The 105311-nt window shown below is 45.8% G+C and overlaps 1 protein-coding gene and 2 long non-coding RNA genes across 6 annotated transcripts; 1 reads left to right on the forward strand and 2 right to left on the reverse strand.

The window, feature by feature from the left end:
* Positions 1–273: 273 nt before the first annotated feature.
* NWD1 (NACHT and WD repeat domain containing 1) lies at positions 274–82721 on the reverse strand. Of its 4 annotated transcripts, XM_015471888.3 has the most exons (20): positions 82355–82721; positions 80901–81034; positions 75138–75223; positions 72592–72708; positions 65590–65887; positions 57963–59235; positions 52389–52592; positions 50624–50783; positions 48443–48560; positions 46933–47091; positions 38688–38885; positions 35591–35713; positions 28120–28328; positions 20825–21097; positions 14926–15016; positions 11580–11734; positions 9378–9654; positions 7160–7710; positions 4011–4116; positions 274–2450 (listed from the first exon to the last, which is right to left on the reverse strand). In XM_015471888.3, exons 3-20 carry the CDS (start codon positions 75219–75221, stop codon positions 2149–2151), a joined length of 4698 nt encoding a protein of 1565 aa, XP_015327374.2. In that variant the 5' UTR covers positions 75222–75223; positions 80901–81034; positions 82355–82721; the 3' UTR covers positions 274–2148.
* LOC132345678 (uncharacterized) lies at positions 8345–11625 on the forward strand. The gene is made up of 3 exons (XR_009495146.1): positions 8345–8487; positions 9420–9514; positions 11539–11625. It is a non-coding gene; the product is annotated as an uncharacterized lncRNA (long non-coding RNA).
* A 12562-nt stretch (positions 82722–95283) lies between the features above and the next one.
* LOC132345679 (uncharacterized) lies at positions 95284–101255 on the reverse strand. Its single transcript, XR_009495147.1, has 2 exons — positions 100600–101255; positions 95284–97198 (listed from the first exon to the last, which is right to left on the reverse strand). It is a non-coding gene; the product is annotated as an uncharacterized lncRNA (long non-coding RNA).
* Between the last annotated feature and the right edge of the window lie 4056 nt (positions 101256–105311).

A 105311-nucleotide genomic window follows, 5' to 3' on the forward strand; every position in this document is an offset into this window, starting at 1 on the left:
ATATATTCCAACTGTCCTGGGAGAGCCAGCTTATTGTAGTTGTCCTGGAGTAATTGTTTGGATCACTCCGTTTCACTCTCAAAAAGTGCTTCAGTTCGGATAGTATGTTAATACAGTCCTGTTGGCACAATAACCATGCTCTCACCCTGGCTCCACCGTAGCTGGGGAACCTCAAGCAAGTCACTCCGCTACAAAGCAGTGTGCTTGTCAAACATTCATAGCAACCGAACACTTTCTTAAATGAAGACTCTTTACAGAAATACCACGGTAAGCAACAATTCAAAGTAGCATTTTATTAGTAAAAAAAAATTCTTTCCTATAGGCAAATTAGTGTTTACATATGAAGCAATTGATTTTCACTGAGGCTGCTGAGATGGACACTCATATTTTAAACCAGAAGTTGTAGCTAAATCTTATTTATGCATTGGGTAAACCCCTGATTCACAGAGACATGGTGCAAAGAGTAGCTTTAATTTTTTTTCAAGGGCTCCCCTCCCCTCTAAGTTAAATGGAGATGGCAGGAGAATCCTATGCTAGTCATTTCCAGCACCTTAAAAACTGCTACCCAATGTGTATTTTTAAATTACAGTTATAAAACATTTTTAAGTGAAATTTGATGCTAAGTGACATTTGCAGAACTGTCAAAGCCCTCCTTGGAACACTAGTGTTAAAAATGGCTGAATGAGACCATCGGTCAGGTCACATCCAGCTCAAAAGCCTCTATTTCTAAGGCTGTTTTTTTTCTGTCTGGAATTCAGCTGGAGGTGGGGGAGGAGGAGAGGATGGAATAGCACCTTGAAGGTTTGGACTCTGCTATCCTTACAGCAAAAGCCCCAGAAGCAAGTGGGGGCTTTTAGAAGGCTGCAGGCATAAAAGAAAAAGCCATTTAAGTGGAGCAGAAACAGTCAGACTTTTGAACTTGCACAAGGCAGAGATGGTTCAAAAGCATGGTAGGAAGATGTCGGCAGCTTTATCCATCTGCTTCCAAGAGCCTCCAGTTTTTAAGATAAAAAGCATCTCTAGCCTCAGAGTTTGAGAGCCAAGGAGTATAGATGGAAGAATGATAACAGGTTTACTGTTTTAATGCCAAGTTGGGTCACAATGAACTAGACACATGAGCCAAGTGTGTCTATAAGTGCAAATTTGAACCCATTGCCAACTTGGTTAAAATGAGGACATTTCTCATAAAAATCCAGATTTCTGGCTTTACTTATGACAACAGGAAGCTCTGGCACCAGTGGGCTGCTCTCCCCAGGGCCATTCAGGGTAGAGTCAAGGTTCTCGTGTCTCGTGCCAAGAAAGAGCAATGCCCTCCATGTTTGCATGGTCACCATCATAATCTGCTGGTCACCCCAGTGCACAGCAATTATCTTGATTACTTGTTGGTGCCTGTGGGCATTTGAATGTGCCACCCATGGAATTGATGGTTGTGCTTCTGGGTCTAAAATTAGAGTGAGGTGGTCCCAACAAAAATTGGAACAGGAAGGCTCTAGATTCTAATTTCTCAGAGTTCTCTCTGCTCGTGATCTTGAGCAAATCACGACTAACTCTGCAAGGCTGTTTCCTTATCTGTAAAATGGAAGCAGAAACTCCTGCCCTCTCTGAAGTATGGGCTGTGATAAGGATCAGACCATAGCAACTGGTGCTTTATAAATTGGCTCTGTGGTCCACGTCTGTGGTCTGGTTGGTCTCATATCCATCCATCCCCATGTTGGCTAGCACCCCAGTTACCCTGGGGAGTAGCCTCTCCCCTTCTCAGTCTACAGAGTTGGGTGGTGTTGACTCCAACCTCAGTCTGGATGGACGTGGGGTCAGGACCGCCAAGCAGAGTGCTGCATTTTCCTCAAAGATAGCTTTGTGTTCTGGGATGGGTGTATGAACTAATTGGGGCTAACAGATTTAGAACCAGGACTTTGGTTCAAACTGTTGGAAAGAGACCTTCTTTTCTGCTGAACTTGGCTGTCATGATGCTAATCTGGGGGTGGACCGGAGAATAGAGCTGAGGAGAGAAAAAAAATGGAAAGATGGTAGGAAACAAGGTCTGGTCACATAACTGGAGGCTTCGAGTCCAGATATATATCAACACATACTTTCTTTTTGCTTCAGTTGGACTGAATGGGACTAACTCACTTGGCGCCGTCGGGGGTTTTACACCAGCAGGCAGACTTGTGAGCGTTTGTTTGATCTGGATTCATTTCCCTGGGCACTCTCCGATCTCAAGTCCTGGAGTGCTCCTGCAGCAGCTGCCAGCTCTTCTCTCTGCCTGGATTTGACCATCCACACTGCTTTCTTGAAGTTCTTGAGAGGGTCCTGTTGTGAGATTCCTGATGAAGGGCACTGGAAACGCTCACGGATGAGATAGCCGTGTCTGGAGGGGGCAATGAAGCCACTGGAGGTTGGGATGATTCTGTTCACCACGGCATGCACAAACTGGACAGCCAGCAGTGTGCCTGTAGGGAGAAGTGGTGGGATGGGCACAAATGGTAAAAATTCAGCCACAGAGATCCAATCTCACACATTTGAGACTTAGCTGCGTGGGGTCAAATTTCTTCTATCCCCCTTACTGGCTTAGGCATGACAGCAAAATTCTCATTCCCTCTTGCTTCATCCACAATATGGAAATGATAACTGAGCCTACCTGCTGAGGGGAATTCTGAAGATTTGAAGATGTTATGCATGTCAAGTGCTAAGTATCAGTTTCATCCCAAAGTGAATTCAGTCAATATTATTATTGGAGAAGGAGCGGGAAGAGAGGTTGTGAACCTGTGCAGGATGGGCTTTTAAGGCCACAGTCCACAGACCTTAGCATCTTTATTACTCTGTATTAGAATACAATGTATTCAGTTGCAATGTATTAGAACATAACTATTCAATTATACTGATTCAATCACAGTGTTTTCAGTTATAATGTATTTGATTACAATATATTCAACTCTATCTGCTATTCATTCAGCCACTTACTTGCTTTATGACCTTGAGAAAATTTCTTAATCACTCTGAACTTCAGCTTCTTCATTTGTCAAATGGGGATAGCAATAACTCCTACCCCTCCCTGCCAGTGTCATAAGGGTTCCTTTCTCTATAGGAGAATGTGACAAAGGTAACCATGGGGAGCAGGTAGACCAGCTTCAAACCACAGCCCACCCCATCTCTCAGAGCCTCAAATTTTATAAAAGGTGGGTGTGTACTGAGATAATGAAATGACTTGGTGACAGTATCCAGTACACAAGAAATGTTAACTTCTGTTAATATGTCCTTAGTGTGATGTTAAACAGAATGAGAAATGTGGAGTTTTCAAAGTGGCTGATCTTAAACAAGGCTCCCCAAACATTTACAGGGCCTGAGGAAAGAGAATGAATGGTCAACGTCCTATAAGATACAATATGTAAACACTGTAAACCCAGCTAATAAACTGTTGTATTAAGTGAAATATATTCTATCCTTCTACATTGGTTGATATACCTTCAGAACACCTGGAAGGTCAGGTTTGGGTTGAGGATTCTCAGGCTCTTCAGTTCCATGTCTGAATATAACAGTATGGGAGACCCCAGATGTCTGTGATTTTCCCCTTCTCTTCCCACATCCAGCTCCATCCTACATCCCTAAGGGGCCTCAGATACATACATGTGAATCCCCACCCAGGTCACACATCCAGACTCCATGCACACCATTCCACAATCACCTTCACAGCCTGGGGGTGTGCACGCTCAAGGCATAGCCCACTTTCAGAAGGATAGACCTGGGAAAGAGGCCCACAGAGGCCCTAAAGAGGACTTCTGGGGCATGTGGGGAGGGTGTTCTGGAGTTCCAGGTTTTCAGAGCATGGGTTCTAGAAGAAGAGGTATAGCTCCAGTTGGGCCTGTTCCCTGAAGCTGCAGATACCTGCCCCCCAAGCAGATGGACCCAATGAAGGGAGGTCAGAGCAGAGCCCTCTAATGTCAAGGATCCAGAACAGGGTCTTTTGTCTCCAGACCTAAGCTCAGTCCTACCCTCAAAGCAAAATGACTCACCATCCAGCACACTCCATACAATTATGGAGCAATCTTTCAAGCCTGCGTAGACATACTTGTCATCCTTGGAGAAGCAAGCACATTGGACTCCTATACAGTAAGAATTCTGTAGAAAAAGGCAATGTGATCTTTATTTCAGACTGAAAGACACCTAGGAATCCAGCCCCAAGGCACTTGTATAGGAAGCCAGACTTGTAAACACCTCTTGGGTGATGCATATGTGCTAAGTCGCTTCAGTCATCTCTGACTCTTTGTGACCCTATGGCTGTAGCCCACCAGGCTCCTCTGTCCCTGCAATTCTCCAGGCAAGAATATCTCCTCCAGTGGACCTTCCTGAACCAGTGATTGAACCTGCACCTCTTATGTCTCCTGAATCGGCAGGCAGGTTCTTTAGCACCACCTGGGAAGCTCCTTCTTGCGAGATGGATCAAGTTAAAACCTGGAGAGATGCTACGCATTGATATTCCTTGGCCCAAAATACATCTTCAAAGAGATTGGTTTGAGAGGATTAGTGACATTTTGCATTGGAGAACAGGAACTATAGGATTTAATTTCTTAAATGATCTTGGTTATACAAGTATTAGCTCCAATTGTATTTAATTAAAAACTATATGCTAAATGAAATTAGGAATCCTAGAACAGAAAAAAGGAACTCACTGAAAAACATATGATCCTGGACTTCCTTGTGACACAGTGGGTGGGAATCCACCTACCAATGCAGGGGACGCAGGTTCAATCCCTGATCCGGGAAGATTCCACATGCCACGGAGCCCCTAAACCTGTGCGCCACAACTGCTGAGCCCGCATGCTGAACTACTGAAGCCCGTGTGCTTGGAGCCTGTGCTCTGCAACAAGAGAAGCCTCAGAAATGAGAAGCCTGGGCATCTGAATGGAGAGTAGCGCCATTCATTGCGACTAGAGAAAGCCCACGCAAAGCAATGAAGACCCAGTGCAGCCAAAAATAAATTTTTAAAAAGATACAAATTAAAAAAAAACCAACAACATATGATCCCAATAAAGTTGATAGCTAATCATATTGTTCCCGTGTTACTTTCTTAGTTTTGACAAACATACTCTAGTTATGTAAGATGTTAATATCAGGGGAAGCTGGGTCAGGAGCAGGTAAATGGGAACCTTCAAACTATCTTCACAACTTAATCTGTAAATCTAAAATTATTCCAAATTTAAGTTTATTTTTTTAAAAAGAAAAAGCTAGGTGTATTTAACTGCTGTGGTGATATTTCCCAACTCAACAAGGCAAAAGATTACTCATATCTCAGCCTTATAGTGACTTCATCAAGATAAGTCAGGGGGGATGAAGGCATTTTGAGATGAAACTGCCTATATTCTGTTCTCTTAGTTACAAGATTGTCTCCCTTAGTTTATTAAGAATGCTTATATCTTGCAACCTCAGGTACTATCTTTGTTCCGCATCTGAGAAAACTGGAATATTAGCACAACCTTACAAGATTGTTGTGAGGAATAAATTATAGAATGGTATTTTAATATGTATATTTGGACTGCAAGCAGATCAAACCAGTCAATCCTAAAGGAAATCGACCCTGATTATTCATTAGAAGGACTGATCCTGAAGCTGAAGCTCCAGTACTTTAGCTGCCTGATGTGGAGACCCGACTCATGGAAAAGACCCCGATGGTGGGAAAAATTGAAGCCGAAGGAGAAGGAGATGGCAGAGGATGAGATGGTTAGATAGCATCACCAACTCAACGAACATGAATGTGAGCAAACTCTGGGAAATAGTGAAGAGGAGCCTGGCAGGCTGCAGTCCATGGGGTCATGAAGAGTCAGCAGCAGTGACTGAACAATTTTGCATAATATATATGAATATGTAAATATATGATATCACGCAATCATACTGATACAAAATTTATAACTTCTTAAGAGATGGATGTGAAAACTCTTGAACACTTTGTATGTAAAGGAGTCATCAGTTTCCCTCCTCAGAGCCTTCCCAGTTGCTGTTCCTTCTGCCTAAAATGCTATTCCACCAGACTTACCTGACTTTCTTAATAGCAGCCCTTGCCACGCTCTACCTCTTTTTCTTGCCCTATTTTTCTTCAAAGGTCTTGTTGCACCCCAAACATCATGTATATGCTGCTTTGTTTTAATTTCACAAACATTTAATGGTCAGGAGCTCTCCGAGGGGCAGGTACCACCTCAGTGAACAAAACACATAAAAATCCTGCCCTCACAGAGCTCACAGTGTCTCCCCGACTAGAACGTGGCTCCAAGAGGCAGGACGCCGTCTGCTATGGTCAAGTGCCTTCCTTGGCACTAGAAAGAGCCCTGGCATGGGTCATACAATCAAAACCTTTGGGTGAAAGAAAGGCCAGACAGGATCAGGGTGAGAAGAGTGAGGCAGGACTGTGCCAGCGCAGGATTTGATCCTGTCGTTATTTTCACTTTTTGACTGTGCTGTGGGATCTTAGATCCCTGACCAGTATCGAACCCGGGCCCCCTGCATTGGAAGCTCGGAGTCTTAACCAGTGGACTGCCAGCAAAGTTCCCATCCTGTCTTTATTTTAAATGTTGCTATTTGGGGCTTCGCTGGTGGCTCATTGGTAAAGAGCCTGCCAATGCAGGAGACACAGCTTTGATCCCTGGTCCTGGAAGATCCCACATGCCATGGAGCAACTAAGCCTTTGCACCACAACTATTGAGCCTGTGCTCTAGAGCCCAGGAGCCACAACTACAAAGGCCTGCGTGCCCTAGAGCCCATGCTTTGCAACAAGAGAAGCCACCACAATGAGAAGCCTGAGCACTTCAGCTAGAGAGTAGCCCGTACTCGCTGCAACCAGAGAAAAGCCCGTGCAGCAATGAAGCCCCAGCACAGCCCAAAATAAATACACAAATAAAACATTTGAAAATAAATAAATGTTGATATTTTATTTTGTGTGTATTTTTTGCATCTATTTTTATTTTTTAAACATTGAACTAAACCATTATTTCTCTGGATGGCCAAGTTTTTTGGCATCCCCTAAAACTCTCTTCTGGAGGCGAGGACCTCTCTCACTTGACTCACACTAGTTCCGACCCTGGTTGGCCACATGTGGTGTACCCTTAATAAATGATGCCCATCATCCATTTTCTAATGCCAGGACATGCACATGGTGTGGTAGGCTACCCACCGTGTAGCTCATCTCGAATTTCCACTTGCACACCTGCAGGTCCCAGAGACACAGTAGGGCTTCCTCGGCCCCGCTGACTGCCAGCTGCTCTTTGTGGCTGACCTCCACACAGGTGACTCGGCTCCCATGGGCCTCCAGAGGGAACACCTTGGAATTCACACACTCGTAAAGGAAGAGGTCACCGTTGATCATGCCGTAGATGACACGACAGTCAGCCAGAATGGCCACACTGGCTATGGTGTCAGGCAGTTGGGTATAGAAGGTGTATATTGGCCCGTCGATGACTGGACAGGGGTCCCCCGGGCTGATGTCCAGCACCAAGACGGTGCTGTCATAGGCAATGGCCAGGTGCCCCTCGTCCTTACTAAGAGCCATGCAGTTGACGGCTTTCCGGGCTTCTGGAGGAGGGATACACATCACGTCTTGTCTGGAGTTCAGGGGGAACACCAGGACAATCCCCGAAACGAGGCCAGTGAAAAGGAGATTGGCCTGCTCGGCAACCTCCAGACACCTGACCTCGTTGGAGGTGTCCAGAGCATCTTGCTCCTCACCTGTCACAGAGAGAAGACCGCATCAAGAATGGATCACAGGGATACTGGTTCCCATCTTTGAAGGATTTAAAAAAATGCTTTTGTTACCCTTCAACTTAGCTATTGCCAGTCTCCCTGGTTTCGCTCCTGCCCACCAATCATCCAAGCTTTAAAATATGACAATCACAACATCTCACTGCCCTGCCTCAGACCCTCTGAAGCTTTCTCAGAACCAATATACATGCCTTTCTCAGGTCTTCGGAACCTCTCATCCCAAATGTTTCCTTTTGCCACCCTCTGTAAAGGGTAGGAGAGTAAATATTTTTGCCCCGTATGCTCTCTGCTGTCACCACTTAACTCTGCTGGCACAGCCCTAAAGCGGCCACAAACAACATGGAAACAAGTGTGTGTCTGGATTTGGCCCTTGGGCTGTGGCTTACTGACTCCTATCACCTTGCCCACCACCCTGCTCTGTTTCTTCACATCCTACTCTCCCCCATGACTAGCAGGCAAGCACCTCAAATTTTGCAACTTCATCTGCCTTCCTCACTGTTAACGCCCAGAGTTTGGCCCCAAGACTAGCACTAAACCAATGTCTGTCGAATCCAGACACGAACTTGCGAGTGAATTTCTTTTCTCATTTTATGATCAGCCAGGCAGAAGATTGAAGGCAGAAGCAGAAAAGGATGACAGAGGATGAGATGGTTGGATGGCGTCACCGATTCAATGGACATGACTTGGTGACTGAACAACAACAGGAATTTCTATACCTCCGTCTACCCAGTGGGGATTGGGCAGGTATTACTACTGACATGCTTAGATCCCCTTTACCAGTCAGTTCACCCAGATCTAAGACCTCATGGCTGTTGAGTGAAGGAAGCACCTCATTTAGCAATGCCTAGGGGCTGAGCCCACCACCTAGGATGGACAGTGACTGCCTGATATGGGAGTAAAAAGGCTGGTCCCTTTGCTTCAAGATGGGACAACTGTGAAGTGCAATTCGTGTTCCTGGGCTCCTTGTGGAATCAAGCTGAGACCAGCTCCATGTTCAACACTGCTGCCACCCAGCCTGCTTCCTCACTCTCTCCTCCTGGGAGCCCTCCTCTGTACACCACTTGTGCAAATATCCCCATCAGGAACCCTGCCTCCAGGGAAGCCTCAACTAAAACAGGAATTGACCATCAAATAGTCAATGACCATATGCTAGAAATTTATGAAATCGAGTCCTGTTTTCTATCAGCCACTTTTAACCTAACTGGGGTGTTACACACTGAATGTTTGGGTCCTACCCCCAAAGAGGTGTTGAAGTCCTAACCCCCTAATGTGATGGTGTTAGGAGGTGGGACCTTTGGAAGGTGATTAGATCATGAGGGTGGAGTCCCCATTAATGGAATTAGTGCCCTTGTAAGAAGAGACTCTAGAGATTGCTTCTTTCTCTGCTCTCTGCCATTGGAGGACAGATTGAGAAGGTGGCCATCTGCAAACCAGGAAGTGGGCTCTCAACAGACATTGATCTGCCAGGGCCTTGATCTCAGACTTTCTAGCCTCCAGATCCATGAGAAATAAGTGTCTGTTCTTTAATCTTCTCCTCTTCCTGTCTATGGTGTTTTGTTATGACAACCCAAACAGACCAAGACAGGGGCTTCAGTTCTTACCCACACAAATGGCTGTGCTTAAGTCTTACAAACCTTCTGCCAAGTCCCAAATGCTGACTTTGTTTTTGTCCCCAGTTTTAGGGAAATAGACGTAGCTGCCGTTGTGTGACACTGCTGTGAGGCCAGTGCGGTCCAAGAATGGGTTAGAGGCCCTCGGCTTCTGAGCACAGGTGAGATCCCAGACTTTAAAAGATGAGGACTGACGGGAAGCAGATGCCACCAAGGCCCCACCCCGGGCCAGCAGGCTCACAGGGGCCCCGACACCGTCCAAGATGTCCAGCAGAGTCCCCTGCGCTGACAGACTCCACACCTGAGGATGGAAGCAGAGCGGCAGAACTTCTCCTTATGCTGCTGCAGTTCAGGAGGAATATTCTTAAGCGCACTTGTCTGCCCAAGATAAACTTTCAGGCTGGAGGTCAAGGGCCCTCACATTTCCTCACCCCCTCAAACCTTCCTACATCTCATCAATCAGCTACCATGGCAGTTCTCAAAGTGTGTTCCAGGGAACCCCTGGAAGTTAGCCTCCAGGTGGTTCTGCAAAAGGGGAGTTTCAGGGAGTTCTACAAAAACACAATTATTTTTGCTGTTATTTAAGAAGTCATTTGTCTTTTTTACACATTCTTCCTCTCATAAATGAGCAATAGTCTTCGAGAAACTATGGAATATGTTATCAGAACAGATGGGAGAATGTAGAATCAAATATGAGAATCTGATTGTCTTCTGTGAAGCCAGACAAGAAAGAGATTTGCCAAAATATGAAATGATAACACTTTTCATGATTTTTGTGTGTGTGTTTCAGAAAATAATTACTGTTTTCACAAAATTATGCTATTATATTCATATGTCACATTGAGGAATTAATGGAGAAGTATTTTTAGATTTTGGCATTTAAAAATTTAACATGGTAAATATCAGTAGATACTAAATGCAATACAGGATCTGAAAAATGACACTTGTAGAAAAACTGGTGAAATAGGATCGAGGTCTGTAGATGAGTTTTGTCCCAAATGATATTGTCCCAATGTTAATATCTTGGTTTTGATAATGAGATCAATGTGATATAAGATGTTAACCCTGAGGATAGCTGGGTGAAGAGTTGATATGTATAGTTTTATGTTTTACGGAAGAGTTGCGAAGAGACCCAGAGAGTACTCATATATGTGTGTGTCTGTGTGTATATAATCATATATATATGTATATATGTGTGTGTATAATCATATACATATATATGTGTGTGTGTATATATATGTCCAATCCTGCTCCTCTGAAAGTTATATATATATATATATATATACATACACACACACACACATATATATGGGGCTTCCCTGGTGGCTCAGGTGGTAAAGAATCTGCCTGAAATGTGGGAGATCCGGATTCAACCCCTGGGTCAGGAAGATCTCCTGGAGAAGGGAATGGCAACTCACTGCAGTATTCTTGCCTGGAAAATCCCATGGACAGAGGAGCCTGGTGGGCTACAGTCCATGGGGTCACAAAGAGGTGGATGACTGAGTGACTAAGACACACATATATATATGAGATCTATCTGGGCTCTCTTCACAATTCTTCTGTAAGAACCTAAAACTATTTCAAAATAGATCATTTGTTAAAAAATATATGAATCATGTGGATATAATCCACATACATGAAAGCTCCTTGAAGGTTCTCAATAACCTTTAAAAATCTAAAGAGGTCCTAAGACCAGAATGTTGCTGCTACTGTATCACATGCTCTTCTCCCCAGCTTGGAGAACTTTGAGCTTAATAGGATTTTTTCCCCATCTCCCCAACCCTGCTCCTCTGAAAGTCAAACTCTTCCCAGTATTTTATGTTTAGCAGGAATGCTCTCTCTTTTGTTGAGTGCTTTAATAATTCTCCCTAGATCTGTCTCTGAGTCCCAGAAGACCACCCCCACCGTGTCATCCAATGACCTGCTCTGTTTTGCCTGCACTAGTCTTTGTGGGTTTCTGTATTTTGAAGCCAAATGATCCCTAAAGAACCATACTTTGGGACTTCCCTGGTAGTCTGGTGGCTAAGACTCCTTGCTCTCAATGCAGGGACCTGGAGATCTCATGTGCCACAGCTAAGAATTTGCATGTCACAACTACAAGATTCCACATACTGCAACTAACACCTGGAACAGCCAAATAAATAAATATTTTTGTTTAGAAAAAGAATCATACTTTCTCTTCCAGAGGTGAAGGTGAGGACGATGGGCCATGCATCTCTCCCTCACCTGAATGAGTGCATCCCGGGACCCGGTGACAATCAGATTGTTTTCAGGACCAAAAACGGCTGTCTCTACCACATCTTCATGTTCAAGGTCAGTGGCCAGGAATCGATGAAATCCCTGTGCATCTGCCAAAAATATCCTCACGGACCTTCCAAAACCTAAAACAGCAGACAAAGATTATACCTTTCACTCCTTGAGGAATTTGAGAGTAATTGAATTCAATCAATAACAATTTTTTTTTTTTGAGCACCTACTATACACAGGTAGAAAGGATACAGTGGTGAACAAACTAGACCAGGCCTCCATCATAGAGCCTACAGTTGGGGAAGGGTGAGCACACCAGTGATCAATAACCTCATAGAAAACAGTAAAGTTATTTATTATCACAAGGCTATGAGTTTTCAGAGAGCTGATTCTGCCTGTTTGGGTTGCTGGTGGTCTCCCAGAACAAAGCTGGACACATGGTAAATTAGTTTTGAAGATGGAGGGAGGGGTGGGAGGGCAGGAGGAAGGAAGGAAAATAAAATGATTACAGCTTGTGTTAAGGGCAATGAAGTCAGGGGCTGGATGCCATGAGAAAAACAGGACTCAGAGACGCACATAGCAGAGAAAGCAACATGAAGATGGAGGCAGAGACTGGAGAGATGTGGCCATAAGCCAAGGAATCCCGGCAGAAGCTGGAAGAAGCAAAAAACAAACAAGTGAAGAAAAAACAACAGCGTAAAAAAACAAACAAACAAAAAAAAACATACTTCTCAGAAGACTTTGGAGGGCGCCAGTCCCACCAATGCCTTGATTTTGGACTTCCTGACACTAGAACCATGAATAAAGATATTCTTATTGTTTTAAGCCACCATGCTTGTGCGGTAATTTATTGTAGGACATTTGCATTGCCTTTAGAGAGATGAAGAGGTGGCAAGCACTGGAAGGGTGGGAATAGCATGAGATGCCCGGAAGGAAGGAAAGGCCAGCTGTGTTTGAGAGAAGCATGGAAGCCAGTGTGGCTGGAGCAGAAGGAAGAGGAGGTGAAGGAGAGGAAGGAGGAGGTAGATTTAGCAAAACAGCAACAGGAACCTCCTTAGTGGTCCAGTGGTTAAGAACCTGCCTTTGAGTAGTACTGATGACCCTATTTTCAGGGCAGCAATGGAGAATCAGACATAGAGAACAGATTTACGGACACGAGGTTGCAGGGGTGGGGGGTGGGAGAGAGGAGAGGGCAGGACGAGTGGAGAGACGAGCAGGGACACATATACGCTGTCGTATGTAAAATAAATAGCCGGTGGGATAGCTGTGTGACTTGAGGAACTCAAACCGAGGCTCTGTGACAATCTGGAGGGGTAGGCCCCCATTAAAATCATGTTGATTTCATGTTGGTTTTGGGGGTCTATTGCATTAAATAAGACGTATTAATAACACAAATGCCACTTATTTCTCTTTACCTTTTTAAATGGGGTCTCGAGAACGTACACAATACAAATGTGGTTCACATTTGTACTTTTCATTCCTGGACAGCGCTGGTCTAAAGTGTCTTGAACCCTGGAAATGGCTTTGTAAAAATCAGACTGAAGGATTTCCCTTGTAGTCCAGTGGCTAAGACGCCATGCTCCCTTTGCAGGGGCCTGGCTTCTGTGCCTGGTCAGGGAACTAGACCCCACAGGCTGCAGCTAACGATCCCACATGCGACAATGATCAAAGGTGCCGCCTGTGGCAACTAAGACCCAGTGCAGCCAAAAAAATAAACTGATTAGTTTTAAAAAATTGGACTGGGACTTCCCTGATTGTCCAGTGGTTGGGAATCTACCTTCCAATGCAGGGGACAAGGGTTCAATCCCTGGTTGGGAAACTAAGATCCCACATGACGCAGAGCAACTAAGCCCATGCTCAACTAGAGAGTCCATGACAGTAATAAAAGATCTCACACGATGGAAGGAGGATCCCACATGCCGCAACTAAGACCTGATACAGCCAAATAAAAAATAAAAATGAATATTAAAAAAAAAATTAGACTGATCTAAGGTGGCTCAGACGGTAAAGAATCTGCCCGCCATGTGGGAGATCCGGGTTCAGTCCAGGTTGGTAAGATCCCCTGGAGAAGGGAAGGGCTACCCACTCCAGCATTCTTGCTGGAGAATTCCATGGACAGAGGAGCCTGGCGGGCTGCAGTTCCTGGGTTGCAAAGAGTCAGACAGACTGAGCGGATACCCTTTCCCTTTCAAGGACAGTGAAAGCGATCTGTATGATGCTACAATGATGGATATACATCATTACCCATTTGTCCAAACCCACGGAATACACAGCACCAAGAGTGAACCGTAATGTGAGCCACGGACTTTGAATGAGGATGCTGTGTCAGTGGGGTTTCATCAAACTCGGAGCTGCAACAAGCGTGCCGCTCTAGTGGGTGATGTTGAAAACGGGGGAGGCTAATGGGAGCAAGCAGGTACCTGGAATTCTCTGTGCCTTTTGCTCAGTTTGGCTGTGAGCCTAAAACTACTCTAAAATGTTTTTCTTTAAAAATAAAATCAGGATATGGAGCACCTGTTTGTCACCTCTACCAGGAAGCCTTCCCTGACTACTTCAGGCTAAGTCATAGGTTCCTGTACCCCCTGATTCTTGTCTGAACATGGCACCAACCAGCCTTTCCTGTGGCTACCTAATCACTCATATCCCCTGATATGAGGGGTTGTGTGGGCTGGGTGTACTCTCTCCTCTCACCCCATGCCTCTCTATCCCTGTAACTCAGGCAGGAATAACCACTCTCATTTCAGAGGTAATGGAACAGAAGTCCAGAATGTTTCAGAGATTTATCCAGAACAGGGGTTGATGAACTACAGCCCGTGGGCAAAAATTGGCTGGTCATCTATTTTTATATGTGAGCTAGTAGTTTTTAAGTTTTTTCCATCCTTGAAGAAACTAAATAGGATTACTATTTCATAACACATGACAATGGTATAAAATTCAAATTTCAGCATCATGAAAGTACTTTTTTAAACTTTTTGGCCACACTGCATAGCATATAGGATCTTAATTCCCTGACCAGGGATTGAACCCCTGTCCCCTACATTAGAAGTGTGGAGTCTTAACCACTGGACCTCCAGGGAAGTCTCTCAGCATCCATGCAAATGTTATTGGCACACAGCCACACTCACTTGAAATCTCATCCATGGTGGGCTTCGCATTACAAGGACAGGGTTGGATAGTTATGACAGAGACCAGCAGTGATGTTTACTATGAGGCCCTGTGCAGAAAGAGTTTGCCCACCCACGTCCCCATTTCCCCAGGCCCCTCTCCACTGCCGACCAAATCCAGAGTTGCTTCCTCATGGCTCCAAATGAGAGCTAAACGCTACCTGCAGCGAGAAGAGACTCGTCTTCAGAGACCACCAGGAACCCCACAGCTTCCGGAAGCTTTTCCAGCAGGCTGTCTCCTTCGGAGGAAACCTGTGCAGAATCAAGGATGCCCATCAAGCGTTTCCACCAGGTTAAGGGTTTAAGGTCAAGGGCTTGCGTGTGATGCAAGGCCCTGCCACTCACCAGCTCTATGATCCTAAGTAAATTCCTTCAGCCCCAGGCTGCCTCAGTTTCCTCATCTGTTAAGTGGGCGATGATCCCAGGACTGCCTCACGGGGCTATCATGGGGTAAGAAGTGCATGGGATGGAGCCTTCTGTCTCATAATCAACCCTCCCAAAGTGGTAGCTGTTATTATTATTACTGTTGATGTTATTGTTGTAACCAGCTCAGGGACCCAGCGACTATCACAGCACTCTAGTTTTCTGCCCCAAGAAGAGCTCAGAGATCATAAATAAGATTGAAAGATAGATTGCAGCTGGAAGACGGCAGTACCGTTCTCCCCGTTCCCAAGTTGCAGAGATGAACTGATTTTGTTCAGCTCTTAGAGGAAGGTTTGGGTTTATTTTTGGTTGTTTTTGCCTGAAGAGGGGCAGGAGGAAGTTAATTTCTGCAATGGCTGTTGATGAAATACAATTTTTATTTTAAGGCAGGACAAGAAGAAACTAAACATAAAATTCTCTCTGTGTGTTAGTTTGGGCCTTCTCCCTCCCTAAGGGGTAGAGTGCGTCTGCCTGACACAGTAGCCAGCTCTCCTCAAAGATGGGAGTGCCTGCTCAACCACAAAGATGAATTTTCCTTTCTTCTTCTTTTTCTTTTTACAATTTATGCTTTAATTTTGAGGGAAATGGAGATAGTAGTACGAGTAATTCTTTTCCATAGATATTTCACTGTGAAGGAGAGTCTTTTTAAGGTTCTCATTGGTTATCTATCTTATATATAATAGTGTATATATGTCAATCCCAGTCTCTCAATCAGTGTTGTATTAGTCTCTACTAACAAACGAAGTGCAACAAAGTGAATCAGCCATACGTATACATATAGGGCTTCCCCGTGGCTCAGCAGTAAAGAATCTGCGTACAATGAAGGAGCCACAGGAGACACAGGTTTGATCATTGGGCTGGGAAGGTCCCCTGGAGGAGGGCATGGCAACCCACTCCAGTACTCTTGAAAGGAGAATCCCATGGACAGAGGAGCCTGGAGGGCTACAGTCCAAAGAGTCGCACAGAGTCGGACACGACTAAAGCGATTTAGCACACACGCACACATATATCCCCCTTTTTCAGATATCCTTCCCATCCCGGTCACCACAGAACACTGAGCAGAGTTCCCTGTGTTATACAGTGGCTTCCTGCCAGTTATCTATTTTATACATGTGTGTGTGCTCAGTCGCTCAGCCATGTCCAACTCTGTAACTCTATGGACTGTGGCCCGCCAGGCTCCTCTGTCCCTGGGATCTCCCAGGCAAGAATACTGGAGTAGGGTGCCATTTCCTTCCCTAGGGGATCTTCCCAACCCAGGGATCAAACCCACATCTCCTGCGTCTCCTACATTGGCAGACGGGTTCTTTACTGCTAGCAACATCCTAGGAAGCCCCTCAAAAAGCAGAGTAGAACCTAAATAATATTTAACCTTAGAAAGAAGATGCTTCCTTCGAGCCTCTAGTGGAGGGGTCTGAATCAATTTAATCTGTACTTCGAGTGGGCCTGGACTTGACTGCGTCTTTAGTTTAAGCTGATCTTACCACTGTCTTCACATGTTTTGAAAGTAGAATCAAGACTTTCTCCCCAGCGGGGCTAGGATCTGAACACTAGTGAGATTCTAGAGACCCCTAGTTCTTACAACCCAGTCACCATCCTTCTAAATAGCAGAATTGATCTCTCTTCAGCCTGACCACCCGCTTTTTGGGGGTGCTGGGGATTGTTGTCCAGTCACGCCAACAGTTTTCTGCCCCGATATACATGTTTCTAGGAATCTAGTTTGAGTTCTGCCAGAAAAAGACACTGAGAATAGTATTTGAGTGCAACTAGTTTATTTGGAGGTCGATCCTAGGAAACACTGGTATAGTGTGGAGAATTGAGACAAGGAAGGAAAGGCAGCCAATCAGTGTGGCTCAAGAAGCAGTTACCAATGCAGGCAAATGTACGTGAGTCCTGCTGGGGATGCCCTGAGAGAGAGTAGAGCATGCATCAGAGTTGCCCCCACTGAGGGATCAAGAGCTGGGTGGGGTTCTACCCACCACCTCTATTTCAGATTGGGAAGAGGCTGCTCCCAGGAGCAGCAATGCCGAGACCAAGTGTGCGGGTGTGGGGAGAGAGGGGCAGGAAAATAAAAAGACTCAGCTAGGTGCAGGGTCACAGATGTGCAACTGTAATGAGTGCCTGACATCAAGCCTTCTGACTGCTGAGGCATCCATTTCTAAAGACACCCATCTTGAATAAACAAGCTGGCAGCTGCTAGCAAAACCACTGGATAAGGAACCAGGCTGCCCACCATGAAGGTTCCTCTTTCAGAAAACTCTGGTAACCTAGATAACTGACCACGTGGGTGACCCTGCCTTCCCCTTCCTACATCCTAACTCCTCCCCATGTGTTTTAAATTTTCCAGTAAAGATTGGATCCACAAAAGGCTTGGCACCCTACCCTCAAATCTGTGTGGCCCTCGGGCATGCTATCTACCTTCCTCAAAGTTCTCTGATGGGTTTTAGCTGAAGTGCATCCCATGATCGTTTAAAAAAAAAAAAAAAAAAAGCCACAAGAGCCGGCCCAGTCATAAATAGGGGCTCCGTGGGAGAAACGTGTTAGAGCCCCCTATGAGTGATGTGTGCCCAGGAAAGCACCATAGGCATTCCTAACCGAGGGCATTACCATCAGTAGCCAGGGGACCGAAAGAATAGCCTTCTGAATCGAGGGGATTGGCATGGGGCATCAAAGATGAGTTACACAGGGAGAAACCTGAACTCAACTAACATTATGTTCAGTTTACTCCACTGTTATCCCAGCGCTCCCACCCTACCCCGGCTGACTGGAAGCCTGGAGAGGTGCCCGTCTGTGCCTCCCTTTCAGCGCCCTGCATGTAGGCTCCCTGTTTGCCCCCGTTTTACAGATGAGGAAACTGAAGCTCAGCAAAGGGCTGAGTAGCCCAAGAATACAACTAGGTAGAGGTGGAACTGGGATTTTCCTTTTTTTTGGTTTGTCTTTGTTTGCTTATTGAAGCATAGTTGATTGACAACATTGTGTTAATTTCTGGTTTATGACAAAGCGATTCAGTATATATATTCTTTTCCATTATAGTTTATTACAGGTTATTGAATATAGCTCCCTATGCTGTACAGCAGGGCCTTGTTATTTATCTATTTTATATATAGTAGCTTGGATCTGTTCATTTCAAACTCTTAATTTATCCCTAACCCCCCATCCTCTTTCCCCTTTGGTGACCAAAAGTTTGTTATCTGTCTGTGAGTTTGTTTCTGTTTTTTAAATAAGTTCATTTGTAGATTCCACATGTAAGTGATATCATATGGCATTTGTCTTTCTCTTTTTGGCTTACTTCACTTGGTGAGATACTCTCTAGATCCATCCATGTTGCTGCAAATGGCATTATTCCGTTCTTTTTTTATGGCTGAACAGTGTTTCCTCATGTATATGTACCACATCTTCTTTATCCATTCATCTGTCTGAAGGATATTTAGGTGGCTTTCATGTCTTGACCATTGTAAATAGTGCTGCAATGAATATTGGGGTTCATGGATCCTTTTGAATTGGAGTTTTCTCTGGATTTATGCCCAGGACTGGGATTGCTGGATCATAGGGCAACTCTAGTTTTGGTTTTTTAAGGAACCTCCGTACTGTTTTCCATCGTGGCTGCACCAACTTACATTCAGGACTGGGGTTTTCAAATTCAGTGAGTCTGATCCTAGAGTTCATGTTCCTTGCTAGGCTGCAGGATATTAGTGAAAATAATCAGTGATTGAAGGAGTAATGGGAAGCAACCAAGAGACCTGATGAAAGGACTGGGATTATCTTCCATGGTCATGGTTGGTGCCTTGATTGCTCAGGGAGGCTACGAGGCATGAGGTCCAGAAATCTGGAGTTTGGGGGTGATTCTTTTTTTAAACCTTTTATTTTGCATTGGAGTATAGCCAATACACTATACTGATGCTGAAGTTGAAGCTTCAGTATTTTGGTCACCTGATACGGACAGCTGACCCATTGGAAAAGTCCCTGATGCTGGAAAAATTGAGGGGAGAAGGAGAAGGCATCAGAGGATGAGATGGTAGTACAGCATCACCAATGCAATGGACAGGAACTTGGGCAAACTTCGGGAGATGGTAAGGGACAGGGAGGCCTGCTGTGCTGCAGTCAATGCGGTAGCAAAGAGTCAGGTACAACTGGTCGACTGAACAACAACAACAACATAGCCAATTAACAATGTTGTGATAGTTTCAGGCGGACGGCAAAGGGACTCAGCCATACGTATACATGTATCCATTCTCCCCGAGACCTCCCTCCCATCCAGGCTGCTGTACAACACTGAGCGGAATTCCCTGTGCTATAAAGTAGGTCCTTGTTGGTTATGGGACGATTCTTTAGTGGCCATATTTCTCCCTTCCCGAAACTCTCACCTCCTCAATAGGACATGCAAAACCCTCTGTGATCTATTTCCATTCCACTTCTCTTTTCTCCACAACACCAAGCATGTTCCTACTGCCTCACCACGCAACCCCCTATTCCCTCCATCTTTGCTTATTCATCTTAGTAATCCTTTCTTCTTCTGAGGCTGTCTCCCTGGAGAGGAACCTTCCAAGACTGCCTCTATCAGAAGCATTTGTTCCTTCACCCAAGCAAGAACATGCTATTTCTACCTCTACTGAAAACAGACTCTGTTCCTCTTAGTATGACTGTGAGTCATTGGAGAGCCTGGCTCCCTCCCTAGACTGAATTCCTCCCTAGAATGACGATGCGGTTAGACTCTAATGCATGGCGTGGTGCCCTTGCTCCTCCACCTGCAACTCCGATATAACGCAATCTTGGTGCCCCATCCATGCCCCTCAATGCACTCCTCTATCCCTGAAGGGTGCGCACTGCACACCTGCAACTCGGTGCTGGGAGGTTGTTTTTCTGACCTCATACACTTGGCCCCTGTGTTAATGCTCCTTGGAGCAGCCCTCACCTAACCACTGATGGAGCTGGTGGATAGAAACCCAAGTCCTATCCCCTCATCAGGGACAGTTCTGATACATGTTCTATACTTTCTCCCAGAGCATCCGCAGAAAGACTGAGCATCAACAGTTGCGCATTGGCCAGCCCCCAGGAGACACCAAGAGATGTTTCCTGGACTGTGCTGAATTGCAAACCCCTAGAATGAAGAAGCCTAGTGTCATTCATTAAAAGATCAAAGGTGATGGAATAATGCCACCTGCAGCACACGGGTGGATCTATACGACATCCTTTATACGTGGAATCTAAAAAGAAATGATACAAATGAACTTATTTACAAAACAGAAGCAGACTCACAGATTTAGAAAAGGAATTTATGATGGGGGAGAATATAGGGAAATGATAGTTAGGGAATTTGGGAATGACATGTACACTCTGCTATATTTAAATGGATAACCAACAAGGACCTACTGTATAGCCCAGGGAACTCTGCTCAATGTTATGTGGCAGCCTGGATGGAAGGGGATTTGGAGGAGAATGGATACACATATATGTATGACAGAGTCCCTTTGCTGTCCACCCCAAACTATCACAACATTGTTAATCAGGTATACTCTTAATATGAAATAGAAGGTTAAAAAAAAAAACAGATCAAAGGTGAGATGGTTTCTCCCAACTTCTGGGACATCTAAGCACTTTGGAGCTGAATTAATGTTGACTCAGTCAACATTAGTTTCTTACCAAAGAGATGGAGCCCGTGCTGGACCCAGTAACCATCATTCCTCGTTTCTGGACTGAGACCCCACAGGCAAGTGTATCTTCTTTGACGCTGGACAAACGTTGCCTCCTGTGCAGTGTTCCCGTGGCTGAGCTCCACAGACTGATCACGCCACCCTGGGACACAGTCAGCAGTGTGGCCTGGGAAGCCAGCACTGCCATGCATACCCAGGGGTCAGAGGCATCCCCCAGGATACGGAAAATCAGCTCTGCAGTTTCCAGGTTCCAAGCACTGATCTAACAGAATGATGAAAAGACAGAGCCATGTCAGAGGGAGACCTAGATCGCAAGTTTGCCAGAGTCAAATGCAAGACCTGTTCTTTTTTCTTTTTGGTCATTGCACTTGAAGTCTTTTTATCTTTATACAAATTTTAATGGTTCCTTTCCCTTTATTGGTTTTTGTTCAGTCGCTCAGACGTGTCCGACTCTTTGCAACCCCGTGGACTGCAGCACGCCAGGCTTCCCTGTCCTTCACAATCTCCCGGAGTTCACTCAAACTCATGTCCATTGAACTGGTGATGCCATCCATTTATAGTTACTACAAAATATTGACAATATTAAAACCTGCTCTTTTTTAGAGTTTATGCATTTTATTGTCAACGCTCCATCAGTTTAAAGAAAAAGGAGGGAAGGACTTCCCTGGCGGTACAGTGGGTAAGAATCCACCTGCCAATGCAGGGCACATGGGTTCTATCCCACTAAGCCCGGGTGCCACAGCTACTGAGCCCATATGTTTAAATAACTCAAGCCCGTGCGCCTAGAGCCGGAGCTCTGCTACAAGAGAAGCCACTGCTATGAGAAGCCCATGAACCGCAACCAAGAGTAGCCCCTGCTCACCACAACTAGAGGAAGCCTGAGCACAGCGACGAAGACCTGGTGTAACCAAAAACAAGTAAATCAACTGAAAAAGAAGTAACCGGCAACGTTTTTAAAAATTTGATTAAAAAGCAAAAAGGAGTGGGGAAGTGGAAGGGATCCTGGAATGGATTCTGGAACGGCAAAAGAACATGTGTGGAAAAACTGATAAAATCCAAATGAAGTGTGGAGTTGAATTGATGGTAATTGTCCATATTAATGTTTAGTTTTGATAAATGTACACTGGTTATGTAAGACAGCATTGGAGAAAGCTGGAACAAGGCCATACAGGAACCCTCTCTACTATCTCTGGAGTTTTTCTACAAATCTAAAACTGCTGGGAGTTCCCTGGTGGCCCAGCAGTTAAGAATCCACCTTTCAATGCAGGGGACACAGGTTTGATCCCTGGTCAGGGAACTAAGATCCCACATGCCATGGGCAACACACTCTGGAACCCAGGCACCGCAGCTAAAGAGAAGCCCACAAGCCACAACAAAAGACCCTGCAAGCTGCAACTAAGACCCAACACAACCAAAAATAAATGAATATATATATTTTTAGGAAAAAAAGGGTATTATTTCTCAAATCATTTTTAAAAAATAAATAAATAAAATTGCTCTAAAATACAGCTTTAAAAAAATAGAAAAACAGCCGTGCCATATGCATATATGTTCATTCCAAGTAATTACTGATGTATAATTAGAGAAGTTTCATCCTTAACCTTATCCCCAAAAGTATCTTTTCATCAAAAGTAATCATTTAAATAATTCTATTAATTCTACTTGTGGGGTTTACACTAAAGGACTCGGAAAAGATACACAGAAAGATATATACATGTGTATATATGTATAAGGAAAGTTACCTCAGCTATTTGAACATGCAAAGAACTGGAAGCAACCTGTATGTCCAGTATTAAGGGATTAGTTAAATAAGCTGCAGCACAGCCATGCAACAGAATCTTATGAAATCACTAAACATGCTGATTTTGAAGAATTTTTAAGGTTGTGGGCAAAGATCCTTTTATAAAGCTGTACATATGGTTTTATCCCCCTTTTGTTTCATACACACATATATACACACACGCACACCGTAAAAAGCAAAATTATGATAATGGTTAGGTTTGCAGTTATTTATTATATACTATTCCTTTACTATATTTTCCCAACTTTTGCTGATAACATAGCTGATTTCTAGAATCAGTTTTGAAAACAACCCACATCTCTGTAATAGTTAGGCCTACACTGTCCAATAAAAATACGATGTAAGACACATATGATGTTAAATTTTTTATAAGCCACATTTAAAAAGGTAAAAAGAAACAAGAGGTATCAATTTCAATGATATACCTTTTTAACCCAATATATTCAAATGTTGTCATTTCAACATATAATCAATACAAAATTATTATTGAAATATTTTACATTATATTTTATGATACTGAGTCTTTGAAATCCAATGTGTGTTTTATCCTTACTGTGCCTGTATGCTCAGACGCTCAGTCACGTCTGACTCTGCAACCCCATGGACTGAAGCCCACCAGGCTTCTCTGTCCATGGCATTCTCTCAGCAAGAATACTGGAATGGGGTGTCATTTCCTCCTCCAGGGTATCTTCCTGATGTAGGGATTTCACCTCCATCTCCTACCCCTCTCGCGTTGGCAAGGGGATTCTTTACCACTAGCGCCACCTGGGGTGCCCTTTGTATACAGTTCAGTTCAGTCGCTCAGTCGTGTCTGACTCTTTGTGGCCCCATGGACTGCAGCACTCCATGCCTCCCTGTCCATCGCCAACTCCCGGAGTTTACTCAAACTCACGTCCATTGAGTTGCTGATGCCGTCCAACCATCTCATCCTCTGTCGTCCCCTTCTCCTCCTGCCCTCAATCTCTCCCAGCATCAGGGTCTTTTCCAAGGAGTCAGCTCTTCACAGCAGGTGGCCAAAGTATTGGAGTTTCAGCTTCAACATCAGTCCTTCCAAAGAACACCCAGGACTAATGTCCTTTAGGATGCACTGGTTGGATCTCCTTGCAGTCCAAGGGACTCTTAAGAGTCTTCTCCAACACCACAGTTCAAAAGCATCAATTCTTTGGCGCTCAGCTTTCTTTATAGTCCAACTCTCACATCCATACATGACTACTGGAAAAATCATAGCCTTGACTAGACAGACCTTTGTTGGCCAAGTGATGTCTCTGCTTTTTAATATGCTATCTAGGTTGATCATAACTTTCCTTCCAAAGAGTAAGCGTCGTTTAATTTCATGGCTGCAATCACCATCTGCAGTGATTTTGGAGCCCAAAAAAATAAAGTCTGCCACTGTTTCCACTGTTTCCCCATCTATTTGCCATGAAGTGATGGGACCAGATGCCATGATCTTAGTTTTCTGAATGTTGAGTTTTAAGCCAATATTTTCACTCTCTTTCACTTTCATCAAGACGCTTTTTAGTTCTTCACTTTCTGCCATAAGGGTGGTATCATCTGCATATCTGAAGTTATTGATATTTCTCCCAGCAATCTTGATTTCAGCTTGTGCTTCATCCAGCCCAGTGTTTCTCCTGATGTTCTCTGCATATAAGTTAAATAAGCAGGGTGACAATATACAGCCTTGACGTACTCCTTTTGCTATTTGGAACCAGTATGTTGTTCCATGTCCAGTTCTAACTGTTGCTTCCTGACCTGCATACAGGTTTCTTAAGAGGCAAGTCAGGTGGTCTGGTATTCCCATTGCTTTAAGAATTTTCCACAGTTTGTTGTGGTCCACACAGTCAAAGGCTTTGGCATAGTCAATAAAGCAGAAACAGACATTTTTCTGGAATTGTCTTGCTTTTTCCATGATCCAATGGATGTTGGCAATTTGATCTCTGGTTCCTCTGCCTTTTCTAAATCCACCTTGAACATCTGGAATTTCATGGTTCATGTACTGTTGAAGCCTGGCTTGGAGAATTTTGAGCATTATTTTACTAGCCTATGAGATGAGTGCAATTGTGTGGTAGTTTGAGCATTCTTTGGCACTGCCTTTCTTTGGGATTGGAATGAAAACTGACCTTTTCCAGTCCTGTGGCCACTGCTGAGTTTTCCAAATTTGCTGGCATACTGAGTGCAGCACTTTCACAACATCATCTTTCAGGATTTGAAATAGGTCAACTGGAATTCCATCACCTCCACCAGCTTTGTTCGTAGTGATGCTTCCTAAGGCCCATTTGACTTCACATTCCAGGATGTCTGGCTCGAGGTTGGTAATTACACCATCGTGATTATCTGGGTCATGAAGATCTTTTTTGTACAGTTCTTCTGTGTATTCTCACCACCTCTTCTTAATATCTCTGCTTCTGTTAGGTCCATACCATTTCTGTCCTTTTTTTGAGCCCATCTTTGCATGAAATCTTCCCTTGGAATCTCTAATTTGGACTCTAATGTTCCCTTGGTATCTCTAATTTGGACTCTAAGTGGACTGCCTCAGGGGCAGAGGCTCTGGGTGCAGTAGACCAGGGTATGGCATAAGCCCTCCTGGAGGAGGTTGCCGTTAACCCCACCATAGAGCTGCCAGAACTTACATGGGACTGGGAAATGAACTCTTGGCAGGCACAAACAGAACCCTTGTGCACACCAGGACCGAGGAGAAAGGAGCAATGACCCCACAAGAGACTGACCCAGACTTGCCCGTGAGTGTCCAGGAGTCTCCAGCAGAGGCGTGGGTCGGCGGTGCCCTGCTGCAGGGCTGAGGGTACTGCGTGTAGCAGTGTGGGCATGGGACCTTTTGAAGGAGGTCGCCATTACCTTCATTACCTCCACCATAGTTTGAAGTGAAGTGAAGTGAAGTCGCTCAGTCGTGTCCAAATCTTTGACACCCCATGGACCGTAGCCTACAAGGCTCCTCTGTCCATGGAATTTTCCAGGCAAAAATGCTGGAGTGGGGCACCATTTCCTTCTCCAGGGGATCTTCCCAAGCCAGGGATCGAACCCGGGTTGCCCGCTTTGCAGACAGACGCTTTACTGTCTGAGCCACCAGGGAGGCCCCTAGTTTGGCCCCAGGTAAATAACAGGGAGGGAACACAGCCCCACCCATCAACAGAAAATTGGATTAAAGATTTACTGAACATGGCCCTGCCCATCAGAACAAAACAATTTCCCCTCAATCACTCTCTCCCATCAGGAAGCTTCCATAAGCCTCTTACCTTTCTCCATCAGAGGGCAGACAGACTGAAAACCATAATCACAGGAAACTAACCAATCTAATCACATGGACCACAGCCTTGTCTAATTCAATGAAACTATGAGTCATGCCGTGTAGGGCCACCCAAGACGGACAGGTCACGGTGGAGAGTTCTGACAAAATGTGTTCCACTGGAGAAGGGAATGGCAAACCACTTCAGTATTCTTGCCTTGAGAACCCCATGAACGGTATGAAAAGGCAAAAAGATAGGTCACTGAAAGATGAACTCCCCAGGTTGGTAGGTGCCCAATATGCTACTGGAAAATCAGTGGAGAAATAACTCCAGAAAGAATGAAAAGATGGAGCCAAAGCAAAAACAACACACTGCTGTGTATGTGACTGGTGATGGAAGTAAAGCCCGATGCTGTAAAGAGCAATATTGCGTAGGAACCTGGAATGTTAGGTCCATGAATCAAGGCAATTGGAAGTGGTCAAACAGGAGATAGCAAGAGTGAACATCAACATTCTAGGAATCAGCAAACTAAAATGGACTGGAATGGGTGAGTTTAACTCAGATGACCATTATATCTACTACTGTGGGCAAGAATCCCTTAGAAGAAATGGAGTAGCCATCATAGTCAACAAAAGAGTCCGAAATGCAGTACTTGGATGCAATCTCAAAAATGACAGAATGATCTCTGTTCATTTTCAAGGCAAACCATTCAACACCACAATAATCCAAGTCTATACCCCAACCAGTAATGATGAAGAAGCTGAAGCTGAATGGTTCTTTGAAGACTACAAGACCTTCTAGAATGAACACCTGAGAAAGATGTCCTTTTAATTAGAGGGGACTGGAATGCAAAAGTAGGAAGGCAAGAAACACCTGGAGTAACAGGCAAATTCGGTCTTGGAGTACAGAATGAAGGAAGGCAAAGGCTAATAGAGTTTTGCCAAGAGAATGCACTGGTCATAGCAAACACCCTCTTTCAACAACACAAGAGAAGACACTACACATGGACATCACCAGATGGTCAACACTGAAATCAGACTGATTATATTCTTTGCATTCAAAGACGGAGAAGCTCTATGCAGTCATCAAAAACAAGACTGGGAGCTGACTGTGGCACAGACCACGAACTCCATATTGCCAAATTCAGACTTAAATTGAAGAAAGTAGATGGCAACCCATTCCAGTGTTCTTGCCTGGAGAATCCTGTGGACGGAGGAGCCTGTTGGGCTGCTGTCCATGGGGTCACACAGAATCGGACACGACTGAAGCGACTTAGCATGCATGCATGCATTGGAGAAGGAAATGGCAACCCACTCCAGTATTCTTGCTTGGAGAATCCCAGGGATGGAGGAGACTGGTGGGCTGCCGTCTATGGGGTTGCACAGAGTCGGACACGACTGAATCGACTTAGCAGTAGTAGCAGCAGCAGCAGGGAGAACCACTAGACCATTCAGGTATGACCTAAATCAAATCCCTTATAATTATACAGTGGAAGTGAGAAATAGTTTCAAGGGATTAGATCTGATAGATAGAGTGCCTGAAGAACTATGGATGGAGGTTCATGACATTGTACAAGAGGCAGGGATCAAGACCATCCCCATGGAAAAGAAATGCAAAAAAGGCAAAATGGTTGTCTGAGGAGGCCTTTGTGTACAGCACATCTCAATTTGGAGTAGCCACATTTCAAGTGCTCGATAGCAACATATAGCTGGTGGTCACCATATTGGACAGCAGAGCTTATAAACTACCAATATTACTCACATATTAACAAGTACCAATTACTTTTATTACTTCATTGTAGAACAATTAATAGCTATTAATTATTTGGTACTTACTATGTACCAACAAACTGGAAAATTCTTAAAGAAATGGCAATACCAGACCACCTGACCTGTCTCCTGAGAAATATGTATGCAGGTCAAGAAGCAATAGTTAGAACAGAACATAAATAACATAATATATCAAAGTTTGCAGGGTGTCGGTAAAGCAGTGCTCAGAGGGAAATTTATAGCACTAAAAATGACTGTATTAAATACTATGAAAGGTCTCAAATCTTAAGGTCAGAAAGAACTATCAAGGTTATCTAATCTTCAAAACTCTAAGTTTTGAAGTCCCTTATGGCACCCTCTCAAGTGGTGGTGTACTTCAGCCTCATTTCAGGGAACACCTCTTATAAACACAATGTGCCATCTTTGACTGCTCTGGTCTCAGCCTTCCTTTGCCAACAGGGCAGGTATTTGTTACCTTTGAGCCTGAAGCTGAATACACAACCTTCTTTGCTTCATCCACATGAAGGCTCCAGGTCTGAGATTCAGTGGGATCTTTTGAACCTCCATCCCAAATGGTGAATTTCTCCTGGCCAGACAGTAAGTCCCACAAGCGCAAGGTCTGGTCTTTCGAGGCAGAGACAGCATGTGTCCCTTGGGCAAACACTTCCACACACCTTACCTCTCCTGCAACAGACCAGGGTGGAGGAGAGCACGTTAGCTGGGAACATTTCGACCTTCTGACTACTAAAACATCTATGGGCTTGGAAATCCCTGGTTTACCAAAGAAGAGATGTACAGATTAGAACACGTCTGAATTACAAATAATGGAATGTGGGGACTTTTCTGGTGGTCCAGAGGTTACGGGTTTGCCTGCTAACGCAGGGGACACAGGTTCGATCCCTGGTCCAGGAGGATTCCACATGTGGAGGAGCAACTCAGCCTGTGAGTCGCAACTACTGAGGCCTCACTCTGGAGCCCGTGAGCGGCAACTACCGAGTCCTGGCACCACAGCTCCTGAGGCCTGTGTGCCTTCAGGCCCGTGCTCTGCCGTAAGAGTAGCCCCCGCTCACCGCAACAAGAGGAAACGCCTGCACAGCGACGAAGACCCAGTACAGCCAAAAATAAATGCATGCACACATGAACACATCAGAAACCATAACGGAATGTGGCAAAGCTAAACTGAATGAAACAACCGGTTGGGATTAAATCATTTGCCCAAATGTTGACTCGCTAATAAACAGATCATTGAAATGTATAAAAGTTCATCATCTAGGGAGTATTTAAAGTTAATAAACTAACAAAAAAACCGAAGTGAGATTATAGAAAATGTCATACTCGTGGAGAGATATTTTTCTAGGAAAAACATGAAATCTGCAAGACATAAAGGGGAAAAATTGACCGATTGGATTGCATAAAAATGTAAAACTTCAGAAGGATAAACTTGAAAGATATCACACACTGGGAGAAAATATTTGCAGTCCATAACAGATAAGTGAAGACCCTCCCTAATAAACAAATAGTTTTACAAATAAGCAAGAAAAATGCAAATAACCTACTCACAAACGGGACAAAGAATATAAACAAGAAATTTACAGAAACAGTACAAGTGAACAATAAGCATTTGAAAGTGATACTCAACCTCACTAGTAACCACAAAAATCCATCATGAAATACCAGTACTATTATTATCCATTGTATTGGCAAAAATTTGATGGATTGCTTGCTGGAGTGCTGGCAGAGATACAAGAAATCAGTTATTCTTATACTCCACTAATGAGAGTATGCTGCTGCTAAGTCGCTTCAGCCATGTCCAACTCTGTGCGACCCCAAAGACCGCAGCCCATCAGGCTACCCTGTCCCTGGGATTCTCCAGGCAAGAACAATGGAGTGGGTTGCCATTTCCTTCTCCAATTAGAGTATAAGTTGATAAAAAACTTGCAAAGATGTAACTTGGTGACATTTTTTTAAAGTTAAAATGTGCAACCTCTTGGTTTTGATAATATACTATAGTTGTACAAGGCATTGCTAGTCTGGGAAGGTGTATAAAAGTACATGGAAACTCTTTGTACTATTTCAAAAGTTTTTCTGAGTCTATAGTTTTTTTTAGTACAAGAAGCTAAGAAAAAGAGGGAAAACATGAAAAATGTGCATACGATTTGACTAAGAAATCCCACTTCTAGAAATGGTGTCTTACAGAAATAATAGCATAAGTGTGTGAAGATGGATAAGGACTTTAATTGCAATATTGTCTAAATAAAACAAAACAAAAAAAAAAAAACTGAGGACTTAACTGGTGGCCCAGTGGCTAAGACTCCGATCTCCCAAAACTGGGGGCTCGGGTTCAATCAATCCCTGGTCAGAGAATTAGACTCCACATGCTAAAAATTCCACCCAGTGCAGTCAAATAAATTAATGTATATTTTTAATGTTCAAAATGGATGGAGGGGGTACCCTGAGGGCACAGAAGCCATTCTAATTTTTATTAAAGAAAACACCCAAAGGGAAAAACACGTGCAGTCACACACACTGAAGTCGATCGGGTTCTGGGATCTCTCAGGTGTGGGGGGATTTAAAGGGCTGATCCAGCCCCAAAGCTTCAGGGTCCTGGTTAAACTGTCTCCAAAAGAGAACCTCGTTTCAAGGTTTTTTCTTGTTTAATCTTTCCTCTTTAACAGCAGCCTGAAAGAAGATAATTCTCTTTTTCCACTAGAAATATAAAACTGAAAAGCCCATCCTGGAACTCCCCTGGTGGTCTGTGGCTAAGACTCCATGCTCCCAGTGCAGGGGGCCAGGATTCGATCCCTTGTCCAGGAACCAGATCCCACATGCTGCAATGAAGGTCAAAGATCTTGTGTGCCTCAACTGAGACCCGACGCAGCAAAATAAATTAACAAACAAATATTTAAAAAACCAAAAACAACCTATGAAAAGAGAGTTGGTTAAATAATATGGTGTGTGTTAATTGCTCAGTCATGTCTGACTTTTTGGGACCCCATGGACTGTAGCCCACCAGGCTCCTCAGTCCATAGAATTCTCCAGGCAAGAGTACTGGAGGGGATAGTCATTCCCTTCTTCAGGAGATCTTCCCCACCTAGAGATCAAAGCCAGGTCTCCTGCACTGCAGGCAGATTCTTTACCATCTGAGCTACCAGGGAAGCCCAAATAATATGGTACACCCGTATAAAGAATATTATGCAAGAATTAAAAATAATAAGAAGGAAGGAGATATATATATATGCCCTGGAGAAGGAAATGGCAACCCACAACAGTATTCTTGCTGGGAAAATGCCATGGACTGACCACACACACACACACACACATATATACATATATGCACTGACCTGACCATAATAGTCATTATTACTACAATAGCCAATATTTACTGAGTGCTTTCTATGTGCCAAGCATAGCTGTTAACATGCATTAAACTCCTTTAATCTCATAACAACTCTTTGAGATAATATTATTATCACATTGGGTTTCCCTTGTGACTCAGGTGGTAAAGAATCCACCTGCAATGCGAGAGACCTTGGTTCAATTCCTAGGTCAGGAAGATCCACTGGAGAAGGGGATGGCTACCCACTCCAGTATTCTGGCCTGGAGAATTCCATAGACTGCATAGTCCATGGTGTCAAAAAGAGTTGGGCATGACTGAGTGACTCACTTTCATATTGTATAGATGGGGAAACTGAGTCATAGCCTAGGATGGTAACTTATGCAAAGCCACATGGCTAATAAGTAACTGAGCCAGGATCTCAGCCAGGAGCCCAGACTCTCAATCTCTACAAAACATTGATACAATCTATTGGGCTTCCTTGGTGGCTCAGATGGTAAAGAATCTGCCTGGAGACCTGGGTTCGATCCCTGGGCCAGGAAGATTCCCCTGGAGAAGGGAAAGGCAACCCACTCCAGTATTCTTGCCTGGAGAATTCCATGAGCAGAGAAGCCTGGTGGGCTACAGTCCATGGGGTTGCAAAGAGTCAGACACGACTGAGAGACTAACACACGTACATTGTGACAAAAGCAAGCTGCAGCCCAGTGTATAAAACAGCACGATGTGATTTTTGACAGGAGCTCAAAAGACAGAGCTATGTCTGCATAAGCCTAGAGAAAAAATTGCTAATGGCATATAACAGAGTGTGTGCACTGATCACTTTTGGGGGAACACTGAAGGATCGAGGGAGAGTAAAGGAAGGGCATTTTGTTTTAGAATTCACATGTCACCAGTATTTGGAGTGATTTTTATTACTTGAGATTGGGGTAGTTTTCAACCAGAGTTTTTATAAATAATAACACTTTATAATACTTCCCATACATAGGCCATTATATTGCTGTTAAAATGAATTAGTGGACCCCCTTGGTTGTCTAGTGGTTAAGAATCCACCTGCCAGTGCAGAAAACACGAGTTCAGTCCCTGGTCGAGGAAGACTCCACGTGTCACAGAGCAACTGAGTCCACACGCCGCAGCTACTGAAGCCCTCGCGCCCTAGAACCTGTGCTCTCCAACAAGAGACGCCACCGCAGTGAAGAGCCTGCATATTGCAATGTAGATTAGCCCCTGATCACTACAGCTAGAGAAAGCCCATGAGCAGCAACAAAGACCCAGCACAGCCAAAAAGAAAATGAATAAAAATGAGCTAGAGATATATACATGATATAAAAAGAGGCAAAAAAAAAAAAAAACAGGTTACACAAGTTTATGTGTCTATATATAACCATATATATCACACAGATATAATAACCAAGAAGAGAGATAAGAGTAGAGTGTTGTGAAATATTTAGAAAATGATGAGTTTTGAGTATTTATTACCTTGTTTCAATAGAATTGATTAATCGTATGTTTCTATAATCTAACATTTAAGAATGGCTGTTTGAACATAGGGAACAGACTAGTGACTGCCAAAGAAGAGAAGGAGTAGGGAAGGGATGGCGGAGAAAGCGATGGCACCCCACTCCAGTACTCTTGCCTAGAGAATCACATGGGTGGAGGAGCCTGGTAGGCTGCAGTCCATGGGGTCGCTAAGAGTCAGACATGACTGAGTGACTTCACTTTCACTTTTCACTTTCACGCATTGGAGAAGGCAATGGCAACCCACTCCAGTGTTCTTGCCTGGAGAATCCCAGGGATGGGAGAGCCTGGTGGGCTGCTGTCTATGGGGTCGCACAGAGTCGGACACGACTGAAGCGACTTAGCAGTAGCAGCAGCAGGGAAGGGATGGACTGGGAGTTTGGGATTAGTAGATGCCAACTGTTTACATACAGAATGGATAAACAACAAGGTCCTACTGTAGAGCATAGAAAACAATTTTCAATTTCCTGGGATAAACCACAATGGAAAAGAATGTAAACAAGAACACATATATGTGTATAACTGAGTCACTCTGCTGTACAGCAGAAATTAACACAACTTTGTAAATCAACTATACTTCAATAAAAAAAATTTTTTTAAGAAAAAGAATGACCACCTCTCCTAATTCTTGAAAATTTCACAGTTGACTCTCAGAAGCCAGTACAAAAGACCTCAAGCACCCTACCATGTGATGGGAAACTTTTACTTTTCCTATTACTTAGGTCTACAGTGTTTTCAGGGCTTTCCTGGTGGCTCAGATGGTAAAGAATCTTCCTGCAATGCAGGAGACCCGGGTTCGATCCCTGGGTTGGGAAGATACCCTGGAGAAGAGAATGGCAAACCACTCCAGTATCCTGGCCTGGAGAATTCCATGGACAGAAGAGCCTTGTGGGGCTACAGTCTGTGGGGTCGAAAAACGCTGGACATGACTGAACAACTAACACACACACACACAGTGTTTTTGTTTTTTTTTCAGTAAATTGATTACTGAGTTTTTCTGATTACAAATAATAAGAGTTTGAAGACTTTAAAAAATGAATCAAGGTCGCCATGAGTCAGCTACTATACAGAGATTGAATCATCCTCTGGAAAAATAGCCATCCTGATGAAAATAATAAAATAAAGAGACTCATTTGTCAATACTCTATCAGTACGTACTCCACTGCAACCCCTTAGACAAAAAGAATAAAATTCAAGTATCTAATGCTGAGAACTTTGGGGTTAGGGAGTGTTTTAATCTGTTGCAGCCTGTTTGGAAAGCAATATGATGACACTTCTCAAAACCTATAGGAATGTTCATACCTTCCAAGTCAAGAGTGCCACTCACTGGAAATATTAAACAGAATGAAAAAAATACTGACCAAGAGTTAAAACAGATTCATCCCAGTATCATCCAAATAGAAGATAACTAGAAATAGCCTGAGTGAAGTGAGTGAGTGAAGCTGCTCAGTCGTGTCCGACTCTTTGCGACCCCACGGACTGTAGCCTAACCAGGTTCCTCCGTCCATGGGATTTTCCAGGCAAGAATACCGCAGTGGGTTGCCATTTCCTTTTCCAGGAGATCTTCCCGACCCAGGGATCAAACCCAGGTCTCCCATATTGTAGGCAGACGCTTTATGGTCTGAGCCACCAGGGAAGATCCAAAAAAAAAAAAAAGCCTAAATAGCCACAAAATGTTTAAATAATTTTAAACATTTAACAAATTCTGGAATATGATCTATTAAGATAAATGAAATATTTTTAGTGCATTTAAACAGTATAAAGATGATGATACAATGAATCAGAGTAGCATTATTCACAACAGCCCCAAATTGGGAACAGTGTAAATGTCCTTCAAGTGACGAATGGTTGAAAACCTGTCCCTTGCATACAAGGGAATACGATTCAGCAATGCAAGCGAACAAACTATCTATGCTTGTAACGATACAAATGAACTGCGAACGTGTTAAGTGGTGAGAAAGAAAACTGACGCACAAGATCACATAGTATACAATTTCACGTATAAGAAATGCCCCAAAAGCACAAATCTACAGCCTCAGAAAGCACATGAGTGCTTGCCACGGGGCTGGAGCGCCCACTCACACTGTGTGTCAGTCGCTCAGTCGTGCCCGACTCTTCGAGACCCCATGGACTGTCGCCCCATCAGGCCTCTCTGTCCATGGGATTCTACTGGGGTGGGGTGCCATTCCCTTTTCCAGGGGATCTTCCTGACCTGGGGATTAAACCCAGGTCTCCCGCATTGCAGGCAGACTCTACCGTTTGAGCCACCGGGGAAGTGCCCACTCACAGAGGTGAGCTAAATAAGCTATTGTTTGAAGCTACTGTGTTTGGGGTGATCTTGATTTTGCATTTTCCTTTTTCGTATTCTTTTCCATCACGGTTTATCACAGGACACTGAATATAGTTCCTATGCTATAGAATAGAATCTTGCTGTTTATCCTTTCTCTACACACACGTTTGCATCTCCTCACCCCAAACTCCCGTCCAGCCCTTTCCCAGCCCCCACCCTTGGCAACCACGTCTGTTCTCTTTGCTGTGAGTCTGTTTCTGTTTTGTATATAAGTTCATTTGTATCATATTTTAGATTCTACGTATGAGTGATACAATACAGAATTTGTCTTTTTTCTGACTTAGTGTGATAATCTCTAGGTCCATGTGTGTAGCTGCAAATGGCATTATTTCATTCTTTTTGTGGCTAATATTCATATATATTGTACATATTACATCTTTATCTATTAATCCATTGATGGTTGCTTCCAAGTCTTGACTATTTTAAATACTGCTGCTATGAACATAGGGAGGCAGGTATCTTTTCAAATTATGGTACAGATATATGCCCAGGTATAGGATTCCTGGATCATACGGCAACAATCTTTAGTTTTTTGAGGAACCTCCTTACTATTCTCCATAGTGGCTGTTCTGATTTGCATTCTTGTTTGGGGTTTTTGTTACATGGCTGTAGCTAGCTGATGCAGGAACAAAGACAACAGTTTTTATACAGAGAAGTGAATTGGTGGGAAATGGACCCTGAAAACTGGCTGATCACTGCAGGACTCTAGGAGGAGCCTGATCGTCAGCCCCATTTCCCAAGCCTCACCTGTGTGTCCAGGAAGGATGTGGATCACCTGCTGTTCCTCCATGTCCCACACAGCCACCATGCCCTCCTGCGTGCCAACCAGCAGCAGCTTCTCCTCCAGGCTCCATGCCATGGCAGTGATGCCTGCAGCCACACAGAAACAAGAGCTCATGGGTCTGAGTTCTCAGCCATGAAATACTCCCCCACTTTGCAGATAAGGGAAATTGAGGCACAGAATCAGTTCCTTGTCCAGAGTCACACATCTAGAAGTGGCAGAGCTGGGATTTTAAAACCAGCACTGTCAGACGCCAGATGCAGACTCTGAGCTGCTCTGAGGCAGGAAGATGGGCTAAACCACTCTTCATTCGTAAGTGTCTCTAGTTCAGCGATTCCTACCCAGGGGTGATTCTGCCCCACACGCCCAGGGCACACTGGGAAATGTCTGGAGAAATTTCTGGTCATTACAACTGGGGTGTCCACGTGCTCAGTCACTCAGTTGTGTCCGACTCTGTCCCCATGGACTGTGGCCCACCAGGCTCCTCTGTCCATGGGATTCTCCAGGCAAGAATACTGGAGTGGGTAGCCATTCCCTTTCCCAGGGGAATCTTCCCAACCCAGGGGTCAAACCCGCATCTCTTGTGTCTCCTGTATTGATTGGCAGGCGGGTTCTTTACTGCTGAGCCACCAGGAAAGCCAAGATGGTGGGGGAGGTGTTAAAGTCAGAGTCCAGGTCTGAGAATGCAGGATTGTATTTCCACCTCACTGGGACAGGATATGAGGAGGTGGGATTTTTCTCTTCTTTCCTTATTTTTTTATTTTTATTTTTTTAATTTGTGATCACTCACGAACTGTGTCACCTTGGAAATGAGAACTCAAACTTTTCATCTTAAAAACAAAGCAACTGGGAATTCCCTGGGGGCCCAGTGGTTAGGACTCCACACTTTCATTGCCGAGGATGCAGGTTCGATCCCTGGTTAGGAAACTAAGATCCTGCAAGCCACATGGTACATCCATAAATAAATAAAAATGAAGAAACTGAAGCCCAGAGTGGGTAGGAAGCTTCCCAACCTCAACATGTCATGTGTGTGTATGTGTTAAATTGTTTCAGTGGTGTCCGACTCTTTGCGACCCTGTGGACTGTAGCCCACCAGGCTTCTCCGTCCGTGGGATCCTCCAGGCAAGAATACTGGAGTGGATTCCCATGTTCTCCTCCAGGGGATCTTCCCGACCCAGGGATCAAACCCTCGTTTCTTATGTCTCCTGCACTGGCAGGCAGATTCTTTACCACCAGCACCACCGGGCGACATGACTAGAGCTCATGCAACTGGCACAGTGGGTCTGAAACACAAGACATTTTCCTACTGAGATGAGAAAAACCAAAAAACTTGTGCGCTGTGACTGCCTTTCCTTATGCTTGGACAGATCTCACCAATCAATCACCACGCTCTGTGATCGGCCCCACCCCCTACAGTAGCCATTCTATTGATATCACGCTTCTTTTTGTAATAAAATCCACAGCCCACAGGTTTCGTTGAGTATGTAGCTACCCAGACTAAGAGCGTATTTCCCAGGCTCCCTTATAATCAAAGATGGCCTTGTTCTCTCCAGTGAAACAGGAGCAAAAGTGACAAGTTCTGCTTCAAGGTTGTGTCCTCGAAGGGAAGGGGACTGCCGTCTACTTCTTCCCTCTTCCCCCCGGCTGGAATGCCACTGTGATGGCAAGGGCTGGAGCAGCCATTTTGGGCCATTAAATGCAAACCTCACACTGAAAATGGCAGAGCAAAAAGTTTGAAAATGTCTGAGTCCCTGACAACCTGGAGACACCGTATAACCTTTATTTATGCATGGACTGTTGTGTGTGAGACAACTGAAGTTCTTTTTTATTTCAGCCATTGCTATGTTGGCTTTTGTTACAGCATCAGAATCAGTATCGTAATAAATGTACATTCTTTCCTCTTAGACTCAGTCTTATAATCCTTCTCAACACAGTATTCTGGTAGCTGTCCCTAAATCATTTTTTTTTCCATGCATTGTATCAAGTGTCTCTTAGAATTTCTCTTTTTGAAGCTCTGTGCCTTGAGAGTGTAGCTTTCCCTACAAGACCCTGTGGCACAGAAAAGGCACAAGTTATAATGGCTGGTATTTGAACAACAAGCCATTTGTGTTCAGTAGCCTCATGATGAATGTGAGGCTGTGGGTGGGCAGATAAAGGGCTGGATGCGTGGTGGTGGGCTGGCGGGTAAGTGGACAGGCAGATGACTGGCCGCACGAGTGGGTTAGTGAACGGATGGGTATTAGAAGGGTAGATGAATTTGATAGGTGGGTGGGTGAGTTGATGAATGGCTGAGTGTCTGGATGGGAGGAGGGGTATTTGAGCAAATAGAGGGTGGCAATTTGGGGAAAATGAAAGGTAAGTGGTGTGGATAGAATGGTGAAAGGAAGGATGACTATTGGAAATATGGACAACTGATGGTGGATGGATGGGCAGATGGGTGGAAAGGAAGAAGGGAAGGAAGGATGGAAGGACATACAGATGGATAGATGAAAGGAAGGAAGGGCAGATGGAGGGAGGGGTGGATGAATGGAAAGACGGATGGATAGCTGAGTGGTTAGAAGAAAGGAAGAGAGGGAGGGAAGGAGTTTGGATGGATGGAAAGGCAGACAAATGGAAGGAAGAGAGGGATGATGGGTGGACGGACGGAAAGATGGGTTGGAAATGGATGGAGAGAACAAAACCCTCTCATCCTGACATTCTGGTGTCTCATGGAGAACCTAAAAGTCCCACCAGCCTCTCCAGGGCCAGGCAGGAGCCAGTCTTCAGTTTCCAAACTTACTAGCATGAGGCTGTAAAATCACAGAAGCTATGGTAAGATGGGCACCGAACTCTTAGTGACGAGACCCCAGAGGCAGTCAGCATCTGCTTGCTCTGGGCTCAATAGCCGTATTTACACTAGTCGTCTACAGTCCCTGGGGGACAGATGGAGTCAAGTCAGCATGAGACAGCAGGGCCAGGCCCAGCTGGCACCCTTGGGGCTTCCCAGCTGGCAGAGGGGAGCCCCAGAGAGCAGCCTGCAACCACTGCCCCCAGGCAGACAGGGACTGCGCTGGGGACACCTACCTTTGTGACAGCCGCTGAGGGTTGCCCGCAGAGGCCCTCCAGGGGGCTGGAGGAATCCTCCAAGGGGCACCAGCACAGGCTGTGGGCACATCCGGAACCAGCTCTGTGCCTGTTGGCACAGCTGTCCCACCAGCCCGGGATGTGAAGTGCTGAAGAAATGGAGTCTGGCCAGGAGTTCTGTGTACAGGATGCTTCTCTCTGCAACAGAGGGGACGCTGGTTGAGGGGAGGGGCCCTGCTCCCCCAGCTGGAGCCCTCCCCGCTTCTGCCTCCATTTCTGTCCTCTCCACCCACTCGCCCCTACTTCAAGTGCACCAGGAGGATCCCCACCTCACATCCTAGACCTTGGGTTTTCCTGAAAACAAAGACAATGCCTGTCTTGCTTATGGCTACGTTCTGAATGCCAAGTGTGTAAGTCACTCAGTCGTGTCCTATGCTTTGTGACCCCATGGATTGTAGCCCACCAGGCTCCTCTGTCCTTGGAATTCTCCAAGCAAGAACCCTGGAGTGGGTAGTCATTCCCTTCCCCAGGGGATCTTCCTGACCCAGGGATTGAACCCTGGTCTCCTACACTGCAGGCAGATTCTTTACTGTCTGAGCCTACAGGGAAACCCAGGCACCCAACCAATGTGTAGGATCATTTCACCAGCAGTTCATAGTTACTGAGTGGGTTAGTGCCCTGTGGCTGCTGGAAACAAGACAACTTGGGGGGATTCAAACAACAGAACCTTCTTCTCTCACAGTTCTGGGGGCCAGAAGTCTGAAATCAAGGTGTGGCCAAGGCTGTGCTCCCTCCAGAGGTTTTGGGGGAGCATCCTTCCCTGCCTCTTTCAGCTTCTGGGGGCTCCAGGCATCTTTGGCTTGTGGCCACATCACTTCAACTTCCTTTTTTTATTATTTAAAATATTTCTTTCTTTCTTTTGGCTGCACTGGGTCTTGGTTGCTGTGGGCTCTCTCTAGTTGCAGCAAACAGGGGCGACTCTTGGTTGCGGTGCACAGGCTTCTGTGTGGTGGTTCTCTGTCGCAGAGCACAGTCTCCAGGTGCCAGGGCTACAGAAGTTGTGCTTTGTGGGGTTAGCAGCTCTGTGGCATGTGGGATCTTCCTGGACCAGGGACTGAACCCACGTGCCCTGCATTGGCAGGAGGATTCTTATCCACTGTACTACCAGGGAAGTCCTCAATTTCTTTTTTTTATTTTTAATTTTTTATGCAATTTAAAAAGGTTACACTCTATTTACACTTATTACAAGATATTAGCCATATTTCCCATGTTGTACAATACATCCTTGTAGTCTATCTTACTCCCCCCCTCCTATTTTGCCCCCTCCATTCCCTCTAGGGCTTCCGTAGTAGCTCAGCTGGTAAAGAATCCACGTGCAATGCAGGAGATCTGTGTTTGACCCCTGCGTTGGGAGGATCCCCTAGAGAAGGGAACACCTTCTGGAGAACACCACTCCAGTATTCTGGCCTGGAGAATTCCATGGACTGTACAGTCCATGGGGTTGCAAAGAGTCAGACACGGCTGAGCGATGTTCACTTCACCATCCCCTCGCCCACTGGTTGCTACTGCTGCTAAGTCGCTTCAGTTGTGTCTGACTCTGTGCGACCCCATAGATGGCAGCCCACCAGGCTCCCCCATCCCTGGGATTCTCCAGGCAAGAACACTGGAGTGGGTTGCTATTTCCTTCTCCAATGCATGAAAGTGAAAAGTGAAAGTGAAGTCGCTCAGTCGTGTCCGACTCTTAGCGACCCCATGGACTGCAGCACACCAGGCTCCTCCATCCATGGGATTTTCCAGGCAGGAGTACTGGAGTGGGGTGCCATTGCCCACTGGTAACCACCAGCTTATTCTTGTGAGTATGCTCCTTTTTTATTATATTCACTAGTTTGTTCTATTAGATTCCACATATGTGATATCATACAGTATTTGTCTTTCTCTGTCTGGCTTATTTCATTTAGCACAATCCCCTATAAGTCCATCCACATGGCTGCAAATGACAAATCTTCATTCTTTTTTATGTCCATTGAATATATGTAGCAAATCTTTATTCATTCATTTGTCCACGGACATTTTAGGTTTCTTTCATATCTGGGCAATTGTAAATAATGCTGCTATGATCACGGGGGCTCATGTATCTTTCAGCGTTTTTGTTCTGTTTTGTTTACCCTGGAATGGAATTACTGGGTCATAAGGTAGCTCTATTTTTCAGTTTTTTTGAGAAACCTCCATACTGTTTTCCACAGTGGTTGCAACAATATTCCCACCAACAGCGTGTATGTGCATCCACCCAATTTCTGCCTGTGTCTTGACATGGCCTTCTCATCTGTGTGTCTCCGCATTTTCCCTTTTTTGGGGGGGTTTCAAATCTCATTCTGCCTTCTTATAAGGACATTTGTGATTGCATTTTGGGCCTGCTTGGAGGATCCAAGATAAACTCTCCATCCTAAGAACCTTAATCACATTTTCTTTCACCATATAAAGTGATAGTTATAGATTCTAGGGATTAGAGCAGGAAATGGCAACCCACTCCAGTATTCTTGCCTGGAGAATCTCATGGACAGAGGAGCCTGGCAGGCTATGGTCCCTAGGGTCGCCAAGAGTTAAATATAACTTAGTGACAACCACCAGGGATTAAGAAATAACTATATTGGGACATCCTTAGTGGTCTATGCCAAAAGCCTTTGACTATATTGACTATGTCAAAGCCTTTGACTGTGTGGATCACAATATACTGTGGTAAATTCTGAAACAGATGGGAATACCAGACCACCTGACCTGCCTCTTGAGAAACGTGTATGCAGGTCAGGAAGCAACAGTTAGAACTGGACATGGAACAACAAACTGGTTCCAAATAGGGAAAGGAGTACGTCAAGGCTGTATATTGTCACCCTGCTTATTTAACTTATATGCAGAGTACATTTTGAGAAATGCTGGGCTGGAGGAAGCACAAGCTGGAATCAAGATTGCTGGGATAAATATCAATAACCTCAGATATGCAGATGGGAAGAACTAAAAGAGCCTCTTGATGAAAGTAAAAGAGGAGAGTGAAAAAGTTGGCTTAAAGCTCAACATTCAGCAAACAAAGATCATGGCATCTGGTCCCATCACTTCATGGCAAATAGATGGGGAAACAGTGGAAACAGTGGCTAATTTTATTTTCTGGGCTCCAAAATCACTGCAGATGATGATTGCAGCCATGAAATTAAGACACTTACTCCTTGGAAGGAAAGTTATGACCAACCTAGACAGCATATTAAAAAGCAGAGACATTACTTTGTCAACAAAGGTCCATCTAGTCAAGGCTATGGTTTTTCCTGTGGTCATGTATGGATGTGAGAGTAAGCTGAGTGCCAAAGAATTGATGCTTTTGAACTGTGGTGTTGGAGAAGACTCTTGAGAGTCCCTTGGACTGAAAGGAGATCCAACCAGTCCATTTTAAACGAGATCAGTCCTGGGTGTTCATTGGAAAGACTGATGTTGAAGCTGAAACTCTAATACTTTGGCCACCTGCTGCGAAGAGCTGACTCCTTAGAAAAGACCCTGATTCTGGGAAAGACTGAGGGCGGGAGGAGAAGGGGATGACAGAGGATGAGATGGTTGGATGGCATCACCGATTCAATGGACATGGGTTTGGGTGAACCCCGGGAGTTGGTGATGGACAGGGAGGCCTGGCGTGCTTCGATTCATGGGGTCGCAAAGAGTCAGACACGACTGAGCGACTGAACTGAACTGAACTAGTGGTCTAGTGGTTAAGAATCTGCAATGAACAGGACAGAACATAGGTTCCATCTCTGGTTGGGGAACTCAGATCCCACATGCCTCAAAGCAACTAAGCCCATGTACCACAACTACTGAGCTCTCACAACTAGAGAGCCTGTGTGTGGCAACTCCTGAGACTGCATGCCACAATTAGAGAGCCCATGTACGGCAACTGGAAAAGCCCGTGCACAGCAATGAAGACCTGATGCAGCTAAATAAATAAATAAATATGTATTTTAAAAGTAACTACATCTTGGGGAGGGGGCAGTCTAGATGTATCATCACTATCACCCCAAAAACTGAGGCATGGTGAGGTTCAGAAGCGGCAACCCACTTCTGTATTCATGCTTGGAGAATCCCCACGGACAGAGAAGCCTGGTGGGCTACAGCTGATGGGGTCGCAAAAGAGCTGGACATGACTGAGCGACTTAGCACACACACACACGAGGTTTCAGCGGCTTACACAGCTCACACGAACTGTGGGGCCTGGGGCAAGGGTGGCCACGCCCTGTGCCTGGGTTTGCTGGTGGGTGAAATCGGGTAAGGCCAGGAACAGGAGCAAGTGTCCCACTCACCACAGGTGTAGCAGTTAAGGTGGTGCTAACAAACTTAACTGTTAAGATAAACACTACTTTAATGCAATTTTTTTTTTTAAGAAAATCAAAAGCATGCCCCCAGATCCATGATGAACAAAATATCAGTCTTTTAAATAAAAACAAACAGGAATGGCACCACGCCAAGTCATCCTGGAGCCTGAGGCAACAGGAGATATCCATAATAGGACTGGTTTCTAGGAGCTTGCTGGGAAGTACTGGAATGTTGTGAGAATGCACGGTTGCTCAGCTGCACCATCTGGTGGCAACATTTCTCTCTACACCTTCTCCTTGCACCGGGCAGCCACAGGTTGTCAGTCAAGGAGCGCTGCAAAGAACATACTGTGATTTGAGCTTTGAAATCTTTTCTTAAACTGGCCCAAGGGTATTTTCCTGGGAAATCAGTCCCTTTGAGGTTTAAAACCTCTGGTGAGCATGAATGCAAGAAGAGGAAGGCAAAAGCATCATCCACTTGGGTGGGATCCTGCTGCTGCTGCTAAGTCACTTCAGTTGTGTCCGACTCTGTGCGACCCCATAGATGGCAGCCCCTCAGGCTACCCCGTCCCTGGGATTCTCCAGGCAAGAACACTGGAGCGGGTTGCCATTTCCTTCTCCAATGCATGAAAGTGAAAAGTGAAAGTGAAGTCGCTCAGTCGTGTAGACACCACCTTAGCGCTATCCAACATTTTGCAGATGATGAAAGCAGAGGCTCAGGGCAGAAATGGCCCCTCCAAGGCCATTCAGGTCAACAGCATCAGTGCTGTCACATGACAGTAAAAGGCTCCTCGGAAGGCACCATGGGGACAGGCTCTGCGTGAATTGACTTGCAAAGTTTCCCCAGCAGCCCTAGGTGGGAGGGTTCACCAACATCCCCCATTTTGCAGATGGGAAAACTGAAGGCTGCAAGGCACGGGGAGGGGTGAGAGTGAGGGAGGTGACGAGGTAGTAAGGGACTTGAAGGTCACACTGCCAGTAAATGCCAGAGCCCAGATTTAAGTCAACTTGGTGAGACCAATATCCATGCACTTGGACTGATCTACGTAATAGGGGTGGACATTTGGCAGGGAGCAGGGGCAGACAGACTCTTACCTGGAGAATCCCAAGGACAGAGGAGCCTGGTGGGCTACAGCCCATAGGGGTGCAAAGAGTCAGACATGACTGAAGCAGCTTAGCATAGCATAGGGGCAGATAGAGGATGCAAAAGAAAGCCAGAGAAAATAATAACTAAAAAGTTAAGATATGTGGAAGTAGCATGTAGCAATGGAATATGCAGGGGTGTGGGGGCCAGGGGTGTCCAGCCTCAGTGGTAGCCAGGTAGGCTTCTCAGACAACCAGCAGTTGCAGGTATGAATGAACCATGGAAGGAATACAGGAATTAAGCATCCTTATAAAATCACTTGTAAAAACACTCAAATCAAATCCAACTGGGATGGGAATTCCCTGGTGGTCCAGTGGTTAGGACTTGGTGCTTTCAGTGTGAGGGCCAACGTATCCGTGGTTGGGGAACCAAGATCCCACAACCTATGCAGTGTGGCCAGACAAAAACAAACAAAAAATCCAGTTGGGAAATGTATGATAAAAACCATCACGGGGACTTCCCTGGTGGTCCAGGGGTTAAGAATTCTGCTTGCACAGGACAGGGCTCACGTTCGATCCCTCGGTTGGGGACATAAGGTCCCACATGCTGTCAGGCAGCTAAGCCCACGTGCCACAACTACTGAGCCCCTGCGATGCAACTAGAGAGAAGCCCTCGAGCCACAGCAAAGATCCTGAATGCCACAGCTAAGACCGAACATAGCAGGGGAAAGAAAAGAAAGCACATCCCGGCCACTTCACACTCAATAGGATGGCTTTTTTTTTTTTTTTAATCAGAAAATAACAAGTGTTGTAGAGGATATAGAGAACCTAGCACCTTTGTGTGCTGTTGGTAGGAATGTAAAACGGCACGGCCAGTGTGGGAAAAGAGCTGGCAGTTCCTCAGAAATTAAACACAAAATTACCAAATGATTGAGCAATTCCACATCCACGTATATATCCAAAAGAACCGAAAGTGGGGTTTCAAGGAGATATTTGTACCCCCATAGTCACAGCAATGACAGAGGATGAGATGGTTGGATGACATCGCTGACTCGATGGACACGAGTTTGAGCAAACTCCGGGAGATGGTGATGAACAGGGAAGCCTGGAGCGCTGCAGTCCATGGGATCGCAAAGTCGGACAAGACTAAGTGACTGAACTGAATGGAACTAATATTCACAGCAGCATTACTTCCAATCGACAAAAGGTAGAAACAACTCAAGAGTCCATTGAAGAGTTAATGGATGATCAAAGAATGGCCTATCTACACAATGGAACACGAGAGATGCAGGTTGGATCCCTAGGTCAGGAAGATCCCCTGGAGGAGGGCATGGAAACCCACTCCAGTATCCTTGCCTGGAGAATCCCATGGACAGAGGAGCCTGGCAGGCTACAGTCCATAGGGTCACAAAGAGTCAGACACAACTGGACTGACTTAGCACACACATACACACAACGAAACAGTATTCAGCCTTAAAAAGGAAGGATATTCTGACATGGATGAACTGAGGACTGTATGTTAAGTGAAATAAGTACTCACAAAAAGGACAAATATTGCATGAGTCCACTTACATGGGTCCCTAGAATGGTCAAATTCCTAGAGATAGAAAGTAGAAGGGTGAGTGCCAGGGGCTTAGGGAGGGGGAAAAAGGAGCGAGTGTTTAATGAGGACGGAGGTTCAGTTTGAGAGGACGCACAAGTTACGAAGATGAATGGGGTTGATGGTCGTGCAACGGGGTGTGAATGGACTTCATGCTGCTGACCTGGACAATTAAAATGGTTCATTTTATGTTACGGGCATTTTGCCACACTTTAAAAAAATACAAACAAAATTCCATCCTGGACAGAGTATCACCTGAGGACACAAGAGATCCTTCAAACTCCAGGCCAGAGCGTGGGCCAAACCCTGCTCAACGACTTTCCCTGAGAGCTAAGAATGGTTTTTGTAAAACCATTGATGTTTTTAAATTGATATGCGTAATTAGTGGGATGACAGGAAATGCCAACTTTGAACCCCAGCTGAGCCCTAAATGTTATCTGCCTGATCAAGACTTCCCCTGCTTTCTCATGAGTAGACCTAACTTACAAAAAGCTGTGCTCAGTTATTATCATTATATGCGTTTCATCAATTAAAAAAAAAAAATCTGTGGGAACGTTTTCTCCCTTGTTATATTAAATGTCATGGGCTTCCCAGGTGGCGCTAGTGGTAAAGAGCCTGCAGGTTCGATCCCTGGGTCCAGAAGATCCCCTGGAGTAGGAAATGGCTACCCACTCCAGTATTCTTGCCTGGGAAATCCCATAGACAGAGGAGCCTGGTGGGTTACAGTCTATGGGGTTGCAAAGAGTCAGATACGACTGAACACCATCTATCTATACTGTCAACATAATTTCCTCAATTTTGCCTAAAATGTTTCCTATGTGGCCCTTTCTAGAATAAGATACTGGAGGAATTCCCTGGCAGTCCAGTGGTTAGGACTCTGTGACCTCACTGCTGAGGGCCTGGGTTTGATCCCTGGTCTGGGAACTAAGATCCCACAGACTGCATGGCAAGGCTAAAACAATAAACATAAACTTAAAAAAATTTTTTTAAATAGAATATATCGCTGGGCTGAGGTGAGAGGAAGGGCTCTGCCTTGGTAGTTTTTACTCCTAAACTCTCCCAGATTCAATTCAAAGTTCTAGAAGCTGGAGCTAGGAGAAAGCCCTCAGCTATAACAGGAAAGGTGTGTGAGTGACTTAGTGAAGACACTGGGCTTCTAGAAGTGGGTGCAGAGTAGACCGCACCTCCCCCGTCCCGCCGTCTCCGCACCACTCACCCATGCCTCGGAGCTCCACTGCCGGGCGGCACAGCTGGAGAGCTTCCCGGACCAGGCTGACCTCAGGGCAGTCCATGTATGGGGCGCACAGGTCAAAGTCTTCCAGCAGGCCCTCGATGCCCCCAGAGAGGCCCCGGCAGCAAATCCAGGTCATGCTGCCTGTGGGCAGAAGGGGGCGCTGTGGGGAGCCTGCAGCTTCTTTCAGCGCATCGTGGGAGGTGGCTTCTCAGCTCCTTTCTCTGAGGTTCTCACTCGCAGCCTCACTGACATTCGGGGCTGGGTCGTATTCTGTGGTGGGGCCATTAGGTAGGGTGGACGAGCAGTGTCCCTGGTCTCCACCCACTAGATGCCAGGGACGCCTCCCAAGTGATGACCGTCGGAAAGATGCATATTGTCAAGTGTCCCTTAGGAAGCAGAGTCATCCCTGGTTGAGAATGATAGGAATGGATGGATGGATGAGAATGAATGAAGAGATGGATGGATGGATGGGGAGAGAGAGAGAGGGATAGATAGACAGAAAGATGGATGGACGGATAGACAATGGACAGACAGATAGACAGACATAGATGGTAGATGGTCGGGTAGATCCCCTGGAGTAGGAAATGGCAACCTGCTCCAGTATTCCTGCCTGGAAAATTCCATGAACAGAGGAGCCTGTCGGGCTATATAGTCCATGGGGCTGCAAAGAGTCTGACAGACACACCTGAGCAGCTGAGCGTGCACACACACACACACACACACACACACACACGGTAGATTGATAGGCAAATAGGTGGATGGATGGATAGATAGATATAAAGATGATAGATATAATGGTAGAGAGAGAGAAATTTAGGTAGGTTGGTAGGTAGATAGTTATGATAGATATTGGATAGATAAATATAAAGATGATAGATACAGATGGTAGAAGGAGATATGTATGTTAGATGAGATTTTATGTTTATATATATATATAGAGAGAGAGAGAGAGAGACATGATAGATATGGCAGATTATAGATAGATGCTGATAGATAGGTGGAGAAGGCAATGGCAACCCACTCCAGTGTTCTTGCCTGGAAAATCCCAGGGACGGAGGAGCCTGGTGGGCTGCTGTCTTTGGGGTCACACAGAGTCGGACACAACTGAAGCGACTTAGCAGCAGCAGCAGCAGCAGGTAGATAGGCGATAGATAGATACTAGATAGACAGCCGTATATGGTAGATGAATAGAGATGGTAGGTGATAGATTGACAGGTAGACAGGGTCTCTCTCATTCTAAGGCAGTTTCTCATCCTCTATACTACCAGCTAGCCCTAGATGCCAGCTGCAACCAAAGTATCTCCAGACATCACCTAGGGTCCCTTGGTGGGTGTGTATGTCGGGGCGGTGACGGTGCAGAACCGCCTCTGGTGAGAACTAGTGCTTTAAAAGGTGCTAGAGATTTTAACCTTCACCCTTCCACCTTGTCAGGCTCCAGAAAGTGGGAGCACCAGAGGGTCAGGGACCCACGCAAGCCCCTCCGAGACCTTACCCAGAACCTCCTGCTTCAGCTCCTCGATACGGCCGGCATGGAGCAAGTGGTAGGGTAACTCCTTCAGCTTCCTCAGGTTTGCAACCATGTCGGAGAACCACAGGGGCTGAGGGGCCACCTGCAGAGGAAGAGAGAGCTGGCAGCAAGGCCACTAAGACACAATCTCATTCATTCACTCCACAAACATGGGCCAGGCCAGGTACCAGGTGACACTGGAGGGACAGTGACACAATTTCAGATGGGGACACCCACACACACCCACACACAGGACATACCCACACACAGGCTGGGATAGGAGGGGTCTGGGGCTCCGGGAATCCAAGGGGCATTGAAACTGGGTCTCACAGGGTAAGTAGGAGCCTGTCTGGCAAAATACATTGGAAATGATAGCATTTCAGAGCAAGGGAGCATCATGTGCCCAGTGGTGGGAGAGAGCAGGATCAGAGTTTGGGAAGGCTGAATTATAAGACAGAGTGAAGGATCATGGTTGGGATGAGACTAGGGAGGATGTCGATAGTAGATAACAAAAGCACCGAACATCAGGCTGGGGAGATTGGACTGGAGACAGAGGGTGCTGGGGAGCCATGTGAGATATTAGAGGAGAGACATGATCAGATTGGATGGTCAGGGGCATTGCTGGGGAAGAGGGACTGGAGTGGGAGGTCCTGAGGCTGTGAAACCAGGAAGAGGGGCAAGCCACATCCTAAAGAGATGAGGCTGAGCCTGCAGGAGTTCTGGGCGCACAGGAGAGCGTCTATGAGAAACCAGAGAGGAGAAAGAATCAGGCCTGGCCCTGCCTCTGGCCTCCCTGTCCAGGAGGGAAAATGCAAAAGAGAAATCAAACTATAATAAAAGACTCAAAAGTGTATTCCCTAGCTGTAGTCACTGTGCTATGTTTAGGGCAAATGTTAACAATAGGGAAGTCTAAAAGAAGTGTCCACGGGAACTCTTACACTCATGGCAACTAGTCTGTGACTCTAAAATGATCTTGAAACTAAAAGCTTCTTTTAAAAAGTCTGAGCTCTGGACTTCCCTGGTGATCCAGTGGTTAAGAATCTGCCTGCCCATTCAGAGAACATGGGTTCAATCCCTGGTCCGTGAAGATTCCACGTGCAGAGGAGCAGCTAAGCTCGAGTGCTGCGACTACTGAAGCCCATACGCCTAAAGCCCATGATCCTCAACTAGAGAAAGACCGCTTGCAGCAACGAAGACTCAGCACAGACAAGAATAAAATAAATACACAGTCTGAGTTCTGACTCGGAGAGAAGGGCACATGGAGTAAAGAACAAGTAGTCAAGGGAATTCCCTGGCAGTCCAGTGGTTAGGACTCTGCGCTTCCACTGCAGGGGACACGGGTTTGATCCTTGGTTTGGAAACTAGATCCCATAAGCTGCGTGGCATGGCAAAAAAAAAAAAGAAAAAGAACAAATAAGCAAAAGGAAGGAAATTAGGGAAGACTTACTGAAGGAGAGGCATTTGAGCTGGGCCTCGAGGTATTTGAAAGGCAAAAAAAAAGAGGTGGCAACTTGTAAGCTAAGGACCCAAGTCTTAGAGCTCCTGAGTACAAAAGAAAGACAGAGGAAATACGTGAATAGTGACTGGAAGTCTGGGAGCAGCTCTTCAGAGCAGGGACTTGTGGGTTTAGCTCTTATTTTACTGTTTGATCCTCTCTGTGTTCTCCAACAATTACACACTACTCTCCTAGGTGGGAAGTGAAATGAGTGTTATTTTTAAAATGAGTAACACTTTGGGAGAACCAATGATTGAAAATTGAATTGTATCAGGGGATTCACAAGGAAAACATCAACACCCCCACCACTCACACACACACACACACACACACACACACACACAAAACAAGGAGGAAACTTGTGTGTTTCAGGATGAATCAGAGCATAAGGAATTAAAATTCTGGGATGCCATGACTTTGGAGATAAGCTTTTAATGTTGTGATTTTGTTTTCTCATCCTGAAAGTTAGTGGAGCATCAATTCCTCATCTGCTGCTCCCCACCCTTCAAATAATGTTTGGGGACTTTCTGTCCTTTGTGAGCAAAGAAGGAAAGGAGGCAGAGTGTGTCTGGGTTGGAAATAGGGAATGGAAGGGGGCACGTGGCCCCGGCCTTCTGGGCACAGAAGTGCGGAGGCTGAGAGTGGGGAACAGGGGCCCCCGGACACCTCACCTTGCGGTCCAGGTTCAGGGGTTTTCCCACGAGTGGCAGGGTGATGAGTTTCTTGATGCCCTGGCTCCAGGCCCCTGAGAAGAAGTCGGCCAAGACTCCGTGACTCTTGGCTTTCTCAGGCCCAGACAGGTAGAGCTCTCTGACCACCTCGGTCAGCTGTCTGCAGAGAGGAGACATGGGCTGATGGGCCTGGGGCACAGGCTGGGCTCAGAGGTGGTGACTGGCCACCACTTCAGGAAGTGGTTCCCAAGTGCCAGTCCATCCTAAACTCCTTCTAGATGCTTCCTGGCTCAGCTGGCCACCTGCACTACTTGGTACCTACAATTTAGCTCTAAATCAGCCCATCTTACCTTTTTCCTTAAGTAATTTTACTTTAAAAAGGAATATTTGATAAACAAAAAGACCTACTGTATAGCACAGGGAATTGTATCTTATAATAATCTATAATGGAAAAGAATCTGAAAAAGAATATATATAAAAATATCCTGATATATATATAAATATATATTAATATATAAGACAAAATATATAAGTATAAATAATATATAATAAGATATAAGATAATTTATATACAAATAACTTATATAATATAATAATATATAAGATAATGTATATATAAGTACTAATTTATATATAAAACATATATAATGTATATGTTTTTATATGTTATATATATAACATATGTGTGTATATATATATAACATATATAATATATGTATATATCTGAATCACTTTGCTGTTTTCTTGAAACTAACACAAAACTGAATTAACTATGGTGGTGGTTTAGTTGCTAAGTCATGTCTGACTCTTGGGAACCCATGGACTATAACCCTCCAGACTCTGTCCATGGGATTTCCAATTTAAAATCGGAGAATTTGGGTTCCTCAATAATTAAACATAAAACAAGTTACTGTATGATCCAGAAATTTCACTCCATATATACCCCCCAAAGAATGGAAAAGCAGGCGTTCAAATAAAAACTTGTGCATGCCTATTCACAGCAGCTCTAGTCACAGTCACCAAAAGGTGGAAACAGCCACGTGTTCGTCAACGAATGAGTGAATAAACAGAATGTGATCCATGCCTGCAGGGGAATATCATTCAACCATAACAACGAATGAAGCGCTAACACGTGCTGTGACACAGACAGGCCATGAAAATGTCACGCTGAGTGAGATAAGCCAGACGCAATAGACCACACTGCGTGCAATCACGTCCATATGAAATGTCCAGCACAGGCAAATCCGTAGACGGAAAGCAGGCTCGGGGTTGCCAGGCATTGGGGGAGCAGGGACTGGGGAGTGGCTGCTAATGGGGATGGGGTACCTTTTAGGGCAGTGGGAATGTTCTGGAAGTAGAGGTGATAGTTGTACAACATGTGAATATGCCAAATGCCACTCAACTGTTCTGCTTTCAAATGATGAATTTCGTGTGAATTTCTCCTCACTTTAAAGAAGCAGTTCATTGTGGGAGCTCCCTGGTAGTCCAATGGTTAGGACTCTGCCATTTCACTGCCGAGGGCTCGAATTCAATTCCTGGTCAGGGAGCTAGGAGCCCACAAGACGTGTGGTGTGACTAATAATGATAACAAACAAGTTAGCTGTGTTAGAGCTCGTGGGGGGGAGACCCTTGCTTGCTGTGCTAAGTGGACTTGATTCCCTGGGAATGGGGAGTGAAGAAGGATCTGGAATGAAGAGGAACCCGATCAGGGAGTCCTTGCTCTTGGCGTCCCACCCAGCCAGTGTCACCAACCCGCTCGACTCACCTGTGAGCAATGGCCAGAAGGGTGAAGCCGTCCACGGGCCGCCTGGCCAAGCAGTTACCCAGATCTCGACGAAGCCTCACCCACAGCAGGGGTGGGAAGCGCAGAAGCTCTTTGCTGGGTGGGGTCCAGTCTTGGTACACGCTCTGCAGGACCTCATCATCCAAGGACAGAACATCCTTTAACTCCGCCTCTGAGAGCCCCTGCCTGTGGAAAGGACGGACGGGCGTGGGGGCACACCTGTGTCTCCTGCACTTGGAGAAGGCAGAAGCTGAGCGAGGGACAGATGTGACCAGCTCTATGGCATCCTGCCCATCACTGAAGGGTTCACCATGGAGATCAGCGTTTGGACAGAGCCCACGGTTAGCTGGTACTCATACCTGGTTCCAGCTGTACCCATCAAGTAAGACATTTCCTGATCTTTCTTTCCTTCTGACACCTACAGAACCCTGAACCATCCCTCCCCCAATCTCAGATGAGTCGAGTAGCACAGGAAGAGAAGTAACTTGTGAAAATAATACATAAACCACCCCATGTGTTCTTGCCTGAAAAAGGAAGTGGCTTTAAACACGATGAGCATCGGACTGGAATGGACTTCATAATACCTGCAAGCATTTGCCTGGAAAAACTAAGGGACTTGTCCACAAATTTCCTCTGGGTTGGAGAACAAGCAGAGTTCATTTCAAAGCAGATGAGAGAGAGAGGCTGGCTTCTGCTTACAAAGAATACAAACACCTTGTGTGTGTGCGTTTAATTCCCTGATATTGATTAGTCTTCATTTTGCTGGAAACGCTTCCCACATTCTTTACACATACAGAATGCCTGCTCACTTGGAATTTTCTGTTGTCCAACGAGGTAGATGTTAACATCAGTATTCTCTGAGATCTCTTCCACTGAGTTCATCTCATCTTTGACAGTCACAGCTATGTCAATGGTGGTGTTCTCCACAATTTCCCCATTGGAGTAGCCAGGCCATCTCCCTAATCTGCTTTTCTCCTCTTGACAGGTCTTTCCAAACCAATATTCCTGGGAGCCACAACACGAGGGTTTACATGGGGTGGTCCAGTGTTTCCTCAAACATTTACTCTTTCAAAATAGAATCTTCTGGGATTTCCCTGGCAGTCCAGTAGTTAAGACTCTACTTCCAATGCAGGGGGCACAGCTTTGATCCCTGGTGGGGAATTAAGATGCCACCTACCTCGAAAGTGAAAGTGAAAGTCGCTCAGTCGTGTCCGACTCTTTGCGACCCCATGGACAATACATATAGTCTGTGGAATTCTCCAGGCCAGAATACTGGAATGGGTAGCCTTCCTCTTCTCCAGGGGATCTTCCCGACCCAGGGATCGAACCCAGGCCTCCCTCATTGCAGATGGATTCTTTACCAGCTGAGCCACAAGGGAAGCCCAAGAATACTGGAGTGGGTAGCCTATCCCTTCTCCAGGGGACCTTCCCAACCCAGGAATTGAACTAGGGTCTCCTGTATTGCAGGCAGATTCTTTACCAACTGAGCTATGAGGGAAGCCACATACCTCGAGGTGCAGCCATAAGGAAAAAAAAGAATAAAATCTTCTTTCTCAATCTTCAGTATACTCTCGAAACAAACCAGGCTTCAGTTCAATTCAGTTCAGTTCAGTCGCTCAGTCATGTCCGACTCTTTGCGACCCCATGAATCATAGCACGCAAGGCCTCCCTGTCCATCATCAACTCCCGGAGTTCACTCAGACTCATGTCCATCGAGTCAGTGATGCCATCCAGCCATCTCATCCTCTGTCGTCCCCTTCTCCTCCTGCCTCCAATCCCTCTCAGCGTCAGAGTCTTTTCCAATGAGTCAACTTTTCACATGAGGTGGCCAAAGTACTGGAGTTTCAGCTTTAGCATCATGGCTTCCAAAGAAATCCCAGGGCTGATCTCCTTCAGAATGGACTGGCTGGACCTCCTTGCAGTCCAAGGGACTCTCAAGAGTCTTCTCCAACACCACAGTTCAAAAGCATCAATTCTTCAGGGCTCAGCCTTCTTCACAGTCCAACTCTCACATCCATACATGACCACAGGAAAAACCATAGCCTTGACTAGATGAACCTTTGTTGGCCAAATAATGTCTCTGCTTTTGAATATGCTATCTAGGTTGGTCATAACTTTCCTTCCAAGGAGTAAGTGTCTTTTAATTTCATGGCTGCAGTCACCATCTGCAGTGATTTTGGAGTCCCCCAAAATAAAGTCTGACACTGTTTCCACTGTTTCCCCATCTATTTCCCATGTCCCCATCTATTTCCCATGAAGTAATGGGACCAGATGCCATGATCTTCGTTTTCTGAATGTTGAGCTTTAAGCCAACTTTTTCACTCTCCACTTTGACTTTCATCAAGAGGCATTTTAGTTCCTCTTCACTTTCTGCCATAAGGGTGGTGTCATCTGCATATCTGAGGTGATTGATATTTCTGCCAGCAATCTTGATTCCAGCTTGTGTTTCTTCCAGTCCAGCGTTTCTCATGATGTACTCTGCAGGCTTAGATTCTCTCTTTGCAGTTTTGGGCACAATGAATGACTTGTCCACCAGATCAAAAAAATGGGACATCCTAAGAGGCTTTCACCCTGGATATCCAAGGGAAGCACAGCCCCACACTTCTCTGGCATCACACCCCTGCACCGGGCCCTCTTGGTAGGGACCAGGCCAGTGCATTCATTCTCAGAGAAGCAGAGGGCTGCGTTCTGGAAGGCCACTGACATCAGTAAAGCATGGGCACTTTTGCTTAACCCCTGTTCATGGAGTGTTATGTCTGTGCTGCCCCCTGGAGGACAGAGAGCTCGGGGCCCACAAAGCTGATCTTCCAGTGCAGAGAGCCGCATAGAAAATAACCGGGAAAAAAGAAACAGCAACACCAGTTGCTAGGAAGAAGATAAGCCAACTCACAGGAAGGAGAGGACAAGGTAAGTGGCAGGGAGAGATGGTTCTCGGAGCATGTGAGTCCCTCTGATAAGGTGCCCTCGAGAGCTGGAATTGTGCAGGAGGGGGCCTTCTTCTGTTTGTCAGATGGGGAAACTGAGGTTTGCGTATTCATGGTCCTGGATGGCCAGGGGGAAAGGAATTCAATTCCATCCCTGCTCTTGAAGATGTTGTGTCTCATCGAGTCTAGAGCCACGATGTCCAGTCTAGTTGTCACCAGCCACACACAGTCATTGAAAGGTAAAAATTAATGAAGTTTAAAATCCGGTTTCTGGGATGGATAAGCTGGCTTTCAAGTGTCTATTTGCCACACGTGGCTCGTGGTTACCACGGTGGACAATGAGATATAGAGCGTTGCCCTCATTGCCAATATTCTACTGGACGGTGCTAGAGATGTGCGCTGGGGGGTGTGCCTAAGGTCACAACTGAACCACTAGGTTAAGAGCCCTTCTCCATCCCCAGAGACATCCCTGTGACAATGTGGACCCAAAGCAGGCACCTCACCTGCCCCCCAACATGGGACCTGCCTTTCCTGCGCTGCAGACAAGCTCTGTGTGTGAGGTCACACCACTCTGCATTTGGTGCTGGCTGAGGGACCTTGGCCAGGTGATGTCTATTTGCAGGTATAGTCTCATTCTTTCTTTCAGCAGCCCTATACAACAGACACTCAGCTACCCACTCTGTACAGAGGGCGTTTGAAAAGGCCACAATGCATGCCTAACAGAGTTTCTCAGCCTCCCACCGTGATGCTAAGGGTCAGATCATCTAGGATGATAGTGGAATTCCTAGCCTCCAACCACTAGGTGTCAGCAGCATGATAGACAGATGAGAGATGATGTGACGTGCTGTGTTGTCACTTCAGGCGTGTCTGACTCTTTGTGACCCCATGGATTGTAGCCCACCAGGTTCCTCTGTCCATGGCATTCTCCAGGCAAGAATACTAGAGTGGGTTGCCACTCCCTTCTCCAAGGGATCTTCCCAACCCAGAGATTAAACCCTCATCTCTTATATCTGCTGCATGGCCAGCAGCGTTCTTTACCACTAGAGCCGCCTGGGAAGCCCTGACAGATGATAGATAGATATGTATTATTGTAGTTGTTCAGTCACTAAGTCGTCTAACTCTTTGCAACTCTTTGCAGGCCTGTGGACTGCAGCATGCCAGGCCTCTCTGTCCCTAACCATCTCCTGAAGTTCACCCAAGTCCATGTCCATTGAACTGGTGATGCGACATAGACAGATACATAGACAGACAGAAGGAAAGGGAGATAACCTAGACAAATGCATGGAGACGGAAAGCAGATTCATGGCTGCTGGGGACTGGGAGAGGAGGAGGAGGAGTGACTGCCGACAGGGACAGGGCCTCCCTTGCAGGGTGAGGACCCATTCCTCACGGTTAGTGGTAGCACAACACTGTGAATGTACTGAATGCCGCCAAACCAGACACTTCAAAAGAGTGAACTTTATGATGTGAATGATACTAGGTTGAAAAGTGTTCCTCAAAATTCATGCCCATGGGGACCCTGTGCGTAGGACCTTATTTGAAACCAGTCTTTGGGGAAGTGGTCAAGATGAGGTCCCACTGAGACGGGCTGGGACCTGGGACTTGGGGCCCTTTGCTGTGGTGTTTGCACCTGGACAAACGTCTCCTCAAACAACAGAATACAAACAAACTATGAAGAACTGAAAATAGCTTCATGCATGCACCACTGGGGAAATTATGGATAAGACAGAAAAAGACCAAAAACCCAACTGCCACTTCTGAAGAGCTGGGAGCAAAAGCAGGGTGTTTCACACCACCAAAGGGGTGGACAAACCACCTAAGCTACCCCTCCAGCCTGACACCTACCTTCACCCAAATAAGGAACCAGCTCACTGGGAGCAGGCAGCTAGGGAGCTTGTCATTTGTACTCCCTCCCCACTGCTGCAGCAATGCATGCATGCTAAATTGCTGCAGTCATGTCCGACTCTTTGCAACCCCATGGACAATAACCCACCAGGCTCTTCTGTCCATGGGATTTCCCAGGCAAGAATACTGGAATGGATTGTCATGCCCTCCTCCAGGGGATCTTTCTGACCCAGGGATCGAACCCAGAGTCTCTTGCCTCTCCTGCATTGGCAGGCAAGTTCTTTACTACCAGTGCCACCTAGAAAGCCTGTGCTCACAGCAGAAGTACCAGTAAATCCTTGCCTGGATTTCTTGTCTGGCCTCTGATCAATTTCTATTGATTGAGAAGGCCAAGAACCCTGGTCAGTAACAATACCGGATAGGAGTAGACCCTAATCCAATGAGTGATGTCCTTCCAAGAAAGAGGGAAATTCAGAGAGACACACAGGGAGGAGACCACAAGATGACAGAGGTGGAGACTGGAGTGATGCTTCTACAAGCCAAGGAATGTTGAGCATGGCCAGCAACACCAGAAATGAAGGAGAATGCCTAGAACAGATTCTCCTTCAGAGCCTCCAGGAGTGTGGCTCTGCTGACACCTTGATTCCGACTCTGGCCCTCAGAACTGTGAGAGAAAGACTTCCATTGCTCTAAGGCACCCAGGTTGTGATTTGTTATGGCAGCCCTTGGAGAAGAATGCACGCATACTATCTCAGTTCAAAACAGAGTGAACCCAGCAGAGACTCACCGGGAAGACACAATGTAGCCCAGCACGCGGGCCACCAGGAGCCGCCCGTGTGTCTGCTCCAGGCGGGCACACAGCTGTTGCATCGCCTCCTTAGCAGTGGAGGCCAGCGGGGCTGGCACAGTGAAGGAGGCCCACTTCCGGGCCTCCTCGAAAGCCAGCCTCAGCCGCCCTGGGTGTCCACACTCTGGGAGGCTGGCCCAGAGCATGTCCCTCTGCACCTGACTCAGTGTCCTCCTCGAGGCAGACAGCAGGAGCTGGATCATCTCTTGCCCTTGGTTTCCGGAGAGGGGTTTCACCTCCCAGTAAGCCTCTCGGTCCGTGAGCACCTGCTGAATGGTGTCTAAAACCCCCCGCTGTCCAGAGCAGGCCGAGACGATGAGGTGGACCCTCGGAGGACATTTGGGAGGCAGCCAGGGGATCCTCCTAGCACAGTGGACAGAGTCCACCTCATCCACCGAATCCAGCAGGATCACGAGGGACTCAAAGTTTCGGCTGGAGATGGTGTGGAGGAGGATGTGGAAAAACTGGACCAGCCTGGTGTGGGCCTCTAGGACCTGGGCAGGGGGCAGGGGCAGCCCGTAGGCCAGGCACACCTGGAAGCAGATGCTCTGGAGCAGGCCTCGGGCCTCAGAGCTCATCTGTGACGTCCCCAGAAGCCGCAGAATGGTCACTGTCTTGCGGCCGAGCAGCCCCGACATTTGCTCAGCCAGCTTGCACATCAGAGCCGTCTTTCCAATCCCTGGGGGTCCAAAAAGCACCAGGGGTGGGTGGGGGTGGCCATCATTCTGTCGCAGTCGCTGGCCCAGCTGGGTCAGGAGCTCCTGGCGCCCACAGAAGGTCCGGTTGACCTCGGCACTGAGTCCCAGGTGGTGGCGGATCTCCTGGTAGAGCCATGCCAACTCCTGCCTGCCTGCCTCCAGCTCCCGGAGGCACTCAAGAACCTGATGGTTGGCCCTGGCCACAAACTGCTCCCCCAGCTCCTTCAGGTATCGGGCATGAGCCTTGTTTTTGGGGTTCACCAGGTCTCGGCTCCACGCTAGGTGGTGGGCCTTGAGAACTCCAGGCTGCCGGTCAGCGATGCGCCCCTTGAGGTTGCTGAGAAGGTTCTGGGCATCCGTGTCCAGGCAACCATCTGCAAGACGGTCCACCATTCTGAGGGCACAGTCTTCTAGGATGTGTTTATTGAGGTCTTGGATCTCTCTCAGGAAGACTGTTGCCCCGTGATCCCCAACCGTTGAGCTCAGCAAGGCCCGTTCTATTTCCCACTCAATGACTGCAAAAGTAGAAGAGAGTGCGGTCAGCATTATGTCATCAGCTGGCTCAAATGGGGACACTTGGGAGACACATTCCAGGAATGAGAACACTGGAATTCAGGCTTAACATGGGCCAGAGTTACTTGGCGTAACTATAGACAACATCCAAAATAATGGGCTCCAGTGTGTTCCAACAAAACTTTTTCATAAAAACAAGCAATGGGCCAGGTTTGCCTTGAGGCCACAGTTTGCCAGAGTCACTTGGGGGCTCACAAAAACCTACATGGCTGGACCCTGCCTCCAGAAGTTCTGATTCTGCATGTCGGGGTAGGGCCTATGGTTTGAATTTCCAACAAGCTCCCAGGTGATGCTGAGGCTGGGGTTCAGAGGCCACACCAAGAGTGGCATTGAGTTAGCCACTACTCGAGAAGAGCTGACTCATTGGAAAAGACTCTGATGCTGGGAAAAACTGAAGGCAAAAATGGGGCAGCACAGGATGAAATGGTTAGATAGCATCACCAACTCCAGGGACACGGGTTTGAGCAAACTCTGTGAGATACTGAAGGACAGAGGAGCCAACATGCTGCAGCCCATGGGACTGCAAATAGTCAGACATGACTTAGCAACTGAACAACAACAACAAAATCAAAGATACCTTGGTGTAGGCAACACACAGATTGTGTGAAGCAGTGTGTATGTGAAGCAGTCTCATCATAAAACAATGCCATCAAACTCAAAATAGTTAAATATGGAGTTTATACAGCTCTTAGGTATGGCCCCCAAAGAACTGAAAACAAAAGCTCAAACACTTGTATGCAGGAATTGTTCATTTCAAAAAGGTTAATGTCATGCCATGTGAAAGCAGCCATAGATAACTTACAAACTAATGTGCTTGAGTGTGTTCCAATAAAACTTTATTTATAAAAACAAGCAGTGGGCTGGGTTTGGGCCTTGGACCATGGTTTGCTGACTCCTGTCCCAGAGCATGCAGCAGCTGCCCTGAGGACCTGTATCTTCTAGAGCCAAGAGCCCACATTGACTTCTCCTTGGAGGCCTTTGTTTTGAAATAGCAATCAGGTTTGAGTTATTTTTGAAGCTGCTCTGGGCTCATCAGAGGCTCCCAGATCTCTGCAGATGAGTGAGTCAGGACCTTGGAGACAGGACTCAGTCTCAGAGCCAAAGACAAGAGCCACTCAAAAGTCTTCCTTGGTCTGACCCCACAACCCCTTTAGCCTCATGAATGGAGATCAGAGATGAAGGCAACTCGCAGTCCTTAAATGGGATGCTTCTTGGACACATTTTGGCATGAACCAATCCAAGACTATCTGTCTGCCAGCAATAGGCTGTGTGACCTTGGGAAAAATCACTGCACCTCTCTGAGTCTCTGTTTCCTCCCTTTAACAAGAGTACTAATCCCAAAATTGAAAGGGCTGCTATGGGGATTTTCTATGAAATAATGCTTGTGAAAAGCTGAGCATATTATGCTGAAGGAACAAAAGGTTTCGGTCTGCGATTTTATCTTCTGTGACATGGTCGAAATAAAAGAAATGAGATGGAGTTGGGTTAGGGCCTGCCAAGGCTGGGGTTTGTGGGGAGGGGTGAGTGTAGCTCTAAATGGCAGTGGGAGGGACCCTGTGGTCAGGGAACAGTCCTTGTGTATCAACCATGGTGGTTACTTGAAGCTATACAGGTGATAAAATTGCAGAGAAAGAAAAGGCTCATACACACACATGCACAAATGGTTTCTGTTACTCTCTCTGTATTCTAACAATGTCCACTTCCTGGTTATAATATTGCACCCTAGTTATGCAAGATGTTACCTTTGGGGAAATCTGAGTAAAGGATACATGAAACCTCTTCCTCTTTTTTTTTTTTTCAATTTCCTATGAAACTCTATTTCAAGATAAAAAAAAATTTTTTTTTAAGAAAGTTTAGCAAGGTGCCTGAAAAATAATATGGTCTAAAGATACTGTCTATGACACACCTCTGACCTCCACACCCATTTGTGCTTTCTGCTGCTGCTGCTGCTGCTAAGTCACTTCAGTCGTGTCTGACTGTATGCGACCCCATAGACGGCAGCCCACCAGGCTCCCCCGTCCCTGGGATTCTCCAGGCAAGAACACTGGAGTGGGTTGCCATTTCCTTCTCCAATGCATGAAAGTGAAAAGTGAAAGTGAAGTCGCTCAGTCGTGTCCGACTTTGTGTGACCCCATGGACTGCAGCCTACCAGGCTCCTCTGTCCATGGGATTTTCCAGGCAAGAGTACTAGAGTGGGGTGCCACTGCCTTATCCCTGCTGATGTCTAGGAATTTCTATTTGTTCTTTCAAAAGGGGCTTACTAGTGGGTGAGGTTTGACATGATTGCTGAGTGATCTTATTGTTGAATAAGATCACGGCCGAGACAGGACCTTTCAGATCTCCATAACGACTCCCCTAGGTACTACTTCTGACTAGTTCCATTTTGGGAGAAGCCAGTGGCACCCCACTCCACTACTCTTGCCTGGAGAATCCCATGGATGGAGGAGCCTGGTGGGCTGCAGTCCATGGGGTCGCTAGGAGCCGGACACAACTGAGCAACTTCACTTTCACTTTTTACTTTCATGGATTGGAGAAGGAAATGGCAACCCACTCCAGTGTTCTTGCCTGGAGAATCCCAGGGACGGGGAAGCCTGGTGGGCTTCCCTCTATGGGGTCGCACAGAGTCAGACACGACTGAAGCGACTTAGCAGCAGCAGCAGCAGCAGTTCCATTTTACAGATGAAGAAAGAGAGGCTGCAAGCCTGCCAGAGGTCATGCGCTGGAAAGGGGCAGGGCTGAGATGCTAATCTGGGCCCATCCTAAAGTACAGACCCCAGATGCTGAGTATGACCTCAGGGTCAGATTTTTCTCCGAGAACAATTGGCACACTTGGCTCTGTGTCGCACACTTGGCTCTGTGTCGTAGAGCAAGCTGTTGTCGGGAGCCACGTTAGGCATTACTGACAAAATGGAGGCATGGCCCTAAACCCCCTCCCTTTGTTCCGTAGGCACGGACCCGGAATGAAGGAGTTAGGCTTTGTGATTCTGACTTGTTTTTTCCTTTCCTCGGCTGAGTTGACTGAAGAGAATATTAGGGTGCTTATTGTTTTTGAGAGGAGCATAAGAAGGCATAAAGCCTTCTGCAGCTGTGCTCAAAGAATAATTCATAAAGTTAATCACTGACATTTGTTCAAGGACTTTTACAAAAAAGTGTTCCAGCGTGAGCACACAGGCCACAGCTTGAGACCATGGGAGGGATTGCTATCTGAAGCCTATTTGTGAGGAAAGTGTTATGGCAAAGGAGTTTGGTGAATTTAGGGCTTGAGTGAGTGAAGTTGCTCAGTCGTGTCCGACTCTTAGCAACCCTATAGACTGTAGCCTACCAGGCTCCTCCATCCATGGGATTTTCCAGGCAAGAGTACTGGAGTGGGGTGCCATTTCCTTCTCCAGAGGATCTTCCCGACCCAGGGATTGAACCCGGGTCTCCCGCATTGTAGGCAGATGCTTTACCGTCGGAGCCACCAGGAATTTAGGGCTTAGGAATAATTAAAATAGTTAGAAGCTAAAGATTTAAGGGATGCTGTAATGTTAGCATATTCTACTATAGTTTATAGAGATTAGGGACTTTAGAGATATTATTAGCTGGAAGCCCTTTCTAAGAAATAGTGAGCTTAGGATACTAGGGGTAAACAGGACTTAGAAAGATAAGAATTAAACTGAGGAATGTGGTATGCAGCCCAGACATTAGCATGAGCTACAGGGTATTCACAAGGACACATGAGAAAAAGTAGATAAGAGAATCGCTGAGGAAGGAACCCCTTTTGAGGGGCAACAATGATTTTTGGAGAAAAATAAATCTGGGTCAATGGGAACTAAAAACATCAAACCTCTGACCTAATGCTTTTGTAAGAGTATAAAAAAGAATCATAAGCTTGAAATAAACAGGCAGTCCAAGAAAAATGAGAGGCTGCCTCAGTTTCTCGCCAACACCGCTCACCCCTTCAGGTTGAATCCCTGGCTGCTGGAGCTGGACTCCAGCAAGCTATAGTGACAGGGTAAGTGCTCAACAAACAGTGGACTCAACATTGTTAGACACACAAACGGTGTGTCCAAAACCGGTCCGTCATGACTAGTCTTAACCAGTCAAGGTCAGCCCCACCTGTGATGCCAGGTGGGCCTCAGGTGCTCCTGATATGATGGGATGGGGAGGGAATTTCAGCTCTGTGGTCTTCCTCCCCCTCACCTATGCTGCTGCTGCTGCTGCTAAGTCGCTTCAGTCGTGTCCGACTCTGTGAGACCCCATAGATGGCAGCCCACCAGGCTCCCCCGTCCCTGGGATTCTCCAGGCAAGAACACTGGAGTGGGTTGCCATTTCCTTCTCCAATGCATGAAAGTGAAAAGTGAAAGTGAAGTCGCTCGGTCGTGTCCGACTCTTAGCAACCCCATGGACTGCAGCCTTCCAGGCTCCTCTGTCCACGGGATTTTCCAGGCAAGAGTACTGGAGTGGGGTGCCATTGCCTTCTCTGCCCCCTCACCTATAATCCCAGTCAAATCATGAGAAAGCACCAACCAAGCCCAGACTGAGGGACATTCTATAAAAGACCTGGCCAGTACTCCTCAAAACAGTCATGAAAACCTGTTGCAGACCAGAGTAGCCTCAGGAGACAAAGGATGAAATGCAAGTGTGGAATCCTGGGACAGAAAGACATTGATGGGAGAACTGTAGAAATCCAAATGAAGTCTGGAGTCTAGTTACTAGTCATGTACAGATGGTAAATATTGATGTTCATTTCTGAGTTCCAGTAAATGTACCTCGATCATACTTACTCTTATATGAGTAAGAGAAATCTACACTATCTTTGTATCTTTATAACATTGTAACTTTTTTGTTAATCTAAAATTATCCTCAAATAAAATTTTTAAAAATGGATTATCTCCTTACTAGAATTACTATATATACAGTAAATAGCAGTCAATATATTTTAATAAAATACTATTAGTATAAATTACTACATTCAATACCTTTTAATAAATCAATATATGTAATATGTTGATCAAATGAATTTATATATTTTATAGTGTGGGTAATATAAATCCATATATTTAATATTTTATAACATAAATTCATATATTTAATAGTATGGATAACATGAATTCATATAGTTAATAGTTTGGATAATATAAATTCATATATTTAATAATGTGAGGGCTTCCCTGGTGACTTGGTGGTAAAGAATCTGTCTGCCACTGTAGGCGATACGGGTTAGATCCCTGATCCGGGCAGATCCCAGATGCCAGAGCAACTAAGCTGGTGCCCCACACCTATTGAATCTGTGCTCTAGAGCCTGGAAAACGCACCTACTGAGTGTACACTGCAATTACTGAGGCTCTCGTGCCCTAGAGCCTCTGCTTTGCAACAAGAGAAGCCACCATAATGAGAAGCTGGTGCACCGCGACTGAGGAGCGGCCCCCACTCCCTGCAACTGGAGAAAGCCCGCGCAGCGAGGAAGAAGGCTCCACACGGCCAAAATAATAAATAAAATTATATAAAAAATAAGGTGGGTGATGTAAACTGTCATACTAATAAAGCGTAAACTGACGTTGCTGCTGCTGCTGCTGTCACTTCAGTCGTGTCCGACTCTGTGTGTTACTTACTAATCCATAAATAATAAGAACCTTTTTCTTACTGAAAGAACCTATTTCTTTCCTGAGTCAGCAAGCAATGGGGCAATGGCTTGATCTCACTGCCTTTTTAGAAACACCTTTCTGCTAGCCCGGTGTGGAGGATGGAAGGGGCAGAGGACGAGGCTCGAGGTGAGACATAAGGGAGCAGCAGGGAGCCAGGTGATGAACTCAGCACAGAGGGGAAACTCTACTCCCCTCCTTGGGCAACAGAGACTCCTTCTTCCTTCGCTTCAGTTTTCAGAGGCAGGTACATTGATGAAGGACAATTTCCTCAGTAGAAGCCGGCTCTCAGCTAGCCCGGGGTGACCCACTCTTCCAGTTTTCCCAGAACTGTCCTGGGTTTGGCCCTAAGAACCCTGAATCCTGGGAGGGTCTCGGTCCCAGGTGTATGGGGATGGTGGTCATCCTAGGACAAGTCCCCCAAAGCCAGGACCCTGCCTGAGAGAAGGGAAGGAGCCCGAAGAGAAGAACCCTAAGACGCTGAAATTAACCAGGATGTGACTACACTCTCTTGGATCAGAAAAATAATCTTTCTCAGAACTGGGCCTCCGGGAGCTAGGTTGGTTTAGCATTTATAGAAATGCAGGCGGTGGTGTTTGGATAAAGCGTGATGTGTATTTTGAACCCCTGGGCATTTCCCAGGGACCCCTAGGGGAGTCTTGGCAGCCTCACCTGACCGGTGGTAGCAGTACCACCGCTCCTGGCTGATGAGCCCCAGCCTGCGGGCCTCCTGGGCTCCGGAGCGCAGTGCAGAGAGCAGGGTGGCCTCTTCAGGCCCAGAGGCCTCCCCAGTGCCCAGGGCCTGCAGCAGGTAGGCGGGGGGCACCGCGTTCTCGTCTCTCCAGAAGCATCGTGCCACCAGCTCCAGGTCGCGGGGCCTGGCGGTCAGCTGAGCCTTCAGCGCCTCCCACTCCTTTTCCTCGATCTGCGTGGGGACGGGGCAGGGGCCGTACTGGTCACCCACGAGGGCCTGGAGGAGAGAGAGTTGGAGAGGGGTGGTATTGGGCTCAAGTCTCGGCTCAGGCACTTAGCTCAGTGACCCTGGGTGAGGCATGCCGAGCCCTTAAAATGAGCCTGGTGGTTGTTCCACAGAGATAATTAGATTAATATAAGCAGATCAGTTAGGGGTCCCCAGAGTAAGGGAACCAGTAATGGCTTTCTTGACATAAGAGAAACCATTTTGGCCTGAGCCATTTTGTGATTGAAGCCTGGCCTCAATGCTTGCCCTTGAACACATCTAAGTAATTAATTATCTTAAGGGAAGTGAGACAATGCAGGAATAAAGGAAAAGCAGTCAAGAAACAGTCGAATAGTCCAGTTGTTAGGGGGAACCACTGACTAAAGCCACCCACCCTAGCCAGGCCCAGTAGTGACCACCTGCATGAGTTATCTTAAACAGGGGGTCCTGGTAAGGGATGCAGAATCCCCTGAGGAGGGAAATGTCAAAAGGTGGTTCAGCGGTAAAGAACCTGCCTGCAATACAACAGATGCAGTTCCATCCCTGGTTGCGGAAGATCCCCTGGAGAAGGGGAAGGCCACCCACTCCAGTATTCTTGCCTGGAGAATCCCATGGACACAGGAGCCTGGAGGGCTACAGTCCATGGTGTCGCAAAAACGTCAGACGTGACTTAGCAACGAAACAATACAGAAAGAGACTCTAGTTCAGATATCCTACCAGCCTTCCAGGATCCTTCTCGCTGGGATCCATCTTGGCTGATGTGGTGCATGCACCATCAGGAAGGACCCGGAGTCAGAGTAACTGGCCAGAGACAACCCAGCAACCAAGCCAATTACCGTAATACTGGGGGCTGGGAGCCACGTGGCAGAGCAGTTCTCCTGGGTTCCCTTATACTACTGCTCTCTGCCCAGGCATACTTTCCCAATAAAGTCTCTCGCTTTGTCAACATGTATGTCTCCTCGGACAATTCATTTCTGAGTGTTGGACAGGAGCCTGCTCTTGGGTCCTGGAAAGTGTTCCCCTTCTTGCAACACAGTGATAAAACAGACTCCTCGTTAATCTTCAAAGGATATAGATATAATATGTCTTTGAGTTCTGCAGGAACTAAGACTCCTGCCCAGGTGGAATATAGGATGATGGTGTAGATCCTCCTGACTTCAATCAACCAAAGCTTGGACGCTGTGAACCTTTGTCCCAATTCTAGGCTGAATTCACCTCTGCTCAAATCACTTCATGAATATGCATGCCCCCTTGGCTTAAAATTTTCTCAGTTTTGCTGTTCAGGGAGACACTGCTTTGGGAAAAGTCTCTGGTGTTTTCCTGACTTGTTGCAAGTGATAAGTCCTTCCAGGCTTCCCTGGTGGCTCAGTGGTAAAAAATCCGCCTGGCAATGCAGGAGACATGGGTTCGATCCCTGGTTTGAGAAGATTCCACATGCCTCCGGGCAACTAAGCCTGCGCACTGCAACTACCGAGCCCACGTGTTGTAACTGCTGAAACCCTCGTGCCCTGGAGACCCTGCTCTGTGATAAGAGAAGCCACTGCAATGAGAAGCCGGTGAGTAGCTTCTCAGAGAGTAGCCCCTGCTCGCTGCAACTAGAGAAAGCCCACGTGCAGCAACAAAGACCCAGAGCAACCAAAACTAAACTAATTAAAATTTTTTAAAAAAGAGTTGATCTGGAAAGGGAGATGGTGAGATCCCCATGCAGAATATCTTCCCCGAATATATATATTGAGCCAAACCCATGACAGCTGCTCAGCAGACAGCAGTGACCGAGACAGTGCTGGGCCCTGCCTTCCTGGACCTTGGAGTCTTAACAGGAGAAACAGGCTTCAGTCTGAGAACTGCACCAGTGTCAGTATTTCAGCTGCTCATCGTCCTAAGAGGAAAAGGCAAATTAGGTCACACGAGGGCCGTGGAGTCAGAGAAATTCCCCTGAGGGAGTGAGGATCAAGCTAAAGAATAAGACAGGAGAAGGAATGCCCCTGGCAGAGGGCTTGCAGGGGGAACGGTACATGCAAAGGCCCTGGGATATACTGTGCGGAAAAGACAGGGTCTACAGAACCAACAGGGAAGGGGCAGTAAAGGGGGATAAGGCCATCCCCTGGGATGATTTTGCAGGGCTTGCAGAGACCCTAAGATGTGGGTCTTATTGCAAGAATATAGGAGGCCCTCTTTCCACCTTCAGCATGCATGAAGAAAGTGCAAACTGGAATTCAAGAGAATTAGGCTGGAGAAGGCCTAGGACAGTGGACCCAAAGTCTTGAATTTCTTCACTATGTAAAATGGAAGCAATCAACCCTCCCTTCTTCATTGGGACATACCAGAATATTCCAGGGGGTGGGTACCTGGGAAACCTGAATGACTTGAATCTGTGATGATGGTGTAATGGAGCAGGACCCTAGGGGACAGACCCCTGCCCCATATCCTCACCTTTAGCTCTGCCCTGAAATACATAGAAAACTATCTGATGCACATTTCCTGAGTTGTCTTGCAAAAAAAGAAAGTGTGAGTCGCTCAGCTGTGTCCAGCTCTTTGCAACCCTATGGACTATAGCCCACCAGGCTCCTCTGTTCATGGGATTCTCCAGGCAAGAATACTGGAGTGGGTTGCCATTCCTTTCTCCAGGGGATCTTCCCAACTCAGGGACTAAACCCAAGTCTCCTGCATTCCAGGTGGATTCTTAACTGTATAAGCCACCAGGAAAGCCCAGTGTGAAAACCCTCACCAAATGGAAGAAGTTCACTTTGTGATGATCATGAACACATAGCCCCCAGACCTATGGCACCTAAGGACTGGTAACGTTAACCCCTGTGATACCACCCTGTTACCTCATCGTCAACCAATCAGAGAATTGTGTGAGTTGATCCCATACCCTGCAACTCTACTCCCTCACCTGGCCTTTAAAAATGCTTTCCTAAAAGTCATCTGGGAGTTCAGGGGTTTTGAGCACTAGCTGCCCTGGACTCCTTGCTTGGCACCTGCAGTCAATGCTGTGCCTTCCTTCATGACAACTCAATGTTGGTAGATTGGTTTTATTCTGCATGGGCTTGTGGATCCAAGTTTGGTTTGGTAACAACGAGGTGTTGAAGAGGATTCCACTCTCCAACTGCCTTTCTTGAAGGCAGAGCCTTGGACAAGCAAGAGGAGTTGGAAAAGATGCAGCCAGCCAACCACAAACCAGAGCTCTCAGGAAGGAGACAGAAGACATAAGATGCTCCTGTCTGTGGGACCAGAGCAACAGGAATGGGAGGAGCTTGAAAGAAGCTCAAGTTGCCACCACCAGGAGCAACTCTCTGGAGATGCTGGAGCTGCAGGTGGCCCGAGAGACCCAGAGCTTCTAGAAGGAAGAGCCATGGGGAGCCGTCCCCTGCCGCACTGCCTAATGACTTATTTACCAGAGAGATGCCTCTCCAAGGGCCTCCACTGCATCTCTGAGTTTGGTGGAAAGCCCCCTAAACCAGAGCCACTGAAGGAGAATGAAGCCGTGACTCTCAAGAGTTAGAGGGGAGACACCTGTTTCAGGAGGAACACAGGAAGTGGCTAAAGGTCAGCTTGCCGCCCAAGGAACCCTTCTGGAAGGATTTGTGAGGTCCCTGGGCCTTTCAGGCCTGGGGGAAGCTCCGAGATCACCCTCCCTCCCATCCACCATCCCCCATGCCACCTGGAAGCTGCATTGCGCTTTTGGCTGCCTGCAATTTCGGTTGCAAAATGGAAGTCCTCCTGGAGTTCCTTTTCTCCCCATCTCCCTTTTTTTCTTTACGAAACTTTTGCCTTTTCTTTTTTTCTTTGAAACGCAACAAAATGATCAATCATCAGTCTCAATCATCAGCAAAAGCAGAAAACTGGGAGGGGGGGGGAATCGCAAAGGAGATACATAAATCAGAGGATTTTGCTGTTGTTGCTTAATCACTCAGTTGTGTCCGATTCCTTGTGACCCCATGGACTGTAGCCCTCCAGGCTTCTCTGTCCGTGGGATTTCCCAGGCAAGCATACTGGAGTGGGTTGCCATTTCCTTCTCCAGGGGATCTTCCAAACTTATGGATTAAACTCACATCTCTTGCATTGGCAGGCAGATTCTTTACCACTGAGTCACAAGGGAAGCAACTCAGAGGGTAGAGCCTTTAAAATATTAGACTGTACTTAAAACAATAATGATTAAAATAGGGAGCCATACTCAATACTTGGCAACAAATTTTTAAGGGACAAGAATCTGAAAAAGTTTAAACATATATATGCATTTGTACTCAGTTGCTTCAGTCGTGTCTGACTCTTTTCGACTCTTTGAAGTACACCTGCCAAGCTCCTCTGTCCGTGGGATATTTCAGGCAAGAATAGTGGAATGAGTTGCCACTTCTTCAAGGCTCCAGGGAATCTTCCCCACCCAGGGATCAAACCTATGCCTCCTGTGTCTCCTGCATTGCAGATGAATTCTTTACCTGCTGAGCCGTTATGGATGTATGTAATGGAATCACTTAGCTGTACACTTGAAACCAACACAAGTTGAACATCAGCTATAAAATAAAAATAATAAAGAATTCAATAAAAAATAAAGACATGAAATCAAGTGATTCAAACCTCCAGTTATAAGTAAGTCCTGGGGACGTAGTGTACAGCATGGTGACTGCAGTTAACACCGCTCTAGGGCATATTTGAAAATTGCTAAGAAAGTAAACCCTAGACATTCTCATCACTAGGAAAACCATTTCCCTTTTTCATATCTATATAAGCAGCTGGGTGTCAACTAATATTATTTAATAATCATTTCACGATACATGTAAATCAAGTCATTATGTTGTATACTTTAAACCCATACAGTGCTGGATGTCAGTTACAGCTCAACAAAGCAGGGAAGAAAGAAAAATTGATGTCAACCTACAAAGAAAAGTATAAGAGGAAAGCATGAAAACACAGTGGTAAGTGTACAGATAAAACTTAATACATAGTAAAGCTTTTCACATCTGCCACCCAGATCTTAGTTTTTTTTTTTTTTTAAGGAGACGTAATCTCTAAAGGAGATCAGTCCTGGGTGTTCTTTGGAAGGACTGATGTTGAAGCTGAAACTCCAATACTTTGGCCACCTCATGCGAAGAGTTGACTCACTGGAAAAGACTCTGATGCTGGGAGGGATTGGGGGCAGGAGGAGAAGGGGACGACAGAGGATGAGGTGGCTGGATGGCATCACCGACTTGATGGACGTGAGTTTGAGTGAACTCCGGGAGTTGGTAATGAACAGGGAGGCCTGGCGTGCTGCAATTCATGGGGTCGCAAAGAGTCGGACGGGACTGAGCGACTGAACTGAACTGAACTAATCTCTAAAGCAGCACTAGAACTTTCAGCAACCCTGGAAGTGTTCATACCCATGCTGTTCAACACGGTGGCCACTTGACACACGCGGCCACTGAGCCGCTGGAATGCGGCTGGTGCAACCGAGGAACTGAAGTTTTAATTCTGCCTGATATTAATCAATTTAAATCACCACATGTGGTTCGTGGCTACTACACTGGGCAGTGGGCTTCCCAGGTGGCATTAGTGGTAAAGAACCTGCCGGCCAAGGCAGGAGACATAAAAGACATGGATTCGATCCCTAGGTCGGGAAGATCCCCTGGAGAGGGCAGGCACAGCAATCCACTCCAGTATTCTTGCCTGGAGAGTCCCATGGACAGAGGAGCCTGGTGGGCTACAATCCATAGGGTTGCAAAGAGTCGAACACCACTGAAGCGACTTAGCATGCATGCATGCACACTGACTGGGCAGGGCAATTTTAAGTCCAAATGGGCTTCATTTATTTGTCTTTGTTTCTCTAGAAAACAGCTTTTATAAACCTTCTTTTACCTTTTACTTGCTATATGCTTATCTCCAGAAGTTTTTTTGGGGAGCTGCTCAAAGCTTGTTTTTGATTAAGACGTATTGGGCAAAGATACTTTCTTGACTTTTTCTCTCTTTACTTTCTAGGACAGGTTTAAGCAAACTTTCCATCAAGGGCCAAATAAAGGCTTGTGCCAATAAAGGTTTGTTTACAAAAACAAGTAGAAGGCCGGATTTGCCCCATGGGCTGTGGTTTGCTGATCCCTGCTCTAGGATTTACGAGCCAAAATTCTCTAGTTCTTGGTATATTTGAAACTTGGTGATGTAATAAATCAAAGTTTTGGAATATCATATGCTGATTATAACATAAACCTTTAATTGTGAGCTGGAGATTGTTCTGGTATCAGAGAGAGTTTAGTTGGGGAGGAGAGAAGACCCTGGTTAGTCTTGCCTAGGATCAGAAGAAGTTAGCTCCTGAGGCATGCTCAAAAAAGGGACACAGAGATTGCTCCCAATAACACAGGGCACATGAGAGAAAAAAATTTGCATACCCTGTAGATTTTCACCTTCTCTATGGTTTTCTAGGATCTAAAAGTCCCCCAAACAAAGCTCATGATGTGGGAAAGCTCAGAGCAAATTTTAAGATGCCTTTGGACTTCAGCACTCTGTTCTGCCACTCACCTGCTGCTTCCACTTGACTGCTACTGTCTGGATTCTGGCTAGCTCTCCAGAAAAATGGGTGCTGTGATCAATTAGCAATGTCTGCCATGGGCAGGCTATGAAGATTGAGCATGATAGCAGACATGCCACCCACTTCCCTCCATTGACGGGTTTGGTCTAGAAACAGGGCCATATCCTGGGGCTAGAATGAGAAGTAAGAGTTCATCTGTCCCTCCCAAGAGACTCACAACAAAAGCTGGCCCTATGGATGTTTTCCGACACCGGTCAAGCTCCTCCAAGCAGAGTTCTGTGGTCATGTGGTTAGTGGCCTCAGTGTTCCGAATACCCCACCTCAGGTCAACCACCTGGAAATGACAAGCATGGGTTTGTCAGGAAAGTGGCAGGATGGGTGATGTTTTTCAATTCCTTTTGATAAAGGCATAAAGTTTCTTTCAGTCATTTTTTATTTAAATGGCAACCCACTCCAGTGTTCTTGCCTGGAGAATCCCAGGGACGGCAGAGCCTGGTGGGCTGACGTCTATGGGGTCACACAGAGTTGGACACAACTGAAGCGACTTAGCAGCAGCATGCAGCATGCCAGATCTTAGTTCCTGGACCAGATATCCAACCCTGGCCCCCTGCCTTGGGAGCTCGGAGTCTTAGCCACTGGACCACCAGAGAAGGCCCTCTTTCAGTAATTTGACAACCTTTCCTCAAAGAGGGATGTCTGGATTAAAAGAACTCGAATGATACCCATAATCCCAGTGTAATCATGAGAAAAATATCAGACAGACCCAAATTGGAGGTATGCCACAGGACTCCCAGGCAATATTCCCCACAACTGTACTGCTTATGAGTACGAAGGAGAAGACCAAGGAGCTGTCCCAGCCACAGAAGACTGGGGAGCTGGCACAACTCAATGTAAGAGTTCTTTGGCCTTCTAAATGTAACCGAGTTCTCCAGCCAGAAAGGAGACACAGATGGTGATAGTCTGAAAGTCTGGAGATTGCTTAAAGGCAATGTACCAATGTCCATTTCTTAGTCATAACAAACATGCTCCGATAATAGAAGATGTTCACAACAGGGGAAAAAGTGGGTGGGTGGGGGCATATGGAGACTCTATCCTACAGGCAATTTTCCTGCAAATCTGAATTCCAAACTCAAACGTTTACTTAAAAATATTTTAAAACATTTTTAAAGAACTTGGGCATTTTCAAACTGTTCCTTTTAAACAAGGACATGTCCACCCTTGTTTGCAGAGCTTTCTTTGCAAAGGAGGGTTTTCACTTGGCCAGAATCAGACGTGGCCAAGTGTCCTGGGCAACTGCACGCTTTCGGTCTATTTTGGCCCACTGGCCAGAGGTGGGGCTGAGTAGAATGGTTTAATTCAAGCAGTAAAGCTGACCAGGCAGAAAGCTGGGATGAGGAGAGAGTGGGTGGGACTCAGAACAGGCCATGTCTCCCTCAATTCTTTTGTCCAGAGAGAAGGACATAAAATTCCTAATAAACTACGGCATGGGGTAAAAGGACTACAGTACCAGATGTGGCTGGAGGAGGAAAGGGAAAAGGAAAAAGGCTCAGCCACTGGGTCCGCACAAGAAACTCCATCTCTCTAGGCCACTGTCTCCCAGCCTGCGTCTTGAGGGTGTTTGTTGCCTTAGTCGCACATTAAAGGGGACACACACGAGGCGTTTCATCAGTGCTCAGCACCTATGTCTTCCTTTATAGCATCTCTGCCACTGAATCATGTCTCATGATCAGTGAGGGACTCTTTCTTAGTAATGTAGAGGGACTTTCCTGGTGGTCCAGTGGCTAGGCTCTCTGGATGACTGTTGTAAATGGCAAAGAGACAGCATCAACTGAGGCTGAGACTCCAAAGATGGTTTATCAGTTTCCGCTTAGAAACATGCAGCCATCTACATCCCCACCCTGGGATCGGTGCCCTCTATCTAGGGCCCATGGGGACTGCCCAGCTGGTGCACGTCTCACATGCATACCCACCCAAATATCCCACAGCCCTCATAGATACCCGCTAAAGCTGTTCCAGTGTTGGGAGGGCTGGAGGACAGGACAAAGCAACGATGAAAGTGACATGCAAGGCTTCCCTGGTAGCTCAGGGGTAAAGAATCAGCCTGCCAATGCAGGAGACACAGGTTTGACCCCTGATCCAGGAAGATCCCGCGTGCCACAGAGCAACTCACCCCTTGCACCAGAACTACTGAGCCAATGTTCTAGGGCCTGGGAACCACAGCTGCTGAAGCCCACATGTTCTAGAGCCCCTGCTCCACAGCAAGAGAAGCCTGCGTCATCCATCACACCCACAGCCCCCACCGTCATTTTGTAAAGTATTTTTTCTTATTGATTTACTTATTTGGCTGTGCTAGGTCTACGAGTGGCATGTGAGCTCTTAGTTGCAGCATGTGGGGTCTAACTCCCTGACCAGGGATCAAACCTGGGACCCCTGCGTTGGGAGCAACAAAGAGTAGCCCCTGCTCTCTGCAACTAGAGAAAGCCCACGTACAGCAATGAAGACCCAGCACAGCCAAAAAGAAGAAGAAAGTAAATCTTATTTAAAAAAAAAAAAGTGGCATGCCCAAGGAGCAGAGTTGCAAGGCATCCACTCCCAGTACTTTGGCACACCACCAGGGTTGACTGCAGTGCCCATGGCCACGACCTCTCCGCCTGCCTTCTTCAGAGGACTTTCATCTGTAGTTCTGGTGTGGAGCCCCTCTGAGCAAGGAGCCCGTATGCCTGCCCGGGTTGCTGAGACAGTGAGGGGTCGGGGGGCAATTACCTCGAACATCAGGCCGTGCTTCTGGCAGAAGGTCTGCACTTCGGGGTAGGCGGTGCTCTGGAGGGCTTCCCTCTCTGCGTCCATATCTGCAAGGAACGGCATGGAGGCTAGGAACCGGACAAACTCAGAACTCGTCCCTGCCTCACAGCTCTGCTTTTAGCCTCAGGTGCTCTTACAAAGGAAAGCTGTGACAAACCTAGTGTGTGTGCTCAGTCACTCTAGTCGTGTCTGACTCTGTGACCCTACGGACCGTAGCCTAGCCTTCCAGGCTGCTCTGTCCATGGTGATTCTCCAGGCAAGAATACTGGAGTGGGTTGCCATGCCCTTTTTCAGGGGACCTTCCCACCCAGGGAGGGAACCTGCGTCTCTTACATATCCTGCATCGGCAGGTGGGTTTTTTACCACTGGCACCAACAAACCTAGACGGTGTATTAAAAAGCAAAGACACCAGTTTGCCAACAAAGGTCTGTATAGTCAAGGCTATATTCTTTCCAGTAATCATGTACAGATGTGAGAGTTGGACCATAAAGAAGGCTGAGCACCGAAGAACTGATGCTTTTGAATTGTGATGGAGAAGGCTTTTGAGAGTCCCTTGGACTGCAAGGAAATCAAACCAGCCAATCCTAAAGGGAATCAACACTGAATACTCATCGGAAGGACTGATGCTGAAGCTGAAGCTCCAAAACTTTGGCCTCCTGAGGTGAAGAGCTGACTCATTGGAACAGACCCTGATTCTGGGAAAGATCAAGAAGGACAAAAGGGCAACAGAGGATGAGATGGTTGGATGGATCCATCACTGACCCAATGGACATGAACTTGGGCAAACTCCAAGAGATGGTGAGGGACAGGGAGGCCTGGCATGCTGCAGTCCATGGGGTTGCAAAGAGTCGGACACAACTTGGTGATTGAACAACAACAACTCTTACAAAGGTTAGGACCGTTCATGAAGAATCAAAAGCTACAAAAAATAGGAGGCATGCCAGAAAGACCAACTATGCCTGAGACTTTCCTAGTGTTAGTGCTAAAAATCCCACATCCCAGGAAACCCCTCAGACCCAGCTAACCAGTATGGTTGTTCACCTTTGGTTAGGGTTGCCAGATAAAATACAGGACACCCCATTGATTTGCATTTCAGATAAGTAATGAGAAGCCTGGTAGCATAAGTGCAGCCCACTCCCTGAACTCCAGAATGTGCATTTCTGACAAGCCCTGTTCCATGTGTAACACAAATCACTTGTTAGCATAAGTATGTCCCTCTCTGCACACTGGCGGTGGTGGATTACTCACTCAGTCGTGTCTGACTCTTTGTGACCCCATGGACTGCCAGGCTCTTCTGCCCGTGGGATTTCCCAGGCAAGAATACTGGACTGGGTCACTATTTCCTTCTCCGAGGGATTTTCCTGCCCCAGGGATCGAATCCACATCTCCTACATTGCAGGCAGTCTTCACTGCATGCAGATTTTTTACTGCTGAGCCACCAGAGAAGCTGCTCTGCACGCTGAGTGAGTGAGTGAAGTCACTCAGTCGTGTTCGACTCTTTGCGACCCCATAGACTATAGCCTACCAGGCTCCTTTGTCCATGGGATTTTCCAGGCAAGAGTACTGGAGTGGGTTGCCATTTCCTTCTCCAGCTCTGCACACTATCTTATACTAAAAGATCATTGGTTGTTTACTTCAAACGCAAACTGAGCTGGGTGTCCTGGTTTTGCTGGTTATGGTGGTGGTTTGGTTTCTTATTTTTGATAAATCTGGCAGCCCTGCCTAGGGTAAATCTGGATTCTAAGATTATTTTCTACCACTTGCCTTCATTGTATGGCCTTGTGCCAAGCATCATGCTATCCTTGGTTTCCTCCTCTGTAAAAAGTGGGTGATGCCTCTACTCTGCAGGGCTACAAGCTCCCCAAAGTCAAAAACCTCTGCTCTAAGTCATTGCTAATTTCTCAGCACTCAACACAGGTACCGAATAAATGTTGATGGAACCATTGAGGCTGCACCTATTGTAATGTAAGCATTCAAGAATTATTTGTTTTCTCCACGTAGCCAGGGGAGGGTCACTTTAGTGTCCATGAAAAGACTCCCAAAGCGGCTAGTACGAAGAAGCTGCCGGGGTCCTAGCACAGGCACTGACCTGAATGCCAATCTTGGACCTGCCTCCTACTCCCTTCCTGTGCCTGTCCTATGAATTCCACAGGTTATTTATATTTGTCCATAAAATGTCCTCTGTGAAGTTACTTTATGTCCAAACACTACAAAGGATCTCTGGCGGTCCAGTGGTTAAGACACAGGTTCAATCCTTGGTCAGGGAGCTAAGATCCTGTTTGCATGCGTGCTAAGTCACTTGAGTCAAGTCCAATTCTTTGCACCCCATGGACTGTAGCTAGCCAGGCTCCTCTGTCTATGGGATTCTCCAGGGAAGAACACTGAAGTGGGTTGCCATTTCCTCCTCGAAGGGATCTTCCTGACCCAGGGATAGAATCTGAATCTCTTATGTCTCCTGCAGTGGCAGGCAGATTCTTTACCACCCAGCAACACCTGGGAAGCCCCAAGATCCCGCAAGACAAAAATGCCAAAAAAAAAAAAAAGCATCAAGGATACAATGGCAAACAATGCATATGTAGGCAATGCAGTATGCTGGAGCCGGCCCCTGCTGTCCTGGGAGAGCCGATTGCTAAATCATCAGGGATTTTGTTAAAACAGCCACTGTGAAAAATTAGCTTCTCAGGTGGCTCAGTGGTAAAGAACCCATGTGCTAATGCAGGAGACTCGGGTTCAATCCCTCAGTCAGGAAGATACCCTGGGGAAGGAAATGGCAACCCACTCCAGTACTCTTGCCTGGAGAATCCCTCGGACGGGGGAGCCTGACCGGCTCCAGTCCATGGGATCGCAAAAGAGTCAGACGTGACTTAACTAAATAACAATAACGTGAAATGTTAAACTATCTGAACTTAGGATGAAACGCATGGTAGTGAAAGCGGAGATTGCAAATACTCAAACCTCATCACTTCTGAACTATTTTACTACGCTTGACCATGGATTCTGCTCTTGAGTTTGTTTACAGCTATTGATTTTGCATTAGGGAAATATTTGAGGATGGTGAGCTACCCAACATATCTGGCTGCATGTTTATGAGGTCACCCAGGACAGCTTGAAATTGACCATGGTGGGAGAATTTACACCACAGAAATTGGCAGACAGTATGAATCAGGGGTTTTGTTTTAATTTTCGAAGAACAGGTTATTTAACCCTTGCCGGCACACACTGTGGACTCTTTGCCTTCATGGAACTTATAGCCTGGTTGGAGGAGTCATGCATTAGATAAACAGATCAGTTGAATAACTACAGTTTATGGGGCTTGGGGCTTTGTAGGTTCCTGGACCTATTGAAGCCCAGTGTGGGTGGGTGTGGGTGTGAGGTGAGAGTTACACCAGATAAAGCTGGGGAATAAACCATACAGAGCTTTGTAGCTGTGGGAAGACTTGGGCACTTTTTAAGCCTAGCTTAGAACATTCATCATTAATATTAGTTGTAGTATCATTTGCCACTGACAACTCTCTCAAGTCAGGCTCTAAGGCTGGCTTATAGGGGAGGAAGCAAAGGGTCAGGGAGGCTCTCCCTCACCAGTCCGTATGTGTGTGGGTCACTGGCCGGGCTGTGTTCACATCCAGGTCTCCTAGAGGATGCTGTGAGCCATGCCCACTGGCCCTGGCACCCCACCAGCCCTGTCCCTTACCTGAGACCGTAGAGCTGATGAAGATGGCCACGCTTCTGGATGCAGGCGCTGGGAGGGGGCCTGCCTGACCGTGGAGAAGCCGCCGGCGGGTGCCTGGGCTGAGGGGGCTGCAGTTCATGCTGCCCACCTACCTGGACAGTCTTTCCCCAGGAAAGGGCCGGGGCCTCAGACACCTCACACCAGTGGCCAGATGGCCTTCCTAGGAGGCCAGCCGGGCAGGGCCATCTGCAGTGGGGTACCTGTCTCACCCTCCTAGGTTTCTTGACCACCCGCAGCCTCTGTCACCTCCAGGGCCCCTGGGGAGATGAACCAGTGGCTCTTCACGGCTCCACTTGGTCTGCGAAAGCTAATGGGGAGAGATGTTGGACAATGGCCTCCCAGCTGACATCCCTTGGATGTTGACTCCGCCAGGCACCCGAGCCTTTTCCCCCTCAACCAATAGCTTCTCGCCCCGGGAGCTCACTGGTAGCCACAGTAACTGCGGTTTCCTGGCGCTCAGCTTTGGAGTCTAGGGACAAACCAGCCTCCCGAACACCTGGGTCCCCTGGGGCTCCATGAAAATTGAGCCCTGGCCCAGGTGTGCAGTGGGAGGCTGTGCGATGCTGGGCGCGGTGCCAAGCCCTGGCAGGGCAGGTAAGAAGGACAACTCGGGGGAACCCCCATCATCCTGTGCTCACCGTGCCCTCCAGTGAAGTATGGGCACAAGGTGTACTATTTAAGCCAGCGGTTCTCAACTGGGGGCCATTTTGCACCCCCCCTCCAGGGGACACTTGGGATATCTGGAGACATTTTTGGTTGTCACGACTGGGGGAGGAGAAGCTCTTGGCATCTAGAAGGTAGGGCCCAAGGATACTGCCCAACACCCCAGAAGGCACAGGACAGGGCCTCCACGGAAAACCATCTGTCCCCAAATGTCAGCAGTGCTGAGAAACTGGGACACCAACTTTAAATCAACTCTAGCTGAATCTGCTTGCCTGCACGAGGTGTGGAACCTGAGGCCTGCTCTCCTTGAGAAGAGGGGAAATTAGCAAGTCTCCGGAGGGGCAGTTAAGGATCTACCCACCTGGAGCTGACTGAGGGATTTCTCTCACGGCCTGGTGGTTAAGACTCCACGCTTATAATGCCAGGGGTGCAAGTTTGATCCCTGATTGAGTAACATCCCATATGCCGGTCAAGGTCAAAAAAAAAGAAAGCAACCGAGATGTGCTGTTTGAAATAATCAAATACACCATTTGAAACAGCATGGATGGAGCTTGAGGGCATTGTGCTGAGTGAAACAAGTCAGAGAAAGATAACTGCTCCAAGACCTCACTTATATGTGAAATCCAAAAAGGGTCCAACTCAGGGACTTCCCTGGTGGTCCAGTGGTTAATAGTCCACCTTCCAAGACAGGAGATGCAGGTTTGATCTCTGGTTAGGGAACTAAAAACCCACATGCTGCTGGGAAACGAAGCCCACATGTCGCAACTGAACCTGCGTGCCCTGGAGCCTGTGCTGCCCAACAGAGAAGCCCACATGTTGCAACAAAGACCCAGCACAAACAACCGCACAAAAGAAGCCCAACTCAGAACAGAGTAGAATGGTGGTTGCCAGGGACTGTAGGTGGGGAAATGGGGAGAGGTTGGCCAAGGGCTACAAGCCTCCAGTTATGAGTCAGTCCAAGGATCTAATGTGTAGCATGACGATCACAGTTAACAATACTGTGCAATGTTGTGTTATACACCTGGACGTTCCTAAGACAGTTAAGTGTCCTCACCACAAAAATGAAATGGTAATTATGTGACACCTGTTAGCTAATGCTACCGTGGGTAGCCATCCTGAAGTGCATCATGTGGATATGATACACCCTAAACTTACACAGTGTTATATGTTGATTGTATTTCAATAAAGCCTGGGGAAAAATTAAAAAAAAAAAAAAGTGAGCAGGAAAAAACTTTCTCAGGATTTGGCCTTACAGAAGATGCTTTGGTGACCTTACTCCTGCCTCACCCACCTCTCAGTGCTGACAAACCACAGATTGGAGGAATGGATACCTTGGTGTCCATGGGTTTGCTTGGAATGCTGACTCCTCCATTGCCTTCCTGGAGGACTTAAGCCAACAGCCTCTCTCCTGGGACATCAGCTGCCATCTTCTGGGAAATGGGAGTGAGAACCACTCCCGGGTGGGCTAGGGTGAGAAGAGGAGGCTCTCATCTCAGGAACAACACATAAGGAAGAAAGCACAATGTGCCTGACAACCAAAATAAATTCCCAAACTTCCATGAGGAAGCAAATGCAAACAAGGCCTTTGGGAGAGAGGTATGTAAGTACCCGCCTCAGCTCAGCTCGTTGCTCTGCGATGACCTAGAGGGGTGGGAAGGAGAAGCGGGAGAGAGGCTCAGCAGGGAGGGTTTATATACATACATATGACTGATTCACTCCACTGTACAGCAGAAACTAACACAGCATTGTAAAGCAATGATACTCCAATCAAAAAAATAAAGAAAAAGGGACTTCCTTGGTGGGCCAGTGGTTAAGGCTCCATGCTCCTAATGCAAGGGGCTCAGGGTCGATCCCTGGTTGGGGAATGACGATCCCACATCCCACATGTGTGGTCAAAAAAATAAAAGAAAGAATAAAAATATGATATGCTTTTCCATTTGTTCATATATATTTTTTAGAAGGCCCCACTTTACATACAGGCACTCAAGAAATAGTTTTACCTAACAGCCTGAATTTTTGCTCATCTTTTTCTTCTTTGCCCCAACTTCCCTTCCCTGCTTTGTCCATCCGGAAAGGCTTTGCTGTTCAGGGGTCCCAGGACCACCCTAGGTTTGGAGGATTCCCTAGGAGGACTCGCAGGATTCACAAGTGCTGTTTCACTCACCCTGACGGTTTATTACAGCAAAAAGTTAAAGTGTTAGTTGCTCAGTCATGTCCAACTCTTTGCGACCCCATGGACTATAACCCTGACAGGCTCCTCTGTCCATGGAATTCTCCAGGCAAGAATACTGGAGTGGGTTGCCATTTCCTTCTCCAGGGCATGTTTCTGACCCAGGGATTGAGCCCACATCTACTGCATCTCCTGGATTGACAAAGAGATTCTTTACTACGGAGCCACCTGGGAAGCCAGTTTCAGTTCAGTTTAGTCACTCAGTCATGTCCAATTCTCTGTGACCCCATGGACTGCAGCACACAAGGCTTCCCTGTCCCTCACCAACTCTGAGAGCTTGCTCAAACTTAAGTCCCTTGAGTCGGTGATGCCATCCAACCATCTCATCCTCTGTTGTCCCCTTCTCCTCCGGTCTAACGCTGGCCAATTGCTCTCAGCCTTAGGGTCTTCGCATATGCCATACTTGAACTCCCATGCTGCACCTTTTCAAGTTATGCACATTCCACCTTAAACGCCATTTCCTGAGAGGCTCTCTCTGACCATGCCACTACTCCTTGATGTCTCAAATTGCTCCCCGCACCATCACCCTATTTTAATTCTCTGCACAGTACTCACCACCAGCTGAGGTTTCTTCTTTGTTTACTGTTTGTTCCTCCTAAGAGAACGTGACGTCCGCATCTGCCAAGGTCAGCGTGCCTGGCACATAGCAGGTGCTGAGTCCATAACCGTCCAATCAGTCAGCTCATCACCAGTTATCCATCTTTCTCAACTCCTGTTGGTCACATAAGGAGACAGCTAAGCAAGCCTGGATTCCCCAGGAAGGACAGAGGTTTGCCTTGGGGGCTCCAGCCTTCCTCCAGCTCCTGCTGGTGGTGAAAGGGCCAATTTATAATCTTCTGGGGAAGTAGGCTGGAGAAGAAAGTTTCTGGGCTCTGCATTGCCTGAAAGGCATGCCCCCAGCAACCCTAGTAACTTTTGTCTTAGGCACTTCACAGGTCTCTGCCAATTCCCCCAGCAACTAGGATAATAAAAGAAATTGTTTGGCTCTCCAGCCCTGGCTAGGCTGGGCACTTAGCCAGACTTGGTGGTTAACTGTTGTGTGCCGGCTAATGGGTTCATCCCTAGAAGATGCCCTTTGTGGAGGGCAGTCCTCCCAACAACCTCGAGAGGCACACATCATAATCCCGTCCCACCAATGAGGAGTGTGTGTATTCATCGCTCAGTCGTGTCCGACTCTTTGTGACTCGGTTGACTGCAGCCTGCCAGGCTCCTCTGTCCATGGGATTCCCCAGGCAAGAATACTGGAATGGGTTGCCATTCCCTTTCTCCAGGGGATCTTCCCGACCCAGGAATTAAACCTGGGTATCCTGCATTGCAGGCAGATTCTTTGTTGTCTAAGGCACCAGGGAAGGCCACCAATGAAGGAAATGAGGTCCAAAGAGATGCAGCCCCTTGTTCAGGCCACTTGGCCTCCCTGGGCCTAAATTTTCTCAACCACCTTCCTGGAGGGTGAGAGAATGAAATGTACTTACAGAGACTGTGAGGCTAGCATCATGCCTGGTGTGATTAATTGCTATTTTCATTTATTTATTTTTATTTGGTTGTGCCAGGCCTTAGTCCCAGCACAGGAAATCACTGAGCCTCATTGCGGCATGCAGGATTTTCAGTGGGAGCACCTGAACTCTTGCTTGCGGCACGTGGAATCCAGTTTCCTGACGAGGGATCGAACTCCGGCCCCTCCCTGCCCCGTCCCATTAAGAGCAAGGAATCTTGGCCATTGGACCACCGGAGAGATCCTGTTAAAGGCTGTTTTTGGTAGGGGAAACGCTAACTGAGACGCCCACCCTGGCCAGGCACTGTAATAACCATTTGTGTGAGTTACTCTGTGACAGGAGGTCCTGGTAAGGAGCATGGAACTGACAAGCCATCACCAACAGGAAGAACTTGGGCAAGGTCAAAAGGAGATGCCCACATGTCCTACCAACCTCCCAGAATCCACCTCGCTGGAATCCATCTTGGCTGAGTAATGCAGGCACCACCAGGAAGGACAGTGACTCAGAATGTTGGCCAGAGATAACCCCGAAACTAATTCCATCACCGTAAAACTTGAAGGTGGGAGCCACATGGCAGAGAAATCCTTCAACTTTTCCTTTCCCTCCTGCTCTCCTCCAGGGTGCCCCTTCCCAATAAATTCTCTTGTTTTGTCAGCACGTGTATCTCCTGGACAACTCATTCTCAAGTGTTAACAAGAGCCCACTCTCGGGCCCTCGAAAGGGTTCCCCTTTCTGCAATATTTTTATTACCACCTCGTCCACCCAACTAGTGGCAGAGTCAGGAATCAAAGGCTCCAACTGTCAAAGTTTCAGCAACAGTTAACGAACTCCAAGTCTCTAGAACACAGTTTCTCTGCCTTGGCTCTACTGACTTTGGAGCTGGATCATTCTTTGTTGGGGAGCCATTCTGTACACTGTGGTATATTGAACAGCATCCTTGGCCTCCACACACTAGATGCCGGTAGCACCACCCCTCTCAAAAATGTTTCCGACCTGGCCAAGTATGCCCTGTGTGGTAGCGTCCCCACCTCCTGCTCCTGGTTGAGAGCCATCCCTCCACTCTGTGACTATACCCATGTTGCAGGCGTGCCTGCTCAATCACTGCTGTGTCTGACTCTTTGAGACCCCGTGGACCACAACCCAGCAGGCTCCTCTGTCCATGAGATTCTCCAAGCAAGAATACTGGAGTGGGTTACCATTCAGAGGGTTAGCAGATTTTGAGACCCTGTGGACCACAACCCAGCAGGCTCCTCTGTTCATGGGATTCTCCAGGCAAGAATACTGGAGTGGGTAGCCATTCCCTTCTCCAGGGGATCTTCCCAACCCAGGGATCAGACCCACATCTCCTGCATCTTCTGCTCTGGCAGGCAGATTCTTTACCACTGTGCCACCTGGGAAGCTCATGTTACCATAGCCATATTATTTTCTAAATTATTTTTTGTCTTTTATTTTTTAAATATTTATTGCACCATAGTTGATTGGCAGTGTTGTGTTAATTACTGCTGTACAGTGAAGTGAACCAGTTATATATGTATACGTAAATCCACCCTTTTTAAGATTTTTTTCCATGTAGGTCATTACAGAGCACAAGTAGAGTTCCTTGTGCTACACAGTAGATTCTTACCAGCTATCTATTTTATGTATAGTAGTGTGCTGGGCTTCCCTGGTGGCTCTGTGGAAAAGAATCAGCCTGCAATGCAGAAGACGTGGGTTCGATCCTGGGTCAGGAAGACCCCCTGGAGAAGGAAATGGGAACCCACTCCGATATTCTTGCCTGGGAAATTCCATGAACAGAGGAGCCTAGTGGGCTCCAGTCCATGGGGTCACAAGAGTCGGACACAACTTCGCAAATAACACCATCACAGTGTGTATATATCAATCTCCCATTTCACACACCCCACCCCATTTTCTACTCTGGCAACCACAAGTTACCTGGTAACCCATGAACAGTATGAAAAGGCAAAAAGATAGGACACTGAAAGATGAACTTCCCAGGTCAGTCGGTGCCCAACATGCTACTGGAGATCGGGGAGAAATAACTCCAGAAAGAATGAAAAAGCTGAGCAAAAGCAGAAACAAAGCCCAGCTGTGGATGTGACTGGTGATGGAAGTAAAGTCTGATGCTGTAAAGAGCAATATTGCATAGGAACCTGAAATGTGAGGTCCATGAATCAAAGCAAATTGGAAGTGGTCAAACGGGAGATGGCAAGAGTGAACACTGACATTTTAGGAATTAGTGAACTAAAATGGACTGGAACGGGTGACTTTAACTCAGATGACCATTATATCTACTACTATGGGCAAGAATCCCTTAGAAGAAATGGAGTAGCCCTCATAGTAAACAAGAGTCCGAAATGCAGTACTTGGATGCAATCTCAAAAATGACAGAATGATCTCTGTTTGTTTCCTAGGCAAACCATTCAATATCACGGTAATCCAAGTCTATGCCCTGACCAGTAACACTGAAGAAGCTGAAGTTGAATGATTCTATGAAGACCTACAAGACCTTCTAGAACTAACACCCGAGAAAGATGTCCTTTTCATTATAAGGGACAGGAATGCAAAAGGAGGAAGTCAAGAGCTACCTGGAGTTACAGGACAATTTGGCCTTGGAGTACAAAACAAAGCAGGTCAAAGGCTAACAGTTTTGCCAAGTTTTGTGATGCTGTCACAGCAAACACCTTCTTTCAAGAACACAAGAGAAGACTCTACACATGGACATCACCAGATGGTCAATACCAAAATCAGATTGATTATATTCTTTGCAGCCAAAGATCGACAAGCTCTATGCAGTCAGCAAAAACAAGACCTGGAGCTGACTGTGGCTCAGATCATGAACTGCTTATTTCCAAATTCAGACTTAAATTGAAGAAAGTAAGGAAAACCACTAAACCATTCAGATATGACCTAAATAAAATCCCTTATGAGTATACAGTGGAAGTGAGAAATAGATTTAAGGGACTAGATCTGATAGACAGAGCGCCTGATGAACTATGGATGGAGGTTCGTGACATTGTACAGGACGCAGGGATCAAGACCATCCCCAAGAAAAAGAAATACAAAAAAACAAAATGGCTGTCTGAGGAGGCCGTACAAATAGCTGTGAAAAGAAGAGAAGCTAAATAAAGGCAAAGGAGAAAAGGAAAGATACACCCATTTGAATGCAGAGTTCCAAAGAATACCCAAGGAGAGATAAGAAAGGCTTCCTCAGTGATCAATGCAAAGAAATAGAGGAAAACAACAGAATGAGAAAGACTAGAGATCTCTTCAATAAAATTAGAGATACCTAGGGAACATTTCATGCAAAGATGGGCTTGATAAAGGACAGAAATAGTATGGACCTAACAGAAGCAGAAGATATTAAGAAGAGGTGGCAAGAATACACAGAAGAACTGTACAAAAAAGATCTTCATGACCCAGATAATCACAATGGTGTGATCACTCACCTAGAGCCTGACATCCTGGAATGTGAAGTCAAATGAGCCTTAGGAAGCATCACTACGAATAAAACTAGTGGAGGTGATGGAATTCCAGTTGAGCTATTTCAAATCCTAAAAGATGATGCTGTGAAAGGGCTGCACTCAATACGCCAGCAAATTTGGAAAACTCAGCAGTGGCCACAGGACTGGAAAAGGTCAGTTTTCATTCCAATCTCAAAGAAAGGCAATGCCAAAGAATGCTCAAACTACCACACAATTGCACTCATCTCACACGCTAGTAAAGTAATGCTCAAAATTCTCCAAGCCAGGCTTCAATAGTACGTGAACTGTGAACTTCCAGATGTTCAAGCTGGATTTAGAAGAGGCAGAGGAACCAGAGATCAAATTGCCAACATCTGATGGATCATGGAAAAAGCAAGAGAGTTCCAGAAAAACATCTACTTCTGCTTTATTGACTATGCCAAAGCCTTTGATTGTGTGGATCACAATAAACTGTGGAAAATTCTGAAAGAGATGGGAATACCAGACCACCTGACCTGCCTTCTGAGAAATCTGTATGCAGGTCAGGAAGCAACAGTTAGAACTGGACATGGAACAAAAGACTGATTCCAAATCGGGAAAGGGGTACATCAAAGCTGTTTATTGTCACCCTGTTTATTTAACTTATATGCAGAGTACATCATGAGAAAGGCTGGGCTGGATGAAGCACAAGCTGGAATCAAGATTGCCAGGAGAAATATCAATAACCTCAGATATGCAGATGACACCACCCTTATGGCAGAAAGCGAAGAACTAAAGAGCCTCTTGATGGAAGTGAAAGAGGAGAGTGAGAAAGTTGGCTTAAAACTCAACATTCAGAAAACTAAGATCATGGCATCTGGTCCCATCACTTCGTGGCAAATAGATGGGGAAACAATGAAAATAGTGAGAGACTTTATTTTCTTGGGCTCCAAAATCACTGCAGATGGTGACTGCAGCCATGAAATTAAAAGATGCATACTCCTTGGAAGAAAATCTATGACCAACCTAGATAGCATATTAAAAAGCAGAGACATTACTTTGCCAACAAAGGTCTGTCTAGTCAAGGCTATGGTTTTTCCAGTGGTCATATATAGATGTGAGAGTTGGACTATAAAGAAAGCTAAGCGCCAAAGAATTGATGCTTTTGAACTGTGGTGTTGGAGAAGACTCTTGAGAGTTCCTTGGATTGCAAGGAGATCCAACCAGTCCATCTAAAGGAAATCAGTCCTGTTAATTGGAAGGACGGATGCTGAAGCTGAAACTCCAATACTTTGGCCACCGTACGCGAAGAGCTGACTCTTTTGAAAAAACTCTGATGCTGGAAAAGATTGAAGGCAGGAGGAGAAGGGGAGAACACAGGATAAGATGGTTGGATGGCATCACTGACTCTATGGACATGAGTTTGAGTAAGCATTGGGAGTTGGTGATGGACAGGGGAGCCTAGCGTGCTGCAGTTCATGGGGTTGCAAAGAGTTGGACACAACTGCGGGACTGAACTGAACTGAAGCACAAGTTTGTTTTTACATATGTACATAGTCATATTAATGTATTTCGAGGGACTCTGAAGTTGCAGGTATTAATACACATACTGTCACCAATATTCCCAGTGACCTGAGGACTTCAGTTTGCTACCCTGCTTTTCTTTTCTTAAAAAATTTACTTTTGGCTATGCTTGGTTTTCACTGTTGCATGAGGGCTTTCTCCAGTTTCGATAAGTGACCAGGCTCCACCGTCCACGGGATTTTCCAGTACTCTCGCCTGGAAAATCCCATGGACGGAGGAGCCTGGTGGGCTGCAGTCCATGGGGTCGCTAGGAGTCGGACACGACTGAGCAACTTCACTTTGACTTTTCACTTTCATGCATTGGAGGAGGAAATGGCAACCCACTCCAGTGTTCTTGCCTGGAGAATCCCAGGGACGGGGGAGCCTGGTGGGCTGTTGTCTATGGGGTCGCACAGAGTCGGACACGACTGAAGCGACTTAGCAGCAGCACTCTCTAGATGTAGTGCGAGGGCTTCTCATTGTTGTGACTTCTCTTATTGTGGAGCACCGGCTCTAGACTGTGGGCTCAGTAGCTGTGGCACACGGGCCCTAAGGCACATGCTACCCTGGTTGCCTCATGAGGAAAATAAACCAGAGAAGTTCAACAATTTGCCCACATTCTCTTGACAAGAGGCTGATGGAACTGAGAGGCACCCCACTCCTTTTCCGGCTATATTGGAATCTGTGTATTCAAAAATTCTTGGCAAAGGTTTTAAAGCATGATAATAGTAATGTGGTTAGTACCCCCCGCCCCCGCCTTCCCTGCAAGTCTTTATCTTTTAGAGACTCAAAGTATTTACAGAAGGACTGGGATTTGCCTTGAAATAATAATCCTAGGCAAGGTGGATGGAGTACAGTTGGCCAGGGGGTGATGGTGGTCAGGGCTGGGGCTGGGAACTCATTATACCAGTCTGCCTACTTTTATGAGGTTTTCAAATTCTCTGTAGTAAAATTGTAAAATATTCTTCTATCTGCACTCTGAGGAAATAGTCGTGATTATCACTGTGTACTGAGTCGGGACTGAGTCCTGGGCAGGGCATTTCCAAGGCTGCTCAGCCATCCCGCAAGCCTAACGTTATCATTTCCATCTTACAGAGGAGGAATCTGGTCTCAGATCAGATCAGATCAGTCGCTCAGTCGTGTCCGACTCTTTGCGACCCCATGAATTGCAGCACGCCAGGCCTCCCTGTCCATCACCAACTCCCGGAGTTCACTCAGACTCACGTCCATCGAGTCAGTGATGCCATCTAGCCATCTCATCCTCTGTTGTCCCCTTCTTCTCCTGCCCCCAATCCCTCCTAGCATCAGAGTCTTTTCCAATGAGTCAACTCTTCGCATGAGGTGGCCAAAGGACTGGAGTTTCAGCTTTAGCATCATTCCTTCCAAAGAAATCCCAGGGCTGATCTCCTTCAGAATGGACTGGTTGGATCTCCTTGCAGTCCAAGGGACTCTCAAGAGTCTTCTCCAACACCACAGTTCAAAAGCATCAATTCTTCGGTGCTCAGCCTTCTTCACAGTCCAACTCTCACATCCATACATGGCCACAGGAAAAACCATAGCCTTGACTAGACGGACCTTTGTTGGCCAAGTAATGTCTCTGCTTTTGAATATGCTATCTAGGTTGGTCATAACTTGCCTTCCAAGGAGTAAGTGTCTTTTAATTTCATGGCTGCAGTCACCATCTGCAGTGATTTTGGAGCCCAGAAAAATAAAGTCTGACACTGTTTCCACTGTTTCCCCATCTATTTCCCACTAGGAGACGTCAATAAACTGAATCCAGCGCTTAGCATGGAAGGTGCTGGGCTGAGTTTGAGCAGAGCAGCAGCGCCCCCTGGAGGTCATAGCTGGGCCTGCCTCGTGAACTTGAACAGGGTGCGGAGTGGGTTGAGAACGCATGAGAGATGCCGGCTGCTACGGGTGCGGCATTTGGGTTCAGGGACGCCAAAAGAACACCAATACAGTATACTAACGCATATATATGGAATTTAGAAAGATGGTAACGATAACCCTGTATGCGAGACAGCAAAAGAGACACAGATGTATAGAACAGTCTTTTGGACTCTGGGAGAGGGAGAGGGTGGGATGATTTGGGAGAATGGCATTGAAACACGTGTAATATATAAGAAACGAATCGCCAGTCCAGGTTCAATGCATGATACAGGATGCTCGGGGCTGGTGCACTTGGATGACCCAGAGGGATGGTACGGGGAGGGAGGTGGGAGGGGGGTTCAGGATGGGGAGCACGTGTACACCCGTGGTGGATTCATGTTGATGTATGGCAAAACCAATACAATACTGTAACCTCCAATTAAAATAAATAAATTTAATAAAAAAAGAACAAAGTGGTAAAGATAAATAATATTTTTTAAATTGTTGTAAAAGGATAAAAATATTTCCATGCAATATTTTTTAGGAAATCAAAATCAGCACAGAAAAACCTACATAAATTAAATATCACAATTTAAAATACGGAGAGGTGGGAATTCCCTGGTGGTCTAGTGGTTAAGACTCTGCACTTTCACTGCGGGGAGTCCAGGTTAGATCTTGGTCGGGGAACTAAGATCCCACAAATGGGGCAGTGTGACCCTCCCAAAAAAGCCAAAACAAAAAACAAAATAAACCAACAAACAGAAAACAGTGAAGTGAGTGAAATGAGTATACAAATGCAGAATCCTGTTTTCATTAAGATTCTGATATTTTGTTCATCACGGATTTTTGTTTGCATTGATTTCGATTTTTTAATTACTTAAAAATAGCATTTATTTGCAAATCAAAATCACAGTGAGACACCATCTCACAACCACTGGGACAGTTGTAATAAAAAAAAGTAGAAAATCACAAGTGTGAATGAGCATATGGAAAACTTGGAGCTCTGCTAGATGGGAATGTAAAATGCTTTAGCTGCTATGACAGTTCATTACAGAGTTAAACACAGAATTGCCATGTTGTTGCTGTTATTTAGTCCCTAAGTCCTGTCCAACTCTTTTGTGACCCTATGGACTGTAGCCTACCAGGCTCCTCTGTCCATGGGATTTTCTAGGCAAGAATACTGGAGTGGGTTGCCATTTCCTCCTCCAGGGGATTGTCCTGATGCAGGGGCTGAACATTCATCTCCAGAATTGCAAGGGGTCTCTTACATTGTGGTCTCTAGCATGGAGCCACCAGAGAAGTCCCAGAGAAATGTCTGTTTAGATCTTCTGCCCATTTTTTGTTGTTGTTGATTTGTTTGCTTTTTTTTTAGATTGCACTGTGTGAGCTATTTGGCATTAATCTCTTGTCAGTCATTTCACCGGCAAATTTCTTCTCCCATTCCCTAGTGAGATTCAACCATTCTTAAACCAACAGCATAATTTGCTACGAAAGTGACATGCAGAAGGGACATATCCCAGGCACATAAAACAGTTGTCCCTCCCTGAGTGTTTGCCTAGTAACAGATACTAACCTGTCACTCTTTCTAACCTATTCAATAATCAGGTGCTAGTTTTTATCTCCATTTTCAGCAGGTGAAGTGGAGAAAAGAAAGGCGAAATAACTTGGCCAGATGCACAGTGTGGTGGTTTTTAAATCTGACTGTAAACTCTTTGATGGTCATCCCCTCAAAAAGTAGACACTAATTCTCCTCCGCTTGAGTGTGGGTTGCACTTAATGACCAGCTTCTACTGAACAGAATAAAGCAGAGGTAACAGTGTGTGCATGTGTAGAAGCTGGATTTGGAAAAGGCAGAGGAAGCAGAGGTCAGATTTCCAACATCCGCTGGATCATAGAAAAAGCAAGAGAGTTCCAGAAAGACATCTACTTCTGCTTCATTGACCATGCTTAAAGCCTTTGACTGTTGGATCACAACAAGCTGTGGGAAATTCTTAAAGAGATGGGAATACCACCAGACCACCTGACCTGCCTCCTGAGAAACGTGCATGTAGGTCAAGAAGCAACAGTTAGAACTGGACATGGAACAGCAGACCAGCTCCAAAATGAGAAAGGAGTACATCAAGGCTGTATATTGTCACCCTGCTTATTTAACTTATATGCAGAGTACATCATGAGAAATGCTGGGTTGTATGAAGCACAAGCTGGAATCAAGATTGCCGGGAGAAATATCAATAACCTGATATGCAGATGATACCACCCTTATGGCAGAAAGTGAAGAGGAACTAAAAAGCCTCTTGATGAAGGTGAAAGAGGAGAGTGAAAAAGTTGGCTTAAAGCTCAACATTCAGAAAACAAAGATCATGGCATCCGGTCCCATCACTTCATGCCAAAGAGATGGGGTAACAGTGGAAACAGTGACAGACTTTATTTTGGGGTCTCCCCCTCTTTCCTCTGCGCCACCACTGCCTCCGCCGTGCCCCTCATGGGCCAAGCATGGGCTGTCAGCCGTCCTCACCGCAGGTGGGGCGGGGCGGTCCGGCCCCAGGTGATCGCCTTCCTGCCCCTTTCTTCACTTCGTTGGTTTCTGCTGCCTCTGCACGTCACCCCAAACGATCCCGGCTCCTTGTGCTAGCTTTAGCTTCCCTTGTGGCTCAGACAGTAGAGTCTGCCTGCAATGCGAGAGACCCAGGTTCGATCCCTGGGTGGGGAAGATCCCCTGGAGAAGGAAATGGCAACACAAGCCAGTATTCTTGCCTGGAAAATCCCAAGGATGGAGGAGCCTGTTGGGTTAGAGTCCATGGGGTCATAAAGAGTTGGACACGACTGAGTGGCTTCATTTTCACTTTGACAATCCCTGCGGAAGGTAACCCCAGCCATGAAATTAAAAGACACTTGCTCCTTGGAAGAAAAGCTGTGACAAATCTAGACAGTGTATTAAAAAGCAGAGATATTACTTTGCCAACAAAGGTGAAAGTGAAAGTGAAGTCGCTCAGTCGTGTCCGACTCTTTGCGACCAAATGGACTGTAGCCCACCAGGCTCCTCAGTCCATGGAATTTTCCAGGCAAGAGTATGGGAGTGGATTGCCGTTTCCTTCTCCAGGGCATCTTCCCAACCCAGGGATCGAACCTGGGTCTTCTGCACTGCTGCTGCTGCTAAGTCGCTTCAGTCGTGTCCGACTTTGTGCAACCCCATAGACAGCAGCCCACCAGGCTCCCCCATCCCTGGGATTCTCCAGGCAAGAACACTGGAGTGGGTTGCCATTTCCTTCTCCAATGCATGAAAGTGAAAAGGGAAAGTGAAGTCGCTCAGTCGTGCCTGACTCTTAGTGACCCCATGACTGCAGCCTACCAGGCTCCTCCGTCCATGGGATTTTCCAGGCAAGAGTACTGGAGTGGGTTGCCATTGCCTTCTCCTCCCGCACTGCAGGCAGACGCTTTACCATCTGAGCCACCAGGAAAGCCGACAAAGGTAAGTATAGTCAAAGCTATGGGTTTTCCAGTAGTCGTGTGTGGATATAAGAGTTGAACCATAAAGAACGCTGAGCGTGGAAGAATTGATGCTTTTGAACTGTGGTGTTGGAGAAGATTCTTATGAATCCCTTGGACTGCAAGGAGATCAAACCAGTCAACCCTAAAGGAAATAAATTCTGAATATTCATTGGAAGGACTGAAGCTGAAGTTGAAGCTCCAATACTTTGGCCACCTGATGCGAAGAACTGATTCATTTGAAAAGACCCTGATGCTGGGAACGATTGAAGGCGGGAGGAGAAGGGAGTGAGAGAGGACAAGATCATTGGACGGCATCACCAACTCAGTGGACATGAGTTTGAGCAAGCTCTGGGAGATGGCGAAGGACAGGGAAGCCTAGCGTCCTGCAGTCCATGGATTCACAAAGAGTTGGACACGACTGAGCGACTAAGACACACACACACATACTCCAGTACCACTGAAGCCTTCCATGACTATAGCCCTGGCTGACATCTGATTGCAGCCTCCTTAGAGACCCCAAGCCTAAACTACTGAGCTGAACTCCCACATTTCTGCTCCTAAAACTGTGGATAACTAGTACTTGCTGTTTTAAGCTGTTGTGTTTTGGGGGGTGTTAGTTACACAGCAGTGAATAACTAATCAACCAACTTGAAATGGACAGAGGCGGGATTTGAACCCAGGTAGTCTGGTTCCACTGCCCAACTTAAGTTGTAATATGGAAAGTTAGAAACAGTGTAGACATCCATCTTAGGAAACTGTGTAAATAAAGTATAAACCATTCACTTGGTAGAATTCAATGCAGCCATGAAAATGAATGAACTAGATCTTCAAGGCTTTGTGCTGAGGTGTCCATGTTATATTATTATGCGACAAAAGCAAGATGCCAAAGGGTGCATGTTGGATGAGTCCCTTTTGGTCAAAATAGAAACTTTTTCTCCACATATGTTCATGCATCCATACTAAGTCACTTCAGTCATGTCTGACTCTTTGTGACCCCCATGGACTCTAGCCCACCAGGCTCCTCTGTCCATGGGACTCTCCAGGCAAGAATACTGGAGTGGGCTGCTCCCAACCCAGGGATTGAACCCAAGTCTCACTGGCGCCACCTGGGAAGCCTCACCTATGTTCATATGTGCATAATAATAAGGCTGTTCATAGTGGTTACCTCCGGGAAGGCACGTTATGGATGAGAGGAAGTAAGTCTCACTCTCCTTTCACTTCATACGCTTCTCTATACTTTGCATTTTTAAAAAAACCTCTTCCAAGTCCGGAGATTGAACCTTCATTTCCTGCACTGCAGGCAGATTCTTTACCATCTAAGCCACCAGGTGTTGGGGTCCTTTAATGGACAGGAACTTGGTGGTCTGGAGTTGACGATAAGAAAGTAAAGGAGAGAAAGAGGCTGATATTCCTTGGTTTACACAGAAAGCCAATAAAGCCCCGGCACGGGGCTTGCTCTGTTCACGGAGGCCTCAGGCGCCTCCGTGAAGGCGCAGAGCACCTTCTCGAGAGGGTCTTAGAAGCCTGGACAGGAAAGTGAACTCAGAGGGCCTCTGCACTCCAGGGGATCAGCCTGAAAAAGAGAGAGAGGGTTAGAGAGAGAGAGAAAGACAGACACGGGGACCAGAGCTCTGATGGAGCAAAGATGTTTTAATCAACATGGTGTGGGCATATATACTGTCTTACAAAGTAGTTATTCTCAGCAAAGATAAAGATTAAAATTCCAGACTTACAAAACATAGGTGATCCATACTAAAGAGAGAGAGAGTTGTAAACAATCACTTTTACCGTATGGTTCATAAGAAGGAAGAGGGTACTTATCACCATATAGAAATGCTAATGAAGGAAATGCCTGGATTCCTCAGTCCCTGGAGAGGCTTGCCTCTCCTCTTAATTCCTGAATATTCAGGAATTAAGGAGCAGACAATTCCTGACAGATCCAAAATAGCATACAGGAAGCCTGCTGTTAAAGGCTTCCTGACAATTCCCCCTATTTTATTATATTTGTAAAAAACGGTCTTGACCAAATGAGTTTGGTTAGTATTAACCAACCTTATAGAAAAGCGACAGTAAACAACAAATATAATTATCATGACAATCACCAAAGTTACAGTTCCAGACCTGATACTGTGGATAATACTTTGAAACCATCCGCGTGGGTCCAGCCCAATTAATTTGTTCAGCTAAAGTTTCCAAATTAGGGGAAGAGAGCAGATTTTTAGAAAAAGTGTTAAAGATTTCTTTTGCAGTAATTGTACATTCAGAGAGGTGTTATCATGTATATTTTGTAAATGAAATTTGATTTGTTCCCAGTTGTAGGCACTATGATTGAATTGAACAGGAATAACACAAAACTGAGTAGCTTAAAGAAATAGAAGGATTAAGACAGGTGTATAGTTTGCAATTAATACAAGTTACAGAATGTAAAAGTCTTATTAAATTGTAAATTTTCTATGGCTATAACAAAAGGAAGTAAGACACAGGCCTGTATAAAATATGACTGATGATAGCAAAAGAAATAGTTACTATGACCACGACTGGTCCCTATGAAATGTCCAGTCCAAGTCCCAAGTTTTTCCGTGCTCTGGTGCGTGCAGCAAATTTTCCAAATGTCCCGTTGTTCAGGCCCACTCTGTTTATCGAGGACGATCCTAGGACGAGGTGGGGCTAATCCACCGTCAAGCCACTCAAGAAGTCCTTTGTCATAGTAATGTTCCATCGTGGTGTCCATGACCTTCCATATCACACACAGTGTTGGTAATATCCTCTGAGCAGTCAGATAACCACATACCATGGGGTCCCCAATCAACAATTGTATGATTAGCCACAAACATTGATTTTCTTGACTTGGTTTGACATTTGTCCCAACAAACGGGAGTATAAGTAAAGTTTTTATAAGTAAACCCTTTGCATAATGTTCTTTGTTCTTTCCCTAACTCTTTCCCTAAAGTCTCAGTAGTATAAACATGGTTTACAGACAAAGAAAGGGCAGTAAATGATCCAAGCAATGTCTGAAAATCTTCTTTTGGAGGCAGGAGGAAAGCCCAAGTTTGTCGGCTGATGTTTATGCACAATTCTGCTGTGCCCATGCACAAGGGAAGGACTTCATAACCTAAAGAAATGTTAATTAGTTTTCTTTCCTGCCCAGGGTGTGAGGGCCCTTTCCTGTACTAGGGAGAAGGCATATGTATAGAATCATTAGTTGAAACGATTGGTCCTCTCTCTGTCCATTCAACCACCAGTAATAGAGGGGGGTTGGGTATTAGTCCGAGCTTGAGCCGGGGGAAGGTACAGGCCAAAAGACTGAGCATTGCCAGGACAATGTATTCAGGACTTGGAGGCAATCCCTGTGAGAGACCAAATTTTCAGCTCGATTAGTAAGGGTTTTTATTTGTCCCCAAGTGGGAAGATCATTGGGGTGATGCCCCCAAGGGCGGTGCTTTCTGGAGATCTTCAAAGCAGATATAGCCCGTATTGGAATTTCTTCTTCCAGGGGTTCTTGTTTCATCTCCATTTTGAACACCGGGGGCCCCCTTGGGTCGAATCTTAAGAAGACGTTAAAAACTTTAAAACAAATAAAGCTGTATTAACAATAGTTATAGGTTTAGGAAATATGTTGGAATCTAGTGAAGTCTGCTTTAGATAACGAAGACAGTAGTGTTCCCGTGTATTCCCCCTTATTTAATTTCTTTATTTGTAACTTTAGTGTGTGATGTGTTTGTTTGACTATGTCTTGTGTCTGTGGATTATAAAGAATACTTGTAAATGGATAATAGGAAAAGATTGTAAAAATTGTTTAAAGTGTCTAGAAATATAGGAGAGGGGAGTATAAACAGTTCTAGAGGTAAATCTAGTTTGATGTGAGTAAGAAATCGTTTTTGTAATTTATTTTGCACCAGAGTTCTTCTCGTGCCTCTTGAGAAAGTGAACGAGGGCTATTTAAATCAGGATCTCCTTTTAAAGTATTAAATAGTTATTCAGTTGATGATTAGCAATGTTTAGAGAAGGTCTAATCCAATTAATATCACCTAAGAGCTTTTGAAAATCATTTGAGGTTGATAATTTATCAGTATGGATCTAAGTTAGTTGGGGAGTAATGCGTTGCCTATTAACAACGAACCCCAAGTAATGGTAAGGTGTAGAGGTTTGAATTTTTTCAGGGGCAATGATTAGAGTTTTTAAAGCATAGTTGAGCTATATCAAACACATGTTCAGTTTTTAAGATAGATGGAGCCAAAAACAATACACCATCCAAATAGTGAATAACAAGAAAGTTAGGAAACTGCTTTCTCACAGGCTCAAGGGCTTTGGCTACGTAGTACTGACACATGGTGGGAGAATTCATCATCCCTTGTGGCTGTACATTCCATTGGTACCGTTTATGAGGTCCAATATGATTAGGATAAGGGAGAGAGAAAGTGAATCTCTCTCGGTCTAAAGGGTGTAAAGGTATATTTAAAAAGCAATCTTGTAAATCAATAATAATAATATACCAATTTTGAGGAATAGTGGTAGGTGATGGGATTCTTGGTTGTAATGCACCCATAGGTTTCATAGATGCATTAACTTTTCTAAGGTCTGTTAGGAGACGCCATTTGTTAGATTTCTTTTTTATAACAAAAATAGGGGAGTTCCAAGGAGACCAAGATTCCTCAATATGCTTTAATTCTAGTTGTGTATCTATAAGTTCTTTAGCCGCCTGTAATTTCTCTTTCGTGAGGGGCCACTATGTCCAAATAGGCTTGTCATATTTCCAGGTTATTTTAATAATTGTATTGTTTGTTAAATGAGCAGTGGTCCCCAGGAAAAATGTGGAATGTATATCTGAGTTTGTCATATCTTATATCTTTTTATTAAAATCATATATCTTACTTTTCCTTAGCAACTATGAAGTGTCTTGTATATTAGCATTTTATAGATTGGTGAATATATTTATTATATCATATTATAATATATATTTATTATATATATAAATATATGTTTATATTTATATATACATCAATATATTATACATTAGAATATATTAGAATATATTGTATATTGAAAGTGAAGAGGAACTTAAAAGCCTCTTGATGAAAGTGAAAGTAGAGAGTGAAAAAGTTGGCTTAAAGTTCAACATTCAGAAAACTAAGATCATGGCATCCGGTCCCATCACTTCATGGGAAATAGATGGGGAAACAGTGAAAACAGTGGCAGACTTTATTTTGGGGGCTCCAAAATCACTGCAGATGGTGACTGCAGCCATGAGATTAAAAGATGCTTACTCCTTGGAAGGAAAGTTATGACCAACCTAGATAGCATATTCAAAAGCAGAGACATTACTTGGCCAACAAAGGTCCGTCTAGTCAAGGCTATGGTTTTTCCAGTGGTCATGTATGGATGTGAGAGTTGGACTGTGAAGAAGGCTGAGTGCCGAAGAATTGATGCTTTTGAACTGTGGTGTTGGAGAAGACTCTTGAGAGTCCCTTGGGCTGCATGGAGATCCAAGCAGTCCATTCTGAAGGAGATCAGCCCTGGGATTTCTTTGGAAGGAATGATGCTAAAGCTGAAACTCCAGTACTTTGGCCACCTCATGCGAGGAGTTGACTCATTGGAAAAGACTCTGATGCTGGGAAGGATTGGGGCTGGAGGAGAAGGGGACGACAGCGGATGAGATGGCTGGATGGCATCACTGACTCGATGGATGTGAGTCTGGGTGAACTCCAGGAGTTGGTGATGGACAGGGAGGCCTGGCGTGTTGCGATTCTTGGGGTCGCAAAGAGTCAGACATGACTGAGCCACTGAACTGAACTGAATACATTATATATTTATTAATATTTTAAAATCTCTTTAGTTTTTCTGTAAGAAAAACTTTTTGTAAGAGGAAGTTAATGTTTACTAATTAATGTTTTAAAATCTTATTTTATTTGGAAATGACCTAGCTATTTAATAAACTTTTATTATTTAGTTTACTACAACTCTAGAAATTTAAGTTATCCCAACCTTAAGAGATTATTTTAGATTATAATAATAGATTATTCTATTAAAAATATAATTATTTTTAATAGAGTTTATCTAAAAGTTTTTATCTCATTTATGCATTTATATATATATATATATATATATAGTTACCTTTTTGTTGACAAATTTAGTTTACCTTAAACCTAGGCATAATAAAAGTATTATATAATGTTGATGACTTAAGACATGTCTTAATTAGATTAGCAAACAATTACATTTAAATTATATTTGTATTTAAATAAACATTATACATATTTAATATTTTTCAGTTCATGAGAATTTGAATTTAAATAGAGCTCATTCTAAAAACAAAGCTGGTGTATTGATGGCAGCACTGCCAGATGTTGAGGGTTTCAGGTAAAAGATGGAATTTGCCCCAGGTTTTTGTTGAAGGGGACCTGGGGGTCCCTGCTTGGAGTCTTCCGGAATAGGTTTTCTTTCAATGTACTTACAATCTTTGGCCCAATGCATTCCTCAATGGTAGTGAGGGCAGATTTTTGGAGGTTTTTAATTTTTATATATTTTTTCTTTTCTTTTTTTTTTTTATCTTTCTTAAGGCCGTCCTTTTTTAAATGGTTCTTATTTCCACATGTAAAGCATCCTTTATTTCCCTTTCTTAAGGCAGCAGCGATTGTTTCAGCTACCATTTGCATCTTTTGAGTTTCTAATCCTAGATCGCGACAAGCCTTCAAATAATCAATAATCGTCCCCATCTCACGAATTGGAGCTATAGCTTTTTGACATTCCTGATTTGCATTTTCATAAGCAAGTAATTTCTCTAGTTGCCTTTTGGCTTCTCCAAATACACTACGGGAAATAGCAGTTTCTAATCTAGCTAAAAAATCAGCATGCATTTCGTTAGATCCCTGAACTTTAAATAAGTGATGAATTAAAGTAGAAAAGTGATGGGGCTTTCCAGCCTTTTTACCCATGTCTTAGTACTTACCGGCCTCAATAGGCCCTGGGGTCACTCCGTCCAAGAATCTGCCTATGTGCACCAAGTCCCTGTTCTGGGTGCCACTTGTTGAGGTCCTTTAATGGACCGGAACTTGGTGGTCCGGAGTTGACGATAAGAAGGTAAGGGAGAGAAAGAGGCTGATATTCCTTGGTTTACACAGAAAGCCAATGAAGCCCCTGCACGGGGCTTGCTCTGTTCACGGAGGCCTCAGACGCCCTCTCGATGGGGTGAAGGCGAAGAGCACCTTCTCGAGAGGGTCTTAGAAGCCCAGGCAGGGAAGTGAACTCAGAGAGCCTCTGCAGAGCTCCAGGGGATCAGCCTGAAAAAGAGAGAGAGAGAGAGAGAAAGACAGACACGGGGACCAGAGCTCTGATGGAGCAAAGGTGTTTTAATCAACATGATGTGGGCATATATACTGTCTTACAAAGTAGTTATTCTCAGCAAAGATAAAGATTAAAATTCAAGACTTACAAAACATAGGCGATCCATATTAAAGAGAGAGAGTTGTAAACAATCACTTTTACCGTATGGTTCACAAGAAAGAGGAGGGTATTTATCACCATATAGAAATGCTAATGAAGGAAATGCCTGGATTCCTCAGTCCCTGGAGAGGCTTGCCTCTCCTCTTAATTCCTGAATATTCAGGAATTAATAAGGAGCAGAGGATTCCTGACAGATTCAAAACAGCACACAGGAAGCCTCCTGTTAAATGCTTCCTGACAACCAGGGAAGTCCTTTTTAAATAACAGATTCTTTTTATTTTGTGTGACGTTATATTATGTCATTTCATTTTACATTTTTGGCCACACCATGCAGCTTGTGGGATCTTAGTTCCCCAGTGAGGGATTGAATCCACACTCTCGGCAGTGAAAGTGCAGAGTCCTAACTACTGGACCACCAAGGAATTCCCTGTAGTTTTCATTTTTCCTTTTTAATTGTTTTAGATTTCTTATTTTGGGCTCCCAGCAAAGTGATTCACTTATCCACGTTGTACTACTTTTGTAATGTTAAAAAATCTGAAAGATACACAAACAAAAGCCTTTGCTTTATAGGGTTTTGAAAAATGTGCATCCCTTCAGGAAACAGTCTGGAATGTTTGGTTTAAAAGAAAAAAATGTGTGACTGCCCAGTGACAAGTGCCCATGTGTGCATTCAGACAGAACAGGCCTGTCATTCACTTATCTAGTTGCAATTCTGTTCCAGGGTCATGGTGTGGAGGGAAGGTCCTTTTAGGATTTTGTTCAGTGGGCATATTAGTTTTCTGAGGCTGTCATAACAAATTATTCAAGAATCAGAAACTTCCCTAGTGGCCCAGTGGTTGACTCCATACTTCCTTCCAATGCAAGGAGCACAGGTTGAATCCCTAGTCAGGGAAGTAAGATTCCACATGCTGCAGGATGTGGCAAATGAAAAAAAAAAAAAAAAAAGTCAGATGTACTAATGTCTAAGGGCAGGAAAATATGGATATTTCAGTTCAAGCAAGGAGAGTGAATTTGCCCTTCCTATTTTTTTGCTCTACTTAAAGTGAAAAAGGAGAGTGAAAAAGTAGACTTAAAACTCAGCACTCAGAAAACTAAGATCATAGCATCCAGTCTCATCATTTCATGGCAAATAGATGGGGAAACAATGGAAATAGTGAGAGATTTTATTTTGGGGGGCTCCAAAATCACTGCAGATGGTGACTGCAGCTATGAAATTAAAAGATGCACACTCCTTGGAAGAAAAGCTATGACCAACCTAGATAGCATATTAAAAAGCAGAGACATTACTCTGCCAACAAAGGTCCATCTAGTCAAAGCTATGGTTTTTCCAGTGGTCATGTATGGATGTGAGAGTTGGAATATAAAGAAAACTAAGCGCCGAAGAATTGAAGCTTTTGAACTGTAGTGTTGGAGAAGACTCTTGAGAGTCCCTTGGATGGCAAGGAGGTCCAGCCAGTCCAACCTAAAGGGGATCAGTCCTGAATATTCATTGGAAGGACTGATCCTGAAGCTGAAACTCCAATACTTTGGCCATCTGATGTGATGAACCAATTCATTGGAAAAGACCCTGATTCTGGGAAAGATTGAAAGGCAGGAGGAGAAGTGACGACAGAGGATGAGATGGTTGGATGGCATCACCAACTCGATGGACATGAGTTTGAGCAAGCTCTAGGAGTTGGTGATGGACAGGGAAGCCTGGCATGTTGCAGTCCATGGGGTCACAAAGCTTCAGACATGACTGAACAACTGAACTGACCTGAACAAGGCCTCAGCTGATTGGAAAGACGCAAATGTGTTGTCAAAGGCCATCTGCTTTACTCAGTTCACCAGTTCAGATGCTCATCTCTTCTGAAAACACCTTCATGGACACACCCCTTTCTCCAGCTACCTGGGCCATCCCTCCAACCAGCTGAGTTGACACATAAAATTACCTGTCTTGTGATAGTGTTTGGAGGTGACTAGGAGCCTTTGGGAGGTGATTGGGTCAAAAGTGTAGGCCCCTCATGATAAGATCAGTGTCCTTCTAAGAGAAAGACAGAGAAGAAAGGTCATGTGAGAACACAGCAAAAAGGCAACTGTCTGCAAGTCAGGAACTGGGGTATCACCAGGCACCAAATCTGATCAGCACCTTGTTCTTGGGCTTTCTGCCTCTACATTCTGTCATATTGGTTGTCACAGTGCCAGCAGGCTGAGCCGTGGAGCTCGCTGCTCCAGGTCACACCATGGTGGTGGTGGACAAAGCTTGGTGAACTGGATTGCTGGGGCTGTTATAACAAAGTCCCACAGACAAGGTGGCTTAAAACAACATAAATCTATTCCTTTTTTAAAAATATATTTATTATTTATTCAATTAACTTGGTTGCACTGGGTCTCAGTCACAGCGTGCAGGGTCATGCCAGACCTTTAGTTGCATGTGGGAGCTAGTTCCCTGACCAGGGATCAAACCCAGACCCCTTGCATTGGGAGTGCACAGTCTTAGCCACTGGGCCACCATGAACATTCTCAGAAATCTATTCTTTTCCAGTTCGAGATGCTGGAAGTCCTTCCTTGCCTCTTCCAGCTTCCACGGCATCCCTTGGCTTGGGGCTACATCACCCAAGCTCTGCCTCCATCATCACATGATGTCCTTCCTATGCGCCTGTGCCCAGCTTTCCCTTCCCTTACAAGGACATCATCTACCCTAATCCAGTTATGACCGCTTCTTAACTTGATTAACATCTGCAAAGACCCCATTTCCAAGTCAGATCATAGTTACAGGTAACAAAGATTAGGACTTGAATCAAACATCTCTATGAAGAGACACAATTCAAGCCACCATACATGGGTTTGGAGGACACACACTAGGTGGTTAATTCAGTTAGTGATATATATATATATATGTGTGTGTGTGTGTATATATATATGACTTAGTGGGTAAAGAACCTGCTTGCAGTGCAGGAGACATTGGAGACACAGGTTCAATCCCTGGGTCAGGAAGATACCTTGCAGGAGGAAATGGCAACCCCTACAGTTTTCTTGCCTGGGAAATCCCATGGAGCCTGGTGGACTACAGTCCAAAAGATTGCAGAGAATGGGACAAGACTGAGTGACTAAACATGCATGCATGACTTTGGCCAAGCCCTTCCTTCTCTGAGACTCAGCTACAGTATGGGGGTGATGACCAATACCTCCCTCCTGGCCCATCTGACTGGCCCCCAGTATTCTCCATCTCATTAATGGTCATTCATTCACTCAGTTGTTCAGGCCCCAAACCCAGAGTTATTCTCAATTCCTCCTGTTTGTCCCCAGTTCGACCCTTCAGGAGCCTCCCACCCAGTCCAGGCTCTACCATCGCCTCTCCGCTCATCTTCCTGTCTCCAGCTTGATCCACTGAAGTTTGTTTTCCCTGTCTCAGCCGGCTGGTGGCATCTCCGGTTGAAAACTATTTAGTCTCTTTCCCCAACATTTAGAGTAAAATCTAGTCTTCTTAAAAAAAGACCCTACCTGTCTCTTTGACCTCATCAGTCACTCTATGTATCATAGACTCATGGTAGAGGACTGAATAGAACCCCCCCAAAAAAGGTGTGTCCAAGTCCTCACCCCTGGAACATGTGACTGTGACCTTATTTGAGAAAAGGCTCTTTGCAGACATAATTAAGAATCTTGAATGAGATCAGCTCCGATGTTAGGATGGGCTCTAAATCCAGTACATGTCCTTATAAGAGAAAGGCAAAGGACTTCCCTGTTAGCGCAGAGGATAGGAATCTGCCTGCCAATGCAGGGGATACAAGTTTGATCCCTGGTCCAGGAAGATTCCACATGCTGTGAGCAACTGAGCCCCAGTGCCACAACTACTGAGCCCATGCTCTAGCGCCTGGGAGCTGCCAGTACTGAGCCCGTGTGCCCTAGCTTGTGCTCCACAGCTAGAGAAGCCACCTCAATGAGAAGCCCATGCCCCACAACCAGAGAGGAGCCTCTGTTCTTTGCAACTAGATTTTTAAAAAAAATTTTTTTTTTTTTTTTTAAAGAGAGAAGGGCAGAATGGAATTCGAGACGGATTAAAAGACGCTTACTCCTTGGAAGAAAAGTTATGACCAACCTAGATAGCATATTCAAAAGCAGAGACATTACTTGGCCAACAAAGGTCCGTCTAGTCAAGGCTATGGTTTTTCCTGTGGTCATGTATGGATGTGAGAGTTGGACTGTGAAGAAAGCTGAGCACCGAAGAATTGACGCTTT

Source organism: Bos taurus, chromosome 7, assembly GCF_002263795.3.
Source record: "Bos taurus isolate L1 Dominette 01449 registration number 42190680 breed Hereford chromosome 7, ARS-UCD2.0, whole genome shotgun sequence".
Lineage (NCBI taxonomy): Eukaryota > Metazoa > Chordata > Mammalia > Artiodactyla > Bovidae > Bos > Bos taurus.

What these genes read in the sequence shown, in the direction of transcription:
- NWD1 (XM_059888302.1), bottom strand. Translation starts at nt 75,239, where the DNA reads ATGCCGTTCCTTGCAGATATGGACGCAGAGAGGGAAGCCCTCCAGAGC. An exon ending in CATCCTTCCTGGACACACAG is followed by an intron (nt 28,329 to 35,590) that starts GTGAGGCTTGGG and finishes GGTCTGTTGCAG; the next exon opens with GAGAGGTAAGGTGTGTGGAA. An exon ending in CGAGTCTCTTCTCGCTGCAG is followed by an intron (nt 11,735 to 14,925) that starts GTAGCGTTTAGC and finishes CTGCTGTTTTAG; the next exon opens with GTTTTGGAAGGTCCGTGAGG.